At 35.6% G+C, this 144,179-nt stretch overlaps 7 protein-coding genes across 13 annotated transcripts; 4 read left to right on the forward strand and 3 right to left on the reverse strand.

Moving 5' to 3' along the window:
- Positions 1-3,647: 3,647 nt before the first annotated feature.
- Positions 3,648-20,789, forward strand: LOC128226647 (uncharacterized). The gene is made up of 17 exons (XM_052936607.1): positions 3,648-3,814; positions 4,241-4,398; positions 7,178-7,318; positions 7,446-7,544; positions 8,957-9,068; positions 10,170-10,265; positions 10,490-10,630; positions 11,719-11,820; positions 12,032-12,115; positions 13,624-13,878; positions 14,715-15,338; positions 15,717-15,839; positions 16,280-16,399; positions 16,893-17,070; positions 17,552-17,651; positions 19,049-19,160; positions 19,843-20,789. Exons 1-17 carry the CDS (start codon positions 3,671-3,673, stop codon positions 19,996-19,998), a joined length of 2,745 nt encoding a protein of 914 aa, XP_052792567.1. The 5' UTR covers positions 3,648-3,670; the 3' UTR covers positions 19,999-20,789.
- A 1,871-nt stretch (positions 20,790-22,660) lies between these two features.
- LOC128229162 (ankyrin repeat family A protein 2-like) lies at positions 22,661-36,232 on the reverse strand. 2 transcript variants are annotated; one of them, XM_052940884.1, is made up of 8 exons: positions 36,180-36,232; positions 33,511-33,690; positions 33,057-33,118; positions 28,121-28,184; positions 25,430-25,495; positions 24,990-25,213; positions 23,309-23,456; positions 22,661-22,961 (listed from the first exon to the last, which is right to left on the reverse strand). In XM_052940884.1, exons 2-8 carry the CDS (start codon positions 33,683-33,685, stop codon positions 22,909-22,911), a joined length of 792 nt encoding a protein of 263 aa, XP_052796844.1. In that variant the 5' UTR covers positions 33,686-33,690; positions 36,180-36,232; the 3' UTR covers positions 22,661-22,908. The 2 variants fall into 2 exon arrangements, with proteins under 2 accessions (XP_052796844.1, XP_052796845.1); XM_052940885.1 differs by lacking the exon at positions 36,180-36,232 and adding an exon at positions 36,095-36,127.
- A 40-nt stretch (positions 36,233-36,272) lies between these two features.
- On the forward strand, positions 36,273-43,582 carry LOC128225608 (myeloid-derived growth factor-like). Its single transcript, XM_052935500.1, has 5 exons — positions 36,273-36,667; positions 39,497-39,544; positions 40,171-40,314; positions 42,636-42,699; positions 43,286-43,582. Exons 1-5 carry the CDS (start codon positions 36,524-36,526, stop codon positions 43,360-43,362), a joined length of 477 nt encoding a protein of 158 aa, XP_052791460.1. The 5' UTR covers positions 36,273-36,523; the 3' UTR covers positions 43,363-43,582.
- A 2,699-nt stretch (positions 43,583-46,281) lies between these two features.
- On the reverse strand, positions 46,282-63,002 carry LOC128225607 (alpha-N-acetylgalactosaminidase-like). Of its 2 annotated transcripts, none has more exons than XM_052935499.1 (9): positions 62,920-63,002; positions 56,770-56,918; positions 55,710-55,884; positions 54,480-54,654; positions 52,963-53,054; positions 51,700-51,861; positions 49,175-49,372; positions 48,619-48,717; positions 46,282-48,166 (listed from the first exon to the last, which is right to left on the reverse strand). In XM_052935499.1, exons 1-9 carry the CDS (start codon positions 62,932-62,934, stop codon positions 47,999-48,001), a joined length of 1,233 nt encoding a protein of 410 aa, XP_052791459.1. In that variant the 5' UTR covers positions 62,935-63,002; the 3' UTR covers positions 46,282-47,998. The 2 variants fall into 2 exon arrangements, with proteins under 2 accessions (XP_052791459.1, XP_052791458.1); XM_052935498.1 differs by lacking the exon at positions 62,920-63,002 and adding an exon at positions 61,067-61,183.
- On the forward strand, positions 62,995-78,273 carry LOC128225605 (DNA polymerase kappa-like). The gene is made up of 13 exons (XM_052935496.1): positions 62,995-63,101; positions 66,361-66,589; positions 66,848-66,958; positions 67,447-67,565; positions 67,773-67,925; positions 68,717-69,362; positions 70,682-70,806; positions 71,259-71,425; positions 72,476-72,508; positions 72,869-72,965; positions 73,163-73,334; positions 74,420-76,397; positions 78,019-78,273. The coding sequence occupies exons 1-13, from the start codon at positions 63,099-63,101 to the stop codon at positions 78,131-78,133; spliced, it is 3,948 nt and encodes a 1,315-aa protein (XP_052791456.1). The 5' UTR covers positions 62,995-63,098; the 3' UTR covers positions 78,134-78,273.
- A 5,018-nt stretch (positions 78,274-83,291) lies between these two features.
- On the forward strand, positions 83,292-88,575 carry LOC128225606 (ribitol 5-phosphate transferase FKRP-like). The gene is made up of 3 exons (XM_052935497.1): positions 83,292-83,319; positions 83,876-83,936; positions 86,860-88,575. Exon 3 carries the CDS (start codon positions 86,976-86,978, stop codon positions 88,482-88,484), a length of 1,509 nt encoding a protein of 502 aa, XP_052791457.1. The 5' UTR covers positions 83,292-83,319; positions 83,876-83,936; positions 86,860-86,975; the 3' UTR covers positions 88,485-88,575.
- Positions 88,576-122,849: 34,274 nt separating this feature from the next.
- LOC128228750 (dynein intermediate chain 2, ciliary-like) lies at positions 122,850-142,231 on the reverse strand. 5 transcript variants are annotated; one of them, XM_052940245.1, is made up of 22 exons: positions 142,137-142,231; positions 140,318-140,356; positions 138,199-138,252; positions 137,979-138,026; positions 137,304-137,384; positions 136,536-136,662; positions 136,247-136,323; positions 135,860-135,892; positions 134,951-135,082; positions 134,266-134,367; positions 133,507-133,590; positions 131,818-131,905; positions 131,272-131,433; positions 130,476-130,720; positions 130,120-130,209; positions 129,761-129,848; positions 129,365-129,510; positions 128,144-128,268; positions 127,880-127,979; positions 127,036-127,169; positions 126,779-126,830; positions 122,850-123,390 (listed from the first exon to the last, which is right to left on the reverse strand). In XM_052940245.1, the coding sequence occupies exons 1-22, from the start codon at positions 142,167-142,169 to the stop codon at positions 123,280-123,282; spliced, it is 2,151 nt and encodes a 716-aa protein (XP_052796205.1). In that variant the 5' UTR covers positions 142,170-142,231; the 3' UTR covers positions 122,850-123,279. The 5 variants fall into 5 exon arrangements, with proteins under 5 accessions (XP_052796205.1, XP_052796204.1, XP_052796203.1 ...); XM_052940244.1 differs by lacking the exon at positions 140,318-140,356 and adding an exon at positions 140,431-140,484 and having other exon boundaries at positions 131,818-131,902; XM_052940243.1 differs by lacking the exon at positions 140,318-140,356 and adding an exon at positions 140,431-140,484.
- Between the last annotated feature and the right edge of the window lie 1,948 nt (positions 142,232-144,179).

The raw sequence follows: 144,179 nt of genomic DNA on the forward strand, positions 1-144,179 counted from the left end.
CTGTTCGTATCACTTACTCACTCATTTATATCCTTCACTGTTACGGAGCTACACTTTAATGTGAAAATATATGAGATATGAACAATAAAACATTCATCGCAAAATTACTTGAGGTAAAGATACGTAACTTTATCAATATTTACATAATAGATAACTGTTAAGTCGTTATTAGATATAAAAGAAGTCTTGAACTGTCATGCATTTCACAGTTAAATACCATAATTATCATGACGTGATGAACATCATGTCACACAGCACTGGTAAATGGATTCAATTTCTTAAAAAAACATTTGAAATACATAAGAAATATTCAAAATATATTTCACTCGCGAACATGATAACTTACATTCTTACTCGTGAACATTATTAATTATAAAAAGATAGCCTTAAAATTGGGAAAACTTATGTGACAGAATGTTTCAAACACCAACAACAATATTTTGTTTTAAATTACGACCAATTATAACTGCATGCACATATTTTCAATGGGGTTATTAAAAACATTCCTAACAGCAGCATGTCATTTCAGTACCAAACACAATACAGCCTTAAGTTGACATATTTCCCGTCAACCAATTTTTATATGACCCTTTAAAGAATTTAAGATCACTATCTGTAAGCGGTGCTTTATGATCTTTACCGCCCTTCCGGTCTATGAACAGTTGGGTGCAGTAAAACACAATGGCGCATACGCGTGAAACATGGAAAACAATCTAAATATACATAGATCTCATTTTTTATGCACCCAGCGTTCTTTGTGGATATGTACACGAGCCCGCAAATTTGCAATGTTCTTGTTTATAAATAGGATAGTCAATAGGAGTGGAATAGTAGCAGTTTTTGTACTTTTATATGTTGAAATAAGGTAAATTGAATTGAAAAGTACCTTGTTAATTTAATTTCAATGATGTTGATTTAATGTCAAAATGCTTAGAAAGATTGCAACACTAAGCAATCGGTACATGCGGTATGACAAAGTGTTAAATAGAAGTTAAAAGCGTAAATTGCACAGACGATACATTATTTGACGGGTCTTTTTAATCATAGCAAGTTGTATACTGTTATTATCAGCTTTTGTTAGTAATTTCAAAACAACATGATCATTATCGCACATTTTAAATATATTAAATACAACAATTATTCCCTCGAAATTGTCCGCAGTAAAATTTCATAGACAAATTGAAGACACGCAGACGTGGTAGTAGCTGTTCATGCAATTATATATTTTTATATTTAAATATTATTTCTTTCAAATTAATATTTTTATTCTAATGAATATAGTCTTAATTAACAACAAACATTTAATTTTTTCCAATAAAAACGATGATTTAAGCTATCGATAAATTTATGAATCGGTACAGGCAGCGCCTGCCACTGACGGCATCGCCTGCGTATGTCGATACAGGCAACGCCGGTATTTGACCGTGATTGCCTACCGTCTTGAGGCCTGTCTGTCTGTCTGTCTGTCCGTCTGTCCGTCCGTTTTTTTTTTGTCCGGGATTCATCTTTGTCGTTATTGAACAAATCTTTTTCAAACTTTCAGAAATTAATGGCCATGATGTAAACTTGCGCCTCTGTGAAATTGGTACGGGTCACATGACCCTGACCAGAGTTATCTCCCCTTGATGTGTTAAGCCCTGTCCGGGATTCATCTTTGTTATTATTCAACAAATCTTTTTCAAACTTTCAGAAATTAATGGCCATGTTGTAAACTTTCGCCTCTGTGAATTTGGTACAGGTCACATGACCCTGACTGGAGTTATCTCCCCTTGATGTGTTAAAGTAGGCAAAATAAGCCCTGTCCGGGATTCATCTTTGTTATTATTCAACAAATCTTTATCAAACTTTCAGAAATTAATGGCCATGTTGTAAACTTTCGCCTCTGTGAATTTGGTACAGGTCACATGACCCTGACTGGAGTTATCTCCCCTTGATGTGTTAAAGTAGGCAAAATAAGCCCTGTCCGGGATTCATCTTTGTTATTATTCAACAAATCTTTATCAAACTTTCAGAAATTAATGGCCATGTTGTAGACTTTCGCCTCTGTGAATTTGGTACAGGTCACATGACCCTGACTGGAGTTATCTCCCCTTGATGTGTTAAAGTAGGCAAAATAAGCCCTGTCCGGGATTCATCTTTGTTATTATTCAACAAATCTTTATCAAACTTTCAGAAATTAATGGCCATGTTGTAAACTTTCGCCTCTGTGAATTTGGTACAGGTCACATGACCCTGACTGGAGTTATCTCCCCTTGTAGGCAAAATTAGCTTTGTCCGGCCTAACTCCAGGGCAAACAACCTAGACATGGAGGGGTGGGGGGTATTCGTTAGCCTATGGCTTACAGTTCTAGTTGGATTGGGTTTTGGGCCCCTAGGGTCAAAGTCACTGTTTCTAAAGATATTGTTTGGTACTGAATAACTTAAATTAGGGTTGACTATTATGACAAAACTTTGTATGTAGGAATAGTTTATGGAGGACTAACATTATATTGCATTTGAGGCCCCTAAGGTTAAGGTCAAGGTCACTGTTATTGAAAATATAAAAAAAAACAGTTGAAACTGAATCTAACAACAAAGGCTTAAGTTCTTCTGCCAATCATTGAAAACCTGGTTTCGTCTCATTGGGGCGTTTTTACTTCTTAAATTGACCCTTTTTATTGCTTTTGAAAGGCACACATTACATCATTATTGTATTTACAATTGAACACCGTGAATCCGAAGTTGTAGGGACCCAACAAATTACTTCGGAATAGCGGTGTTTCAGATTAACAATTTTCCGCAAATGACAGCGTTCGCGAATTAGATGACGTGAAATACTAAGTCGTGAAAATTGCAATGTCGGTTACACGTTACCAATATGATATACTCGGTTTGAGTTATCTTTCATATATAAAACTATTTGTTGATTTATTGTTTAATAATTGACAAATAATTCGTTATTATACTTCTTTATTAGAACAACATAAAACATTTAAAACAAAATGACAGCACGTGTATGAATCTGATGACATTTTCGAATGATATTCAGAATGTGTTAACCAGCAATTATATACTACATCACTGAAATGAATCGCTCATTTTCTGACATCGATGTTTGTAACATACGCGTGCTCAATGTCATTCTTAAACAAGCGCTAATTGTGCTCCAATGTCACCTCAAGCCGTTGCCTGAGTGCATTCGCAGCAAGGTGTGAAAAACTATGACACGATCAGGTTCGAATTAAGAATTGATAATTAGGTGTGAAATACCAAATCGGAACCGTAATTTTTACTTCGGAATAATGATTAGTTCGGAATAGCGAATTCAGATTAAAGACCAAAATTTAGTTAAACAAAGAAGGAGTAAAATCGGGGCCGAAAAATAAATTCGAAATAGCGATAATTTTGGATAAACGATGTTCGGAATAGGGGTGTATTTTTAAGATAAAGAGGCATATATAATCGATCGTGCAAAGCTCTTATTATGTCTTTTAATCATACTTTTGAAATTTGGCTTTTTGATATGATTTATCATGGGATTTCTCTTAAATGACACTTAATTTAAATACAGACTGACTATAGAAGCAGTGTTTATGTATCAAGCAGATAACACTTTCAGATGACATAATTGTTACTTATGCTACAGTATTTGTTTTCTTTACCAACTATCTGCTAACCTTTATTTTAGGATATGTTGACCGTTCAGCGTGTGCGGGCTCTGCTGCTCCACTTGGGAACTACAGACTGGTCGGTGGTCACTGATATAATTTCATCCATGGTTTCATTCTCCGAAGCTTTCACTCTGGGCAGCAGACAGTGTACATGGACTGGCACCGTATGTCCGTCTATTTTTAGCATGACTGCTTGTCTGATTACACATTTTGCCAGTGAAAATATGTATGTATAAACTAATCTTATACATGACAATTCCTGGAATTTCCTCTCTGAAATGATGTCATAAATCAATTGCATTAATTCATCGGTGAATTTTCATGAATATAAACACAAACTGAGTTGAATTATTTCAGAAGAGTTTCTTTAAGGAATATCGAATATTCCTAAATTACAATGTTATAAGTAAATATCATAAAAAATTATACATTTTTTCGTATGAATCTAAACTTGATACAGAACATCAGACAAGTGTCACAAATATTGAAATGGATCCTACATTTTAATGGATCATTAAATATATAAGATTGGAATGTAAGTAACAATGAATTCCTTCACGCATTTACATTGTGCCACTGAAACTTTACAGCTGTGGCAAGTGACTGGAGACAACCTTGATCTTGCCTGTTGGGACCTGTTGCTAGGTAACCTGGTTGCTATGGAGACTGTGTTGTCGCAGGAACAGAGGAGAAAAGTGGCCGAACATATAGTCCAGGCTCTCCTTAACAAAGCAGAACACACAGAATGGTAAAACTGCTTGCATCAATATGCAATGCCTGAGAAATGATCAGTGTCAAATTCAGTAGCCATCGTGTTTGTTTTCATGAAATTTGTAGAAACTTCTAACATTAAAGAAATCAGCTACTCATAGTTCCTGGATAACAGTCAATCAGGTTGAAGTTTTGTAGATAGAGCATATTTTTTGTTAATAAAAGGACCATGGTACACTTAATTCCATTTGTTTGGTACTTAAGTTTTATTTCATATAAGTATGAATCAGAAGTGCATAATATACAGTACAAATATTTACACTTGCCTAGTCCTAATAGATGAAACTTAAAGTTTAGATTGGTACACTTAATTCCATTTGTTTGGTACTTAAGTTTTATTTCATATAAGTATGAATCAGAAGTGCATAATATACAGTACAAATATTTACACTTGCCTAGTCCTAATAGATGAAACTTAAAGTTTAGATTGTGTAACACACTAAGAGTTATGACGTCATTATTTAGTTCAATATTGCGCTCCGATTGGATTAGCGCGATGTCATTTAACAAATGATATACAACATTACAAAAATCAGCTATTCTTTTATACAAACGTATCTTGTTTGTTACATTTCTTTTAAAAAAATCCTCAATTGCAGAAGATAATTTTAATTGTAATGAATAATTATTTAAAATGTAATTATGCCCCCCTTCGAAGAAGAGGGGTATATTGCTTTGCACAGGCATGTCGGTATGTCGGTCGGTCGGTCCGTCGGTAGACCAAAGCTTGTCCGAGTGATAACTCAACAATTCCTGGACGTATGGTCATCAAACTTCACATGAAGGTTGGGCCTGACCAGTAGATGACCCCTATTGATTTTGGGGGTCATCGGGTCAATGGTCAAGGTCACAGTGACCTTTAATGGTAAAATAATTTTAAAGCTTGTCCGAGTGATAACTCAACAATGCCTGCACTCATGGCCCTCAAACTTGACATGGAGGTTGGGCCTGACCAGTAGATGACCACTATTGTTTTTGGGGGTCATCAGGCCAAAGGTCAAGGTCACAGCGACCTTGAATGGTAAAAGGTTGTCTGAGTGATAACATGACAATGCCTGCACCCATGGCCCTCAAACTTGACTTGGAGGTTGGACCTGACCAGTAGATGACCCCTATTGTTTTTTGGGCTCAATGGGTCAAAGGTCAAGATCACAGTGACCTTGAATGGTAAAAGGTTGTTCGAGTGATAACTCAACAATGCCTGCACCCATGGCCCTCAAAGTTGACTTGGAGGTTGGGCCTGACAAGTAGATGACCCCTATTGTTTTTGGGGGTCATTGGGCCAAAGGTCAAGGTCACAGTGACCTTGAATGGTAAAAGGTTGTTCGAATGATAACTCAACAATGCCTGCACCCATGGCCCTCAAACTTGATTTGAAGGTTGAGCCTGGCCAGAAGATTGTCCATATTAATTTTAGGGGTCATTGGGCCAAAGGTCAAGGTCACAGTGACCTTGAATGATAAAAGGTTGTCCAAGTGATAACTCAACAATGCCTGCACCCATGGCCCTCAAACTTGACATGGAGGTTGGGCCTGACCAGTAGATGACCCTTATTGATTTTAGGGGTCAAAGGTCAAGGTCACAGTGACCTTGAAAGCAAACTCGACAATTCTTGGACCTATGGTCATCAAACTTGACATGAAGGTTGGGCCTGCCCAGTAAATGACCCTATCGACTTTGGGGGTCATCAGACCAAGGTCAATGTCACAGTAACCTTTTAACGGAAAAAAGTTAACAAATCTTCCCCCACTGATATCTCAACAATGCCTGAACATATGATCATTAAACTTGATATGGGTGTTAAGCCTGACCAGTAGATCACCCTTATTGATTTTAGGATTCATAGAGCCAAAGGTCAAGGTCACAGTGATCTTGAATGGTAAAAGGTTGTCCGAGTGATAACTCAACAATGCCTGAACCCATGGCCTTCAAACTTGACTTGGAGTTGCATCTGACTTGTAGATGACCCCTTATGATTTAAGTGGTCATCGGGTCAAAGGTCAAGGTCACAGTGACCTGGAATGATAAAAGGTTGTCCGAGTGATAACTCAACAATGCCTGAACCCATGGCCTTCAAACTTGACTTGGAGTTGCATCTGACTTGTAGATGACCCCTTATGATTTAAGGGGTCATCGGGTCAAAGGTCAAGGTCACAGTGACCTGGAACGAAAAAAACTTGTCTTGTGATAACTTGACAATGCCTGCACCCATGGCCCTCAAACTTGACATTTAGGTTTCTGGTGACCAGCTGATGACTCTGGATTTTGAGTTCATAGAGTCAAAGGTCATGACGGTCATATCACACTTTATCCTCACACTTTAATGGTCATAATCTTAAAACAGCAACAAATCAGCTGTCATTTCGGTCCATGCATATTTCATTCAATTGTCCATATAATCCTGACAACATGGCGCTCAGGGGGGGGCATAATGTTTGACAAACATCTCTTGTTATTAATCAAATTTTTTCTTGCATTTATGCTGCAAGAATACAGCAGGGCAATGACTCCAGATCAGAAGTTTGCTTGTTCAAATCATGTCGGGGTCACTTTTTTTGCTGTTTCTTTCGGAAACGTGTGCATATTACCAAGAAGGGCTAGCACGCTTCATGGAATATTCTTACATGCCCTGCTGCATTCTTCTTCAAGATCAATGAATACACATGCACCTAAACGAGTACAAAAGATTCCAAAATTGTATTGTCTCATTTCCAGTTTAAGACTATTAATCAAAAACTTATTTTTATTTTTTGTAGCAATTATAAAACACCTAAAAGTGTAACCCAGGCTGTCCTGGATTCAGGCGTGTTCTTTGAGACAGGAGAACTGCTTACAGAGATAGTCACCCAACTCTGGAAGCATGGAACTGGCACATTGACACACAGCAGTCCGAAAAAGTAAGTTGTGCAGGAAAAGATGTGTAATAGTAATGCATGGTGAGTTTAAGCAAATAAGTAAATGGTTACGAGTTGCTGTTGGCAGCAAAACGATAACATCTCGCCTACACATGTATCCATGTTTCAGACATAAGAGAGCAAAGCTGGGTGGTGTACTGACCAGTTTGAGCGAACTGCTGACAGTCATCGGTGACCAAGAGACACCTTGGCACAGGGACATGAATAAGTATGATGCTGTTGAAATTGGTCAAAGCTTCAGCATTTTTTAACCAATGGATGTATAATTGTTGATAGATATATATTATGTTATATTATACCTTACATGAATAGAGCAGATTAGTCCGTTTATGACTGTTTTTCTTAAATTAAAGTTTTATAACGTCAGCCGTCCATAAAAATATATTTTTGGCTAGTCTGGACATGTCCAAAAGTATCTAATGGACCACTGATGTCTAATTTAGCCTGTGGCAGTGAAAAAACCTTGGCTTACGCCTCAGTTCATAATATACACCTTCAGTGGCTGCCTGGTAGGTCCTAATATTGTCATATAAAACCTCAGTAATGAGAAAAATATCTTAACTTTAGCATGAAATGTCTTTTTTTGATGTGTTTAACATATATGCATACCCTGGCCAAATACTTAACTGACATACAGATGGCACACTTTCTACCATTCTCTTTTAAAGAGCCTTTTATCACAAACAAAACTTCCAATATATTTTCCTCATAGGACAACAAATACATCCAACACTTCATATAAAAACACCAGCCCATCAACCTGCCAAACAAATGTTTAACTTCAAGGTGGAGCAAGATTTTTCCAAAATTCAAAAAATGATTTGTTTAAATTTGAACAAAAAAAGTCATCCCAAGGTTGAATCACAAAGATAAAATAACGTTTGTTTGTGTATACCAACTTAATCCAGATGTTTTTTTGAAATCACACAAAAAGATGATATGAGTGGTATTTGTTTTTGAATTTTACACATCATGAAATCATTTTGACCACATCAGCAAATGATGTAACATGAGTTCTTCTTTTTCGGGTTAAGTTAAACTACCGGTAATTCTGTATTATATTTCTTCTCATTTCCACTCGGTTTTGAGCAAAGTAGGGTCAAAGTATGTTAACTTTTAAAGTATGCTTTTCACTCAGACTGCAAACCATTTTGCTGCCCTCAGCAGTTAATATTGACATCAAAAAAGGTGTATTTACCCTTTCATATTATTTTCTATTTTGTCTCAGTCTTATTTTTGAAAACTTTTAAAAAACCCTCAACTTTTCATAATAATTACTCCTATTATTTCATCATTTAGTCTATTTTCTTGCATCTTACCGATTTTATTGTACAATCATTGCTGGTTTTCAATGAATTAGGCTTTGAAAAAAGACAACTTACTACTTATTATATTAATATAAGCTAAAACTACGTTGCTTTATGAAAATGGACCCTGAATAATAGGGCATAATTCAGTACGGCTCTCTTAGTCTTTTTTAAAACTCAACAGAGATTAATTGTAGTGGTATATTGTATGTTATAGGACTTGACAACTTCAAATAGTTTTTCACTTATCTGATATTATCATGATAGACAATTCTGTGTAATATACAAATGACTCCATATCATTATCACCCAGTGAGAGCCTGTTGCGGCTCCAGGAGTCTGCAGGCCACCTACAGCAGCTGATGTCAGACACCGGTCAGTCTCTACCTGACATGGACTGGACACCTTGGATCAACATTGGACAGGTACCACAGTGGGGATATAGTAAGGGGTGTAATAGCTACAAAACATCTCATAATGATCAAGACAAGTTATGCTTCTTGTATCTTTGCTCTTCGAGTTGTAATGTTCCAATGTGATTTTGAGATACAAATGTATTGTTATAAAAAAAAATCTACTGGTATCAACAACAAATGAAATTAGTTTGAAATCTTTGTCATTATTAGCTCGACTGTTCGAAGATTAGGTGGGCGATACTACTCGCCCCAGCGTCGGCGTCTGGTTAAAGTTTTAGAGCAAGTTGGGATTTTCACTTGTAAGTCCAATACCATTCATTCAATTGGCTTGATACTTCACACAGTTGTTCAAAGCCAACACATAATGAGGTTAGATAACTCCATATTATCTTTTATACAAATTATGGCCCCTGATTGACTATGGAACTTAGGTTAAAGTTTTAGGGCAGGTTGGGATATTAATTAATAACTTCTATACTCTTCATTCAATTTACTTAATACTTCACACAATTGTTCAGGACCATCACCCAATGAGGTTACCGAACTCCATATCCTTAATACAAGTTATGGCCCCTGATTGACTTAGGTTAAAGTTTTAGGCAAGTAAAAGTTAAGGGCAAGTTGGGATTTTAATAAAAAAACTTCTATACCGTTCATTAAATGCACTTAATAAAATTCAAAATTATTTACTACCATCTTACAACAAGAAACATAATAACTCCATTTTAACCCTACCGGGTAAATACAAATTATGGCTCTTGATTTTTTTATTTTTTTTTATTTTTTTATTTCTTTTGAAAGGCATATTTTTATATTCTTAACCAAATTTTCATAATGAGAAATCAAGTTATTTGAATGATTTGCGTCATCGTTCGGGCGGGCTGGTGGGAGGGCAGCATCAAAGTCACCTTATGTATTGAATAATTTTAGTTAGGTTTGACATAAAGAGACCAAACTTGGTAATATTACATCGTTATTGTATTCATTTCTAAGTCAAAGCGGTGTAGTCGAGCGCGCTGTCTTACGACCGCTCTTGTTTATCTTTAAAGCTTACATTAAACAATTTATTTTACATATGATATGCATGTGAAAGTTTTATTCAATTTGCAGATACTGTATCATTTTCCATTGGTTGAGCTGTGGCCATGTGACCAGTTGAGGGTGCTGATTGGTGTCCTGGCTGGGCTCTCCATTGCTGTTAGCAAGGTAACATTCATATAGCTGTGTATTAATGAATATATTACTGATGACAATATACATTTAAATATATTGGTATACAATTGTGTACATATTAACTATATGTGTAATGGTGATAAACCTCTTTAAAATTTCTAAATGGACTCAAATCAAATTGTTTACTAGTTTTGGGCATACCGGTACTTACATTATTGCTTAAGGTTATTTGACCATCTGTTTATGTATGTATTCAGGGTGAGGAAAGCGTGTGCAAGCTGTACCTTGAGCTGGGTACCAGGATGTTGTCGAGCTGTGGCCGGCTCCCAATCTTCCAGCTACTGCATGTGCCAACCTTCCTCACCTGGATGCTGGAACTCGTCAACAACACTGCACAGGTGAGATTACCGGTATTACTGCTTCTTAACTTGTCTGTTCGTCTCTGAAGTAGTAGTGAGATTGTTAAACTTAAATCCTTGGTGAAGTCAGCGTCTGCTGCATCATATTTTGCAAAATTGTTTTATCTTAGAAAAAAAACTGTTATACAATTTTAATTATTTATTCAGCTGTTGTAGATCATTGTAAATTGTCATAATAAAAATGTTCACAAGTTTTGCTGTCTGTCTGGAAAACAGTATGTTGAAATATCTCAAGAAGTATGCAAGCTAGGTTTAAGAACCTTTGATTATAGGACCATTAGGAGATTATACATATCATTTAATTTTTGTGTTTTACCAAAAAAATGAAAACAGTAAAATACCACATAACTGGCATCATTGAGAACATATTAAAGCTACCCGGTACAATATGAGGATAAAGGGCAAAAAGGAGATTATTTATGCCATTATTTTTTCTACTTACCTTAATTGTGGTATATATGTATGTGTCTCTCTATTCTCCTGATAAATATGTCAATATCTCAGTAAGTATGCAAGATTGTTTTATGAAACTTAAAATTTATATAGAAAGTAACAATAAAATAATGCATGTTCATGAAATGTATTTTGTGTTGGACAAAAAGATGTTATTGCCATGGCAACGAACATAATGAAATGACCTCACTGAGTAGAAAAGCAAAGGTTCACGAAATTAAAATTTAGTATCAGGACAAATAATAATAATGCAGATTATATAATTTTAATATTTTTGGACAAATATGGTTGCTATGGTAACTTGTAAATAATCAAAATACCAAACAAATGATGACAATACTATAGAAAATATCATGTCCCCTGTGAAAAAGAATTAAAATTGCTTCTTAAAAATGTGAACAAGGTAATTTAAGAGATTAATGAAAAATACCAAACAGTTGTTTCAGTTTTTATTGCAACTAAAACAGTAAAATACTATTTATGCTTGGGTTTTTTATATTATTTTCAACTGGCAGGTAAACCGGTAGGTAACTATTGTATTGCAAGGGTTACTCAGTGACTTGTTTTCTTGGATTCTATAACACAGTATCAATCATGCTTGGTTTACAATACAGAAGCCGGACATGTTGCAATACATGCTGCCGGCAGAGGTGTCATGTCAGGCCCTGGTTGGAGACTACACAGTGCTGGAGAAGTTGACACCCCATCTCACACAGGTAATATACGCACACCCAGAGTAGTGTCATGTATAAATATGGTTCCACAGTATATTACAATGGTTCTATGCTGATACATTCTATATTGAAGAAATAACTTAAAACAGTTTATGCTTGATAGTTTATTTCAGTTTATTTTCTGAAAGCTTAAGCTGTTATCAACTCAAAACTTTAACATGCATGGTTATATAACCACATACGTGTGTTTCAGTTGGTCGTAGAAGTTAAAACGGGAAAAACAGGAAAGCCAGGGGCCCTGACATTGACTTTTTTCCTGCTGCAGGAGATTTCAAGGGTGGGTTAAGAATAATTGTGTTGACATTACTCTTTTATTTTATCTTCTTCTTTTTCTTGGATCATATTTTGTCTGGAGCAGAGCTACTTGAAGGAATTGACTGTGATAATTTGAAGCTGTGCATCTTGAAATAATTGTTACCCTTGGGCACTTTGATGCAAAGTTATCTCCCCTCATAAATTTAAATAAGGGACAAAACCTAAAATCCCAGTTTATGTTATCATGACGACCTATTCCAATTCGCAGTACATGACAAGAACAACGGAATTTCACAACACTTTCTTTAGAAAAAAGGCATATCCATTGACTGAACTCAACGCAACTGGAAGCATGTTTATTTTTCGCCCAGTTTGCTGGTGACTGATTTCTCCAAATATATTGAAGTCATCATTCATTTAAGAAACATTGAACATGTAGTAGCCACTTAAAATATGGGTAATTGTTAATGATATCTCCATAACGAATTCCAGATTGTTCAGTTAAAGATGGTGACACTAATTTCTTTCAATATTCTATTATTATAATTCAGCATACAAAATGTACGAAGGGGTGCTTTTTCTAGAAATTGTTATTTTTCTTAGGAAGTCATTTTGTATTTTGTCAATTGACTCAAATTCCCAAATTTTAGACCCGTACATTAAATTAAGTTAAACTGTGGAATTAAACAATTCAAATTGCAAGTTGATTGGTAAGTAAAAATTTCTTGCCTGTATGAGTAGCAGTTGCATGTATTTATAACTATTGACAAGTTGATTTTATTTCGTTTTGTATTTCAAATGCAGACTGGCCTAGCTTTCTTGCTCCAAATACCATTACTTGGTTTTGCTTTTGTTAATATTAAGTTTCCAATACATACAGTATTTTTCAAATGCATTTACCGGTAATGTTTCTTGAAATTGTTTGGCATCTTCTGAAAAAATAACACTTGTCAGCATACTTGAGCACTACGAAGTTAAAAAGGTTGTAAAAAGTTCTAAAATTTCCATCATAGTAGTTTAGTTCAAAACCAGAGTTGACAAGCGACTTTAATTATTGTTCAAGGTGTTAAAATTAATACTTAAATGCAGAGGGCTTAAATAGTGGCCTTGCCATACACAACAATCACTTTCAAAAAAGGGTGACCGGTTTCTTTCCGGGTTTAGAAAATATTTTAAGTGTTTGTAGTGTAATGCCTTTGGCAGAGTGTTGAAAATATCTTGTTACTTCTGGACAATCTTTGAGTCTTATTGAACAACAAGATAAAGTTATGTGTATTTCCAATTTTACCCAATACCCATGCATAGCCAATACCAAATCCAAACAAAAGTCATTTGACTCCTGTTGCCCATGTTGTCTTGCTCTGAAACTACTTTTAGTTTAAGAAAAGTAGTTTTACCAGTAATTTGATTAAAAATGAAATTAAACATGGATATTACACACAAAAATGTACCTGTATTTGCTGATACATGTTAGGTAACATTTATTGGATTTTAAATCATGTTGATGTTTGTGTTCTTATTTGGTTGCAGCTGTGGAATCGTCCATACCTGAATGACAGTCTGAAGTCTGCCTGTGAGGAGATGTACGTGTTAATGGCAAGACCTGTATTAAAACTGGCCTCCAGTGTGAAAGATTGCACATACTCTCATCACGAGTCCCTGCTGGTCCGATCTTGCACTGCTGTGCTCACCTGTGCACATAAAGATACTAAAATAAAAGAGAATCTGTACAAAACTATGCCAGCCATCTTGAAGTGGTGCCACAAAGTTATTGATAACAGTCATGTAAGTTTCTCTATGTAGATGATTTAGGGAATAACATCTCCCCCATTAATGGGGAGACATATTGTTTTGGAGACATATTGTTTTAGCTCAAGTTGTCCGTCTGTCCGGTCCAATGTAGTGCGGTTCAATGTAGTGCGGTTCAATGTAGTGCGGTTCAATGTAGTGCGGTTCAATGTAGTGCGGTTCAATGTAGTGCGGTCCAATGTAGTGCTGTTCAATGTAGTGCGGTTCAATGTAGTGCGGTTCAATGTAGTGCGGTCCAATGTAGTGCGGTTCAATGTAGTGCGGTTCAATGTAGTGCGGTTCAATGTAGTGTGGTCCAATGTAGATGTGTTTAGGGGGATGAGTTCATTAGGGTTAGGAGTTTATTTGGTCATGTTTTCTATTGAAAAAAACAACAACACATTTTAGAGGCTTTTTTTAAAGAAGGAAAAAAAACATAAACAAGAAATGTTGACACCTCAGCTTTAGCCAGCCCATCTGTGTTCATATCCCTGATAATGACATCAATCATGCATTTCATGTTTGTTTAAGATTTTTCCTGGCCAAAACAATAACAAGGTACACAATTTACAATGCACATGTATATCTATGTGCAATCCAAGCATATCCGAAGATGTTGTGTTCATCGGATGATGAATCAATTGCTGAAAGGCCATTCATTTAAGGAATGGATGTTGAGGTGTAAATATAATCTCTTGAACTTTTTTAAGGATCTGAATTAACTTGCCACAAATTTCCACCATATAGTGACACATTTTTTAAATAATGCTATTGTAAAATTATTAAAAATGCTTTGCTTAATCTTTGATTGTAAAGATTTTCAATCATTACAGGAGAATGGAAATGTGCATGGCCGACTGGCTGCCCTATGGTTCCTGCAGACCTCAGCCCGGTACCACACCCTCCATGCATCTGTTCTCACCATGGAAACCAAACTGGCACTATGGCAACACTTGGTACAGGTGGTCAGGCAGGCCCTGAATACACAAACACCAGACAAGCAACCACCATTATGTATTGAGAATAGCAGTGAACACAGTAGTAGCCTGAAGAAGACAGATGCAACTGAGTATGGGACTGGACATTTGAGAGATTCTAGAAAAAGTAGAAAGAGAAAACATACATCTGTTTCAGAAGAAAATGAGATGGATACCTCTAGCTCAAAAGACAATGGCACATCTGATATAATAAACCAAGTTAGGGCCATTTTACAATGTAAAGATGACATTACAGGGAGCGAAGCTAGAGATATAGGTATCTGTACAGAACCAGACAAGCTGGCTACCAGTGAAGCCATTGAGCCACTGGACTTCAGGATACTGGTGTACAAGGGTCATCTACTGGAGAATGGCGACCTTCTGGTGCTGCAACAGACACAAACTGTCATGGCTGCCATCCTGGTTGCCCTCAACATCGACCAGTTTCAAGATGTGCTCAGACAGCTGGAACATGACATGGTACTAAATTTCTTTACAACAAAAAAATATTAAAAATCTGTGTTTTTATCCACACTTCATGGAACTGTAAAACTCAAATAAGTACATAAAAGAGTGGCCATATTGTGCTGCAGCATGGCTGCCATCTTGATTAGCCTCGGCATTGACAACTTCCAAGATGTACCCAGACAGCTTAAACCTGACATGGTATTAAATTTCCTCATCAAAGCAATATTATAAAACTATTAACATACTTCCATTGAAGTTTGAAGGATGGTTCTTTTCATACTATATAGAACTATATTATTCCTGAAAGAACATGCAAATTGAATGTGGTTATTGAGAGACATTGATAGTGCATATGTTGCCTATGATCAGGTATATTTGCATAAATTTCAGCACCCAAGCACTCTGCAGTCAGATCGGGGTAAAGTGAGTTCATCCCTGTTCATCTGGAGAAGTCTGTTAAAGCTGGAGTTTATACAAGAGCAGACCAAAGTGGTTAGGAAAGTGGCAAAAGATGTGAGAACAACATGTTTTTTGTCATTAATATTTGAATACAAATGATATCAAAGTAGTTTCGTGAATCACTTTGCCACATATTTTCTTTTAGCATTATTCTTTGCTTTGTTACTGGCTATGAAAAGATGAGGGGACATGTTTATGCTACATAGGCTTCATCACTTTGTTTACAGTAAATCTCCTCTTTAGCATATCTTTTTAAACCTGTGAAACGAATGAATCTTATTGTGCTGATGGTTACTTTACTTGAAGAACTCTGATTTGACCAGAACCATAATTTCACTGTTATTTCATCTTAGGGCATGGTTGTTTTTAATATATACCAATTGTGTTTTATCTGTCTATTGACCATCAAAAGGTCTTTTAAACTGAAAAGTTTTTGAATTTTCAAATTAAGTTTGACATACTGATATGCAAAATGCTACATGTTTTTTTTCCAGCTAATGTTGAACTGGCAGTGTATTGTTGAGCGACTGCAGGGCTGGGATGACCGATCGGTTGTCATGGAGATCACAGTGCCTCTTCTTCAGGCACAGCAACAATTGCTGCTTCTGGGCAAGGTAATACAAGTCACCCTAGGGGATGGAAAATTGTTAAGTGACTGGTATTAGTATTTATTGTATGTTGTACATTTCTGTTGCATCAACATACCAATAGGCGGATTTGTTGATTAATATGCAACAAAGAAATATGCATTTAATTTAGAATTTGAACCAATTTCAAACAGTTTCATTAAAAAGTCTCGTTATTTGAAGTTACTGATATTACCCAATATATTAGGTTTATTTCCCTTCAGACCACATCAATTTTATTTTGTTGTAAAAATACAATATTCTTTTTTAGTTTAAGAAACAGTTTAAGAAACAGGAAAGGGTAATACTTGTAATAAAAAAGTTCAAATGTAAGAAAAGTTTTAAAAGAAGATACTCTCAGGAAGGAGTCATTCACAATCATTTCTGATTTCTGTGTGATTTGATGAGATTTCTTGGTACATTAAAATATTTTTTTCATTCAGACTGATTTTTCTAATGTAATGATGATATCTGTTACCAGAAGTTCCTGCCAAGCCAGACAGTGATGTTGGCCATGCACAGCTGTGTATTCACCCCGCTAGAAGGCAGCACCTACCTGCCAGCCTTTCATGCAGTCTGTAACCTGCTTAATGCCCTCCTCGTGCACCACACAGAAACAGTCTTCCAGAATGTACCAACGTTCATAGCCTGTGCTAAACGTATTCTTGCATTTATTGTTCACTTTGTTTAGTTTAAACATTATATATATTACAAAGATAGTGAAGAAAGTTGTGATAACTTAAACTAAGTCACTCTAGTTTGCACAATGTTGTCGAGTGTGTGGCCTTGTGTTGTAGGAGAAACCGTAGTTCCCTGAGAAAACCCACTTTTCCGGCTTGGTGACCACTAACCAAACTCAGGCTGGGAATCGAACCATTGGTGAGAATCTAGTGCCCTAACACTGCACTTACCAGAAACATTTCACTTTGTTTAGCTAATAATGCTTCTTCTTTTCAGTAGTAAAATACAGCAGTTTGAATATGGGGTTTGAATATAGCAATGGCTTATATACATACATAAGAGGTCTTATTGAAGTGCAGACATTAACTTAAGCTTGTAAGTTATGCCTTCTTTGCTATTGAAAAGCAGAAATTGTAGAGTAGTTGTCCATGATGATCATATTCCTTAATATCTGTCCAGGCCTGCTGCTGTCTGTTGTGGAGCACTCCGACCAGGACCAGGTATCGGGAAAGGCGGACGTCATTGACAGTCTCCTAGCTTGTGCTTATCAGATGGAAAGGTAAGATGCAAACAAAGCATATAAAAACTTCCCTATTACTGTCCGTTTCCGCAGCATTTTAAACCTTGTTACTCTGTTTACTCTCCAGAACAGTATCTTTGTAGGGATAGGTCAGATAATGTTCAAACTCAGGCAGTGTGTTACCCTTGATGGAATCTCATCAGTTGTATATTTTATGAATTGGTCCCTAGGGGTAAAAAAAAAAATAAGTCATTAGATCAAAGTGGGTCACATGGGGTCAAATACTAGATCGTTCAGTCAAATCGTATAGAAATCTTGGGAATAAACAGCGGCAATATTTTCACTCCAATCTTTATGAAACTTAATCAGAATGCTTGCCTGGATGAAACCATAGCATAGGTCACATGGGTTCTAAACTAGGTTACTAGGTAAAAAAACTAGGGAACACTCCAGAGGTTAAATTTTTGCAATATTTCTAGTCCAATCTTCATGAAACTTAATCAGAATGTTTGCCTTGATGAACTGGGTCACATGGGGTCAATAACAAGGTCACTAGGTTGAATCTTAGAAAACCCTTGGGAACACTCCAGAGGTTACTTTTTTGCAATATTTATATTCCAATCTTCATCAGTATGTTTGCCTTGATGAACCTTTTTATGTTTGAAATTGGGTTATATGGGATAAAAGACTAAGTCACTAGGTCTAATCGTAGAAACACCATCGAATCACTAAATGCTATATTTTTTTGGCAATATTTCTGGTTCAATCTTCATGAACTTAATCAGAATATTTGCCTTGATAAACTATTTTAATAGATTGATTCTGAATAATGTAGGGTCAAAAACTGGGTTATGAGGTCAAATCTACATGTTACACTATAAACAATATTCTCTTTTTTTCAAACGGTTGCAAATTTACGCATATCAAATATGAAATGTTCATATGAGTATCACTGTGCAGCCGTATTGCATGTTTCCGGTGGAATAATTCACCTATAGTTTACGTAATTTTGATGCCATCTACTTTGCCTTATCTGGCAGGGGATTCAGTGAATTTGCTTGTTTTTTACTGCTATTATAGATTTTGGTTTCAGTATTGCTTACCTTTTAAGAGAAACAGTGTTTACAACGCAGGTTGAAATTTCTGAAATGACTCGCATGAATTTTTAAATTAACACTAATTAAATGACTTGTTTCTAAAATTTTAGCGAAAAAGAAATAGAAAAATTGCTGAATATTGGCGTTAGATAAAACTTGTATTCACTCCTTATCACAGAAAATTTCCACTTTTCTGAAATTAATTTTGATCTTAAACAAAAATAAGCAAATATCACCTATATATCAATTTGATGATAGTCATCACAAATAAAACTTGTGGCCTCTGACGAATCTACACTGAAATGGCATCTGGCTAACAATCTGTTTTTACCTGTGCAGGTTGTTTTCTCTGATAGCGACCCACAAGCTTGAGTTTGGCAAGCTGGCGGTGTATGTTGTGGCCGACTATGTCACAGCTGTGCAGAAAGTCACGCTCCTCCCTGCTATAAAGGTATACGACCATAGATTTTAGAAAAAGGAGAGGTATCATTGTAACTTTGGTACATGTATGGTCATTACGTGAAAAAATATCATGAAGATATTATACTTTGTCAACATATTAATAATCACAATACCTACCGTAAATCCATCCATTTAAACACTGTTCTAAATGGTGAGTTTATCAGGATTAACATTATCAACCTTTATTTTCAATAAACAACCAAAAAGCATGGAATAAGTTGCCATACTTACATTTGACAATACAAAAAAAAATTGGCACCAGTAGTAGAGTAGATATGATGAGTTTAGAACATAACTTATTTGTTAATGTGCTTGTTTTAATAAAAATTAAGTCTGTTGAAATGCTCTAGAAGAGGTGGTCAGAATTTAGGTACGGTTACTTGACCAATACGAGAAGAGAGTCCCATCACTGGCTTAAATACTGGAGTCATGGCCCTTGATTAACCTGCAGTGCTCTTGTTAAAATGATGCATTGTTATTAGTTGTAACTACTTGACAAATTTCTTATCAATCTTCAGATTTGTTAAAGAAACAGAACAATCCCAGTTCAGAATATACATTTATGTGTAACTTTTAACCAAATATTCAAATTGTAAAGAAATCATCAAATGTAGTTTATTTTCTCCTTTTGACATGCCTATCAATTCATGAATTATTTCTCTCTATTCCAGCGTGGAGTGGTACCTGCGGTATACCGAATGTTGGACCTGTGTGATCGGCATGCAATCCCCCAGTTACACGTTGTCCTTCCGCATGGCCTCACTGAAATCTTCAAACTTCTGTATGCAGACTACACCAAGTACCATAAATATACCGGCAGAGTGTGATTATGGAGCTGCTTAAGTGGTCCTGAGAATTATGAAATTTGACGGAATCGAACATGAGTTATTGGAAGTTTCAGATTCAACGGGAGCATACAGTATATATTTGTCTTCTCAAAATATGATTTTTCCTAGAAGTACATTGCAAATTAAGTGATTGAGCCAACGAAATAAAATCTTTGTCTACGTGCGAGATAATTGTTATCATCTATGGTGTCTGTCCATCCAGTTTTTAAGGTGTTTTTTCATAACTTTAAATCATTGGAGATATCAACTTAAACTTCATTCAGTCGATCACATGAACAATTCACTCTTGCATGAGAATTTAAATAACTCTTGCACATCAAGAACTAGAACTCCAATTGCTCCAAATAAGCCACATCTCTTTGGATAGAACATGTTATCAAATGAAATTACTTTTTATCATAATTTGAAAAAAAATCTGGTTGTTTGTGAACCTAATTAAACAAATAAGTTATTTTTCTCCACAATTGAAATGGTTTGGAAGGAATTGAATTAAGCATTTATAAATCACATTTGTAATATCGGAACCAAAACCTACAACCCTTTGACTCATTGTACATGATAGCTTCCCTTGATTTGACAATTATTTATTGATTATAGAAACATGTGGATATGGTGACAGGTTTTCATTTACTACAAACAAAACAATTGCATTTTTTTGTGTTTTATATATATGTACCATTATGTTGACAATTATTGGTTGAATTGAAACAAACTTGTACATAATTCATTGTTACTATTTAAGATTGTACTTGAATTAAATATCAATTATCTGTTATTTCTTCCTCTATTCTCCACAACATTGAATCCTCCTTTAGGGCAAGATATGGTCTTGTTCCCTGACCATGATATGTACATTGTAGGTTAACACCAGCGTTACATCAGGTCACATGACATGTACATTGTAGGTTTACACCAGCGTTGCATCAGGTCACATGATCATGAGATGTACATTGAAGGTTAACACCAGCATTACATCAGGTCACATGACATGTACATTGTAGGTTAACACCAGCGTAACATCAGGTCACATGACATGTACATTGTAGGTTAACACCAGCGTTACATCAGGTCACATGACATGTACATTGTAGGTTAACACCAGCGTAACATCAGGTCACATGATCATGACATGTACATTGTAGGTTAACACCAGCGTAACATCAGGTCACATGATCATGACATGTACATTGTAGGTTAACACCAGCGTTACATCAGGTCACATGATCATGACATGTACATTGTAGGTTAACACCAGCGTTACATCAGGTCACATGACATGTACATTGTAGGTTTACACCAGCGTTGCATCAGGTCACATGATCATGAGATGTACATTGAAGGTTAACACCAGCATTACATCAGGTCACATGACATGTACATTGTAGGTTAACACCAGCGTAACATCAGGTCACATGACATGTACATTGTAGGTTAACACCAGCGTAACATCAGGTCACATGACATGTACATTGTAGGTTAACACCAGCGTAACATCAGGTCACATGACATGTACATTGTAGGTTAACACCAGCGTAACATCAGGTCACATGACATGTACATTGAAGGTTAACACCAGCGTTACATCAGGTCACATGACATGTACATTGTAGGTTAACACCAGCGTAACATCAGGTCACATGATCATGAGATGTACATTGAAGGTTAACACCAGCGTAACATCAGGTCACATGACATGTACATTGTAGGTTAACACCAGCGTAACATCAGGTCACATGACATGTACATTGTAGGTTAACACCAGCGTAACATCAGGTCACATGACATGTACATTGTAGGTTAACACCAGCGTAACATCAGGTCACATGATCATGACATGTACATTGTAGGTTAACACCAGCGTAACATCAGGTCACATGACATGTACATTGTAGGTTAACACCAGCATTACATCAGGTCACATGACATGTACATTGTAGGTTAACACCAGCGTTACATCAGGTCACATGACATGTACATTGAAGGTTAACACCAGCGTTACATCAGGTCACATGACATGTACATTGTAGGTTAACACCAGCGTTACATCAGGTCACATGACATGTACATTGAAGGTTAACACCAGCGTTACATCAGGTCACATGACATGTACATTGAAGGTTAACACCAGCGTTACATCAGGTCACATGACATGTACATTGTAGGTTAACACCAGCGTTACATCAGGTCACATGATCATGAGATGTACATTGTAGGTTAACACCAGCGTTACATCAGGTCACATGACATGTACATTGTAGGTTAACACCAGCGTAACATCAGGTCACATGACATGTACATTGTAGGTTAACACCAGCGTTACATCAGGTCACATGACATGTACATTGAAGGTTAACACCAGCGTTACATCAGGTCACATGACATGTACATTGTAGGTTAACACCAGCGTTACATCAGGTCACATGATATGTACATTGTAGGTTAACACCAGCGTTACATCAGGTCACATGACATGTACATTGTAGGTTAACACCAGCGTAACATCAGGTCACATGATCATGAGATGTACATTGTAGGTTAACACCAGCATTACATCAGGTCACATGACATGTACATTGTAGGTTAACACCAGCGTTACATCAGGTCACATGATCATGACATGTACATTGTAGGTTAACACCAGCGTTACATCAGGTCACATGACATGTACATTGTAGGTTAACACCAGCGTAACATCAGGTCACATGATCATGACATGTACATTGTAGGTTAACACCAGCATTACATCAGGTCACATGACATGTACATTGTAGGTTAACACCAGCGTTACATCAGGTCACGATCATGAGATGTACATTGTAGGTTAACGCCAGCGTTACATCAGGTCACATGATCATGAGATGTACATTGTAGGTTAACACCAGCGTTACATCAGGTTAGGGAGTCGAACATCCTCAACATGTGGCTCTCTATAACTTGCTGGACTGAAATGTATTATGAATAATCTCAACTGCAAGTACATAATAGTGAATTTACATGTTCGGCTTACTTATCAATAAAAAATGTTAATCTGAAAATACATTGCAAAACATTAACTGTTCGGTACAGAACAGCTGACCATATGCCAGTTTACAATTAAACAATCAGTTTAGTTCTATAAATAGGATTAGATTTTTGCCGATAAATAATAGGACATGCGGAATGCGGATTTCCTGCACAACCACAAACAACATGTTTGGTAAGTTACATGTATTAACGGCTAATTGATTCACTTGACAGCCAAATTATATCTACTTGTGTATTTTATTACAATCCTTCCCTCCACACCTACCCTGCCTGTGCCCCTGACCAATAGTAAGGTCCATGGCGGTGTGTCCATTCTCATTCTCCAGTGTGAGGTCCGCACCTGCCTCCAGCAGTGCACCAACGCAGCTCCCATGCCCGTTGTATGCAGCATACATCAGACCACTACTACCCGTCTAAATCAAAACATGCATTACGATTATGTCGTACTGTGAGTGAATTTTAGGTATTGTAAGTTTTTCAGGTTTACCTATTCAGGGTGGTTCAACATTGTACCAACATATCTTTAATGCCACTTGGTAGATTTGATAGATATTTGGAAATGGCTTGGTCGTTAAGGGCCATAACTCTTGTTTGTTGAGTGCAATGTGACAAAAATGGCACTTCCACTACAGCCCACGCTGCCCAATTTACTTATGAAGTTCCATGACAATACAAGGAGTGATATAAATATGTGAACCTAAAATTTTTTTTATAACTTTGAATGCCTTGCTTTTGGTACCTACTACATTTAATATTTTCAAGGTTTGCTATTAAGTCTTTTGTCTATAAAAGGACAATCAGTAAAATATTCCACATTTGACCATCATTTGGTCCAGAAATATACATTGTTACTCTTTTATTATGCTTGTGTTATAAGTATTAAATCGCATGAATAGTTTTTAAATTACAAAAAAATCTACATATTTTTTTATCACCCCTCATACTTTTGGTGTTACAACTGCCACTGATGCAGACAAAGAAGCATACCGTATCTTGTTTCATGTGTGTAGGTTAATACTTCTAGAGCTTTTTTAGACAAAAGATCTTCATGATGTAATGTGAAGGGACTCATCACCATGGTTATGATGTGTACAAAGTATCCTAGTGATTTCTCTTCAACTGTGAAGCCATTCGTTTGATCAAGAGTATAAATTATATTTAACAGGATTTAAAATAGGATGGCAATTGGTCAAAAAAGATAGCCAGGCACTAACACACTAAAACCAAACATGGTAGAAATGTGTACCAAGTATCAGATTGATACAGTATCACTAAAATCGTGGCAAAAAGTGTAAAAGTCATATACTAGGGCACTGCCGTAACTCAAGATAAGAAAGGGGGAGATGAAGAATGTCAGAATGATACCTAGGGTTTTCAGCTCTGTCTCATAAATAAAAAAATTTTAGACAAAAAGTAGGTAGAGGGAGTTTTTAACATCAGTTTTAGAAGATTTCCTTGCAATTTCCAATCCTTACATTCAATTGTCATTGTCTTAAACTTAAATAAATCTTTGATGAAACAAAGATCTGTATGTTGGATTTATGTTCAACTTGTTGAAAAATATAAGCAATCCGGCCACTCAACATCGCGGTAATGTTTAAAACTACTGAATAAAACAGAGTGACCTCAACAGATAATCAGTAAAATTTTAATTAAGAAATGTATCATTTACCGGTAAATATAATTCAGTTAATTGACTAATATTAGTAATAAAAGGTGGTTTTGACCAAAAAAGGAAAAAGTAGGAACCTTAGAACCCTGGAAACCCGTAAATATGTGCACATCATCTCAATATGGTGAACATTTGATGCGAGTTATTTCAATATCCTATTAGTGGTTCATGATATGGAGCGGACACAAAATGTAGTCATATGACCTTCGACCCCCCCATTTGTGGGGAAGCCATAATTAGTATACCGCCATAATGCCCTTTATAAACATATTACCTCATCTGTGTAATCTACATTCATTCCAAGGGCCAGCAGGTGTTTGAGGATGTCAATGTAACCATAGCAGCTGGTAAACAGCAGGGCATTCTCTCCATGGTTACCAACAATATCAAGATCTGCCTGGTGGTCAAGTAGGTAGCGGGCAGTCAGACACTGACCATTGGCACACGCCCACAAAAGGGGAGACAATCCACTGTCATCAACCTTATCTATGTCAACCCCTGCAAGTTAATTATGATCACTAGATTTGTATCATTATTTTATTTTGTTAAACATATACAAAGCTAAATTGTGAATGTCAGAAGATACATGTATGTGATATGTATATGGCGGGATTTGTTTGTGATAAGTTTGTGTACATGAAAGCTTAAACCTCATATCTTGATCTGAGCAATCAAACCAATCAATGGCATTCCATTCACAGAGAGAGCACAAACCTTGTTCTACTTCATGTTTTAGTTGGTTGAGCTCTCCTTGGGCAGCCAACTGGTGGATTGTGATGGCTGTCAAATACAAAAAGACATTAAATTCATGCAAAAAATAATCTGAAATGAACAGCAATACTTTTGGTAACATTGAAACTCTAGAAACTCTACTGCTAGGCACAACAATATTCAATGTAAAAAAACAACCACACCTAAAAGGTGTATAAAATGCACAATAATTGTGTGTTTTCTAAAAGACCTTTCTAGAAATTTACATGATGTCAGGTTACCTAAACACTTTCAATAAGAACTGATTTAAGATAAAGATCAGATGTTATGTAGACCATAGGTACATTGAGACCACTGCAGGTACATTGAGACTACGGAAGTTACAATGAGAATACTGCAGCTACATTGGGAACACTGCAGTACATTGATTGAGACCACTGCATGTACATTGAGACCACTGCAGGTACATTGAGACCACTGCATGTACATTGAGACCACTGCAGGTGTACCTGAGACTACTGCAGGTACATTGAAACCACTGCATGTACATTGAGACCACTGCAGGTGTACCTGAGACTACTGCAGGTACATTGAGACCACTGCAGGTACATTGAGACCACTGCAGGTGTACCTGAGACTACTGCAGGTACATTGAAACCACTGCAGGTACATTGAGACCACTGCATGTACATTGAGACCACTGCATGTACGTTTGGAACACTGCAGGTGTACCTGAGACTATTGCAGGTACATTGAGACCACTGCAGGTACATTGAGACCACTGCATGTACATTGAGACCACTGTAGGTACATTGAGACCACTGCAGGTACATTGAGACCACTGCAGGTACATTGAGACCACTGCAGGTACATTGAGACCACTGCAGGTACAATGAGACCACTGCAGGTACATTGAGACCACTGCAGGTACATTGAGACCACTGCAGGTACATTGAGACCACTGCAGGTACATTGAGACCACTGTTGGTACATTGAGACCACTGCAGGTACATTGAGACCACTGCAGGTACATTGAGACCACTGCAGGTACATTGAGACCACTGTAGGTACATTGAGACCACTGTTGGTACATTGAGACCACTGCAGGTATAATGAGACCACTGCAGGTACATTGAGACCACTGCAGATACATTGAGACCACTGCATGTACATTGAGACCACTGCAGGTACATTGAGACCACTGCAGGTATAATGAGACCACTGCAGGTACATTGAGACCACTGCATGTACATTGAGACCACTGCAGGTACATTGAGACCACTGCAGGTACATTGAGACCACTGTAGGTACATTGAGACCACTGCAGGTACATTGAGACCACTGCATGTACATTGAGACCACTGCAGGTACATTGAGACCACTGCAGGTACATTGAGACCACTGCAGGTACATTGAGACCACTGCAGGTACATTGAGACCACTGCAGGTACATTGAGACCACTGCAGGTGTACCTGAGACTACTGCAGGTACATTGAGACCACTGTTGGTACATTGAGACCACTGCAGGTACAATGATACCACTGTATATACATTGAGACCACTGCATGTGTACCTGAGACTACTGAAGGTACATTGAGACCACTGCATGTACATTGAGACCACTGCAGGTATAATGAGACCACTGTATATACATTGAGACCACTGTAGGTACATTGAGACCACTGTAGGTACATTGAGAACACTGCAGGTAAAATGAGTCCACTGTATATACATTGAGACCACTGCAGGTACATTGAGACCACTGCAGGTACATTGAGACTACTGCAGGTACATTGGAAACACTGCAGGTGTATCTGAGACTACTGCAGGTACATTGAGACTACTGCAGGTACATTGGAAACACTGCAGGTGTATCTGAGACTACTGCAGGTACATTGAGACCACTGCAGGTACATTGAGACCACTGCAGGTACATTGGAAACACTGCAGGTGTATCTGAGACTACTGCAGGTACATTGAGACCACTGCAGGTACATTGAGACCACTGCAGGTACAATGAGACCACTGTATATACATTGAGACCACTGTAGGTACATTGAAACCACTGCAGGTACATTGAGACCACTGCAGGTACATTGAGACCACTGCATGTACATTGAGACCACTGCAGGTGTACCTGAGACTACTGCAGGTACATTGAGACCACTGTTGGTACATTGAGACCACTGCATGTACATTGAGACCACTGCAGGTACAATGAGACCACTGTATATACATTGAGACCAATGTAGGTACATTGAGACAACTGCAGGTATAATGAGACCACTGTATATACATTGAGACCACTGTTGGTACATTGAGACCACTGCAGGTACATTGAGACCACTGCAGGTACATTGAAACCACTGCATGTACATTGAGACCACTGTATATACACTGAGACCACTGCAGGTACATTGAGACCACTGCAGGTACATTGAGACCACTGTATATACATTGAGACCCCTGCAGGTACATTAAGACCACTGCAGGTACATTTAGACCATTGCAGGTACATTGAGACCACTGCAGGTACATTGAGATCATTGCAGGTACATTGAGACCACTGCAGGTACATTAAGACCACTGCATGTACATTGAGACCACTGCAGGTACATTGAGATCATTGCATATACATTAAGACCACTGCAAACACATTGAGACCACTGCAGATGAAATATAAAGCACCTTACTTTGAAACACAGGAGTTGTTGTTTGAACATTCCCTCTCTGAATATTTGTCATTACAGTTGTCGGCTGAAATAAGATGAAATAATACTATATATGCTAAATTTGACACTTGGTGATACAAGATGTAACATTGTAACCTGGCAACCATTTTTTTAATAACTTGAATAGTGTACTTGAGTAAATTGGTATATATACAAAGTGTTGCATTCATAGGTGTATAATATTTAACCCTCAATATGTTCATTGTAGTTGCCATAACTTTCAAAACATTGAAGTATAGTGTTCGACTTCAGGAGAAACATACTACCGGTAAATTAGTTTCAGAGGGTTTAAAAACCTTACAAAGACATTGACAACCATCCCTACCCTGACAGGAGTTGTAGTGAAAAAGACATTGACAACCATCCCTACCCTGACAGGAGTTGTAGTGACAAAGACATTGACAACCATCCCTACCCTGACAGGAGTTGTAGTGACAAAGACATTGACAACCATCCCTACCCTGACAGGAGTTGTAGTGACAAAGACATTGACAACCATCCCTACCCTGACAGGAGTTGTAGTGAAAAAGACATTGACAACCATCCCTACCCTGACAGGAGTTGTAGTGAAAAAGACATTGACAACTATCCCTACCCTGACAGGAGTTGTAGTGACAAAGACATTGACAACCATCCCTACCCTGACAGGAGTTGTAGTGACAGACATTGACAACCATCAATACCCTGACATGAGTTGTAGTGACAGACATTGACAACCATCCCTACCCTGACAGGAGTTGTAGTGACAGACATTGACAACTATCCCTACCCTGACAGGAGTTGAAGTGACAAAGACATTGACAACCATCCCTACCCTGACAGGAGTTGTAGTGACAAAGACATTGACAACTATCCCTACCCTGACAGGAGTTGTAGTGACAAAGACATTGACAACTATCCCTACTCTGACAGGTGTTGTAGTGAAAAAGACATTGACAACCATCCCTACCCTGACAGGAGTTTTAGTGACAAAGACATTGACAACCATCCCTACCCTGACAGGAGTTGTAGTGACAAAGACATTGACAACCATCCCTACCCTGACAGGAGTTGTAGTAAAAAAGACATTGACAACCATCCCTACCCTGACAGGAGTTGTAGTGACAAAGACACTGACAACCATCCCTACCCTGACAGGAGTTGTAGTGAAAAAGACATTGACAACTATCCCTACCCTGACAGGAGTTGTAGTGACAGACATTGACAACCATCCCTACCCTGACAGGAGTTGTAGTGACAAAGACATTGACAACCATCCCTGCCCTGACAGGAGTTGTAGTGACAAAGACATTGACAACCATCCCTACCCTGACAGGAGTTGTAGTGACAAAGACATTGACAACCATCCCTACCCTGACAGGAGTTGTAGTGACAAAGACATTGACAACCATCCCTACCCTGACAGGAGTTGTAGTGACAAAGACATTGACAACCATCCCTACCCTGACAGGAGTTGTAGTGACAAAGACATTGACAACCATCCCTACCCTGACAGGAGTTGTAGTGAAAAAGACATTGACAACTATCCCTTCCCTGACAGGAGTTGGAGTGACAAAGACATTGACAACCATCCCTACCCTGACAGGAGTTGAAGTGACAAAGACATTGACAACCTGACAAAGACACTGACAACCATCCCTACCCTGACAGCAGTTGAAGTGACAAAGACATTGACAACTATCCCTTCCCTGACAGGAGTTGAAGTGACAAAGACATTGACAACTATCCCTTCCCTGACAGGAGTTGTAGTGACAAAGACACTGACAACCATCCCTACCCTGACAGCAGTTGTAGTGACAAAGACATTGACAACTATCCCTTCCCTGACAGGAGTTGTAGCGAAAAATACATTGACAACTATCCCTGCCCTGACAGGAGTTGTAGCGAAAAATACATTGACAACTATCCCTACCCTGACAGGAGTTGTAGTGACAAAGACATTGACAACCATCCCTTCCCTGACAGGAGTTGTAGTGACAAAGACATTGACAACTATCCCTACCCTGACAGGAGTTGTAGTGACAAAGACATTGACAACCATCCCTTCCCTGACAGGAGTTGTAGTGACAAAGACATTGACAACTATCCCTACCCTGACAGGAGTTGTAGTGACAAAGACATTAACAACAATCCCTGCCCTGACAGGAGTTGTAGTGAAAAAGACATTGACAACTATCCCTACCCTGACAGGTGTTGTAGTGAAAATGACATTGACAACCATCCCTGCCCTGACAGGAGTTGTAGTGACAAAGACATTGACAACCACCCCTGCCCTGACAGGAGTTGAAGTGACAAAGACATTGACAACCATCCCTTCCCTGACAGGAGTTGTAGTGACAAAGACATTGACAACTATCCCTACCCTGACAGGAGTTGTAGTGACAAAGACATTGACAACCATCCCTGCCCTGACAGGAGTTGTAGTGACAAAGACATTGACAACCATCCCTACCCTGACAGGAGTTGTAGTGACATACATTGACAACTATCCCTACCCTGACAGGAGTTGTAGTGACAAAGACATTGACAACTATCCCTTCCCTGACAGGAGTTGTAGTGACAAAGACATTGACAACTATCCCTACCCTGGCAGGAGTTGTAGTGACAAAGACATTGACAACTATCCCTACCCTGGCAGGAGTTGTAGTGACAGACATTGACAACTATCCCTACCCTGACAGGAGTTGTAGTGACAAAGACATTGACAACCATCCCTACCCTGACAGGAGTTGTAGTGACAAAGACATTGACAACCATCCCTACCCTGACAGGAGTTGTAGTGACAAAGACATTGACAACCATTCCTACCCTGACAGGAGTTGTTGTGACAAAGACATTGACAACTATCCCTACCCTGACAGGAGTTGTAGTGACAAAGACATTGACAACCATCCCTACCCTGACAGGAGTTGAAGTGACAAAGACATTGACAACTATCCCTACCCTGACAGGAGTTGTAGTGACAAAGACATTGACAACTATCCCTACCCTGACAGGAGTTTTAGTGACAGACATTGACAACTATCCCTTCCCTGACAGGAGTTGTAGTGACAAAGACATTGACAACCATCCCTGCCCTGACAGGAGTTGAAGTGACAAAGACATTGACAACCATCCCTTCCCTGACAGGAATTGTAGTGACAAAGACATTGACAACTATCCCTTCCCTGACAGGAGTTGTAGTGACAAAGACATTGACAACTATCCCTACCCTGGCAGGAGTTGTAGTGACAGACATTGACAACCATCCCTACCCTGACAGGAGTTGTAGTGAAAAATACATTGACAACTATCCCTGCCCTGACAGGAGTTGTATTACAAAGACATAGACAACTATCCCTACCCTGACAGGAGTTGTAGTGACAGACATTGACAACCATCCCTACCCTGACAGGAGTTGTAGTGACAAAGACATTGACAACTATCCCTACCCTGACAGGAGTTGTAGTGACAAAGACATTGACAACTATCCCTACCCTGACAGGAGTTGTAGTGACAAAGACATTGACAACTATCCCTTCCCTGACAGGAGTTGTAGTGACAAAGACATTGACAACCATCCCTGCCCTGACAGGAGTTGTAGTGAAAAAGACATTGACAACCATCCCTGCCCTGACAGGAGTTGTAGTGAAAAAGACATTGACAACTATCCCTACCCTGACAGGAGTTGTAGTGACAAAGACATTGACAACTATCCCTTCCCTGACAGGAGTTGTAGTGAAAAAGACATTGACAACTATCCCTACCCTGACAGGAGTTGTAGTGACAAAGACATTGACAACCATCCCTTCCCTGACAGGAGTTGTAGTGAAAAAGACATTGCCAACCATCCCTACCTTGACAGGAGTTGTAGTGACAAAGACATTGACAACCATCCCTACCCTGACAGGAGTTGTAGTGACAGACATTGACAACCATCCCTTCCCTGACAGGAGTTGTAGTGAAAAAGACATTGACAACCATCCCTGCCCTGACAGGAGTTGTAGTGACAAAGACATTAACAACCATCCCTGCCCTGACAGGAGTTGTAGAGAAAAAGACATTGACAACCATCCCTGCCCTGACAGGAGTTGTAGTGAAAAAGACATTGACAACCATCCCTACCCTGACAGGAGTTGTAATGAAAAAGACATTGACAACCATCCCTACCCTGACAGGAGTTGTAGTGAAAAAGACATTGACAACCATCCCTACCCTGACAGGAGTTGAAGTGAAAAAGACATTGACAACTATCCCTTCCCTGACAGGAGTTGTAGTGACAAAGACATTGACAACTATCCCTTCCCTGACAGCAGTTGTAGTGAAAAAGACATTGACAACCATCCCTACCCTGACAGGAGTTGACAACTATCCCTGCCCTGACAGGAGTTGTAGTGACAAAGACATTGACAACCATCCCTGCCCTGACAGGAGTTGTAGTGAAAAAGACTTGGACAACCATCCCTGCCCTGACAGGAGTTGTAGTGACAAAGACATTGACAACCATCCCTGCCCTGACAGGAGCTGAAGTGACAAAGACATTGACAACTATCCCTACCCTGACAGGAGTTGTAGTGACAAAGACACTGACAACCATCCCTACCCTGACAGGAGTTGTAGTGAAAAAGACATTGACAACCATCCCTATCCCTGACAGGTGTTGTAGTGAAAAAGACATTAACAACTTCTCTTCCCTGACAGGAGTTGTAGTGACAAAGACATTGACAACTATCCCTTCCCTGACAGGTGTTGTAGTGAAAAAGACATTGACAACTATCCCTTCCCTGACAGGAGTTGTAGTGAAAAAGACATTGACAACTATCCCTACCCTGACAGGAGTTGTAGTGACAAAGACATTGACAACCATCCATACCCTGACAGGAGTTGTAGTGAAAAAGACATTGACAACTATCCCTACCCTGACAGGAGTTGTAGTGACAGTGCCTGGTGGCTTTGACTTCTCTGGAGATACAGAACATCCTACAAAAACGAAACAGCTGGATTTTATTTTGACTAAAGTGGACCCTCTAGTTTGGCAACAAATCAAATGCATTAAATCAACTTTAAAATCCTTGAATTAATATATAAATATGTTGCCTTGAACAAAAGAGTTGATAATACCAAAGTATAGCAATATTCCAGCAAACCTAATATGTACTGATCAGAGAAAACTGTTTCACATTTAGCATGAGCAACTACATTATTGTCAATTGATAGTACACAATTAGTTGATGTGAAATTTTTTCCAATGTTTGCCGTAAAATCATTGACTTTGAGAATTAGTGAAAGTTAATGGACATTAAATTGAAAGTTAATGGACATTAAATTGAAGTAGTAAAAACATGCCAACATATAAGTAACTTGCAACAAACCCTCAGCCAAAACTGAAGCAACCTCTAGGTCTATCATTTCCTGGTCTGTGTCGAAGGGTGATACGAGTCTAAGAGCACTGAGCTTCTTCACAGGGGAGATCATCAGACAGCGTGATGCCTCGGCATTATTTCTCAAGTCCAGGTCAGACTTGACCGGTGAGCTGTCTGATTCCATGTTCACTGAAAATAATTGTTAAAAGATAGATGCACACATAAAAAACTAAAAGGGATCTATGTTGAGTTGTGATCTAAACTTAACTCATTATTTTTCTTGCTCAACATATGGTATATATTTAATACAGTACATTTTTTTTACATGTACCAATTTTTTAAAAGTTTTCATTTCATGTGCATTCATAAACAATTTTCAAAAGCATCTACTGCAAACGAGAAGCATCTGACAGTACAAGTAAAGAAAATAATGTGAGGGAGGTGTTTACAACACTTGTAATTTTGTACCAGGCTCAATTTGAGAAAATCATATGGAGGCTGTAACACTCACAGATTTAGGCATTGGGATGGTCTATAGGCTGGCTTAACACTCATAGGTTAAAAATGTACTAATTCATTACCTGAGTTAGCCCAATCCAAACATCAAATACTTGACCTCTCCGTGCTTAAAATGATTCAAATTGTTTGTTTAATAACATCTTTTTACAAAGCATAAAATGCTTCAAGGAATGTGTTTTGTTTCCCCTTAAATAATCTGCTGACAACCACATGCCCATCACAACCCAAACCAACAACATTTTTGGCATTGTTCACAGTGATTTTTTTGGTGCAATTTACTGCCTTCCAAAGGCTGAAATTTAATCCATTTTACCCATTTTTTTCTTTTCCCAATTTGATTACTGTGGATTACGTTAATGAATAAAAAAGCAATGGATTTCTTGAAATATAAACAAAATCTTGACAAAACAGCATACCGTATGCATAAAAAGATAGAACATGTATATTTACCAAACATGTATATTTACCATTGTATTAGCTATTTTGGCTTGATTTTGTATTTTTCCGAAAGTAAACTTTTTTTCCCAATTTGCAAGACACAGGCGGTAAAAATAATTCCAAAAAGATCACTGGTTCATTAATACTTGTTATCTAAAATCCCTGCTTTTAAGTGAGTGTTTTACATCATTTTTGTTGCCAACTTATAATAATCTCCTGAGTGCCCTCAAAGAATGATTTGCCTTCTCTCCATATAATGAGATACAGCATGTACAATGTACATGCATCAATCGTTATGAATATTAATGAAAGCTTAAAAGGGACTAGACACCAGATGATTCCATTGCAAGAAAAAAGATAAAAATGTCAAAAACTTACATGAAATTGATATTGTTGTGTACAAGGTATTGAATCTTACTTACTGGTGTATCATATCACTTATGACAAATGTATCTTTCAGCTTTTGCATATTTTTCCAATTCGAAATTTACTGAGTTTGTCTAGCATGTAAATCCACATAAATGTCAAAATAGCGTGAGTAAATGTATCTGTACTAATCACTTGACTTTACATGCTAAATATAACACTATAAACTGGGAAACCAAGAGTTTTTTTTAAATGGGTTAACTCAGCTGAGATACTAGTTTGTATTGATGATTTTAGTGCTTTTGAGGAAATTCTGTGTTTGCAGTTTTTCGATGCCATTTGGTGTCTAGCCCCTTTAATACAGTTTAAGCTATGCCAAGAACCAGTTAACTATTTTTGGTTTCCATGGTAAAGAGTTTCATGATTGGACTTTTCCTTTTCGCCACCACAGGAATTTGACTCAGTGTTTGGTCTAAAATTATATATTTAAGTCATTATATGACCAAATACTGACAAAAAACAACAATTTCGGACAAAGAACTGGTCACTTATACTATCATTTTGTTAGTATTTGGTCATATAATGACTTAAATATATCATTTTAGACCAAACACTGAGTCAAATTCCTGTGCTCTCCACAAACCAAGTGTAACATGCGAGCCAAACAAACACCAACAGATCCCTTCAGGGAAAAGCATGCTCGACCCTGAAGGGGTCCACTGGTCTTTATATACACTAACTTCTCTATTCTTACAGATCCCACGCTTTGCTAATTTGCATATTACCAAGTTAACATATATACTACGAAGGTACTTCCGTTTTATACAGAATATTATGAACGCACAATCGCCTACAACGGACCGTTACACAAGTGTCATTAATGTAGCTTTAATCTTTAATAATGCCCAGTTTAAGTTGTATGAGGTATAAAACTATGCTGTGTGCTGTTATTTCTGTTTAAAAGGTGTGGGCATTCTCCTTATTGCCCTCTATCGATATATTAAGATACGAAAAACTATAAAATGGATATTGCAGGATCCAGTTTTTCCAAATAGATGGAGAGAAAACCTATTATTTATGGATAATGGAAAACCAGTTAGGACTAACCTAAGCGTATTGTTCTAGTCATTATTAACATAACGTCCATACAAAAATCAGCTGATTCTGAGAAAAAAACTAAAAAAATGTCAATACTGTCAGACTGAGCTTTAAAATGGGCTTTACAATTTACGATATCAATTCAAACGAAAACAAATTGATAATGGCGCACCATTACTATGATCAACTAATGGCTAAAGAAAAATGACTATGAGTCTGGTGCTTTAATTTCGAATAAAATAACAAATTACACTAACAGCGTCTAAGCAAAAATAAATAAGCCACTCCGTAAAGAAAGTGGCGTTTTTTATACAAGGGGACGAACTCTGTTACGATCCTTTGCTGTTTTCACAGTGTTCATATTGCAAAAATTTGTATTGTAGCGATAGAATTTAATATAACTAAATGAATATGTTGGTTTTGTTGGGTGCATAGCAAGAATTTTAATAAAAAAAACATATTTTAAAGATTTATAACTTCTCCGCGATAATAAGCAGTAACTCTGAGCATTACTGACTGACCTAAATTTCCTGATGCTCACAGTCTGACACGTTGCTTTCTATCAGTGGTTCATTTGTGTTATGCAGACTAGAAGTGCACCATGATGTTTAAATACCTTTTTATGAATGTTTTTGCTTTCTTGGTGATTATTAAGACAACAGAGTCATCTAAAGGGCTGCCGTTGCGTACCACCTTCAATGTGAAACCTGGTGGACAGACACATACACACAAGGAGGAAGTGGATGTGGGTGATTTTAATTTTCGTTTTCATATACTGTACCACTAATACATCAATGACATCTGTTACAAAAACTTTGATTATGTCTGGATCTGGATGGTACGTAGAAGGGCCTTTCAGCATATAAGCAACGGGAGAGAGGAGTTAGTCCGAATGGAATACGGCTGATTTGAAGCTGTCAACTGTCTGCTTTGTCGTTTGTGACATAACATGCATGTATAAACTGGGGCTGCAGTGCCCAATATACTGGCTAGCAATGGATAAGATTTTTTCTAAATAGTGAAATGCCCAGCAAAAAACCAAACAACATTAATGATTAAGCAAAGGTATCAAATACACTTAGCATTGACTACTGCAGTATTGTCATAAACATGACATGTAACCATGCTGGGTTTCCAGTCATTTTGATTTTGACAGAATTATTGTGAAAACAGTCATTGGATTATTGAAGAATTTTTAAAATAATTAAATGAGGGTCACAAACGCTCCCTAGTCAAAAAGCCCCCCAAGTCAAATAACCCCCAATTTTGGTCAAATTGCCCCCACTAACATTTTAAAATTGGTCAAATAGCCCCCCCCCAAAAAAAAAAAATGTTTTTATATGTATACATGTATACATGCACACTTATGTTATTCCAAAACATTTTTAAACATATAATTTTACAAAATGAAGTGCAACCAACATTATTTGCATATTGATAAATCTGACAATTTAACCAAGTAAGAATAACAAACGTTTTAAAATATTACTTATAAATAATATATCAAATCTACATTTTAAATGTTTCTAAGCCATAAGTTTTTAGTGTTTTTTCTTTCTTTTAATATTGATTACGCATCAAAATTAAAGGAACAATAAGAAGACATAAAAAAAAATTGAAATAATATGCACATGGTAACAACTTAGGGTTTTAAGGAATGCAATGTATATTTTAATACTTCTAAAATTACATGCTTGCTATGATGCTATCAGCAGAGAAGTGAACTCAATTATAAAATTTGGAGGCGGTACCAATATAGCTAGGCATGGTTGACAGATTGACATTTAAATAACAATAAACATTACACACATTGTTTTCTTCCCATATTTATTTCATATCTTTTAAATACAAATTTATACTGAATGGTAAAAATTATTTACATTGTACAATACAATATACATTAACATAGAAGGAAAATGTATATTATATATCAATAAATAATAATAATGTTCTTATGCAGGTATAGCTGTCACTAATCTTCTGTTTCATTTGGTTTTGGAACAGTGTGTACATATATAGAGGAAATATTTTTCTGCAGGCCGGTGTCTGTCAGTTGGCCAGATCTGTACAGGTCCCATACAGCAAACACACGTCCCTGCATGGACACCTGTACGCTGCCTCCTGGTCTGAGACAAGGCGAATCTGATTGTTGATCGAGTCAGCCTCAATGCTTAGCAGCCATACAAGGTTGTAGAAGGGTGGCGCGATCCCAGCACAGCTGTTGAGGTGGCGATGCCACCCTGATAATTATGAATAAATAGTTTTAACTACATAAATGGAAATATTGATTTTATATATAGCCTAATTTCCGATCCAAGTTTCATTTTAAAGTTCAAACTACAAGTGCTTAAGTTCGAATGTCAGCTGTTCATCTGGTTGCACCTGACCTAGTCTCAGATCTGGGGTGGACCTGAAGATAGTTGTTATTTTTCAAAATTTAAACAAAGGCAAAGTTGTGTTAATTAAATTTAATGTGCCATAATGAGCAAGTACAAAACCTTTCAAGTAAGTTGACTGGCTCTTCATAAGTTTTCTCTAACCGGGTACTGTTGTCAGCGCTGCTGTCGAGATTGGCGTTGCTGTGGGGATCGGCGCTGCTGTCAACATCGCTTGTGCTGCCAAGATCACTCATGCTGTCTATATTGCTCGTGCTGTCATGATCACTAGTGCTGTCTATATCCCTTGTGCTGTCTAGATCACTAAGATAAACTTGTGTGAACAGACTTTAATCTTTCTTTAAAGGATTATTGCACAATGTAATAATTTAGATGATCTTCTCTTATTAATAAGTCTTTAATATGTGCAAATTTTTTTTAATATATTTTAAAACATTTTAGTTGTCAATAAATGTTATGTCTTGAGATCAATTTATGAAAATATTACAACTTACCTTCAAATATAATTTCAAATGAAAAAAGGAGTGGGGGCTATTTGACCAAAATGGGGGCGTTTTAACCAATTTTTTCCAAGTGGGGGTTAATTGACCAAAAGTGTGGGGGCTATTTGACCAAAATGGGGGCGTTTTAACCAATTTTTTCCAAGTGGGGGTTATTTGACCAAAAGTGTGGGTGCTATTTGAACAAAATGGGGGCTATTTGACTTAATACACAATTACCAGGTACACTTATGAAAAATAAAACAATATTTCTTGACAGTGTCCACTCTCTATCTTGACCATTGTTCGCCCAATCTATCCGTTGCCATTATGTCTTAGACATGTATGTAAGATATATATGTAACCTGATAAATATTACCTGAAAATTCTATCTTGACCATTTTTGTCAAATCTGTCGATTGGTATAATGTGTTGGACATGATAGATATTTGTAGCCTGATCATATATCACCTGAAAGCATTTAATAAAGTTTGGTATCCATTTCCTTGCATTGTATATTTATGGTTCCTTTACAGTATACCGATGGCTCCTAAATGACAGGGCTTTGTAAATTGTTCCACCATGCAGCACTCTTGTTTAAATCAATTAAGTGTGTTGAGAGTTAAAAGTGAGATACATGTATTTTATTGTCTTGAAATGTATACCAGTAATTGAATCCAATGTTTCTTTTAATTTCAGGGGTTTTCCTGTGCATTTGAATATTCATGCCAAGGAGGTACGCATGAGGTATGTTTGTTTAACAACATCTCTTTGGAATACCGTAAAAATTATATAATAAAATTTATTTTGTTTGGAATTATTATGTCATGTCATCGGTGATGCTTACAAATTGATAAGGTTATTGAATGAACCCATAATCAAAACTAGTACAAAAGAGAGGATCATAGAACAAGAAAATTAAGACTGATTGAGTGCAGAAAACAGTAGAGACACAGAATAATGAACCATGAGTTAAGGCAATGTTAATAATGGGTGACAAACAAGCAAGATGTCAATTAATAAAGAATTGTTTAGCTTTTAATGGAAACTTTTTCAAGTCGAATATATATAACTTATCAGTAATACAGAGAAAGGTATTCATTTTAATGAATAATGTTCTTTTATTATAAGGCAGCTAACAGAAAGGATTAAATGACTATTAAAATAAAGCTGTATTTTCATCCATACATTTATGACATTAAGGGTAATGTACTTTTTTATTTTACGTACTCTTTTGTTTCTGATGTATCTTTGTTGACAGAAATCTGTTACAAATTAGAACTTGAATAAAATGTAATTACAATTGAATGTACAACAACAATTTAATATACTTGTAGTTTTACGTTCTTGATGCATGTACATGTATTACACAGGAATGGAAGATGGAAATTATTCTGGAACCAGGGTCCAATGAATACACATGCAAAGTGTTCCGGGAGGGAGGGACATCCTACCTGTTTTTCAGCGACTTCAAGTTGATGATTGATGGAGGTCATCTCAAGGATGCTGTTGCCCTGGTCAGTTATCTGCTCAGTATTGTTGCTATAATGATTGTTTACTTACAAAACTACATAGTTATGTCTCCCCCTCTCTGGGGGAGACATATTGTTTTTGCCCTGTCCGTCAGTCCGGTAGTCCGTCAGTCCGTACGTCACACTTCGTTTCCGATCGATAACTGGAAAACCGCATGACCTAGGATCACCAAACTTGGTAGGGAGGTTGGTCGTGAGGTGTAGAGGATCCCTATTGTTTTTGGGGTCACTAGGTCAAAGGTCAAGGTCGCGGCGACCCCCAATATAAAAAACATTTCTGCTCAAAATCTTGAGAACGGTTTGACCTAGGTTCACCAAACTTGGTAGGGAGGTTGGTCATGAGGTGTAGAAGATCCCTATTGTTTTTGGGGTCACTAGGTCAAAGGTCAAGGTCGCGGCGACCCCCAATATAAAAAACATTTCCGCTCAATATCTTGAGAATGGTTTGACCTAGGTTCACCAAACTTGTTAGGGAGGTTGGTCATGAGGTGTAGAGGATCCCTATTGTTTTTGGGGTCACTAGGTCAAAGGTCAAGGTCGCGGCGACCCCCAATATAAAAAACATTTCTGCTCAAAATCTTGAGAACGGTTTGACCTAGGTTCACCAAACTTGGTAGGGAGGTTGGTCATGAGGTGTAGATGATCCCTATTGTTTTTGGGGTCACTAGGTCAAAGGTCAAGGTCGCGGCGACCCCCAATGTAAAAATCATTTCCGCTCAATATCTTGAGAATGGTTTGACCTAGGTTCACCAAACTTGGTAGGGAGGTTGATCATGAGGTTTAGAAAACTCCTATATTTTGGGGGGTCACAAGGTCAAAGGTCAACCTCGCTGTGACCTCTAATGGAAAAAAAATATTTCCGTGCAATATCAGGAGAATGCTTTGTTCGTTTCCGATCGATAACTTGAAAACCGCATGACCTAGGATCACCAAACTTGGTAGGGAGGTTGGTCGTGAGGTGTAGAGGATCCCTATTGTTTTTGGGGTCACTAGGTCAAAGGTCAAGGTCGCGGCGACCCCCAATATAAAAAACATTTCTGCTCAAAATCTTGAGAACGGTTTGACCTAGGTTCACCAAACTTGGTAGGGAGGTTGGTCATGAGGTGTAGAAGATCCCTATTGTTTTTGGGGTCACTAGGTCAAAGGTCAAGGTCGCGGCGACCCCCAATGTAAAAAACATTTCCGCTCAATATCTTGAGAATGGTTTGACCTAGGTTCACCAAACTTGGTAGGGAGGTTGATCATGAGGTTTAGAAAACTCCTATATTTTGGGGGGTCACAAGGTCAAAGGTCAACCTCGCTGTGACCTCTAATGTAAAAAAAATATTTCCGTGCAATATCAGGAGAATGCTTTGTTCGTTTCCGATCGATAACTTGAAAACCGCATGACCTAGGATCACCAAACTTGGTAGGGAGGTTGGTCGTGAGGTGTAGAGGATCCCTATTGTTTTTGGGGTCACTAGGTCAAAGGTCAAGGTCGCGGCGACCCCCAATATAAAAAACATTTCTGCTCAAAATCTTGAGAACGGTTTGACCTAGGTTCACCAAACTTGGTAGGGAGGTTGGTCGTGAGGTGTAGAGGATCCCTATTGTTTTTGGGGTCACTAGGTCAAAGGTCAAGGTCGCGGCGACCCCCGATATAAAAAACATTTCTGCTCAAAATCTTGAGAACGGTTTGACCTAGGTTCACCAAACTTGGTAGGGAGGTTGGTCATGAGGTGTAGAAGATCCCTATTGTTTTTGGGGTCACTAGGTCAAAGGTCAAGGTCGCGGCGACCCCCAATGTAAAAAACATTTCCGCTCAATATCTTGAGAATGGTTTGACCTAGGTTCACCAAACTTGGTAGGGAGGAAGTACAAATTTCATGTCCATCATTGATTATTTCTCACCTACGACCACACAATGGGGGAGACATGCGCTTTTTCAAAAAAGCAATCTCTAGTTTATATTTGTATTTCTATAATTGTTGACTTGCCAGTAAACTCTAATTAAGTCCATTTAACATTAAATAAATATGACTTCTAGCATTTGCATAGCTTATACATAAAATGTAAACTGTTCATCATTGTAAGCATATCTCATAACATCTTTTATGTTTATAATACATGTTTTAATTATATAGGTAGTAACTCATATTTGAGTTACCAAACTACAAAACCATATTTCTTCACACTGCGATAGATTTTGATTTATTATGAGAATTTTGAAAAATTTGATAAGTAGAAGTAAATGTAAATGTTAAAAAGGTACTACATGTTGCAACAATTTTGACTGATTCAATAAATGAACTATTTGATTTCTTAAGGGTGAGGACAACAAAGCACTTATCAGTGAAGTGGAGTATGACCTGGATAAAAGACATAATAAAGGTGAGCCAAAATAGTTTAATACTACAACTCACAAGGTTAAAGGCATAAAACAGTTTCTTTAACATGTTTGTCAACTTTAACAAAAGCAACAAAGCAACAAAAACATCTGACCAACAAAATATCAATGAATAGTTTAAATTTCTGGTTATATTCTGATTCCCCATTCAATCCACGATCATGGGGGTATGAGCTGTTTATGGTTAACATGTCCGTGCCTGAGATAGTGTGTATATGGTGAGAAGATTATGACCAAAGTATAGTAGCAGAATCAGTCCTGAAGGGATAAACATCTTCAGCCCAGAAAAGATGCTTTAAAGGCAACAGAAACAGGTTTCAAATATGTATTAAAGGTATTCATGTGAACTTATATTGTATGAAGATTTACCCTGCACACAAGGTTGTACTATTCCCACAGTTCCCTAAGTTACTGCAATGCTCTTGTCCTATGTGTTTATCATTCAGCTACTTACAGGGAGAAATATACAGAACAAAGGCTACTATGTGTTACTGTACAAGTTTTAAGACTGTAAACACCTGTTTCAATATGCATCATTAAAGTCCTTGTGGCCTTATTTGTGTTTTGCAGTTAGCAGTACTGATGCCTTCAAGTCTCACCTCAGCTTTTTGATGGCTGGGTTTACAAAGGAGAAGGAAGAGTTGTGATGTCTCTATCCCCAAAGTTCACCACCACACAACCACATCACTCTATTCCATTGTCTCATCCAACACCAGGGTGTACATTTCCATTGTGTATTTTAATCTAAATTACTTACCTCCTTTGGGAGGATTATTTACATATCCATTGACTGTTGCAAAGTGTACATGTGATGTGATATTGCTCAGTGTTTTGGTTATTAAAAGTGCTCACTGTGAGTTAAACTGATTTTGTGATTATGCATCTATATCAAGTATCTACATCGTCATGTTGTTGAATATAATGGTATAACTTGGAAGTATGAATTATGTATGATAAATTTCTGAAACATGTTAAAGGTAATAGCCAATTTAGATGAAGAATAGGTGAAAAATCAAGTTTAATTCATTCATTTTCATTTGCATAATGTCTTTTTTTGTAAAATATAATATCAGCAGAGTATTATTGATAAAAAAAATGCTGTATATGTTACATGTGACTAGTTATACTATTATGTGTAATCATTTTGTCAAAAGGAATAATATAACTGACTTCTTGTTGAATTTTAAAATTCACATGTCTGATTGGACGTGAGATGTTCTATGAATATGGATCCTGACTGCAATATTCAGGTTATTGCTGGAATTTGTTCAGTATTCATGATTCAATATACAGGGTTCAATATTCATGGTTCAGTCTTCATGTTTAAATATCCATGGTTCAATATTCATGGATCAACATCCATGGTTCAATCTTCATAGTGCAATATCCATGGTTTAATATTCATGTTTCAATATCTGTGGTTCAATAGTCATGTTTAATATTTTTGCTACATTATTCAATCTTCATGGTTCAATAGCCATGGATGGTTCAGTATTCATAGTTTAATAGGCATGGTTGTTAAGTAAAGGTTCAATATTCAAAGTTCAGAATTCATTGTTCAATATTCATGGTTTAGTGTTCATGGCTCATTATCCATGGTTTGATATCCTTGGTTCAGTATTCATTGTTTGATATCCATGGTTCAGTATTCATTGTTTGATATCCATGGTTCAGTATTCATTGTTTGATATCCATGGTTCAGTATTCATTGTTTGATATCCATGGTTCAATATTCATTGTATGATATCCATGATTCAATATTCATTGTTTGATATCCATGGTTCAATATTTATTGTTTGATATCCATGGTTCAATATTCATTGTATGATATCCATGATTCAATATTCATTGTTTGATATCCATGGTTCAGTATTCAAGGTTCTGTATTCATAGGTTAATATCCATGTTTCAATCTTATGGATCAATATCCAAGATTCAATTTCCTTGGGTCAGTCTTCATTGTTCAATATCCATGATTAAATGGTCATGGTGCAATTTCAATGGTCAGTTTTCATGGATAAAGATCCATGATTTACTAGTCTTGGTGCAATTTCCTTGGTTCAATATTCATGGTTTCATTGAACACCTTTTCACAATAGCTAGGTGCAGTAAATTCTCAAACAACAATATATCAGAATGTTTATTATGATGAAATGTACGTCAAGTTTAATATTTAGATAAAAAGTATATGCATGTCACTAAGTCTTAAAGCTGCACTCTCACAGATTTACCATTTTTACAACTGTTTTATTTTTTGTCTTGGAAAGAGCAAATTTTTGCGTAAATATCTGCAAACCAATGATTGCTGAAAAAAATCAGATCGTAGATTTTCATATTTCTGTTAAAAAATTAATCTTTTATGGCTTAAATCTTTACTAACGGTTTTAAGAAAAATGCATATAACTTACAAGTCTAATTTTCTCTATAACTCCATATGCTTTTTAAGTATTGACTTCAAACTTCATACAAATATTGCTATTAGTACAGTCAACTCAATTTGATACCGTGCTATTCTTTTAAAAACTTATAGGAAAATATCATGCCTCATTTCAGAGAATTTATAGTCTATTTCTAATAGAACTAAGGAGCATTGATTTTATTGATGCCTTTTTACCCAATATAGCACATTCAAGGAGCATATATCACTTGGAGTGATACTTCTTATAAAAAGAAGGTGGTGTGGTGGAAGTATAAATCATAACCGGTGATAGCTCTAACTACAGCACTCTTTTCCGATGACCATCACCATTGTAAGAGAAACTGGCACTCTGTCTTGTCAAGGTAAATTTGCATTTTATTGCACCAAATTTGCATTTGTGTAGTTGTCCTTTGATCTTGGGAACACCTTTCAATATTCTTCTGGACATCAAAAGCAAGCTATTGTTGGACTACCCAGTGTCTGAGATCAAACAAGGCTAAACTATAAGGATCCCAAAATGTTTTAGTGTAAGATCAGCAAAGAGCTGATTTCCATTTAACAGTATTCTTTTTAGAAGTGTTTTATATGAAATAAAATACAATATTAAAATAAGAAATACAATGTTCACTTACACAAATTTTCATATTGTTTTTTTTATTTCACGCAATACACTGTTTTTAGCCAGGAGGCATGTTTAATTTTTTGGCCATGGCTACTGTATTGGAAGTGTAGCTGAAGGTGGTGCTTACCTTGACGCCAATTAGCTAGTTCTACCCGTTCATGTTCCGGATGTCATGGAAGATCTATATCCGCATTATTCCATTGTCTGATGCTCTTGTATTCATTGTCACCAAGATAGTTTCACCCAAAGCAACCCTAACACAAACCACCACCATAGAAATGATCAAAATGTTGTGTAATTTGTCATTTAATAGCCCACATTATTCTGAATTTTATTGTGTTTTTGCTGTGGTATAACGGTTTATGTATCAATTTACAATGATTGGGATAGGGTATGATCATGTAAACAGTATTGAAGGAGACATTTAAATGGAGGGGCAATGGTAAGGGAAAGATGATCCAGAGGATGATCTTGCGTAACTATAAGTGACCACTTACCGATGGATAGAAAACAAAAACATTAACATTAAATTTGTAAGAAAGATATTTTATTTGTGTTAGAATCTATATGAAAGTTAGAAATTCAACATTGAATATACAAATAATTCAAAACAGGATAACAATGCATGTATTATATTATTTTCACAGTAAATCATCACAATATATATCAATATCAGCATATGAGGCTTAAAGAATTTTTGCAGTCAAATAAAATATATAGCTTTATTTTTTGTAAGTATAATGAAAGACAGAGACATGTAACATAGTATGAGTATTTAGCAGAATATGGTGAAGACAAGACCGGAAACATGTATAGCAAGATGTCAACAGCCACCCTCTATATAACAATGGTATGATAATGTACCACCAAGTAAAATCAATAAGCTAAGTTGTTTAGTAACCCTTTTTATTTGCTTTCAAAATATTACTACTGCAAAGTATTACTGTAACCCAATATATTTTGTACTGAAACAAATAAAAAAGCCTGTAGCAAACAAAAGAACATCAACTGTACAAATCCAGCACCAATAAATTTCAAAGCATCAGTTATACTTTTTACAAACTATTAAATATGAAAAAGTTAAAATACATGTACAAGCTGCACGTATCAAATTCAGATGCTTTGCTAATAGCAAATAGGATAGAAGGCATACCGGTAATAAAAGGCCATCTTGTACAATTGAAGCTTTAAATAAGATAAACGAACCCAACTGAATGATAGAAGGGTTTAAAATTGGATTAGATTTATTTAATAATACACCCAGTTCGCTTTGGGGAAGACCCCCCCCCCAAAAAAAAAAATAATGTCAATACAATTCTGCATTTTAGTGCAATTGTGATCTTATAGTTTATAAAATCATACATGAACAAGATGATTCAGGAAGAAAAGAAAAAATACAACCTGCATTGGGTATACAGAGGGAAATTTAATACATGTTTGATGTACCGTACATGTATATGTTATTTTTTTAAACAATAACAGTTGCCGTCAATATTTGAGTTTCTGCTCCAGTAATATAAGTTTCAAATGAAACAAAATAGTTTATAAAAATGCAAGGGACAAAGATCTCAAGTACTGTAACAATATGGCACATAAGTTATATAAAACATTCACATTATTTAACACTATATATTTTGTGGCCTTTCAATTTTGATAATAAAGTATGCAATAATATACATGTTCTAATCTGTTGTAGATGTTGGTCTTCTGTGTGTTGATTAAAAAAGAAGACTTAGAGCAATTTTGAGCCTAGAAGGGATTTTTAACAGTGTATGACTACTCTCTCCTAGTTCTGAAGTCACTCCTAGCCTAGTCCTAGGATTCTGGAAGCAATATCCCTCAGATCTTCATTTTATATTTCAACATCAAATAATACTGACAAGTGTGCTGAAATATTGCATGATGTATTGTAACTATGTTAAATACTGTGATAAACTGAACAATTGATGTACATGTATCTGCATTGTGATAGGTACATGTACTTGGCATAAAGCTTTAACAGATCTATACTCGTTTAAAATTGTGCTTTAAAGCTATAAACAAGCAATGAAGAGACACTGAAATAAAACAAACACATACAGTCACAATATGAAAACATGGTGTATGTTAGAATGCACCTTATACAAATGTAATATGAGAAAAAGCTATTGGAATGTTTTGAACATTGTGCTGACATACATGACAAACTCTCATACACAGCATATACTTCACACTCACACTAGGATGCACACTGTTTAACATTTCACTGTCCGAGAAAGTTTGCCACACCAAGAAAAATGCCTGTTGGGTTCACCATTACAGTGACCTTGTCCTTGGACTTGTATGTACCAATCAGCTTGCCTGTGAACCCGTCTGTCACATTGTAACCCTGTGGGGACATTGCACCTAGCTTATTAAGTGGATAGCTTACCTGAAACAATTCAAAGGAATACTTTGTTAGCTAGTAACGATAAAAGCATGTTGCAAAGATATGTTGCCAAGAAACACATTAAATAGCTAAAGATTAATAGTGTACGAATCTTGATTGAGTGTATATGCAATATTCAATTTAACTGACACTATTAACCCAACATTTGATCATTTAACTAAATATAATAACTGCCTTAGGTCTAGTGTTAATGCTTAAGAATATGTCATTTCAAACAACTTAGTCTACATAAACTAGCTTATCTTCCAGAACAATTTTAAAAACCCCCAATGTTTCAAGTAAAGAAATGTGTTCAACTGTGAGTCAATTAACCAGGCTTTTAAAAAGGTAGTTTTTAATGTTGACAAACCAAACAGTCATATTAAATTTATACAGTTTTATTTAATTTTAAATTTTGTTAAAGGCAAATTCAACCCTGTCATGCAAGACCCTACCTTGGATGGTCCACCACCGTGGTTAAGATTGAGAAAGGCGAAGGCTATGGACTTTCCTTTTGGGGCAAGAGGCTTGACCCAAATCTCTAACCCATTCATCTGAAACACAACGTCAAACTCAACAATAAAGTTTCTTTCAAAACTTTATGAAATCCTGCAAGATGTGATGAAATGAAATATTTGGAAGTAGCATGCAGCAAACCTTTTATGTACTGATGGGCTTTCAAATGAATTTATATTAAAATCTGGTAAGGCATTTTGGAGCTACAGTCACATACACACATGGATATACATGATTGTAGGTGAAACAGAACCCCTATCAATACTCAAATGTTTATAAAGTGAAGAAATCAATTCAGTCAAATATGAACAATTTTATCAACAATATGTTCCCATCTGTAACTGAGATTGATAATGAAAATATCAAATATTTAAATAGATTTATCAACTGAACAATTCAGCAAAATAAGAGAAAAGTGACGCATAAAAAAATCTTTGAAAAAAAAAGAAATCTTAAAGGTATGATACTGAAAATTCATTGTTGTCAAATTGTCACCTTGACGATTCTGGTTCCCTGAATGCCGAGGGGATCCTGGTTGATGGCGATGATACGCCTGTTCTGTAGGAGGGCCTTTGACTCAGGCTTCACTGTTTCCAGATTGTTAGACATGAGGAGTGGGGATGCCATAATGGCCCACATGGCCATCTGTACACGCTGCTGGTCGTAACTCAACCCATAATCTCCCAATATTATCTGCAATGAATATGCATCACAAATATGGAAAGTCATTACTGATATAAACATGATGAATAATGCATTAACATACATACATACATGTAACAAGAACATACATTTGAAAGTCGTTCAAAGTCAAGTTGGCCTCTTAAAATAAGATCTGAAGAAATTGTTACTTTTAGCTTTTAGATAATTTTTTGATATTTATAATGGTTTTAAAATTTTCTATAATTAGGACAATTGTATTACTTGTAAGAGTTAATTTAACAGTTGACAATCTATAAAAACAAGAGCTGTCACAGTATGTGACGAATGCCCCCGAATGTGACATTGACCTACGAACAAGGTCAGTACATGAAAAGTTGATCTTGCCTTTACGTGTCAAATACATATGGCAAGTTATTTTAAATTGCCTCTGAACATAAAAAAATACCACCCATACTTGACAACCTACACTGTTATGTCCTTATATTCAGGATTTCCTTGTAAATAAACACTTAGTGTATCTTTCACCTTAGAGGTAGGGACATGGGTCTTGCACACGACACGTATGTGGAACACATGTAGCAAGTGATTTTAAAATCTGTCCATACAAGGGAAAGTAACAGCCCTGACACGACAACCTATACTCTATGTCCTTATATGCAGCACTCCATTGTGAATAAACACTAAGTGTGACCTTGACCTTTGAGGCAGGGACACGGGTCTTGCACACGACACGTCGTCTTGGTATGTGGAACACATGTGGCAAGTTATTTTAAAATCTGTCCATACAAGGGAAAGTTACAGCCCGGACATGACAACCTATACTCTATGTCCTTATATGCAGCACTCCATTGTGAATAAACACTATGTGTGACCTTGACCTTTGAGGCAGGGACACGGGTCTTGCACGCGACACGTCGTCTTGGTATGTGGAACACATGTGGCGATTTATTTTAAAATCTGTCCATACAAGAGAAAGTTATAGCCCGGACACGACAACCTATACTCTATGTCCTTATATGCAGCACTCCATTGTGAATAAACACTAAGTGTGACCTTGACCTTTGAGGTAGGGACACGGGTCTTGCACGCGACACGTCGTCTTGGTATGTGGAACACATGTGGCAAGTTATTTTAAAATCTGTCCATACAAGGGAAAGTTACAGCTCGGACACGACAACCTATACTCTATGTCCTTATATGCAGCATTCCATTGTGAATAAACACTATGTGTGACCTTGACCTTTTTGAGGCAGGGACACGGGTCTTGCACGCGACACGTCGTCTTGGTATGTGGAACACATGTGGCAAGTTATTTTAAAATCTGTCCATACAAGAGAAAGTTACAGCCCGGACACGACAACCTATACTCTATGTCCTTATATGCAGCACTCCATTGTGAATAAACACTAAGTGTGACCTTGACCTTTGAGGTAGGGACACGGGTCTTGCACGCGACACGTCGTTTTGGTATGTGGAACACATTTGGCAAGTTATTTCAAAATCTGTCCATACAAGAGAAAGTTACAGCCCGGACACGACAACCTATACTCTATGTCCTTATATGCAGCACTCCATTGTAAATAAACACTAAGTGTGACCTTGACCTTTGAGGTAGGGACACGGGTCTTGCACGCGACACGTCGTCTTGGTATGTGGAACACATGTGGCAAGTTATTTTAAAATCTTTCTATACAAGAGAAAGTTACAGCCCGGACACGACAACCTATACTCTATGTCCTTATATGCAGCACTCCATTGTGAATAAACACTAAGTGTGACCTTGACCTTTGAGGTAGGGACACAGGTCTTGCACGCGACACGTCGCCTTGGTATGTGGAACACATGTGGCAAGTTATTTTAAAATCTGTCCATACAAGGGAAAGTTACAGCCCGGACACGACAACCTATACTCTATGTCCTTACATGCAGCACTCCATTGTGGATAAACACTGTGACCTTGACCTTTGAGGTAGGGACACGGGTCTTGCACGCGACACGTCGTCTTGGTATGTGGTACACATGTGGCAAGTTATTTTAAAATCTGTCCATACAAGAGAAAGTTACAGCCCGGACACGACAACCTATACTCTATGTCCTTATATGCAGCACTCCATTGTGAATAAACACTAAGTGTGACCTTGACCTTTGAGGTAGGGACACGAGTCTTGCACGCCACACGTCGTCTTGGTATGTGGAACACATGTGGCAAGTTATTTTAAAATCTGTCCATACAAGGGAAAGTTACAGAGTCGGACGGACGGACGGACGGACGATTTTAATATGCCCACCTTCGGGGGCATAAAAACCTCCATTAATTGATTCAATTTGATAGGAACACAAGCTGAAATATTGCTTACCATATCCGGGTCATTAAAGTTCCCCGGACCAGCAACCTTGCTGAAGTTTCCCCCGTCTTTGCCATAGTACTCGATAATCCCTGACACATCATCCCAGGAGTCACCAATATCGTTATAGTTACGCCAGATGTTGCAGTATTTAGCTATCTTCTGGTAAAGAGCCTGGATTCAAGAATAAACACAGGAAAATATAAAATGTTAACAATTAAGAATATTCCCTTGAAAATATTTTCTCATTTACATTTAACAATAAACATTGTTCATATACTACTGAACCAACACTGTGTGCTATAACATAGTGATGAAACGATTATCAAGCACAACCGATAAATCGTCGCTGACAATGCTATGTCGGCGCAATCAATAGTGGTTGTCCAAAAATCTATGTCGCTAATGTTACTTTCGGTAACTAAGTATTTTCTTGTTATGCGGTTAAAGTAGAGTATATATGTTAATTAGTCTTTCCGGTAAATTCTTGTTGAGTTAATTTTAACAAGGGAGGTCACTCTCATACACAAATGCGGTCAATGGAAACACTTTTGCTTAAAAACTTGCAACCTTACCCAAAATGACAAATTGTTTATATATTTCATAAAACCTGAATAATCTGTCTCTATGGTGTGGTGGTTCCGGTCTTACCTGCAAATACCGGGGATCCTGGCTCAATGCATTCAGTTTTTGAAACCTTTTTTGGTATCGTGTGTTATTAACAAAGTCACTTTTTGTGAAAGTTTTATGAAATTTAGATATTTCAATGATATCTTCAATATTACAGGTTTTCGAATGTTAAGCTGGTTAACAAATATTTAATATGCTTTTACATGGATGAATGCTAAGATAACTTACTTGATGCGGTGTGCATCATTTTGCAATTGATGTGCAATTATTAAATATGTCTTTTGTTTATATGTTTTTTCGTTAAGTCATTAAAGACTGAAAAGGTTATGCTTATTTACTTACTGTTGCAAAAAGCATGAATATAGCATCACACATACTGATTCCAGGTTAAACCATTTAAATTATCAGGATTATACTATGTATAAAGAATGTATTCCTAAATGATATTATGAACTTTTGATTATTGTCCGATAGTAAATCGAAATACTTGGTCTGATTCGATTATCGATAGCAAATGGAGTCCGATTTTCAAACACTACTATAACATGTCCATATCAAGAAGTGCTAAAAAATCATTCACCACAAATCTTTAAAAAACAAAGCTTGAAATCTATACAAATACAGTATTTCATATTAATAACATACAAAATCTTTCTGTTTGATGTATGCAGGCCAACTGCAGGAGTACAGCATGGGGCGACCAGTCTGGTTCAGGTAGAATCCCATAATTGGATAACCTGGAAAACCAGTTAGTGGTAAACGTGCATTTTAAGAAAGTTAAATTATGTTAAGAACTTAAGGTTATACAATATTTCTGCCTTTACATGCATTCAACACTATATTAAGCTACATATAGATGGGATAAAAAAAAACAAGAGCCGTCGTAAGACAGCGCGCTCGACAACGCCGCTTTGACTTAGAATACAATAACGATGTAATTATACCAAGTTTGGTCTCTTTATGTCAAACCTAACTAAAATTATTCAATACATAAGGTGACTTTGATGCTGCCCTCCCACCAGCCCGCCCAAACAATGACGCAAGTCATTCAAATAACTTGATTTCCCATTATGAAAATGTGGTTAAGAATATACAAAATTATTATGCCTTTCAAAGGAAAAACTTAAGGGCCAAAATTTGTATTTAGGCTTAAAACGGAGTTATGTTTCTTGTTGTAAGATGGTCGTAAATAATTTTGATTTTTATCAAGTGCATTAAATGAACGGTATAGAAGTTTTTTTATTAAAATCCCAACTTGCCCTTAACTTTTACTTGCCTAAAACTTTAACCCACGTCAATCAGGGGCCATAACTTGTATTAAGGATATGGAGTTATGTAACCTCATTGGGTGATGGTCCTGAACAATTGTGTGAAGTATTAAGTCAATTGAATGAAGGGTATAGAAGTTATTAAACAATATACCAACCTGCCCTAAAACTTAAACCTAAGTTCTATAGTCAATCAGGGGCCATAATTTGTATAAAAGATAATATGGAGTTATCTAACCTCATTATGTGATGGCTCTGAACATCTGTGTGAAGTACATGTATTAAGTTAATTGAAAGAATGGTTTTGGAGTTTTAAGTGAAAATCCCAACTTGCCCTAAAACTTTAACCTGCCCTAAAACTTTAACCTAAGTCAATCAGGGGACATAACTTGTATTTAGGATAATATGGAGTTATGTAACCTCATTGTGTGATGGTCCTGAACAACTGTGTGAAGTATTAAGTCAATTGAACAAAGGATATAGAAGTTATTAAAAAATATTCCAACTTGCCCTAAAACTTTAACCTAAGTTCCAAAGTCAATCTGGGGCCATAATCTGTGTACAGAATAATATTGAGTTATCTAACCTCATCATGTGATGGCCCTGAACAACTGCGTGAAGTATTAAGTCAATTGAATGTAGGGTATTGGACTTATAAGTGAAATTCCCAACTTGCCCTAAAACTTAAACCGCACGCCAACCGGGGCGAGTAGTATAGCCCACCTATTCTTCGAATAGTCGACCTAAACATGACAGCAGCTGAAAAGACAATTGAATACTTTGTTACTTGTTTGTCCTTTTAATTTGTTTCTTATCAGTTTACCACTATCATTAAAACATGAAAGACTCTATGATGCATACATTTTGGATGTTTGTTCAGCGATTCTGACTTACCCTCGTCCATGTCGGAGACATCTGTGTAGCAGCCATCTAGCTTCACCATGTCAATTCCCCAGGCAGCAAATGTCTCGGCATCCTGCTGCAGGTAGAACTTGCTACCAGGGTAACCACCGCATGTTTTTGTTCCAAAATCCTCATATATTCCTAGCTTCAAACCTTTCAAGTGAACCTAGACAGACAAGATTACATTTAATAGTAACTTTAAATATCACTTTTGTCAAGTTTTATACATATAAATTATATAGATATAAGATATTGTTTATGAATAACTTAGCAACAACCATACTTTCAGAAAAATAAATAAATGATTCCAAAATTTATGTATCAATTTGATAAAATGATACTACTTTTGAAAATCAACTTTGTGAAACATGTTCATCAAACCGTTAAGTGTAGCGTCTGCAAATCACAGAGTCTGGCACATCCCAGTGTTTTTTCACCACTTTGAGAATGTGGACAAGGCCTTTCAGATTGGGAAAAATGCATCATTTGACTCAAATTTTGTAAATAAAGAATGCATAAAAAATATACAGAAAAAAGTGATAAAGTTTGTTCCTTTAAGAATACACAAATTATTTTAAAGAATAATGGTTAGCAGTCAATTTGTTTTTATTTTTATTTTTTCAAAACATTTATTTGTACACATGGGAATAAATATATACCAGTGCTATTTTTAGAACACCAAGTTTCTGGTTGTAGTTGTTAGCCAAATTTAGAGAGCAGTCACTATTAATACAGTATTTTTCCATTTCAAAGGTCATGAATCTGGAGTGACTGAAGCAACATGGCTGGTTATCTAGTCTGACCAAGATATTCTGCCCATACACATTCTGACCAAATTTGATGGTGATTGGACAAGGGCTTCTAAAGTTATTGATTAGACAAGATCCATCTTATTTTATAATTGAAGGGAGATAACTCTCAAGTGACTGGTTATAAAACTTGCCAAAGATATTATGCTTATACACATTCTGACAGAATTTGGTGATGATTGAACAAATGCTTCTAAAGTTAATGACTGGACAACATATTGGATGCCACAGGTGAAACTATTATACATTCTATGAACATGTGTATAAAATGTATATGTTTAAGTCTAAACCTAAATCGTTCCGGAGGCAATAGTGATTTGCAGTGGAATAACAACATACACTATTATTGTGTCAAAACCTCAAAACGCTAAACGATTTTGCAAACAGCAGTAAAACAAATTTTAATACACACATAGTTAGCCAATGATTTGATCCCATTAGGGAACCTGACAGGGTCTGGTTGGAGGGAGCCATCTTTTGACCTGTTGCGGGACATCCAGCAGTCATCAATGTTCACATACTTGTATCCCAGATCTCTGTAACCCTCAGATACCAACAGGTCTGCCATCCTCATATACAGCTTTTCACTAAAATGGATTGCAATTTAACTTGGGTTTAAAATTCATATAGCTATAGCACCATACATTTTTGTAATTATTTCAGATTTTTATCATTAAGAGTTTAAAAAAATAAACTGTCTAACCAAAAGATAGAAGATGCTAGGCAGAAAGATTACCATGTATTTTTGTGAGTCAACTATAAATATTATTTTGAAATGATATTCTTTTGAAAGAGTTTATCTTTTAATTTCAATAAGTTTTTATGTCGCTGTATATATTTTCATACCTGTAACTAAGCTAATTAAGAGACTGAGATCTCAACAGCAAACTTAATTGGGTAATAAAGTTGAAACAGAAATACAGCACCACTGTTTATAGTATCCACTACACAGTATACACTTACACATACATGTATGCCCACATACACATATAATTGTACTAATACATTGAAATTTTATTTTCCATTTTGTTCTGCTATAACATAAACCAACATAAAACCCTTCTGTTGGTACACGAAAAGGATACATGAATTACGAAAAACAAACATGCTAATTGCAAGAAAGTAAACTTGATAGTTCAGAAATGCCTGTGTGGTTCTTATTATATCTAAATTAATTTTTTCTTTATAGTTCTTTAGTTCTTCCCCCATCATCAAACAGACATCAGCCTGTAATATCAGAATACTGTAAAGGTTTTTGGGCTATTTTTTTTTATAGCTGTAAACTGGCTACGTTTAGAATCAAAAATGGTATATATTTTTACCAAATTATTCTTCGTTAATGAAGTCAAATACGGCCAAAATTTTCCAAAAAAAGTGAGTTTCCTCTGGAAAATCATAAATAGTCATATTTTTAACTTCTACTGGCAACCCTTTATTTAACAAATTTTAAGTATATTTCATTTTCAACAAACCTGATACAGTCGTCTGGATATTGGACACAGTCTGTGTTGCACCTGTATCTTTGCCATGATAACCAGCCCATTGGAGGAGTTCGCGCCAGTCCATTGTCCAGTGACCACACCAAGCCAGCTAGACAGACAACAAGCGCCACCACAGAAATCTGAAATCATCCTATTAACAATCACAAGAGCACACCATAGATTTATATTGATAACAAATTAGAAGACTGTTTGACTTCGCAGATTTATACGAACACTTGTACAGTTAAAACATCCCATCTAATACATTAAATAGTTTATTTTTCAAATCCCTTTAAAAAGTGCATTTCTCAATGTAAAAAAGATGGAATCTATTTATAAATTTCTGTAGTTTGTCATGCCTGGCATGGGCTTGAATCCTGGGGTAAGTTTATATAACAATACCATTAGACCATGATGAGTATCCATTGGCTAAGACCCCAGCAAGAGTATCAGTCTTGTTAAAGTGTGGGTCATAGTGCAAGATTGCAAAGTCAAGTCCTGTCAGTCAATGTCAGTCACTATTACGGTACACCACAGGGTAACATAAGGCCTAAAACAATAATAAATTGGTTTGGGTTACCCAGCCCTACCTATTTCAAGAAATAAAGTTACTCGATTAGTACGCTAAACCAAGAAAGATTATTACAATAAAGCTGTTAAAAACTGTAAAGATTCTAGGGTGTTATGGAAGAACCTCAGAGAGTTGAATGATAATAATAATGACACTACAAACAATAATAGTATAATATTACCACAATACCTTCATTCAAACGGAATAAATGTTGTTGGCGATGCACAAATATTAGACGTGTTCAATAAGCATTTTACTGACATATCCGATTGTATCAGTAAATCAGTGTTCGATGAAACACATTTTTCAAAACTTGGTACTAAATTAAATAGTTTGCTAAAGGGTCAGTACTTTGATATATCTTACATCACCCCATTAGAGGTAAAAATGTATATTGATAAGCTTAATACGGCGAAAGCTACAGGATTAGATGGAATAGGGCCTAATATCCTAAAACAATGTGGTGATTGTATTGTTATACCACTAACGTCCATTATAAATAATAGCATACGGCTAGGAATATTCCCAGACTCATTTAAAGAGGCTAAGGTTTTGCCTATATATAAATCTTCTGGTCACAATGATCCAAATAATTATAGACCAATTTCCTTCCAACACTGTCAAAGGTGTTTGAACGGCACATGGCAGATCAAATCAAAACATTTTTAAAAAATACGAATATCATACATGAATTTCAATCTGGGTTTCGAGAAAATCATTCTTGTCACACAGCGTTGATAAGAATAATTGATGATTGGATTGATGGAATTGACAATGGAAACTATGTAGGTGCTCTCTTCCTTGATTTACGAAAGGCTTTTGATCTAGTAGATCACCAAATACTTTTACATAAATTGAAATTATACAATTTCAGTGATAATACCGTTCAACTGATAACTTCGTATTTGAAAGATATACACCAAATTGTAAAGTTTGGGGGTTTCCAATCTTCACGAAGATGTATAAGGTCTGGAGTTCCTCAAGGATCCATTCTTGGACCTATTCTTTTTCTTATATATATTAATGACATTACCTTTGAAATAGAAAATTCCTTGATTGACTTATATGCTGATGATACTACACTATATGCAAAAAGTTCAAATACGCAGGAAATTGAACGTACGTTGCAAATAAATTTAGATATAATATCGGAGTGGTGCAAAATAAACAACATGGCAATACATCCATTTAAAACGAATTGCATGTTGCTGGGTTCAAATGCAAAGTTAAGAAATGCATGTGCACTCAAATTATTCGTAGACAATGTACCTATTGAAAATGTAACTTCGAAGAAATTGCTTGGAATCGTTATTGATTCATCATTGTCATGGAACCTGCAAGTTGACTTTGTCTGCAAGAAAGTAACTGCAAAGATAGCTCTTTTAAAAAGACGTAATTACTTTTTAACGGATCAAATGAGACATTTGTTTTATAAATCGTATATACTTCCTATGTTTGACTATTGTTGTAGTGTTTGGGGGAAAAGCAAGCAAACGCATACGAAACGAATAACCATGCTTCAAAAAAGAGCTGCTAAAATTATTCTCTTTAAGCCTATTAGAACGCCATCGCATGAATTATTTAAACAATTAGAATGGCTTCAATTTGAATACCGTTGCAAATATCAAACGGCTGTTATGGTATATAAATCTATTAACAATCTTACACCGAGTTATATAAGAGACATTATAAAGTTATCAAACAATACAAGATATGGATTACGATCTTCTACGCGACAAGACATTGCCCACATTCGACATAAAACTCATTACAAGAAACACTCGTTTGCATGCTACAGCGGGACAGTTTGGAACTCTTTACCAGAACGAATACGTAAATCGAACACGGAAAATACATTTAAAGCCTGCTGCAAGAAGTTCTTTTTACATCATCAATTGCAAAAACCGTTGTAAGAATTGTACGCATAATTCCATGACTATTGTTTTTACATTATATATATCTCGATTAAGGTGTTAAATACATGTGTGACTGTCCTACTTACTCAGTTAATAAATTTTAATGATACGATTTGTTAACCTTTAGGTACAAATTGATGTATTGTTCGGCATTGATCTTATAATTAATGTATTATATTCATGTTTCTTTATGTTTTCGTATAACATTTTAATACGTACCCTTTTGAAATAACATAAATTTATGCTTGCGTTTTCATTCTAAGCATTTATGTGTGTGTGCGTGTGTATGTTCTTTCAGAAGGCCACATTGTAAATAAGTCGTGTGTTATGTTTGTTTATAATATGATGCCTATGTCTTAATGTGTTACCTTCTTTAAATAAAGTTATTATTATTATTATTATTATTATTATTACTGACCCAGGGCTTTTTAAAACTTCATTGATGAAATTTGTTCAATTTTTGGATGTATCTCAACACAGTACTCTGGTTAACTGATTAACACTACAGCTATTTGAAAGGAATGTACTACATGTCAGGCAGACTTCCCTAAAGTTGAAAAAAAGTGGCAGACATTCGGTCTGACAAGACATAAAAATCTGTCAGACCGAAATAAAATCTGTCGGACCGAAACAAAAGGAACAAAAACAAAGTTATAACATTGCTTTATTTGTCAATAGCAGCTTATTTCTAAATAAAGGCTTTATAGTATGTCTCCTATGAAAATCATCAGTCTGTCAAAATTCAAAAGTTCATCTTGATATTCAAAACACTCCTCATCAATATTAGGGTTAAAGCTGCACTCTCACAGATTGAACATTTAACTCTCACAGATTGAACATTTTGACAACTTTTTTATTTTTTGTTTAGGAAAGAGCAAATTTTTATGTAAATATCTTTAAACCACTGATATAAGATTGCTGACAAAAAAATCAGATCATAGATTTGGATATTTCTGTTCGAAAATTAATGTTTTCTGGCTTTAATCGTTACTTACGGTTTAAGAAAAATCCATAAAACACTCATAAAGCAGTCTTAAATAACTGGTTTCTATGGATTTTCCCAAAAATGGCTCATTCCAAGACAAAAAATAAAAAAATTGTCAAAGTTTTCAATCTGTGAGAGTGCAGCTTTAAAGTCCAGTTTGTCATGAAGAGTTTTAAATCTCCATTTCAAGAGCCTGATGTAAGGACTTTCAAGCACATGATTTACAGAATCCTGTATATCTCAGTATCAGACAGACAGGTAAAAATTCTGAGACAAGGTCTATAATATCCTGCTGAAATCCCTGCTCAGAAACACTAGAGACTTTTTCAGTGTAGGACAAGGTAACATGCGCACCGATTGGTAATTCTACGGGCACTGTGCCGAGAGCGACCAACATCTACGGCATATACAACCCACTAAAACACAATGAAGTATCAAATCCCGGCGTACAAATCACCTCGCATACTCTATTGGGGTCACGGACACTACGGACCATGGACATTACGGACCAGACACTACGGACCAGATTTAGGGATATTACGGACCAGATTTAGGGACATTACGGACCAGATTTAGAAATTTACGGACCATGATTTATATTGTTTTTAAACATTTTTTTTTTTATTTATTCACTCATTGGTCTGAAATTTGTTAATAAATACTTGAATATTAGTGCTCAGTATGACAATTATCTTTAATGTAACTGAAAAATCCCATGAAATTCCAATGTTAAACATCAATGTATTTTTAATAAAGTATAATAATAATTCGAATAATAATGAACGTAATATGTGTTTATCTTATAATTGTAATTGCCATCGTCCGTATTCTGCCATCAACCCAGGTCCAGACGTTTGTGACTGACTTTGAGGCCGGAATCTGGCAGGGACTTAGAAGCGTGTTCAACGATCCCGACATTCGGGGTTGTGCCTTCCACTTCGGCCAGGCCCTATGGAGAAAGGCCCAAGAGTGTGGACTGCAGGTAATATATATAAAAGATGAGTTGATAAATAATATATCCATTTGGCTTTAAATGATGATACCACTACTTTTACTACTACAATAATGGAAATAAAAATGATAATATATCTTTTTTATTTTGGTGCTATTTCAGACTGCCTACAGTACGAGGGACGCCGTGTATCGGCTAATGCGTAAGGTCTTCGCGCTACCTCTACTGCCAGCGGGCGACATCCCAGCAGCCTTCAGAAAGATCGAGGAAAAGATGGACGCCAACGACGAAAGAATGATCTCCTTTCTTCAGTATGTCAGCAGCACGTGGATACAGAATGAGATGTGGCCAGTCGCTTCGTGGTCCGTCTTCGGCCACATTATCCGTACCTAATTAGATGTCGAGGGTTGGCACGCGAGGCTCAATCGACGGGCAAAAAAGGGAAACTTGCCTTTCTACCTGCTTGTTGAACTCCTGTACAAAGAGGCACAGGAAATTCCAATCATGTGCAAGTTGGTGAAGGAAAGGAAACTGTGCCGCTACCAACGAAAGGCTACAACATTGACACAAGGCCGGCTCATGAAGCTTTGGGCGGAATATTCTGCTAATGAGTTGACAACAAGCAGTCTGCTCAAAGCATGTGGAAGACTGTATGGGCCTGTTTAAATATGAATGGTGGCTTTGGGGACATGTGCTGTTTATTCGTGATTCATGTAAACACTGATATGTTCTTATATGTGCTCGATTTATTTTGGTAAATAAACTGTTTTGGATTCATGTAAACACTGATATGTTCTTATATGTGCTCGATTTATTTTGGTAAATAAACTGTTTTGAACATATATCTTCTGTTGCTTTTAACTGATTTAACTGCCGATCTATTCGAACTTCACGCGATTTTTTCACAGTTTTATGGAAGATATAACGTCATACTGAGCACTCATATTCAAGTATTTATTAACAAATTAAAAACTAATGAGTGAATAATTAAAAAAAATATGTTTAAATCATGATCCGTAAGTTTCTAAATCTGGTCCGTAAATTTCTAAATCTGGTCCGTAATGTCCCTAAATCTGGTCCGTAATGTCCCTAAATCTGGTCCGTAGTGTCTGGTCCGTAATGTCCATGGTCCGTAGTGTCCGTAATTCCTCTATTGTATGTTCTTATGAAAATGAAAGGGGTTCCCGGGTTTTAGCCACCCCAACCCCCCACGCCCTTCTCCGACTTCCCAACCCACTCTAACCACCAACAACTATGGCATACAACCCACTTAAACACAATGCAGTATGAAAATTTACGGGGTTTTCAGGTTTTCCCATGTTTTCGGTAATTCCACCGTCCACTATCAAATGACTGTCGTACAAATTAGTAAATCACAGTCATCAAAATTAGACTTTTGGATTAACAAGCCCGAATTCTTATACTATTGCTTGGCATAAATTTTTTGAACAAGCCCTACTATATAAAATTCAGAATATGATCAAGCCCGAAAGACATTTAACCAGTGCAGGCCCGGGCTTGCGGGCTCGTGTAAATTTCGACCACTGAAATCACACAGATACCAGTAGTGTATAAAAAAATAAAAGGCCTTTACCACGTCGGGGAGCATACATCATTCTCAACGATAATCTTTGTTTAGACAAGTTGCACTTGATAGCTATGATGGTGCATAAACATTTATGATTAGATCTAATAATTATCTGATAAGGTTGGTTACCTGTAAATCCGCCATACTTGTGTCATGTGATATGTCATGTGCTCGCTCCGTTAAAATCAGAGGATCTCCAAACGTTATTGAAACTGAAACACCGCGAAATGTAAATAAAACATATTTATTGATTTAACTCAGTTCCAGGGTACCGCAGTTCCGTGTTGTGGAACAGAATAGAAGAGATTATGGTAATCAGGGGCTCAGTTTTTGTACAAGTGTGAAAAATGTTACATTTAAAAAGCATTATAAATATTACTTAATTAATTTTAAGGATCCGATTAATTCAATATCCGAAAATTTATAAACAATGTTGACAACGAAGAGTTATTCCCAACTGCCAGCATATTTAGTCAAAAATCCATTTATAGTATTTCGTTGAAACAGGGATCCAAAATGAAATATTGATTGGCCACAATTTAAAGCTTGTTTGAGGGGGTCCTACTAAACACTGCAAAGCCTAGCAAAGTCAGTTTTTTTTAAACAAAGTCAGTTTAGTAGCACTTATAATCGTTATTTAATCCCGAAAGGATGACTATGTCGTATAAATGACTTATTGGGAACGAGAATGAAGCATAATTGCATGATACAATATCTGAGTCAAGCAGAGTCAAGGAAATTGAAGTGTAATGTGCAACCATGAAACATACACCAGATAGCCGAGCTTTCTGGCGTAATGAAACAAACACCAACAGATCCCTTCAGGGAAAAGCATGCTCAACCCTGAAGGGGTCCACTGGTCTTTATATACACTAACTTCTCTATTCTCACATAGCCCGGGTTTTGCTAATTTGCATATTACTAACCAAGTTAACATCCGGTATGAATGTACTTTCGATTTAACGGAACGTTATTATGAACGCACATCCGCTGCCTACAGCGGACCGTTACACTGATCCGCCGCCTACAGCAGACCGTTACAGAAGCAAAGTCAATTATGTTTTGAACAAAGTCAATGAATTAACACGCATTAGTAATATTCAAATACAAAAAGATGTCTTTGTTGAATAAATGACTACGAGAACGCAAATAAGGCATATTTGCATGCTGCAATATCAAATTCAAGCTACGTCTAGCAAGGTCAAGCTACGTCGAGCAAGGTCAAGCAAAGCCTAGCAAAGCCAAGCAAAGTCAGTGTTTATTTAAACAAAGTCAGTTTAGTAGCATTTATAATCGTTATTTAATCCCGAAAAGATGACTATGTCGTATAAATGACTTATTGGGAAAGAGAATATGGCATATTTGGATGATACAATATCTGAGTCAAGCAAAGTCATGTAAATTGAAGCAAAGTCAGAATAGAGGTAGAATTTGCTTGACCTTGCTCGACGTAGCTTGAATTAGAAATTGTATTGTGCAAGTATGTCTAATTTTCGTTCTCATAAAGTCATATATTCAACAAAGACATCTTTTTGTATTTGAATATTACTTATACGTGTAAATTCATTGACATTGTTCAAAATAAAACTGACTTTGCTTCAATTTCCTTGACTTTACTTGACTCAGATATTGTATTATGCAAATATCATGCAAATATGCCTCATTCTCGTTCCCAATAAGTCATTTATACAACAAAGTCATCTTTTCAGGATCAAATAACGATTATAAGTGCTACTAAACTGACTTTGTTAAGTGTTTAGTAAGACCGTGTTTGAGGAACCTTTTTTATCATTTGAACAATTCGGTGGTGGTGGTTTTTTTCCACTATGATGTTGATTAGCCACAATAATGCACGTTTAGGGAACTATTTTAACATTTGGATATTCATTTTGTTCCCTAAACTGTTAAAATGCCACAATTCGACTGATCCATACCAATGTAAAATATATTCTTCAACTGTCAATCCACAATACTTAACTCTTCACTGTTAAATAAAAACACAAAAGTTACACATTAATTATTTTTAGCCAATATCATTCTCTTATTAGCAGGTGCCCGTTATCTTTCCCTCTCAATATACTTAGCACTGGGATCTGTCATTCTAAGCTAGGAAAACAACAAGTGGGATATGGACTCGTAGAGTCGCCAAATCAAAATTGTCAATGACTCTGAAGCGGCTGTTTATATGGACTAGATGTCGATGTGCTGTTGACTTCGATCGTCATTATCATTTCGGTGCTTTCATTCTTTGTGTACCTAAACTCATTTTACTTTCTGTAGAAAAAGTTGCCAATGACTTTTATTGATGTTATTATAATGAGTTTATTTTTGTAATTATTATTATAAAAAGATTTCTTTTGGGTTTAAATTATGTACAGCCTGTTTCAGGCTGTTTGTATAGCACATTGTCACACATTGAAGTAACAATTTCTTGCTGAGCTCCAGTTAAAATGTCATGCACTTCCCTTGCCAGTACTAAGATAAGTTTTATTTTGAGTCGGCAAGATACAAACAATACAACAATTCCCTTGCCAGTACTCCTATTGTGTTGAGCAAAAAACATCATGCCGATGGAGAATTTCGTCTGTGCGCTGTTGTAGTCTATTTCTTGCGCCTGAGTACTTTGAGCAATGGAAAATATAATGTTGTGATGTTTCTGGGACTTTACATGACTGTGTTACAGCAGTTGTCATAATGTTCCAGAATTATTTTGGCCCAGTAATCTTTGAGGCGCGTATGTCCAAGTACAGTAGCTGATTAATTATGCTATACAATTTTTGCCAACACAAACCCTTTTTCAAGGTTGACAGATTGAATGTATTCATCTGCTCCATATAGAACAACAATATTTGTGGCTAACATATACACATTGTAAAATAGTTTTTGCATGTCATAGCTCAAGAGGTAATTAATTCGTTTTAGAAGTTCTATTTTAGAATTCAGTTTCCCACAAACATTGAAAACTTGCTCTTTCCAATTCAATTGGTTATCAAAAATAACTCCAAGAACTGCATGGCTTGTAACTTGTTCAATAGTAATATTTTTTAATAGCAATGTCAGGGAGATAGTTTTTGATTTGTAACTTGATCACAACTTAATTTTCCCTATCAATAAGGCCCTGACCCTCTTCTCAAAATGATGAGAAAACAATGAAATTAGTTTAAATTTTTAGAGATTATTTAAAGGGATTTTGACTAACCTGCCCACTCAATAGTAGGGGAAAACAGTTGTTTCACCATTTTTTTTGAAAAGTGATCGGGATTAATGCACTGTTAAATACTTTTTCAGGCATGCTCAAATTCTGGATTTGATTTTGCATGGCTTGTTGAAAATTTTGATGCAAGTTTTAGCACTGATGGTAATGTGTAAGACCTTAAAAAGAAAGGGTTGAGTTCACATTTCAAGATAATTCTATCTAGCAATATTGGTCATATAATTTTTAACAAACACTTATTCCAGGCAAACCATATGGTAAACCTATGCCAGATCTGGTGTTTTTGTTGAATGTTTCATCATTCATTTTCAAAAATTGTTTGTTGACAATAGAAGCCTGATTTGTTTTATGTGAAGATGTCAGAGGAAGTTGCTGGTTGGGATGACGATGATGAGGAAGATTGGATGGACACTGGCTGGGCCCAGCCCCAACAAAGTGGGATCATAGGTCAGCACTCACCAACTGGCTACCCAACACAAAATCAGGCCATGGTGGATGGTTCCATTTATATGGATGGGAATACAGAGACAAAGACACTTTCATCTTCTGATTCAGCTCATAGTGGTGTAAAGGAGAGTTTTAAAAGTAATGAAACAATAATTACTGTGTAAACATTTTCAGTTTTCCATTTAATTTAATAAAAACAAAAATGAATGTTCAGTCTAGGTATTTGGGTGTTGTTTGAGTATATTTACCGTATAATGATTTACACATGTATAAAACAACCTTATTGGTGAAAAGTTTGCTGTGTCTTTCATGTTTGTAAACCATAAGCTTGATGTTTCAGTTACTGACATTATTTTTTAAGTGTTGTAGAAAATAGTTCTGAATTGTCTTTTTCAGGTGATTTGCCTGAGGGGCTGGTGGGACGCATGTTGCTGAATGACAACAAGGCCGGGATGGAGGGGCTGGACAAGGCAAAGATCAACCAGATCATACATGAGGCATCAAAAGGTACTGTTGGATATATCTTGAGATGACGACTATCTCTCTTGCTGTAAACCTCTCCTTCAAGGAAGTGTTGTCAGAAATGTTCAGATTGGTGTTTTTGTAACACATCACCTCCTTTGATGTAGTCAAAGAACTTAGAATGGCAAACTTGATGAAAATGAATAAATAGGTGTTGGTAAATATTAACAGTTTAAAGTGGTATGATGTTGACTGCTTAATGACTTTGTTCACATATTTACGACCGTGGATGTTTGTTCACCATACAAGATATGATGTTTATTGATTTAATAAATAAAAAAAGGCATTACAGTCAATGAAGCATAATTAACTGCACATCAACCAAGCTTGCATGTGTACAGAAGTGCTATTTGGCTATAGTAAAGATTGTTATTCAGAAATTCCAAAATAAAGCTCAAAGTATGTCCAAAATGTAACATAAAGGTTAAAATATGGAATTTCATGAATCTGACAAAGCATGATATGTTATTAAGGTTCCAAGTTCTTTGAGAATGAGCGAGAGAAGGAGGCCCAAATGAAGGTCCGAATTTCTCAGCAACACGAGAAGGTGGCCCTTATCACAGCTGAGCAGCTTGTGCAAGGGAAAACTGAGGTAAACAGTGCAGAGTGTATACATTTTCTTCATTATGTCTGGTGACAGACTGTCACCAGAAATACAGATAAATCTAGATGGTTTGTTGCATCAAGTGTCAGATTAAGATATTTGTAGCACATATAAATTTCACTAACTAACTGACTCTTACTAAATTGCATTGCTTAGATAGCATCAGCCTTTTGAGATTCATGTTATATAAACTAGGCTGACAAGCTTTTGGAGGACTTTGAGCAGCAGCGGGACCTGAGCCGCACTATTGTACACGTAGACATGGACATGTTCTACGCTGCCGTGGAGATGCTTGACAACCCCGCCCTCCGCAACAAACCAATGGCAGTTGGTGGGAACTCCATGCTGGTGAGGAACAAGTCATTTCCTTGTTGTATTATCTTGGTGAAATTCTACTTATGAAATATGCTTTAAAATGTGGCTTATGAAACTCATGGAATCTCCATCTAATGTTGAAATTTCAAAGGAAGATCAATATGACCATGTATTATTTCAGTATAATTGAATTGTGATTGTTTGAAGACAGCACCTTCTGTGCAATGTGTAAGTCAATTGTTTTGTGGAACAGACAGTGAACACCTGAAAAGGTGACATATAGGTATTAGTTTTGATGTTGGTTGCTGTGTCTGTGGTGTCAGCTAAACTTGGTGTAGACAATAACATATAGGTATTCAATGTAAAATTAATTTTGATGCCAGTGTTTGTTGGCATTATGTCTTGGTCTTTTTCGATTGAGGTGTAAATCAGATCAGTAAGTCCAGAGTTTTGCCCTTTTTGCTTTTAAAGTTCAAGTCTAGTTCATGGAATACTAGTAAGTTGAACTTCAGTATTTATTTTTCAATTACATGTATGATGATTGAAACTTGGTCACGTTTTTTGTCTGCATTATGTCTAGGTCTTGTCTGTAATTGGTTTGACTATGATGGGCGCTCCAAATAGGTGAATCATGTAATTCCACAGAAGTTTTCTTTCTTATATATACATTTTTCATAAACAGTAAATTTAAAACTGAATATGATTAAAGTATGCTTTGTGTTTGATTATTGTCCTGCTTGTTGAATGAATACCCAGAGTATGCCCATGGTAGGAGACCAGCCAAGTAGTTCAGGTTCATCTTTTAACTCATTTTTATTTTTCAGTCTACTTCCAACTACAATGCGCGCAAGTTTGGGGTGCGTGCAGCTATGCCTGGCTTTATTGGAAAAAAACTTTGCCCAGATCTGGTCATTGTGCCTCTCAATTTTGAGAAGTATACAGCCTTTAGTAAACAGGTGAAAGCCATTATATCCATGTATGATCCAAACTATTGCCCTATGTCATTAGATGAAGCTTATCTCGATATAACCGACCATTTGGAGAAGCGAAAATTTATGACAAAAAAGGAACGGACAGTTATATGTAGAGACTCTGCTTACACAGACTCCAGAAACCATTGCCTGTGTGATTTAAATGAGATTCATCCAAAACATGGGAAGGAGAAAGCCACAATAGACAGTGAATACAGTCACAAGAATACACATGAAAAAACAGATGCAGATACTATGGGTCCAGTTTCAATAGTTTTAGGAAATGAATCAAGTAATAGCTCACCAGTTAATAAATTAACTTGTGATACTGACATTGCTTCACCTAGTAAAGAGAGAGAATCTGTGAAAGCTGTGTGCCCTGAGTGTGGTAAGCTGTTTCCTCCCTTTGAAGAGCAGACTTTTGGTACAAATGATGAGGATGCTGTGCAGGAAATGAGATGCAGAATAGAACAGAGAACAAGGCTTACAGCTAGTGCAGGTATGCAGACCTATTTCTGGGTATTTGGGGAACAATTTCGCGCACTTCAATTTGGGAAAATATATCACTTAAAAATGAAAAATCCAGGAGGAACTTGTCGAAAGGACCTTGGTCACATGTATAATCAATTTACCTATCTTAGATATGAAAATCGATTTTTCACAATTAAACCAGAGTGACCTTTATTATCATATGTTAAAATAAACCAAGTATTCTTCACATGATTCAAAATTGAAGTGTCTGAAAGAAGTGGAACATATTTAAGATTTTTAAATATGAAATATGTGTTTCACTATATTTTACATATAAATTAGTTTTTTTGCCCTATGCACATTGTTTCCCATTGTACATCAAGAAAAGCTTTTACGGTACATTAAGGTGTTACATATTGAAGCACCTTATTGTCATATGTGAAATGACTTACGCAAGGTGGAATACTTTAAACCATCCATGGTCATGTATATGTCTACTCAATTGCATAACCCAATAACAGAGTAAATGACCCAGATTAAAAACAGTCATCATAACAGTAAGGATCAATACATGAGTTCCGTATTAATAATATCTGTCATGTGTTACCGTTCCGGATAGAAAAATCCGACCCGAGGGCACCTGCGTTGCCAGGTAACGAGGCTTGCCGAGTTACCGGCAACGCAGCGTGCCCGAGGGTCAGATTTTTCTATCCGGAACGGACACATGATAGATATTTTTCTAGCACAAATTAAATTACATTTTTTGTGAAGAAAATACATAAAAAAGCGCATTTTTGTACATATCACCAAAAAGCGCTTGCGATGATGTTTACTGACGTCATGACGCGCAGTAATTTGTAAGTTCCTTTAATATCACGTCTTTTAAGGGTAATTTGTTTTGTTTTTGAAAGTACATTTTTGTAAAGTTAATGCTAATGGAACTCATCTATTTAAACCTCATAAATATGATTACATAAAGTGTATTATAAAAGGAATTGAAAATATTACGTCACAGCGCGTGACTCATCTGGCCAGATGGAGTTTTCCAGCACGGCTGACGTCAACGGAAATGCCTATCCGGTGTGCTAGAAATGCAAAAGTATGATGATATATTAAATATAAACAATGAGGTTGTTCTTTATCACTCAAAATGCACCTATGCCTTTTTAAATACTGTAGTCATGAATGTGAAATTGAGTACAATAGTATGGTGAATACCATCAGACCTATATACTTGACTATTGTATTGCTAGCAACAGTGATTTATTTTGTTGCACCTGCTTATTTCTGTTAGTAAGTAGACAAAAATAAAACAGTGAAGAAATAAGCAGATTACATCACTTCTAGGCATAGCCCCTAACATGATGCTGGCGAAGGTGTGTTCAGACAGAAATAAACCAAATGGTCAGTTCAAGATAGCAGCTGAGAGAGAAAATGTCATGGACTTTATCCAGGATCTGCCAACTAGAAAGGTATAGGTATACTGGAAGCAGTTATTGACAAGACCATATCTGGTATTTCATTCTATTGAAAAAAACAACCATTGTCAAAATGAAAACAGGCTATAATGCGGCGTACCACATTGCCCCTTCATAACTCATCTGTTTCTTGGGCAGACAACAAGTTTATTTTGTAAAAGCTTTGGTGTCCTTGTCAATGCTGCTGGTGTTTTGTAAAACCTATTGGCTCTTATAGTGTAAAAGAAACATATTTACATTGACTTTGTATACATGTATACGTCCCATAACTCTGGCTAATATGTCATTTTTTGCCCCTTGGTTTAGTGTGGAAAATGGCTGACTTCTGTTTGTGATGCTCCTGCTTAGCATTTTGTTTACTTTATGTTGTTAATTAAAAGTCTAATGTATCAGAAATACCGGTGTAAGTGCTTGTCTTGTACCCGTGTCAGATTCTTCTCTTGCAGATCAGCGGTATAGGCAAGGTGAGTGAGGCAATGTTGAATGCCCTCGGTGTGTGTAAATGCCGGGACCTGTATGAGAGAAGGGGGCTTCTCTACCATCTGTACTCACCTATTTCCTTCAACTACTTCATGCGGATCTGTCTTGGTATCGGCTCCACTACTGTAGAGAGGTAACAGGCTACTGATGGTTAGGACAAAATCCCACACATCAACTTTATGTCTCAGATTTACCACAGTGATTTTTTAAAACTTTAATTCTTTTTAGCTATTTTCCTGCACCAAGAAAGCAAATTTCAAAGTAAAAATGTCAGAGCAGATAAATTTTCATAAACCTGTGATCCAATTTAAGTTGTTGCCCTTATCTGATATATACAGAAAGTGATTGTTTGTTTATAATGTGATGAGGATACACCTATTCACTTTTGTTTCCTCTTTTTTTTACAAATTTGCGTTGGCATCCCTTATAAGAATGAACAGCATGCAATGAATTTCTCTCGTTTAAATGAATTACTCTTTGTGGAGACTCAGGAGTTATCTTTTAAATTGCAGTCTTGAAATGTTTGGTTCTTCAACAATGTATCATCTGGAGGGGGGGATCAATTGTCAAATTTTCTTGTTTTAAGTTTAAAGGTCAAGGTTCTTGTATTAAAATTTGTATTAAATTCAACAACATTTGGCTCTGCCAACCATTGAAATATCCAATTTGTGAAATTCAAGTTTTTAGAAAAAAATCTGATGACCATAGGCATAACATAACTTTGATGTGGGCTTTTGAGATAGGTTATCTTGTGAAACAGTCGAAACCTGTTGGCTGGATTTGCTTGGCTGGATTTCCTCGTTTCTAAAACTAGATTGTAAAGGACCAATTTTGTTTTACTCTGTGCAAGCATTCCTGATATTGAGTTAGCAGGTTTCGACTGTATTTGACAAGATATGTTTGAACTGGGAGTTTTATGTGTAGTTGCTGAAGTTGGGATGAAAACAGTGTATACAACTAGTGTATTAAAAGAAATAAAAATTTCAACATGAAGAAGACAAAAACTTGCCACTTAATCATACTGAGCACAGAACATGATGACATTGAAAACATTTTGACTGGAATTCACTTCAGCATTCCCCATCAATTTTGGGATAACTTAAATTGAACATTGTAATGAATTCTGACTGTCATTTTGAGATTCATTGGTCTACATGAATAATATGTTGGATATCTTTTTCAGAGATGGTGAAAGGAAAAGTATAAGCACTGAAAGGTTTGTCTGATTATTATCAAGAAAATGTGATCCGTAGTATGATCTACCATAAAGAAAAAAATGCCTATTCAAAGAAGTAATTAATATCCCTTACCCTGTACCACTTGAGAGGTCAGCTAAACCACATCTTGACCAGAACAGATGGCTCTAATTTTAAGATTACTTGCAAAAATAATTTTAGGGAAAAAAACCTGATACTTGTTACTGTACTTATTGTTTTATTTTCATTGCTTGCCAGCGAAGGTCAAATAAAAAAGTAAATTTGTAAACAATTGGGTATATATGTTTATGTTATATTGACATTCAGCTACTTTATTTTAAAAGACCTGTGAAAGACTGTTAATTCCTTTTGATGTTCAGGACTTTCTCTGAGCTGAGTCGGCCCGAGGATTTGTACCTGAAGTGTGAAGAGCTCTGCTGCTGTCTGGCTGATGACCTCAAAGAGGAACAACTGAAGGTCATCTACCAATTTTCTCTCCTTTGAGTTGTATACCTTCTTAAGATTTTGCATATGCTGTGTTATATATTAACAAATAATCAAACACCATTAAATGTTTGGCTTTAGCTCGTATTCCTATTTTGGCTAAGATTTTTTAAATAGGCATATATAACCTGTGTGGGTATTTTTCATTACCATATTTTTTTGCAATTCAGGGAAAAACTGTGTCAATCAAGATCAAGACTGTAAAGTTTGAAGTTAAGACGCGTGCTCATACTCTACCGGACTACACCAATGACGCTGCTGATGTTATAAAGGCTGCCACTGCGCTGCTGAAGACTGAGATTCAGAATGCTGCTCCTCAGCCTTTACGACTCCGACTGATGGGTGTGTGTTGTAATGTTATTTAATAACAGTTTATATACATATATAGATGTTTTTTTTCCATTGTAAAATTGTAGAAAGTTGTTAATAGCTGGTTTGGTTGGGAGGAAGTTTTAAAAAATGGTAGAGGTATTCCACACTGTTGTATAGGTGGTCTTTGATTTTTCAGAAGCTCTTCAAACTTCTGAAAGTGCGGGTACACAGCAAATATTGTTTGACTCGATTTTTATACAAAAACGAGGGATAACATATTAAAATATTAAATGCTTCCCCGCTCATGCATCTTGTCTTGTGCATGCAAACACATACTGTGGTATGTCATGCTTTATTAGTTTGACCATTGCGGGGCTTTAATCCTATTTTGATGGTCTCATTCAGTGTCTTTGGCTGTAACCTTGTACCTCTAAACATGATATACTTATATTTGATTTTTTTATCCCTGTAGTTTTCATGGTATTATATGTCTTCTTGTCAAATGACATAAGTTTGTGGGTTTAAAAGTATGTCAAGCATATTTAGCATTATACCAAAAACTGATGATTTATTTTAACCACAGGTCCTATTTCCCTGGTTGCATTTCAAATACAAAGTTGTACCAACATGCCTATGTCTTTATCTTCTACAACTATGTCTTGCTTTCAGATTTTATGTATGTTATCACAACTGAGATATTTTAGCAGTGTTTTTTTCCTTTGTTTGTCTGACCTTAAAAAAAATCAAGAATTAGTTCCATCAAGCAAGGACCAATACAGCTGTATAATTCTGATGTTTTGAGCTGTCAGACAATGAAGCTGTCTTTTCTCAAAAATTGCAAAAATAGAACTATTGATCAACTAACCAACCCCCACTCAATGCCCTACAATTAAGTGGTTTGAAGTAAATAGTTCCATTCTCTTTTATCCTCTCTTTTCTCAACTAAGAAGAGCTTATCTGAGTAAGATTTTCATATACATTTGCCCAAAGTAAGATGTTAAACTGCAGAGATTATTACATCATCTTTACTATAGTAATCTGCAGTCAGAATATTGTATGTTGGGACAATATGAATATTATAAATTATAATATTATTATAAATCTTTGTATTTCAGGGGTCAGGATGTCTAATCTTCTTCATGAGAGCCAGTGTAAAGGTGTGAAACAGAACACCATTGTTGGAGCATTTAAGAAACTGGCTAACAAGTCCCAGAATGATAAGGACAAATCTACAAAACATTTAAATGCTCATAATGAGGCACAATGTGATGATTTTGATAATGTAAAAACAAGTTTGAAGAATAGAAACACTACAAGCAACAGTACTGCACAGACACCTGAAACTGGTTTAAATCCATCAAACAAGCAAAAGGAAATGCCTCAAATTATTGAAGATAACAAAACACTTCCTAAAGATGTCTCCAAATCCGAGACAGACATTTGTGATTCTGAGATGTTGCCTGTACAGGAAACTCAGGTGTTCAACAGTAATGATGTAAGAATTACAAGCACAGTCTTAAAGAGTTTAACGAGTGATGATGACAAGGTAGTTGTGATGGTGGGCAACCAAAGGCAGACGAGGAGTGGGACAGCAGGCACCCCCTGGGCTGAGAGGAGAAGGAACCGCAGGAACACTGCTACTGAGCAAAGGCTTGCGTGTCCCATTTGTGGGCGGACTGTTGTCTGTACAGGCCTGGCACAGTTTAATGAACATGTGGATGAGTGCCTTGAGGGACAGTCTACACAGCCCTTGAATCTGGACACACAGGTGAGTCCAGCAGAAAAGACAAGTGATACTGAGAATGAGGGACAGCTTGAGGGGAAAAATAAAAGAAACAAAACGGAAAATAGTGAGAATGTGAAGGGAAAGGAAGACTCAACTGAACATGTAAAACAGGCAGATGCATCAAGGAGAGCAGGCAGTGATCAGGAGAAGCATGAAAACAATGTGCCAGTGTTGTTTGGAGGCAGGGGTGTAGAAGCAGATTGTCATTTAACAAACGGTGAATTCATGGAAAGCAGAGGACCAAACTGTAACAATGAAAACTCATTCCGGATGGAAACTGAGTATATTGAGAAAGATAGAATACAGGATAATGATGTTAAACTGATCGTCGATTTTAATGACCATAACATTGATACTGATTGTGAAGGGGTTGTTCTTATTCGAGAAGAACCTAAACTAACTAAAGAAACTGAACATTTAGATATTCAGGAGCCTTGCAATGCTTTGAAATCTAGTGAAATGAACAATATTCAGTCTGCTTTCATCCATACAAATATGACTTCAAAGTTTTGTGGTAACGATAAATGTAAAAGCAATGCATCATCAAACCATGTAACTAATGTTGACCATGAATCTGGGAAAGAAATAGATGTTTTATTAAATGGACAAGTATCCCAAACCTCTGATGCTTTATTAGCAGTTGTTGAAAAGTTCTGTGATAAATCAGATGTTGAATTGTCAACATCAGCCAAAAACTGCAAACAAAGATATTCCAGTGATCCATCATTACCATGTCTTAAGTTGTATGGCCTACAGGACTTAAACTGTGAGGTCAGTAAAGGTGCAGAGGATAAAACAATATGTGATGATGAAGATTTTACGTTGCAAACATTCAACAGTAATCAAATAAATGAGGACAGAGTAGAAAAAATAGACATTAGGGAAACTGCTGCATGTACCAAATTGATGAAAGGCTCTCAGGCAAGCACAAGCTTATATGAGGTAACATGTCAGCAAGAAACTGAAAAAGTTTCATGTCCATTTGATAAATTGACTGAAGCTAGTAGTGACATTAGTTCTTATGAACCAGAGCCCTCCACAAGTACAAGTTTACATTACTCAGACATTGACCTAGCATACTCTGAAAAAGAACCTATGAATAGTAATCAGAGTGCCTTATCTCTGGCCCCAGATTCGCCCCCTGCTGGACGACCCTCTGCTTCCCTGCTGGTGTGCCCTGTGTGCAACACTGAGCAAAGGTTGCCCAGCCTCGAGGCCTTCAATAGCCATGTTGACCAGTGCCTTAGTCGAGGAACAATCTCTGAAATCCTGCGACAACAGAACCGGGAGCGAATAAGTGTGAAACGGTATGAATATACACCTTGTTTTCATGGTCTGTTTGGGCATTTTGTTTTACATTTGGGGAAAAAGTAGTAAGCTTTGGGAATGGAGATAAACTTTAGAGCAAAATTGGTCAGAAAAATACAACACTTGCATATATATATTATATCATGAGGACTAAATTGATTCATTCACTTGGTACAATTCACAATTTAACCACGTTTTTTTAAGAAAGTCCTGGTTATTATATCAGGGTATGCCATTGGGCGTCTTGGCGTCAAACAACTGGTTTCCACACAATAAATTTAGTTAGCATTGTAATTTGATGGAAAGAGATAGAACTTAGTGAGTAGGTAGCTAATGTGAAGCCAAGCTTGGGATTGCATTTTTGGTGTTTAAAGGAACAAGTTCAAGGTTATAGTTACTAAAAATAGAAAAAATGGTTTCTGCTCAGTAATTTCAGTTAGCTAGAGAGTGATGAATGAAATTTGGTGTTTAGAAAGCTTAAGTGAAGGCATACCTTGGGATTGTTTTTTTCTTAGTTACTTGAGAAAGAACTGATGTATAGGATTGAAATTTGGATATGTACATCATTATTGCTTTATAGGTTGACTTGATGAAGGTAAAGGTGGCTGTAATAAAAATAGAGCAAAGGTTTCTGCTAAATAACTTGAGTTTAAGTATTAGTTAGTGTTGGGAATTGGTTCCAATTTTACAATCGATAATCGGTTCCACTCAAGTAACCGATTATCGATAGTACAATCGTTTTTTTAAAATACTAGATAAAACCTTAAGTGAAGTTTTATTCATGCACATTATTAAACTCTTAATCATTATATGCATATACGTTATGTCTATGATTGAAGTAATTAAGTGTTATATAAAAAATAATTCATTTTTACTTGCTCATTGTGGCTTTCATCTGCCATTTTGTTAAAGATAACGTCTGAACACTTACTTATATTTTTTTCATTTTTTTTTTCGATGATCGATTATAACCAAATATAATCGATTGTCGCCGATTTCAGGCCCAATCAATCGATTTTCGATTATAATCGATCATCGGAACATCACTAGTATTAGTTTAGAAATAACTAATATGGATTAAACTGGTTGGGTAGAAGTGTTTAACAAATACATTGATAATTAATGGTTGCATACAATTTTATGAAAGTGATAACAGATGTTTGTAACATCTGCATTTAAAGCTTCCATAACACTGTTGACTGTTATCTTGATGTTGGATCAACTAAGGCTCCACCCATGACCATGACTTTGGCCTACATACAATACAGTATCTATTGGTCAAGGGCAAATTACCACTGAAGTTTCATCATCCTAGGTTCAATCATTGTCAAATTATTGTATAGACATAATTCAGGTCACATTAACAGTCTTAAGAAACATTGTGTGGCACATAATAATCTAACAGTCCATTCCCACGTTTTCTGATAAAAAAAATGCACATGAGGGATGTGAAGGGTTCAATATTTATGTGAAAAACTACAGAAACAAGCTCAGTAGTCGGCCATTAAGGCATTGACTTATATCCATTATTTTAAATACTGACAGAAATGCCATACTAAACCATGATTTGCTCAAACTACTTCATTTAAAAAGTGAAATTGATGATTTTGTTTATTTCAGCCCACAAATTACCTCCCCCTCAGCTGCGTCCCAGCGGTCACACAAGAAGAGAAAAACAGTGATTCCTTCAAGCACAGTTCCCTGTCAAAGTATCAAATCATTTTTCCAGAAATGATTATTCCACAAATAACATGACTGTAATCTTAAACAGTAATTGATAAAGAATCAATAGATATGCTTTTATTAGATGGATGGATAAGGATCATGCAACATCAATGTTGACAAATCCGAATAAATATGTTATTGACTGAAACAGTGAATGTTAGTTTCTATTATACGCCCTTGCCCGTTCTAACAATGGAATGCATTATAGTTTAACCTGTAGCGTACAGGTGGGCTAGTTGCGACTAATATGTTGTCTGATTAGTTACATTGGAGCATTTGTCCAATCATTACCAAATACAAACACTGGTGAATGAGAGTGAATTTCTGGGACAATTTCACAAAGTAAGTGAGTTAGGTGAATAATGATAATAATAATAATAATTTGATAATAACTTCATAATGCTGTCTTCGGTCTTATATAAATACACAATCATGCAATACAAAACATACAAAAACGGAAACACTATAAAAACCCGATACCAATGGTATAAAGACTATAGTATAAGTGATCAAATGTGGTCTATAGTTACTTGGCATATTCAACAGTTAAAATATCTGTTTTTAACAACATGGTATTCCCAAGTTGAAGTCAATTCTAATTTGCCGGTATTTCTCACCAATACGTGCATACAGCGTATTGGCTCAGCCTCCGCGCTTTGGCTCCAGCTCCCTGGCTTTTGGCTCCAGCTCAACCCAGAAAAAGAGTATAAACATGCTTATTCCGGAAAACAGGCGGTCATTTTTATTCCCGACAAAGTAAAAGCACTCGATAATAATTTTTTATCTTAAATGTAAGCTTCTTGAGTAAAATTCAGCTGAAAATTGGTGAAAATGTTCTACTTTCGTTTGTAAACAAGCATTTGTTTGATGGGAGAATCGGTTTTATAACTCCACAAACAATATGTTTACAAAATAACCGAAATACGTGTGAAGATTAAACATATTTATATAGCACTGCATTCCCCGATTTCTCAAATAAGCCCTCATAATTGTGATATTAGATAAAATAACGAGTCATACTTACGTTTAACGATGCTATCCGTTCTTTTGCTCTAGTTCGGAAGTGTCATTGGCTCTTTTTTATACACAGCTCCTAAAAGAGCTGGAGCCACTGTTTCTCACTCGTGTAATAAGACATTAAAGAACCAGTGTATCTCTAAACCAAAGTTACATTCTGTATGTGCACTATGCTTAAATAACTGAAATTGCTTACAATCTTATCAGAGTACTCGCCGAATGGGCCATGCCCGAGTGTGAGTATAAATAAGCTTAACACGAGATCCAACTAATTTTATCCACAATGCATCATGAATTGCTGTGTAAAACCTCAACAAATGCACACTATGATTTATGCCTGTCAAACTAATGCAAGTAGGATTGAAATACAATAGGAGGTACTCATAAATCAAAACTGTATACATGTGTATGTCCCAACCATTTATCATTTCTATTTCTAAAAGCTTAAGACATCATCTACTCTTGGCAATTGTATTAACCAAAGTTATTCCTCTAGAATTTGAAGAATCTGAACGGTCACCTTTTTCGAACAAGGAACAATGGCCCATTATGGAATAAGTAATGAAGTGTTTTTGTCAAATATCGAGCGATAAACTATTTTAAATCGATAAAAAAATCCTGCAACATTATTAGAGATATCACTTAACCTGCTAGAAATGATTTCACTAATCTCCTCAACAGTGAACTCACAGTCTGATTGATAAATACTGACTCATGTAAATCTTTTTAATTGTTGGAATGAGCTAGGTGCCATTGACATAGTTTTGAAATGGTAAATTTCATATCATTATAATTATTATTGATTACTATTGATTGATATATTCGAAACTGTTGCTAAAGTACTTGTGTTGCAAAAGTACATCTTTCATTTAGCCACACAAGTACTTAAGCAACGCCATTAACACGGTTTTGTTGTGCGTATGTATTTTCCTTAGCCAAATACATACACACAACAATAATGGTGTTAATTGAGTTTACCTATTCTTTTTCACAATTTGTCTTGATGTTTTTAGTTTTTTTTTCCTTAGCTAAATACATACGCACAACAATAATGGTGTTAATTGAGTTTACCTATTCCTTTTCACAATTTGCCTTAATGTTTTTGCATTTTCTATGTTTGCTTGTCACTTGTGAATACTTTGGACTTCCTCTATTCGGTGAGTATTAACTCTGTTTTTCAAAATGTTTCCATGATATTTTTAGAAACAACTTTGTGCACCGAATGAAAAGCAATGGCTTGTTTACGATAAGGCCTGTTTTAGATGAAGATTGCGTTTGTATTAAAATATCTCGTGAAAACAATGGGCGCACCTGACAAAACTACCCTTGGTTTCATAACAGTAATATGATCATTGTGCTTTCATTTTTCAAGTGTATTGCTTGTTAAAGTTAATTTTTTAGATTGTTTAAGAGAAGTAGAAAGAAAATCGCTATACATTTTAATTGCATCGAAAGGATTACGAAACATTCTTACGTCTTGGAAATGGGGTGATCCAGTTTAAAACGTGCTTTATTGTTGAAGAAAAGAGCTCTACTAGAGACTTCTAATCTTCCATTCCAGTTTTGGATAAAATTATCATTAACATAAGCGAGAAATAGTTTATCATTTTTACTCCTAGGAAGAGCCACACCTAACAAATAGGGAATGAACTTAACAGATCTCGTTATAACGAACACCAACTTTTTTATTAGGTTACCTTTCACAGTCATTCATTTAATTTAGATATATTTTTTTCATTGAATTTATTAACACAAATGTACATACTAACTTAACTCAATAATAATGTTATTCAATATTGTATCTTATTGTCTCGTAATATACACTTCCAAACTCACCCAAACAATCTTTACAGCTGTGCATGTATTCGCTCTAAGGCATTGCCTTTGACCCACCCACCCTTCACTACCATAATTAAAAATTGGAGAAATAAGCTTATTAAACAAATCTTACTTAGGTTTGTTAGTAAGGTCCGTGAATTTACACAAATACTTGTTCATCTTACAAATTGCTTTAAAGCTTGACCTTCAAATGTATTTTGGGCATCTGGAAATGAGCTTCCGTTAAAACCGTTGTTAAATTATTAAACTTATTACCAATCTATATTTCATTCCCATTGTGATTGAAATAAATATTTGCCGTGAGCTGCCTTCCCTTTCCAAAAATCATTATTTTTGTTTTACCATTATTCACAACTTATTTTCAACGTTCACAATATTCTGATAACAAATAAACACTTTCTTGCAATTCCGCAGCATGATTAGCAAACACACATATCATCAGCATAATAGTAATACATTTCCGTGGAAAATTGACTGTTAATAATTTAAAAACTTCGAGAACAAGAAAAGGTGATAAACATGCAAGTTTAAGACAATTTTTTACGTTTTTACTTTTTTATATTTAACACAGCACATAGTCAATCACATTTGGAACTACATTCCCCGATTTTCGATTTTTCTCGTATAAACCTCTGAGTTGGAAAAATAAGAGACCATACCCTCCGGATACGTTCAATTTCCGTTCATTGGCACTACAGCAGAAGACGCGTTGGAGACCTGTTAACACATTGAGTGTTGTAGGTACATTTAGTGCCCGCCGTGTATTCATAATTGATAGTTGTTTAAACTTTAATCATGTTCGTCAGTGTTCAATTCGATTTCTTGTTTTATATTTTTTCACAATTATGTGTCAACTTATTGTTTCAGATATTTCATTTTGACACTTGTATTCACCTGTCCCATCATATCATGTCAATTATTATTTAACCATATATAAACAAGTGGTGAAATAGTAATTGACACATATTACATATTTCTATTTTTTCTCGTCTCTCTCTCTCCCTCCCTCCCTCCCTCCCTCCCTCTCTCTCTCTCTCTCTCTCTCACTCTCTCTCATTTCAAAATTCTGTTGATAACTAGTCGGTTAATTGTATTATTCCTTTCCGACTTTAAATACAATCTTATCTTGAATTTATTCCCACAGAAAGGGAATGATAAAGCCTACCCTGCCCTTACCCCGCAGTATTTCGGGATGATGTTAACAGTGAGAAAATGAATGCAGTTGGGAATTTATAAAGACATCGTCAATAACGAATAAGTATTGTCTAGAATGGAATGTTTTGAAATATTACATGAATGTATTGTGTATATCCTAACACACGCACGCACGCACGCGCGTGCGTGCACGCACGCACGCACGCACGCACACACGCACGCACACACACACACACACACACACAAGAAATAGTATGAAACATGGCTGAGATTTGTCAAACCGTAAATACAGAACGATGTGCGGCGTCCAGGCTAGGTTTAAGTCATAAAACAATAACAAAAAACATTCGTCCGTAACACTTATTTTTGGTTATTTTTTATTTCGCATGTCTCAGTGCGTTTTAAGGCTTTTGAACATTTCTTAAAAATACTTATATAATATATTCATCATTAATTACTTCAAAACGGATGCAGGAAATTCAAAGGTATTATAATATAAAGCATATTTTTTGAGCACCTTCAATTACTAGGGTTGAATTTCTATTTCGGCAAGTTTTTGGACCTGCTGCCACGAGATGTTTTGAATATTGATTTTTTCTATTTTATTTTTTATTCTTTTTTTTTAAATAAAATAAAATAAATAAGTATTCACTGCATTGTACTTTACATTAATGATAATAGCCACAGACTCAGGAAATATACGTTCAGTTTTAAAGTATATGCTTTATCTTACAATATTATTACATAAACAATGTCTTCATTGTGTAACATCTTTGTGACTTATAACATGTAATATATATTGTTGTATATACTGTATATATGACCGTTTGTTTGTTTAATATGTTTAAATCACTTTCGGGTTGAAAAAAGAGAATAATAACCAAACAAAACAGTAGGAGTATACATGTCTGTTTTAAAACAGCATGCCTAACACTATAAAATGTCACTGTTTTGGAGTACTATTAATCTGGGACCAATTAATCCCAGTATTACTTTACCTGTACCTGAGGTCAATATGTTTCAGAAAATATTCTGTCTGAGCAATACTTAAGCTAGTTCATGAAAGGGAAGTCAATGCGTAGATTTTTTTTTTTTTTGTTCACAAGTAGTGTTGTCTGCTACCATATTAATACAGTTATTTCCCTTATTAATAATTCGTCATGGCATAATTTCTCGAGAAAGCAGGTAATTGTCTCACATTTTTCAGAATACATCAAGTTATATCCCATCAAATTTATCAAGTTTTCATATAAGAGTATCTATTCTCGTTTCTTATGCAGAGTATTCACAGTAATCACTTTTTAGTCTTTGCCAAATGCATGTTGGGAGTTTTTGGTACAGTTACTCGATATATGGCTCCAGGTGCGACTTTGAAATCACCTTACTCTGATGAGATCTAAGATTCAGAAAGCCTACTTGTTTCGTGAAAGAACCATATTCTTTCATAAGGTTAGGGTCAGAGTTTGAGATTAATTATTATTGAATCTTGCATATATTGTTATAGCCACAATAGTACCAAATGTTTTTAACATTTGGATACAAATGTTTTTAACATTTGGATATTCATTTTGTTCCCTAAAGTCAACTGATCCATACCAGTGTAAAATATATTCTTCAACTGTAACTCAACAATCCTTAACACTTCACTGTTCAATTGAAAACACAAAAGTTAAACATTAATTATTTTAGCCAATACCTTTCTCTTATTACACTTAAAGTTTAATGAAACACAAATAATTAGTCTACTTCAGATGGACTTCTTCAACAAAGCAACGCCATTTTGAACCATCTAGCAGCTGCAGGTTATCTTTCTGCTCAATATACTTAGCGCTGGGATCTGTCATTCTTGGCTAGGAAAACAAGTGGGATATGGATGAGTAGTCGCCAAATAAAAAATCGTCGAAGACTCTGAAGCGGCTGTTTATATGGACTAATATTGTCAAACAGTTAAAGAGAGTACCTGTGGTTGGGATGTTACTTTGTCATGAACAGAGGGATTTCAAAATAAATTTGCAAATTTTATGTGCTCGGTACATGAAGTCAAGGAGGTTTTGTGCAATACCCGTGTCCCTACCTCAAAGTTCCACTTGAGTGTTAATTATTAATATGAAATGCTGCTTTTATACAAATAAATATCATCTAGTTGGTGTTGTCTGGGCTGTAATTGTCATGCAGAGAGGGATTTTAAAATTACTTTGCACATGTGTACTGTATATAAGGGCGATGTGTCACTTTTAAAACCCATGCCCTACTGCAAAGGTCAAGGTCAGACAGGTTTTTCATTATGGAATGCTGCATGTATGCAGATAAAGTAAAGTGGGTCTGTTCTGGGCAGTGTGGGGTGTGGCATATGCTTATAGTTTACGTTAGTTCTTTAGAAAAGTAGGTATATTTGTAATTACATAATCCATTTAACTAAATGGCATGAGAGGGGTATTTGTCACTTACAGTGACAATTTTTACAGATACATCTCATTGAGGAGAAGTGCAGTGCATGAAAACCATAACTTTGAGTGAAGAATTATTTTAGTTTTTGCCCTTTGTTTATTTTCAATCTTAGTTTTTGTCCGGTGCATAATTTGAAGTCTTTGAGGTACTTCAAACTTCATATACAGATAGATCTCATTGATGAGAATTGCAGGACACATGTCCGTAACTTTTGAAGCAGATTATTTTAGTTACTGCCCTTTGTTAATTTCCATTCTTATTTTTGTACGGAGCATGACTTCAGGTCTTTAAGGTATTGATTTAAAACTTTATATACAGATAGATCTCATTCAGGAAAAGTGCAGTTCATATAATTAATAGTATTAATTTAATACATATGAATTGTAATCCTTTGTTGTAAGGCAAAGTCGATAATGTTCTTAATTTGGCAGGGGATAATTATATATAGATGGCAGTCGGTGTCTGCTCTGTGTTATGCACCAGTCAATTGTAACCACGCCCCCCCCCCCCCCCCCCAGGTCCGGGGGTATACCGGGGAAATGGGCCGTGATTTTACCTTTCAGGTGACCCTGCAGTGCCGGGTGAATGCGGTGGTTTTGTCTTCGTGCAAAATATAGCGGGGAATTTGCCTTACCTAGGCCCCCAGGGGGCATTTGGCGGGGATTTGACCATCAGTTCGTCCCGGCAGGGCAGAGATTTTACCCGGGGTTGGCTGGACCGAAAGTCAAAGTCCCCGCTATTCCCCAGACCTGGGGGGCTGTGGTTACAATTGACTGGTGCATTTAAGCACAGTAACTATACAGATGAAATATATTCTAAATTGTTTCATACTTTTGATTTATACAAGATATGAAACATTTCAGTTGACAATGATCTGGCTATAAGTATGAGGGTCTAGATTTATATTCAGAATTTCACCTTTATGTTGAAATGCGATTGAAATGACATTTTAGGATCAACATTTCCCTTTATTCGGACTCTTTCTGTAGTGAAAAGAAGCTGTCATATTTTGACCCAGTTACATGCCCTTGGAGACTCCTTTTTGTTAGTTTTTTGGAAATAGGCCAGCAGCTTTCAATTGTGGAAAATGTGTGAATTTGGATAAATCAATATTTTAAGCTCGACTATTCCAAGAATAGACGGGCTATACTGCTCGCCCCAGCATTGGCGTTGGCATCCAGTTAAAGTTTTAGGACAAGTTGGAATTTTCACTTATAAGTCCAATACCCTTCATTCATTTGACTTAATAGTTCACACAATTGTTAAGGGCCATCACATGATGAGGTTAGATAACTCCATAATATTATTCTTTACACAGATTATGGCCCCTGATTGACTATGGAACTTAGGTTAAAGTTTTAGGGCAGGTTGGGATATTTATTAATAACTTCTATAACCTTTGTTCAATTGACTTAATCCTTCACACAGTTGTTCAGGACCATCACCCAATGAGGTTACATAACTCCATATTATCCTTAAAGTTATGGCCCCTGATTGACTTAGGTTAAAGTTTTAGGGCAGGTTAAAGTTTTAGGGCAAGTTGGGATTTTCACTTAAAACTTCAATACCATTCATTCAATTGACTTAATACTTCACACAGTTCTTCAGAACCATCACATGATGAGGTTAGATAACTCCATATTATCTTTTATACAAATTATGGCCCCTGATCGACTATGGAACTTAGGTTAAAGTTTTAGGGCAAGTTGTGATATTTATTAATAACATTAGCATTCTATACCCTTCATTCAATTGACTTAATACTTCACGCAATTGTTCAGGACCATCACCCAATGAGGTTACATAACTCCATATCTTTAATACAAGTTATGGCCCCTGATTGACTTAGGTTTTAGGCAAGTAAATAATAAGGGCAAGTTGGAATTTTAATAAAAAACACTTCTATACCGTTCATTCAATGCACTTAGTAAAATTCAAAATTATTTATAACCATCTAACAACAAGAAACATAAGTCCATTTTAACCCTAAATACAATTTATGGCCCTTGATTTTTTTATCTTTATTTTTTTTATTTCTTTTGAAAGGCTTATTTGTAATATAATTCTTATATTCCAATAATGGGAAATAAAGTTATTTGAATGACTTGCGTTATTGTTCGGGCGGGCTGGTGGGAGGGCAGCATCAAAGTCACCTTATGTATAGAATAATTTTAGTTAGGTTTGACATAAACTGGCATGTAACATTTTCATGGTGAAACATTTTAAAATTGTCAGTTTGACTACAATCTTCATATATTGTATATTTTTATTTTCCAGATTACTCTTAGACTTACCCAAAGGTTATAATTGCTAAACTCCGGGGAGGAAGAAATCGACATTAATTGCAAAACCATTTCGAAATACAATTAATATCCAATTAATTAGAACATGAAATGGTTACTTTGTTAAATGTTACAATGCGCATCCTTCGAAGAAAATGGAAGATTTTTGCAGCTGCACTCTTTGTGAGTATACTGTTGTTGTGGACTATAAACTGGTGTGGCAATAGGCAATCAAATAATGCAGAACATTCCAAGACCTCGGAACCACTGAATGTATTGCCCAGTTTAACTGTAATTATTCAAGATTTTGATGTCCTTCAAAATGATGTGTTCACATCTGCTAGTTATATTGCAGGGAATTTATCAGATGTAAATGTACTTATAGTGTCTGAACAAATACCTTACCCACCTGTAAAGATTCCAACACTGGAAAATGTTAAATTAGTAATATCCCAACCTAACCCAGGTCATTCGTTAAATTCATCTAGACCAGAATTGAACATCAGATCAAATTTTGTTCTGTTTTTACCAGATGGATCACTGATAGGTCAGGATTTCTACAGAATATACAAGTCCTTTGTTAATAAATTAGACTTATCTAGAAATGAAGCATTTGCAATTACAGTGGACAATTCGCGACTAAATTGTTATGGATTGGATTTTAAAATGAAAACTTGGACGTTGAACATAGGTGAGAGACTGGATTCCAAGAGTTGTGGGTATGTGAAAGGAGATCATGGTTTACTGTTGCAAGCCAAACATTTGTTTTCTTTAATGGATCCATTCATGCCTTCTACTTTTATGTCATTGTATATTCAGTTATCATTAGTATATGTCAAGGTTGTGATGATAGAAGACCTACAGCTACAGCGGATATCAACTGCTCCTAAAGATGCTAAAGTATTGTGGGAGCAAAAACAGTTCAGGCAGAGAAAATCAGAACAACTGTATGCTAAAGTTGGAGTAAAAAAAGTAAACTATGCAAATGGTCATACAGAATGGTATGGGTGTAATAAAGAATCAACCAGATGTTTTGACACTGTGTACCAAAATATGCCTGAATATCTGTATAATGGGAGATGGACACCTCCATGCTGCCTGACACACCTGAGGGAGACGGCAAGACATGTGTTTGGCATCTTGGACGCCTGTAAAGCCCGATGGTGGCTGGAGGGTGGGAGCTTGCTAGGTGCTGCTCGGGACCATGACATTATTCCTTGGGATTATGACATTGATATTGGAATGTATCGGGAGGACATGCTCAAGTGTAATCAATTGTTAAGAGTTTCCAAAGAAAGATTTGTAGATGAAAAAAGGTTTTCATGGGAGAAAGCAATAGAAGGAGATTTTTATCGTGTACAGTTCAGTGAGAGCAATCATTTACATGTAGATATATTCCCTTTTTATCCCCAAAATGGTATAATGACGAAAGATACTTGGTTCAAAACTCATAAACAAGACACAGAGTTCCCAGAACATTTCTTAAAACCTTTAACTCGAATTGAATTTGCTGGAATTAATGCATCTGCTCCAAATAATGTAAGAGAATTTTTAGAATATAAATTTGGCAAAGGAGTGATAGAAAGTCCAAAATACCCGAATGAAGTAATAGCTTTTTGAATCTTGTTTATTCAATGACAATGTTTATTTAACAGATAATAAATCTGTATTCACTTTTGTAAGTATGTTTTTATGCAAAACAAAATACAAAACCCTTAACATGTTTGTTTTTTGTGAAGCATTTATGATATTTTATATAATGATTCTCTTGAAAACTACCGCCAAAGTTCCATTAAGTCAATAATTTATGTTGTTTACCATTGTGAAACCTGGTTATTAGGATGACATACATCGTTATTCGGCCATGTGGATATTCAAACTCACCAAAGAAAACTGATTAACTTAAAGCTGCACTTTCATAGAATGCCCCTTTTGACAACTTTTTTATTTTTGTCTTGAATTGAGCCAATTTTTGCGGAAGTGTCTGGAAACCAGTGCCATAAGAAGGCTGCCTAAAGATTAGATTGTGGTTCTTCATATTTATGGTAAAAAACTGATGTTACTAACGCTTTAAGAAAATTTAAGTTTTCAGCTAAAACTAATTTTTAAACTGTCAATCTGTGAAAGTGCAGCTTTAAGTTAGGTTTGACATATTGTGACTAAACTTGGTATATTAAAAAGTTTATGGAGACCTTTATGGGACCTGGGGTCAAGGTCAAATTTACTAAAAAAAAGTGAAATAGAACATCTTAAGCCACGGTTGACTAATTTTGACCAAACTTGCTATGTAGGAAGAGTATATGAAGACCTGTCATGGGAATTCGAAATGTGGCCGTGGGGTCATGGTCAAGGTCACTTTTACTAAAAATAGAAAAAGTGGTTGCAACTGAATATCTTTTAATAGTTTGGCTTGACATACTGTAACGATATGTATAACTCGGTATGTAGGAAGAGTTATTTGAGACCTTTTATGCGCTTTGACCTCTTTAGTCAAGTTTAAGGTCACTGTAGAAATCAAAGTGCTAAAAGCACTGATGGACTAGGGCTTCATTTAGGGGAATGTTGATAACCATGTTCTAAGCATTTAACAAATTGGCTCACATCACAAGGGGTCACTGTTTAATGGGCTAGCTTAAACTTTAGACTAAAACTGCTTGCAAGCTGCAAAGGAAATTTTAAAAGTGTGGGTAGGGGGGGGGGGGGGGGGGAGGGGCTAAAGTGTTTAATCAGATAAAGTCATAGTTCTTTTGAAAATCTCAATGTCGTTAAATCAGACCTAAACAAATTAATTTACGTGGTTGGCGTATGTTAATCAAAGTACACATACTTGTTTAATTTGATTAAATCATTGTATATCGAAGGTTTGTTATTTGCAGTTTCAGAGAAGATTTTCAATGATGTAATTATATCCTATATAGAAAACCTGTCACCTCTTTTTCAGGGGAGCTTTAAACCACAGGGCCATACTTAATGGATAATATTTGTAAAAGACATCAATAAATGCAACAGTAGGCCATGCTTGTATTGTCCTCTGTCTCTGTCCTGATAGCTCCCTATCTCAATAGTTGCAAATGGTTGTAGGTTCATGATTTTCCTGGTCATTGGTCATACAGAAAGATGTTGAATGTAGAATCAAGAAGCTTCCATTTCAGGCACTCCGAATTGAATAGAACTGTAACATTTGGAGTGCCTAGAATTTGTAAGATTCCTAGGCAACATGTATCAGGTGTTGCAGTACATTTACTTTACTACAAATACTTTTACCCGTCCTTGTAAATCTAAAAAAAGCTTTCATTTCGCAAAAGTAGTTCATATATTAAACTATAATAAGGTTGCTAAATCAGAGTTTGAATAATTCTGATATCTAGATGTGCCTTTAATTGCAGCAATTTAATGTCCAACTCATGATGTCAATGGAGCTGGTTAAGCAATACTGCATTTCCTTGGTGTGGGGATTGCATTATATACTTGAATAAACAAACAGTTTTTGCGTTTGAAAGTACAATGTATTGACAATGTTACATGCAATTTTCTTGACCCGACTCCATCCAAGCCTTAAATCTTAGATCAACATGTACTTGGGGCTATGTGTTTTATCAATGAGAACTATAAATTATGTTCAATTTAGTGCCACTTATGATATATCATTCCGAATACAAAAACACTAGCATTTTCTTTAAAACCACTAGCATTAATATCGTATGTTATGATAAAACCATTGCCAATGTGGTAATTTGAAAACACTAGAAATTTTATCTGGTCAGGGTTTGACATAGTCTTTCTAGGCAGCTGGACTTGTTTTGCAGTTACTTTGAAAATCTTTAAAAGCTAAACTGATCAAGACTGGAGTAAAATCCTCACAATACCAAAAGGGATTTTAAAGACTTACGAGATCATTCTCATATCACCAATACCATTAGTTTTTATCTACAAACTTAAGTCAACATAAAAATGTTTTACATTAATATTGCAATGAATAAAACATATTGCAATAACATAGCAATCAAGCCTAAACATGAGATTTCAACATTTTCCAGATAAACAATAAATAAGTTTACTTAATAATTTTCTCGATACTTACACAAGCTGGAAAATGGTCTCTTTTTGAATACTTCACATATTTCATGGCTTTCATCATTCAAACTAACATTTCGCTTGTTAATTCAATATTCAATGATTTGGTACTAATCATGCCTACCAAAAACACCTGACTGACCAATTAGAATCCAATTTCGGCAGGGCTTATTGGTGGTTCAGTGAAATCAACCATGACCTCCCACAATCTGCACTGATCAACAGTAAATGCATTGTCTCCATTTTCATAAAGTTAGAAAACAACTGCAGTGAATAAAATTTATTCCTTATCACTGAGAGAAAGTTTAGAATGAACGAAGCCGACGGTTACATTTAGTGGGATATCAAATCCTACAAATGTTTTCATCATTTTCTGTAACCGTATTTAGTATAAATGTTAAAGTTTTGAAAGTCTAGAAAGTTTCAATTTTTGTATATTTTGTGCTTCATTTAATTTCATTGAAATTTGTTTTTCTTAGTGTTCAATCCCAAGCATACTTGTTCATATTTAAGTGCAAGAATTATGATCTGAATAATTTTTTATATTAATGTTAGATGACATAAAAGATAAACAATGTATTGTGCTTTTTAAAAATAACAGTTTTTCATTTGTTTAAAATTATTTCAAATGCTGTGCATTGAAATTTGATTATGAGTTTAAACTATGACAGGAATAATTCAAGGGAATTTTTTTTTTGTGTGATTTCTAGCATTTAAATTGTCTGAATCGCATGAATATTTATAAATTACCTAAGGTACCGGGTATTCTCAAATTGGTCACACTTGTTGAACTTTGTACTGTCTTCTTTTTATGCCCTCGAAGGTGGGCATATTTTAAAATCGCACCGTTCGTCCGTCCGGCTCTGTAACTTTCCCTTGTATGGACAGATTTTAAAATAACTTGCCACATGTGTTCCACATACCAAGACGACGTCTGGCTTGCAAGACTCGTGTCCCTACCTCAAAGGTCAAGGTCACACTTAGTGTTTATTCACAATGGAGTGCTGCATATAAGGACATAGAGTAAAGGTTGTCGTGTCCGGGCTGTAACTTTTTCTTGTATGGACAGATTTTAAAATAACTTGCCACATGTGTACCACATACCAAGACGACGTGTCGCGTGCAAGACCCGTGTCCCTACCTCAAAGGTCAAGGTCACACTTCGTGTTTATTCACAATGGAGTGCTGCATATAAGGACATAGAGTATAGGTTGTCGTGTCCGGGCTGTAAGTTTCTCTTGTATGGACAGATTTTAAAATAACTTGCCACATGTGTTCCACATACCAAGACGACGTGTCGCATGCAAGACCCGTGTCCCTACCTCCAAGGTCAAGGTCACACTTAGTGTTTATTCACAATGGAGTGCTGCATATAAGGACATAGAGTATAGGTTGTCGTGTCCGGGCTGTAAGTTTCTCTTGTATGGACAGATTTTAAAATAACTTGCCACATGTGTTCCACATACCAAGACGACGTGTCGCGTGCAAGACCCGTGTCCCTGCCTCAAAGGTCAAGGTCACACTTAGTGTTTATTCACAATGGAGTGCTGCATATAAGGACATAGAGTATAGGTTGTCGTGTCCGGGCTGTAACTTTCTCTTGTATGGACAGATTTTAAAATAACTTGCCACATGTGTTCTACATACCAAGACGACGTGTCGCGTGCAAGACCCGTTTCCTTACCTCCAAGGTCAAGGTCACACATAGTGAATAAAGTGTTTATTCACAATGGAGTGCTGCATATAAGGACATAGAGTATAGGTTGTCGTGTCCGAGCTGTAACTTTCCCTTGTATGGACAGATTTTAAAATAACTTGCCAAATGTGTTCCACATACCAAGACGACGTGTGGCGTGCAAAACCCGGGTCCCTACCTCAAAGGTCAAGGTCACACTTAGTGTTTATTCACAATGGAGTGCTGCATATAAAGACATAGAGTATAGGTTGTCGTGTCCGGGCTGTAACTTTCCCTTGTATGGACAGATTTTAAAATAACTTGCCAAATGTGTTCCACATACCAAGACGACGTGTCGCGTGCAAGACCCGTGTCCCTGCCTCAAAGGTCAATGTCACACTTAGTGTTTATTCACAATGGAGTGCTGCATATAAGGACATAGAGTATAGGTTGTCGTGTCCGAGCTGTAACTTTCCCTTTTGTGGACAGATTTTAAAATAATTTGCCACATGTGTTCCACATACCAAGACGACGTGTCGCGTGCAAGACCCGTGTCCCTACCTCAAAGGTCAAGGTCACACTTAGTGTTTATTCACAATGGAGTGCTGCATATAAGGACATAGAGTAAAGGTTGTCGTGTCCGGGCTGTAACTTTCTCTTGTATGGACAGATTTTAAAATAACTTGCCACATGTGTTCCACATACCAAGACGACGTGTCGCGTGCAAGACCCGTTTCCTTACCTCCAAGGTCAAGGTCACACATAGTGAATAAAGTGTTTATTCACAATTGAGTGCTGCATATAAGGACATAGAGTATAGGTTGTCGTGTCCGGGCTGTAACTTTCCCTTGTATGGACAGATTTTAAAATAACTTGCCACATGTGTTCCACATACCAAGACGACGTGTGGCGTGCAAAACCCGTGTCCCTACCTCAAAGGTCAAGGTCACACTTAGTGTTCATTCACAATGGAGTGCTGCATATAAGGACATAGAGTATAGGTTGTCGTGTCCGGGCTGTAACTTTCTCTTGTATGAAAAGATTTTAAAATAACTTGCCACATGTGTTCCACATACCAAGACGACGTGTCGCGTGCAAGACCCGTGTCCCTACCTCAAAGGTCAAGGTCACACTTCGTGTTTATTCACAATGGAGTGCTGCATATAAGGACATAGAGTATAGGTTGTCGTGTCCGGGCTGTAAGTTTCTCTTGTATGGACAGATTTTAAAATAACTTGCCACATGTGTTCCACATACCAAGACGACGTGTCGCGTGCAAGACCCGTGTCCCTGCCTCAAAGGTCAAGGTCACACTTAGTGTTTATTCACAATGGAGTGCTGCATATAAGGACATAGAGTATAGGTTGTCGTGTCCGGGCTGTAACTTTCTCTTGTATGGACAGATTTTAAAATAACTTGCCACATGTGTTCTACATACCAAGACGACGTGTCGCGTGCAAGACCCGTTTCCTTACCTCCAAGGTCAAGGTCACACATAGTGAATAAAGTGTTTATTCACATTGGAGTGCTGCATATAAGGACATAGAGTATAGGTTGTCGTGTCCGAGCTGTAACTTTCCCTTGTATGGACAGATTTTAAAATAACTTGCCAAATGTGTTCCACATACCAAGACGACGTGTGGCGTGCAAAACCCGGGTCCCTACCTCCAAGGTCAAGGTCACACTTAGTGTTTATTCACAATGGAGTGCTGCATATAAAGACATAGAGTATAGGTTGTCGTGTCCGGGCTGTAACTTTCCCTTGTATGGACAGATTTTAAAATAACTTGCCAAATGTGTTCCACATACCAAGACGACGTGTCGCGTGCAAGACCCGTGTCCCTGCCTCAAAGGTCAATGTCACACTTAGTGTTTATTCACAATGGAGTGCTGCATATAAGGACATAGAGTATAGGTTGTCGTGTCCGAGCTGTAACTTTCCCTTTTGTGGACAGATTTTAAAATAATTTGCCACATGTGTTCCACATACCAAGACGACGTGTCGCGTGCAAGACCCGTGTCCCTACCTCAAAGGTCAAGGTCACACTTAGTGTTTATTCACAATGGAGTGCTGCATATAAGGACATAGAGTAAAGGTTGTCGTGTCCGGGCTGTAACTTTCTCTTGTATGGACAGATTTTAAAATAACTTGCCACATGTGTTCCACATACCAAGACGACGTGTCGCGTGCAAGACCCGTTTCCTTACCTCCAAGGTCAAGGTCACACATAGTGAATAAAGTGTTTATTCACAATTGAGTGCTGCATATAAGGACATAGAGTATAGGTTGTCGTGTCCGGGCTGTAACTTTCCCTTGTATGGACAGATTTTAAAATAACTTGCCACATGTGTTCCACATACCAAGACGACGTGTGGCGTGCAAAACCCGTGTCCCTACCTCAAAGGTCAAGGTCACACTTAGTGTTTATTCACAATGGAGTGCTGCATATAAGGACATAGAGTATAGGTTGTCGTGTCCGGGCTGTAACTTTCTCTTGTATGAAAAGATTTTAAAATAACTTGCCACATGTGTTCCACATACCAAGACGACGTGTCGCGTGCAAGACCCGTGTCCCTACCTCAAAGGTCAAGGTCACACTTCGTGTTTATTCACAATGGAGTGCTGCATATAAGGACATAGAGTATAGGTTGTCGTGTCCGGGCTGTAAGTTTCTCTTGTATGGACAGATTTTAAAATAACTTGCCACATGTGTTCCACATACCAAGACGACGTGTCGCGTGCAAGACCCGTGTCCCTGCCTCAAAGGTCAAGGTCACACTTAGTGTTTATTCACAATGGAGTGCTGCATATAAGGACATAGAGTATAGGTTGTCGTGTCCGGGCTGTAACTTTCTCTTGTATGGACAGATTTTAAAATAACTTGCCACATGTGTTCTACATACCAAGACGACGTGTCGCGTGCAAGACCCGTTTCCTTACCTCCAAGGTCAAGGTCACACATAGTGAATAAAGTGTTTATTCACAATGGAGTGCTGCATATAAGGACATAGAGTATAGGTTGTCGCGTCCGAGCTGTAACTTTCCCTTGAATGGACAGATTTTAAAATAACTTGCCAAATGTGTTCCACATACCAAGACGACGTGTGGCGTGCAAAACCCGTGTCCCTACCTCAAAGGTCAAGGTCACACTTAGTGTTTATTCACAATGGAGTGCTGCATATAAAGACATAGAGTATAGGTTGTCGTGTCCGGGCTGTAACTTTCCCTTGTATGGACAGATTTTAAAATAACTTGCCACATGTGTTCCACATACCAAGATGACGTGTCACGTGCAAGACCCGTGTCCCTGCCTCAAAGGTCAATGTCACACTTAGTGTTTATTCACAATGGAGTGCTGCATATAATGACATAGAGTATAGGTTGTCGTGTCCGAGCTGTAACTTTCCCTTTTGTGGACAGATTTTAAAATAACTTGCCACATGTGTTCCACATACCAAGACGACGTGTCGTGTGCAAGACCCGTGTCCCTGCCTCAAAGGTCAATGTCACACTTAGTGTTTATTCACAATGGAGTGCTGCATATAAGGACATAGAGTATAGGTTGTCGTGTCAGGGCTGTAACTTTCCATTGTATGGACAGATTTTAAAATCACTTGCTGCATGTGTTCCACATACGAAGACGACGTGTCGTGTGCAAGACCCATGTCCCTACCTCTAAGGTGAAAGATACACTAAGTGTTTATTCACAAGGACATTCTGAATATAAGGACATAACAGTGTAGGTTGTCAAGTATGGGTGGTATTTTTATGTTCAGAGGTAATTTAAAATAACTTGCCATATTTATTTGACACATAAAGGCAAGATCCACTTTTCATGTACTGACCTTGTTGGTAGGTCAATGTCACATTCGGGGGCATTCGTCACATACTGTGACAGCTCTTGTTGTCTGTCTCAAATTTAATACAGCATTGGCTTCACCTGTTGTTTATTAAAGGGGCTGTACACCAAAATGGCACCAAAAAAGTTGGATTTTTTTCTTTAACGAATCTAAGGACAATTTTTTAATAAACTATTTTACTCTTTGATATCGTTATTGTAAATAAAATAACAAAATGTAAAAAAAATGCAGTGCAGTGTCGAATCCACTATGCTATGAAGACTGGGTGGAATTTCCAGATATATACCTAACTCGCTTAAATCACGTAATTACATCAACGGCAGATTACGCATAAGGAATGAATTATACTCGGTAGACATACAATGTACTTAGTATTTTTTTCAATGAAAAAACACACAAAAAACACGAAATAACTGCTATTAATAAATCATTTGTAAACTATGTTCATCATCAGTTAGTAAGTTTCAATGCATTAATTCGGTACACATCGATACCAAGTTAATGTCGGGTTTCTTTAAAAAAGAAAGTGTTTTTTTTTTCTTTTTCATTATTAACTGAGTACAGCCCATTTAAAATGTACCTAATAATGTCTGTGACTTATCAAATATTTAATAGTAATGGTCTGCAACCAAGATTTGTTTGAATTATCAAGGTTTCAAACTGCATTGTGTATGCGATTGGAAAGCTAATCTTGAAAGCACCCTTAGTATATTTTTTTTTAAATAACATAGACCCTGCAAGGTACTCATATTTGGATGATTCATAAAGATTTGCACAGTTATTTATGTATAATTGCATTTATTGATACAGGTTACCTTTTTCAAATCTATGATTTAAATTGCAAAGTATCACATATATAAATAAATATATATTCTTAACTTTTAATAAGTAATTAGTTAATTTGTCAACTGCGCACCAAAACACTGAATCTGTATGTATACGCAAGCTTATACATCAGTCAATTAATTGTAACCATGCACCCTCCCCCCCCCCCCCCCCCGGTCCAGGGAATAGCGGGGACTTTTACTTTCGGTCCAGCCAACCCAAGCTAAAATCCCCGCCCTGCAGGGTTGATCTGATGGCAAAGTCCCCACCAAGTCCCCCAGCACCCAAGGGACATTAGTTTAAGCCACATCCACACTGTATTTTTCACGAAGACCCGATACTGCGAGGCCACCTGAAAGGTAAAAACACGGCCCATTTCCCCAGTATACCCCCGGATGTGGGGGCCCTGGTTACAACTGACTAGTGCATGCTGATCCATAGTAATCCAATCTCATGCCAAGACGATATCTGGTCTGACATCTCCAGGTTAGTTATTCTTAAGCATAAAAAAGCCTGGACAGCATTTGAGAAAGACTGTTGTGAGGATAAATCTTCATTACTTCACTATGCCACAACATTGGGTGATTACTGATTTTCATTCCTGGCGAGGAAACAAAAAGTGAGCTCAAAGCGTCTTCAGAAAAAGAACTTTATGCACCAGTCAAATGTAACCATGCCCGCCCCGCCCCCTCCAGGTCTGGGGAATACTTTGACTTTCAGTCCAACCAATCCCCTATAAAATCCATGCCCTACCCTGCGGGAACGAACTGGTGGTAAAATCCCTGCCAAATAACCTCGCACCTCAAGGATCTTAGGAAAGAGTAATTCCCCGCTATATTTTGCAGGAAGACAAAACCACTGCCATCATCAGGCACTGCGAGGACACCGCTGAAAGGTGAAAACACTGCCCTTTTCCCTAGTATACTTGTGTGTGTGTGGGGGGGGGGGGGGTAACAATTGACTGGTGCATAATAAGAATAGAAATCAAAAGTGAGCAGGCAAATGGCGATGGTTTATCACGCAATGTCATTGAACAAAATGTACTTACACTGAGAATGGCCCCAAGACATTTCTATGCACATAGGTAAACACTCATCATATTCATAAGGCAGATGCTATGCACATATTCATACATTTGACTTCATTTAAAATGAAACTTTATAAATAAGTATGCGCATATTTGATATTTCTTTACCTCCATTTTGCAAAATTGAAATCACATGATTTTATCAAACGAACTTGTATTGCTTGAAATTCTACGTGTCAAATTAAACATGCTATCCACGGTAAGATGACAATAAATCCGTTTGATGGTGGTAATCATTCAATGGCGACTTTATTGGTAATTAATTAATCGAGCTGGAAGCGACACGTGCATTTGAATCAAGTGTTAATGACGATATAGCCAAAAAGCAATCTGCCATTGATAACACCCTAAAGGCCGAACGAGATAAAATTGCTAGACTTGAAAAGGACCTGGCAGAAGTTAACTCGGTGCAGGAGGACATTACTGACTTGAAGTCCCGTTCAATGCGGAACAATTTGTTATTTTTCGGTTTTCGTGAGAAAAGTTCACCTGATGATCGGAAAAACGAGGATTGCTCAAAAATTCTTTATAACCATTTCCGGGATGTTCTTAAAATTGAAAATCCCCAGGGCTCAATCAAATTCGAGCGGGTACATCGCATTGGAAGATATGAGCCTTCAAAGAAACGCCCGATCGTAGCAATGTTTAATCATTTTCCAGACAAGTTGCTAATCAAGCAGAAATTCCGGGAACATGCCGAGCCACCGACGACTGATGGCCATAGATCCCAGGATACAAACAGAATCCGGTGTAGTGAGCAATTTCCGCCAGTCATCCAGGAGCGCCGGAAGCAGCTTATTCCCGCCATGATCAATGCCAAAAAGGACGGCAAGACAGCATACCTGTCATATGATAAACTTTACATTAATAACAAGATCTATACCATAAACACTGTGAACACTTTGGTTATAACTAGGATTGTGATTGGAAACAGTTAAACCTTTCTCGTATGGAATGTCCAGGGTATTCACTCTAAACTTGATGACCCTGATTATTTAAACTTTGTATTTGATTTTGATATTCTGTTTTTAACTGAATCATGGAGTAGTAAAACATCCAATATAAACATTGGGGGATATGAATATTTCAATTGTCCGCGCCCAATCATTAATATTGTGTATTTTAAAAAGTGCTACTCAGACCATATACACTTGATTGAGAATAATGATAAAGGATATATATGGTTTAAGTTAAAAAAGGAATTTACTAACTCTTTAAAAGATTCCTATTACTGTGTCTGCTATATACCTCCGCATGATTCCAAAGTTTACAGAAATCCGAACTCAATTTTATTTCAGTTTGACTTTTTTTAACAATTGTCCTCTGACATTCGTAAATACAGTGACCGTGGGAATGTTTACTTGACCGGTAACCTAAATTCTCGGTCTGGTGATCAGCTGGACTATATCCCAGAGATACACCTGGACCGTTATGTCAACATGCCAGAATTAGATTCATTAGTAAATAGTTTACCTGTACGTAAAAACTCCGATAAACTGTGTAATGCCTTTGGTTTAAAATTATTAACTCTTTGTAAAGAGAACAATTTATGCATTTTAAATGGGCGATTAGAAGAGGGAAAATATAAAAATATACGTACCATGGTGTTTATAGAAATAACCCTGTTGCCAGCACGGTTGACTATCTAATTTGTAATCATGACTGTTATAACTCGGTTACTAATATGCATGTTTTAGACCTGTCCGAGTTATCGGATCATTGCCCGATTACGTTTAGTATAAATATTCATAATACGTTGATTGATAATAGTTCTGTGCACAAAAATAAAGTAGTTTGGAATACAGAACAAAGGGACATATTTTATGAGAATTTACATAAAAATTCCGAGTTATTTAATGAAATAAATACTGATTTGTTGTCTGGTAATATGTCTCTTGATGAATGTATGGAAACATTTTCAAATACTGTTTACGATATATCGTTTAAATGCTTTGGTAAAACATATGTTACAAAGGCTTCAAAATCCCGATACAAATGTCCTTGGTTTGATGAAAATTGTAAAAAGAGCAAGGATTTATTTTTAAAAGCCAAGCGATTATTGTCTCTAAATAACAGTGATATAAATAAGATTGCTTTCCTTACTGCACGACGTAATTTTGCTGCAGCTAGGAGAAAATCTAAAGGATTGTTTTATAGCCAGGAAAAATCAAAGTTGTCTAAAATGAGTACATCTTCTCCACGCAAATTTTGGAAATATATTAAAAAAATCAGAAGTACCTCAAGCAGCAATAATTCTGTAAATGCTGATGACTTTTTAAAACATTTTTCTAAAGTATCAAATTGTACTGAAGGGCAATTTAATAGGGATGATCACGATTACGTTAGAAATGATACTCTGAATATTAATCAACTCGACTGCGCTATTACCATTGAGGAGATTAGTAAAACTATAAAACTGATGTCCCGTTACAAATCATGTGACTACGATAATAATGTAGCGGACTTTTTCATAGATGCGAATGATTTTATTTCACCATATTTATGCACTATCTTTAATATATATATGACAATTGTGTTTACCCTAAATCTTGGTCTAAGGGAGCTATTGTCCCAATATTCAAGAAGGGGGATAAATCGGATCCTGCTAATTACAGAGGTATTACATTAGTTAATGTAACTTCTAAAATATTTTCTTTAATTTTGAGGAATAGAATAAATAGTTGGTGCGAACTGAACAATAAGTTCAGTGATTGCCAGTTTGGTTTTCGTGATAAGTATTCTACAGCTGATGCCATTTTTCTTTTACACGCTATTATCCAAAATGTATTAAACAACAAGTCAAAGCTTTGGTGTGTACTTATTGATTACCAGAGAGCCTTTGATACGATAAATAGAGATGCGTTATGGATAAAGTTAATTCAAACAGGAATTAGCTGTAAAATGACCAACATGATCAACTGTATTTATAATGACGTACAGTCATGTGTTAAACTATGCTCTGCTGGCGAGTTGGAATTTTCCCAATTTTTCGACGTAACAGTCGGTCTGAAACAAGGAGAACCTCTTTCTCCTCTTTTATTTATATTGTTTATAAATGATATCTTTGAGAATTTAAATTTTCAAGCATTTACTACTAAGGATTTAGAACTTTTATCAATGTATATGATTTTATTCGCTGATGATATTGTATTATTTACCACAGATCCAGCAAGTTTACAAGCCCAGATGGATGCTATTTACCATTATTCTGTTAAATGGGGTTTAAAAATCAATGTAAATAAAACTAAAATTTGTGTTTTTGAAAAACGGAAGCAAGCTAGAAATGTACAATTCTATATTAACAATGAATTGGTAAATATAGTAGATAACTTTACTTATTTCTTTACTTATTTAGGTGTTAACTTTTATTATACAGGCAATATGTCACATGCAGTAAAATGCTAAATGATCAAGCTCTAAAGGCCTACCTTAGTCTCTTGTCATTGTTTGACAAAGTTCATCTCGATGTTAAAACCAAATTGTCTTTGTTTGACACTATGGTTGTTCCAATTTTACTGTACGGTTCAGAGGTATGGGGTGTATATAACTTTAAGGAAGTTGACAAGCTACACATTAGATTTCTTAAGTATATTTTAGGTGTAAAGCAACAAACCCCTAACGCTGCTGTATATGGTGAGCTTGGCAGATTTCCTTTATCCATTTTATGCAAGGAACGATCTGTTAAATTTTGGTTAAAAGTAAAGAAAAATGTTAATTCACCAATACATATGGTATATAATGATTTGAATGCTAATATAAATAATTCTTCTTGGGCAAAGAGAATAAATTCCATTATTGATCATCTTGGTTTTATGGATATAAGACTAAACTTCGATGTAAACATCAATTATATTCCTTCACTTAAATGTAGAATTCGTGATCAGTTTATTCAAGAATAGGATGCTTCTATAAATAGTATGCCAAAACTTTCATTGTATTGTAAACTTAAAGAAAAAAATTCTTTTGAAAATTATCTTGTACAAATTAAAAATGATAGGCTAAGAAAATATATGACGTGTTTTAGATTATCAGCACATAATCTTGAAATTGAAACTGGTAGATATATTGGTACTGCCAGAGCTGACAGAAAATGTAAATGTTGTTCTTCAAATATGATAGAAGACGAGTATCATTTTATGTTATGTTGTACACTATACAATAGATTGAGACAAACTTACTTAGGCAACACCTCCTGGCCTTCTATAAATATGTTAAAATCTGTTTTACTAAACAAATCAACTAGTAAGTTACTTAATACTGTAAGATTTATCAAATTTGCAATGGAATTAAGAAAATCTACCCTGGAACCTTAACTGTTTCTAAAATTTACTAAAATAATTAAGTATAAATCAAGTATTATTATTATGTTTTTTTGTTGTTGTTTTTTTTGTTGTTTTTTGCTTTATGTTTTTGTGTCTTTTTTGTATTATGATCTGTACTGTACTTCTGAATTTTTGTGTGTTTCTATTTGTGTATATTATCACCATGACTATGTGTTTAATGGCCATAGGCATTTGTTTGCCGATCTTTGCCAATAAACTTTGAACTTGAACTTGGTAAATTTCTTCAATATAACACGTATAAAATTCACATCATCAGCATCCGGAAGTAGTGATAACATGTACATGTGTGAATCATTCGACCGCTCTGATCAGAGTGACATTCGGAACTTCTCGGCCATTTTATCGAAAACAACCTCGGATGTATGCCGGTACATCAGTTGAAGTAGTTCGTAAATTTTTGAATTATATCATTAATTAAATGTATTATTTTAGAGTTGTATTTATTGATCTAAGTTTAAATTAATTGCCAGTGAAGTAAATTACTGTTAACAAAATTAAGATTCCCACGAGTTAAGTCATAAAGTTTAACTACTTAATAAAATTACTACGCGATCTACTTGCAGCGGACTTAAACGTGCCACTTTTTGAGTATGTAAACCGTCCAAAATACATCCGAGGTTGTTTTCGATAAAATGGCCGAGGAGTTCCGAATGATCAGAGTGAATGAGTCAATACAGTAGACTGGTACCCGAATTTACTTTTCCTCAAGAACACAAGTTTTAACGGTATACAGGTACGCGGCATATGGTTTTTTATTTTACATTAATAGTATTTAAACAATCAATACCAAAAATCATGCTGTATTTAAAAAAGTGCTGAGTGACATGCAATGATTAGTTAAAAAATAAACTTTGTATTTAAAAAGAAAATGTCACGGCAACATGCAAATTATGTCCAAAAAAAGAACAGCCCTGTTAATAAATTAATACCAACATTCTATACAAAGGATAACAATACTTTTTTAAAACAACAACAACAAAAATCTTGGTTGTTTACTACTTAGACCGCAAGCTTGATTCGTTTTACGTACCCACAAGACATTTCGAATGCGCGACGGGCACCGTGGTTAGCAGATACTGGTCTCTTTTCGGATAAAAGAGAAAGCGGCTACCAGTCTTATCAATCAAGAGCTTTGAACGGAAAATGTCGATGCGTATTTTCCCAATATGTTCATATTCTGATTGCATTTAATCTGACCGTATACAAGAACATTCATGTAGTTAACCCGATTAACTCACTCGCTACGTACCCATTTCTTGTGCTTCATTAAAAGAACATACAATTAGCTTGTCTTGTTAGGAGAACTATTTTTATTGGAAGTTTTCATTGTAATCAGTTCTGGTACTACTTTGATTATTGAAATTTACTAACGGCAATCCAATCAAAATACAGCGTATGAATACATTACGTCAGTGAACCCCCAGATTCGGCTTGAAAATGCAGACATCGCGATTACGGTTATGAACTAGGCCACAAGTGCCCTAGTCCAAAAACGGTTATAACTGAATATCTTTAGTTTGGGTAAACATATTGGGACCATGCTTGGTTTATAGGAATAGATTATGGACACTTTTAATGGGATTGTGTTTGGACCCTTAGGGTTCCAGGTCATTGGAACCATTACTAAAAATAAAAAAGGGTCGAAACCAAATATATAGTTAGTTACACTTCATTTATTATAACAAAACATTGTAACTATTCGTATAAAGTACTTGGAGTAGGATTGGTCCCACGTAATAAGAACATGTTTTCAATCGAGTCCTGTTTTCAGGAATTATATATCATATATTCCAACCAATTTAGGGCTACAGCAATGATATATTTATCTAAAAGCGGGGCCACAAGTCAAACTTGTATAACTTTTGTGTATACTTTTCCTTAAATTGCGGTGTATTTGCAGTAAAGATGATTTACGCTACAATATGAATTGAATCATGACATCAGATGCAATCGTCTTAGGGCTTTATCACGCATGCAAATTTCGGAATCCACCTCCTCCTCGACTGATAGCATAAGACAGTTGACTCCCTTTTGATACAACTTTTATTTTTACTTTTGTGTGTACATATTGTAGTCATTATAGTCAATAAAATGTATTATATAAAGGGTGTATGTTGATTTCGGTGTAAGATTGTATTTTATTTCACGTGTGTCACAAAAAAACTTATCTCCATGAGTGGCAAAGCCAAGAGTGAAAATATAGAATGTCGATGATCACGAGTGAAATTAATAACGATTTTACACTGTTATCGACAAATATCATCTATGTATTAATTTCTGTTTCTTTTAGCTTATTTTTAGAGTTTTATTAGTATATTAATGTATCTTTCTGAATGCATTCTTTTGGAAATTAGTGTTTTCTACGCTGCTACCCATGGGACCGATTCGTTGATAAAAAGTTCTCCGATATTTCTTTATAGTGTATTATTCAATCGTTTTTAGTGTAAACAAATTATGAACACTAATAAATGAACTTTTATTAATGCACCTATGTTAAAAAAAGAACAGCAATGCCTAAAATCACTTTCAAATTAAACAGGTCATGAACACAGGGGCAGGGTGCGTTGTTTTAACAACACACCCCTTTGACCACACCCCTCCCCCCCCATGTTTTTAAAAAAAAATAATCCCAGACTTATTAATAATGATGGGGGGGGGGGGGGGGGGCTGTTACTAATGAAAACTTGTTCATATTGTTTTTTCGAAGTTATAATTAGTAACAGTTAGAAATGACACCGGAGGAACAAAAAACATCGACGTGGTCATCGAGAACGACGACGGGGGCATTGAAACGCCACGTGGGTATTTTACACGAGTATAGGGGCTTTATTTCACCCGTCAAAGGATAACGAAACACCATGTGCGGTAATATTTTATTTATCGTAGGGCCTCCATATAGATATAACCAATAGAAACTGAGTTCTTGAGAACAGACTGTAATGATCGACCTCAAATGTAGTAAGCCAGTTCCGTTGGCTTTCAACTTAACTCTTATAAAATATGCAAATATCAACTTAAATGAAATATCATTAAACAATTTATGTTAACAGCAAACTAATATCAAATAATGAAACATAAAATAACTCTTCATACTACATTTAATTTCAAGAATTTTCCTTCTTTACCTATCTGGTCATCAATTGGTCAGCAATTGTTCTATTTGTACATCGTTAGTTAATAGGTAAGCAATTTTTAGCACGCCTCAAAATGACGTTTTTGTTAAGCAGGTCTCAATGCAAGGAAGGAAAATAAACAGGAACGTATTACGGCCACAAGAGGATGACACCGTGACTGAAAACTCAAATCATATTTTGAAGTCCCTTTTGGCCGAACGTATTATGAATGTTTGACATCGGCGATTTTTGTACATTTTTCAATTATACATATTATATTGGTTATGAAAAAAGTCTTAATGTTGATCCCTGCTTATTCTTTCTGAAATAAAACTACAGCAGTGAAACTTTATTTTTTACAATAAAAAAAGATTATTTCACGGGTAAGAAGGTCTTGCAGCTAAGCCATTGTCCTGATTCTGTTGAATACAGTTTTTTATTTCCAAATAAAACGCGCAAGCTTTTCTATAAACGATTAAAGATCTGATTCCTCAGCATTTATATAATAATATTTTCTTCGAAAATCAAGTATTATAAACAAGTCGAACGTGATCCGATTGGTTGACAACGCTAACGTGTTTCTCGATTGCGTTGATTAGAAATGTATGTTAATTAAAGTAATATATCAGCTATTAACCATATTTGATATGGTCTATAATGGCAAAAAGAAATTTCACAGGCGTTACAACAGATGGTACTTTTTAATCAAATAGACAAATATTGTATTAAAAAGAGTTATTAACACTAAGAATCAACTACAAATCAAACTTTCATATGTCACTTTTTTATGAGAACACTGAAATTGATATAAAATAGTTTATGATATTATTTTGGTATTAATTAAAATCCCATCAATGTCAAGCTGGAAATTATTTATGTGTTCTTCTATAACGAGATCGAATATATATGTTTATATAAAGGTGAAATGGTAGTATATTTCAACTTCATATAGATAATGACTTTGAATAGAATAACTAAATATGTTTAACAAAATGTTGACCAAAGTGGCTATTATAGTGTTAATGATTGTTGTTGCAACACGTTCCAATGTCATGAGTTCCACGGAAACAATACAGACGGAACTGTTTCGGACATGTCCATTTGGCACCTGCCAGAGAGGGTTGATGGATACATCTAGTGAATGGTCGGAGAAAATAATAGAATTTATTTACTGCAATTTTACAATCGGTAAGTGGTTATCATTTCTATTTTAGATAAAAATATTCAAGCGTCCTTTTAATTGAATAATGGTTTGTCAAAAGTTTTTTTTCTAATATCATTCCCAGTGGTTTATAGAGATTAATCGATGGAATTATTCAATGAAAATATAAATTTTATCTTTCACACTTTTTAACATTTGTAATTTCTTACGTTCAAATCAAACGTCAGGGAAAATAGGGTTTGGACACAAGTTTAACGAAGTGATTTCAGAAATTGCTAGTTTCGTATACAATTTAGTGCGCTAAGATATAATTACTCACTATACTTACTCGTCATTTGTCCATTGGGTTTTGATTTAAGGAAATTGTTTTCTAAATAAGGCCTGTCAAATATTTAAAAACAAACACACATGGACTTTTGCTTGCAGACACAGGCGCCGAAGGCACTGACATTTGTTACATACCAGACTTCTCCGATGAATCAAATATGGAATGTGTTCAGGCGTCGGTCAATGATCAAAAACAAGGTTTTAAATTAGAATATGGTTACAGAATGGTCGCATTCTGGCCAATTGGTATTTATCGTGGGAACGAAAAAGAAACAGACGTTATCTTTGATACGTTCAGAGATCTTGAATTTTTACTAGAAGAAACCGAAGAAGTTGACAGAGAAGTGTGGAAAACAAAGTACTGTATGAATGACTGTCGTTCTGCTATACAACAATGGGCAGGACTTTGGCCCGTGAGTGACATATTTACAGAAACTGGGGACGTAGTCAGAGAAGTTGTCTACGTCAACAAATTATGCGCTGTTTGTCACGACGCGGCTAATATAACTGTTTGGAAGGCAAAGATTAAGTGCGAAACAAGTATTCGTAATGAAGATCACATGGACCTCATTGTAAATTTCATTCAAAATAAGAAAGCCGATGACCGATGCAAGGTACAGTTTGAGCCACCTATTAACAGTTCGAACCAAGCGATTGAAAATACCCTCCTACAGGACAATTATCGATGTGTTTTACATAGATTTACATCGTGTTATAAAAACGAATCTTTCATTATTCCCCCGAATACGAATTTATCAAAACAAGATATCATTAAAGGATGCGAAGCAAACAATGTATATTCACAAAAATTGTATATAAATGAAATTTTCAGCAACAAATTTTGTGAGATCTGCAATGGAATTTACGACCTAAACGAAACATCAAGAATTTTGATGCCAGATAATGGTAACATTATTACCCCACCGCTCATTTTGCACCTGAACTACTTAGATCTGACTGTTAAGGGTCTGCATGACACGGAGACTACAGTCAATACACCAGAAGCTTGTAATCCAGACAATAGTGTAAGTACAGCACTTTCCAATCTCATATATATTACTTGGTGCCAATTATTAAATTTTGCTTTTGTGTAGGTATATTATATCTGATTTTTTTACCGGATGTATATTATCTTTGATGTATATTTTCTCGGATTTATATTCCGTCTGCTGAATTGATATCTTTTATCTTTAAACGAACAATTCTAAAATGTCAATCAATTTCATATGTATCCAGCAGACTGCTTGTATGGTTTCCCAAACTTTCATTTAACTGTAATTTAATTGTCACTTCTCGTGCTGAGTTTGTTTACTACTATTCAATCGTAGTCCAATAGAGTCCTGAATATTACAATGGATTTTAGGAGGACTGCCGACCCATTCTTTGTCCTACAGGGAGAGTACGAAGTGCTGAGGGACAATGTCTGCTCATAAATAGCCGGACCAGGCTGTCCAGCCATTTTCACGTAAGTAAACTCATTACCAATATAACAATGAACACTTAAAAATGAAAATTGCGGGTTTGAAATCCAGTTGTGGAAGATGTATTTAAAGCGTGATGTTTAAAAAAACAATATTAAAATTTCCCTTTGGGGGAAAAGTATTTGTTCAACGTTTGGACGTGTTTTTCGAGATGTTGGTGTTTTCGGGTGAAAAATTCTTTCACATATAAGACTTCCAACAACAGAAAGGAAGTATTCAACTATAAATGACAAGAGTATTTTTATTATTTGTGTTCATTTAAGACTGTTAACTGTGACAGTTATTCTGTTTCTTATATCTATATTTCTGGAATTATTGTTTTGCATAAATGATTAGAACACGTAAATTTAGGTAGGTAATGAAAATCGTCAACAATTTCTCCAGAGTTAAAAACGTAACAATTTATATCATAATTTTGTATATTTTCCTATCTTAGCTTCTGTATAGGGACATGTTGTTACGCATTCTTAACTAAACATATTTATACAGATTATGGTGATAACACATCAAATAAACATAATCAAATGTATTTCCAGTTAGCTACGGTAGTTGATAAAAACTATTGCTATGCACATTTGTAAATACTGATAATGTTTAAACTTTAGTTAACAAGATGTGTCTAACGTCTAAACCATCAAAAGTTCAGGTTTTCCATACATCTAAACTAGACTTATTTTTTTTCACCAACTATACAATGTATTATTTTGAACATAGCGTATACATATATCATAACAAGAAGGATGATAGTTTATATTTGATATGATATCATACCAAACTCCATTGGTTTTTTTATTGATATGAATATGAACAGGGTACCTACCAAGATCACCGTACAGCAATATATGGTGTGTAATATGTTTAACATGTAGTTTGTGTTCCATAAAGTCTGAATGCACTTTTACTAAAATGACACATCTACATATAAGCTACAGACTTCACATCAACAACTGAAAATTGATAATTAAGTATAGACTTTGAAATTTAAAAGATCTATATTTTTCTGTTTCAGGAAACTTATAAATACACTTTATCCGTTGAGATGACAAAAAGCGATGACCAAAGTGTCATCTTTAGTGACTTTATCGTCTCCTGTCACGGCGATTGTCGAAGTTTATTGCGATTTCCGAACGAAACCGAATGTGGTTTCTGCGACTGGGAAGTTATATATTTTGGTGCCGAATATGATTTTTTTATTCCACAAGACGCATATCTTCATAAATTCATAATATTCCTTGGATACTTTGGCGAATCGGCAGATATAGAAAACATATTGGAAGAATCCCGGACGCTGGCAGAAGGACAATGGGGGATGGTCTTAGGTGATTCCTTAATATTCTTACAAGCTGAATTCTATAAGCCCATTGAGGTTTCAGTCGAGGAGGTAGAGGACACTTCTACTTTTCCTCGACGCAAGCGTTTTGTCAAAAGAGAAATTGGGTCAGGCGTAACACCCATTATACTGTTTGAAACAGTGCCGACATGGGCATTATATGCATATGCTATCCCGAGAGAACTTGATGTTCAAAAGCAGCTCGTCATATATAAGCATCCTTTGCTTACTTTAGATAATTATCGTGATAATGATGAATCTTATATATTAACACGCATGTACTACAGATCCAATGGAAACCATTTCACAAAGATGCACTACTGCGATCAGATTCATCTATTTGACACGGAGTTCGATCTTTTGTTTTCTGATAATATACTTTACTACAAGCTACTGGAGAAATACTTATATCTTGGAGAGTTTGAGCTGCACAGAGATCCTATGTCTGGCAAAGGTACGAACATGGCAAGGGTTTGTATGAGCGCTACCAAGTTTGTGGTTTCACCATCGTCTGATTCGATGCTGCCCTCTAAAATGGCATTGCCATCAACCGGGAATGCATCTGTTCAGAAAATGTTGTGTTCAGTTATCCTGGTATATATTGCTACCATAATCATGATTGAGTAAGCTTAGCCGATGATGTGAATGGGACATTTTACTGCACCTGACGCTGCAATACCAGTGCCGGTGACTTGTTACTTTATCGATTTGTGTTGTGTTTAGGCACCAGTCAATTGTAACCACGGCTCCCAAGGTCCGGGGAATAGCGGGGACTTTGACTCTCGGTCGAGCCAAGCCCAGGTAAAATCTCCGCCCTGCGGGGGCAAACTGCTGGTCAAATCCCCGCCAAATGCCCCCGCATCCCAGGGACCCTAGGTAAGGCCCATTCCCTGATATTTTGGCACGAAGACGAGGAAGGTGAAACAAGGCCAATTTCCCCGGTTATCCCTGGTATACCCCCGGACCTGAGGGGTGGGGGGGGGGCGGCTTGATTACAATTGACTGGTGCATTATTGTTTATAAACATCTAGTGATCTGTCATACCAGTGTCTACGTTGTAATTTTTTACTTTGTACGTGTATCAACTGTTTCAATGACTATTAATAGCTACAATTTTGAATAATTCAAATATTAAAAGTTTAGAGATTTAATAAAACCAATTTAAGGTTATACGGTGACACAGGTAGGGGCGAAATAAAAAAAGTTAATTTATCTTAAAAATACAACATAGTATTACCTCAGGTCATCTTAATGTCTTAGAATACTTCCCCTTTGGCTGACATTATAGCGTCCGATCTGACGCTAGGAGTGTGTATCGGATGAGTGGCAGTAGGCGGACCTTTAAACACCCGCAAAAGTTGAAATTCTTAATGATTAATCCAAGTTCTTAATAATTGCTTATCTGCTCTTTCATTGGCTGAAAATGTAGGTTGTGTACTTTTATTATTGCACCCCTACCCCTACCCCAAACATCAGGCATTGCTTCGATGACCTAGGTTATGAAAGATGGTAACATTTACCGCACCAAGCCTAATGTTTGTGTAATAGGTTTCACTTTGGTTAATGTAGTTTTGTTTCCGTAACTGGTGGGTAAAACAATCATAACAATGTATGATAAACATAGCCACCTTTACTTTGTACTCATTACAAAAGCGTTAAATCTGTATATCTACTTCGGGCGCAAAACATACTCGACAGCGCCACCACTACTCGACAGCGCCATTACTAAAGTAACAGCGCCACAACTTTTATATAAGTGTGCATAATTCCCTTTTAAGAAGAGTTTGTTAGTTGTGTTGTGTTTAGGCGTTAGTACTATACATTACAGTTATATTGGTATGCACCACAATGTTCTCACGTTGTGTGTAAGCAAATGTACTTGCTAGCAGATCTCAAAACAATCACAAGTCCAATTCGGGAGAAAAGCTCCTGGCACCACAGTTCGCTCAATATTGAAACGAAATCGTAGCCTACCTGCAGAAAAATTGTTCTTAACAGTGTGCCATATTTGAAAATATACCGTTTGATAAAATTATCAAATAAAATATAAATCATACTCACGTGTGTAGAAGTTAACACAAGGCACAGCTGCAGTGCGCACGTGTCGACATCTCATTTTCTTTGCACCACCGTTCAATGAGTAGATGGCCTCAAAACTTCAAAAGTAATTATGGCGTATGAATATGTTCGGCATAATCTGTAGGGTACATTTTAAAGTATTACTAATATTTAAGCTAACGTTTCATACCATTACTGATGTCCAAAGGTGATTGCTATTACTGTAAGAGTATACTGTCAAATTGAGCTAGATATCAACATTTTCCCCGGTATTTTTAATGTGCAGTTAACCTTCAGTGATTTTTTTTTATATTTTATGAATTTTATGAAAACAACTGCATAGGTGTTATCAAAATATTTGGTACTGAAGGCGGTAGCCAAAATGTGTTGTTTTCAGCAGGTTTTAATATCATATTGCAGCTGTTTCATTTAAAAACACATCTAAATAAATAGATGTTTGAGCATTATAAATAATCTTGGATACTTTACTATTAACGTTTGTACTTTATTATGGATATTTGGGATAAGCGTGAAGTTGTGCACACAATTTAAACTACTTAAGCCTCCTACCCGCCCAGTAAATATACATTTTAATGACCGTTCCAAGGCGGTACCTAACACCTTGATACACACCCTTGGTTCTATATATTATACATGTAGCGTGTTGTTTGTGGAGTTTGTGTGTTTCTTCCGTGTTTCTGGTTTGTGAATAAAAAAAATCTGTTCTATGTCATTGGCGTTTATCTTGTGCCATTGAACGGGATTTATGTTTAAACTTTCGACTATTGAACTTGTTTCTGTAATTTTCAAATAAATATTGATATTGACAAACAAAATTAAGCATTTCAATGTTAATGTCAAAGTCATTTGCCTGTCAAAATACAAATATTACCAATTTCGACAGCATTGTTACTGAATTCTTCATTGTTTGATTGGATTTTGTATATGAAAAGAAGTCATTAATAAAACCACCGAACAGTTTTGTAATATTTCTACTCTTTTCCCATATTGAAAGTCAATTAAATCACAAATTATCTCTGATATAAAACTATTAGTTTCATTTAGGCCCATCCATATGGAAGGATCACTTTTTGAGTCCTTATGATGATGATCCAATGTTGTTCAACGTACCTAACTCCACTGAGTGCCTTTTACGTGGCTCATTTTCAAATTGTCTCTTGTTGACGCAAAAGGTCTCCATCCCTGTATCCCTAATGTGCTTACATTCAAGTCTGAGCTGACTAAGAAATTCTACAAAAGCCAAAGCTCATTCAACCATATGTTGGCAACAATCAGCTCTAATTTGCCAGACAGTCATCACAGACTGGCTCTTCTCAGGTCTACCGTGTGTCCAGCAAACGTTTTGACACGCTAAAGCTGCCAGACATACAATAAAGGTGCTATGTAAAGCCCATGAAGTGTCCAATTAACAATAGTATTGCTATATTTTAGACTATTAAGTGTAAATAAATCATACAGGTACTACGACAGCCAATTCAGTGCTCAGTAAATCCATACTTTGCTGCAATAAAGCTCGTCTAGTGCCAAACACAAGAGCAGCCTTTTTAACTGCAGAAGACATCTACACAAGCCCTGGCAGGATCGGGCACATCATATTGTGATTACAGTCAATTCTATGCATCGATAAACAAACCTCAGAGGGGCTATACTTAAGTAAGTCCAGTTCACTATCATTTAAATTGTGACAACGACAGAGTGAGGAATCACGTGACTTTAAATGGGTTCTCACATGGGTCACCGTCGATGTAAACAAACTAGTAAGTAACGTTAATTTCTAAATAACTTTTTTGACAGAACATTTATGAAAATATTTATTAGCCTATAACAGACTATGCTATTTCTGCTCATACACGAACTATTTTAAATTTGTGTATATAAATGATGAAATCCTGGGGCAATATTTCAGCTTTGCATCGTTCTACCAAATTCCGTCAATTGGCCAAGGATCGCAAGGATCAACGCTAACTATTAGTGTGAATATAAGTAATGAAATGCGTGACTGATGTTATTATCGGGGATATGAACGCAGTTGGGCTAGTTAAAGTAATAGTGGAGTCCTTTGGATTCCACTCACTTTGACCAGTACAGCTGACTTCATACTCCGATAATGTTATCACGCAATTCATTCCTTAAAATAAACACCATTATGGCAACCATACACGCCATACCGAGCAAAAAAAATTGTTGCGTTTCTTTAATGAAGCGTACTCCGTGACAAGCAGAATACGTCTTTGCGACCATTAACTCCATTTAGAGGCAACACACCCATGTTTAGTTCTTCTAAGGCCTTCTCAGTGCCAAACATAATATATACTGGCTCTATTAAGCCTTCTCAGTGCCGCAAAGTCTGCATAGACGCAATTATAAAGCCCATTCAAAGCCCATTATAGAACCATAAACAGTTGTAATTAAGTTTACTTTAAGTGCCAAATAGACCAAACTTTGGCAACTATAAAGCTCATCAGATCAGCTCACTGAATATCAGATCACAAGCTAACAATGTAGAGAGTCATAGCCGTAACTGTCGTTTACATTGATGATATACTATCATCGAGCGTTTTAAATATTTATGGTGACATCACGTACATAACTGAAAGTAGAAAGCACAATCTAGATACGTTATTGATGGATGGATGGATGGATGGATGGATGGATGGATGGATTTATTCGTGCATATATATATGTCATAGTAACAAACCAAATATCTCATAAAGTTATAACACAGACTGATTAACAAAGTATTAGTGATGATATCTATACCAAAGCACAACATCATTAAAATGCTTTGGATATATACGTGCGTTAATAAAGATTTAATTCAATGTGACAAATATATAACACAGGATAACCCATTAAAGTTATTCAACTTATTTCCAATGGGGTCCTTATGACAAATATAATTATTTGCCAAGATCTCAGTTGTAAGCTGTTTAAATTAGGTTTTCTTATACAAAAATAACATGCATGTACACTTGACCAGTTAAAGAATGATTAAATTTTTGAGATCGAACTTTTACAGATATAATGCAACCGACTGTTAAAACCATATGACACTTTAGCATAATATGACAAAAATCTTTGAACTGATATGCAAGATTAAATGAATAACAATTAATAAAATAGGAAATCTTCCATTTCTGCACATTTCATACCAACAATGAGATGTGATTTCACTTCTTTTTTAAAAGTATTCTTATTTTTCAATTCTTTTAACTTTATTGGAAGACTGTTCCAGTCCTGGATTGCTTGATAAAAGAAAGAATTTAATATAAAACTGTCAGCCTGTGGCACTTTAAAATTTCCAGCACTATGTCTACTGCTGTAAGAATGTGTGGATGAGACTCTAGTAAAATGTTCATGTAAGTATGATGGGCATTTGCTATTTAAGATTTTATGTACATGGTTTAATCGTAGTTGCTTTATCCTATTTTCTATATTAAGCCATCCAATATCACTGAAAGCCGAGACTTTCAGGGAAGTTCTACAATCATAGCCATAAATAAATCTGACAACTTTGTTCTGAGTGACCTGTAATCTGTTCTTGAATTGTTTAGATATACCACTGTACCAAGATGTCGATGCATAGTCAAAATGACATTGTATTTAGGAGTTACATAACAATCTTCTTAGATTCATATCTAAAAAACGATTTTGTCTATATATTTTTTTAGCCTAGAATTAACATTACTGACAATATTGTTAATAATAGATGCAGCACTGATATCATTGTCCAGTATACTCGCAAGATATTTAACAGATTGTTTAGGTTTTATGATATGGCAATTGTAGTTTACATTAAAGCTATCAACTTTTGTTAGTTTTCTTTTAGTCCCAAATAGAATACATTCTGTTTTTCCAAGATACAAAGACAGTTTGTTGTCAACTAACCATTTACTACAGTTTTCAAGTTCCTTGCCGAGTACATTAATAATAACAGACGGATCTTTGTGTGAGAAATGGATAGCACTATCATCTGCATATAATATTAATTTACATTTTTCACTTATGCTTATACTCATATCATTGACATAGCATAAAAACAGCAACGGTCCAAGTATGCTTCCTTGAGGAACGCCACAAGAGATGTTCATGAATTCAGACGTTGTATTATTTACATTGACAACTTGTTTACGTCCAGATAAATATGATTGAAACCATTCAATTGAATCCACACCAATTTCTTTTAGTTTCTGACATAGAATTTTGTGATCTACGGTATCAAACGCCTTTTGAAGATCCAGCATAATCATACCTGTATATAGACCTTTGGAATTTTGTTCTTTTATATGGTCGGTCAAATGAATTAGGCAGGAGTCAGTTGAATAGTTACATCTAAAACCACTCTGAAGTTCGTATAATAATCCATGTTTAACAATAAAAGATTCTAGTTGGTTGTATACAACTCTTTCTAAGATTTTTGAAACTATACATAGTATGCTTACAGGTCGATAGTTTGAAACATCAGATCTGTTGTTTTTCTTAAACAATGGTTTAACTTCAGCATTTTTGAGTTCAGATGGTACAATGTTACTTGTGATAGAGCTGTTTATCAGAAATGTTACTGGTATCTTTAAAAATGGTGTAGCATCTTTTAAAAATCTTGCAGGAATGTTATCTAACCCTGTGCTTTTTGAACAATTTAGTTTACATAGTTCCTTGTAAATGTATTCTTCACTAACAGTGTGAAGTTTAAATTTAACAGAGTCAGGATTTCTATCTTTATAAAATCGTTTAAAACAGTCAGGCTCATAGTTAATCAAATTGAAGGGCAAAGGTAGTTTTTTTACTAAAGCTGAGGCTACAGTAGTAAAAAAAGTATTAAAGTGATTTGCAATCTTACATGGTTCAAAACAATTTTCATCATCAATGTTCAAAACAATATTTTGAGAAGATTTACTTTTACTATTATATCCAAGATTTTTTTATATCTGACCACAGCTTTTTTGGATCATTTTTATTTTCTTCCAGCTTGTTCGACATATATTCTGATTTGGCCTTAATTACTTCTTTCTGAACAAGGTTTCTGTAAAAACGATATTTATCTAACATCTCCTTCTGTTTGTATTTTTTGAATTTGAAATAAAAAGCATCTCTTTGACTGATGAGTTCCAGAATGTTAGAATCTAACCATGGTTCACTTCTTTGTTTTAGTCTGACTTCCTTAACAGGAGCAAGAGTGTTCAAAACTGACAGAAATGTTTCTTTAAAAGACAGCCATGAATCTTCTACATTTTTTTGCAATAAACATGTTTGACTAATCGCACAGTTTAAGTTTGTGAATAAAATGATCTACATTGTAATGTTTCAAAGATCTTATAACAACATTCTTATGCACATTATACGTCCCTTTCTGTGTTTTACGCGTACAAAATACAGGCAAATGATCACTGAGACCTATCGGAAGAGTACCAGACTGAAAATCTTGTCTTGATGGCTACATACAATGTGATCTAACACAGAAGAGGAGAACTCTGAGATTCTGGTAGGGTCATTTATGATCTGTTTTAGATTAAAGATATTAAGAACTTGCTCAAACCTTTTAAAAAGAGCTGATTTCTTTGCAAAAAAACAAATGTTAAAATCACCAAGGATGTACCATTCTGTGTCAGATCTAATCATAGATAAAACATTTTCAAAAAAATCAACAATTTGTACTTCCGAGTCCATAACTGAATTGTCCAGCCAGGTCTCTGAAAACGCTATGGCTGCAAATCTACATTTTGACATTAAATGTCTCACTTCGGGCAACTTTGGTAATAGAGATCGTATGTTGAAATGAATAAAATGAAGTCCTTTAAGTTCAAAGCAGTTAAAATTACTACACGATTCAGCAAAACTATTGTCATGTAAATCTGGCAAAATTCCATCATGAATATCGTTTAAATCATCACAAAGATAAAAAGGTAATAATTATGTGACTTCTTTAATGAAGGACAAACAAAATGACTGAATGCTTTAAAAAGGAAATGAAGTGCTGATTTGGTGTAAGAGCGGGCGCATCTTCTTGGCAAATTTTTTGATGTGTACCCTCTTCCAGAGCCTACTTCCCAGAGAAAGTGTTGGTTAATTTTAGTGTTCACAGTGCATTCTGGCGTTTTTTTCCACTTGGACATATTTAGGACCCACTCCCTTAGGGAGCTGGTGAGTTTCATTCTTTTACAGATACGAATCGATCGATTGAATGTTTTATGTTCCATACGGTCAAATGTTTTCAATCCAAGTAAATCTCTAATCGTAACACTAATAATAATTTTGCGTTTTCCTGTCGTTGATTAGAGCCCCGGTTCACGGGTATCATATATCTAAACTGCTTTGTCGAAGAATTGCTATACTAAACAATGAAATATAAAGAAATACAGATGCAGATGCTCCGCTAAGATTGTTAGCCATTTAAATTTCTTTTTGGGCATGATTTTAATCTAAAACGAGCGTCATCGTAAACAAGCAATTGCTCTTCATTCGGTGCACAAGGTTGTTTAAAAAATATCATTGAAACATTTAGAAAAACAGTGTTAATACTCGCCGAAACGAGTACGTTTTTCACCACAAACAGTGAACCAGGAAACCTGGGCGCACCTGACAGTACTGCCCTTGTTTACATAATTTACATAACCCGCGCGAGAAAAGACTGCGTTATTATCCAAACACTTAATAAATTGTCTCAGAAAGAAGAATCTTTCACGATTTGATAGAGTTATAATCTCTGAATACATCAATATATCATATATCATATTATAATGAAATTAATCATTAAAATTAACAAAGACAACTCAAATAACTGTAGATTCATGCTACATGAATATCACCAAATGACCCAGGAAATTGAACCTCCAAGTCAGCAGAAGTATGGGACCAAGGGGATAGTGACCAACAATTTCAGGTAAGAAAACACTAGGGTTATTATCACTGCGTTTTGATCCGGGAAGTATTCGATTCGAGTGGCTTTTTTGCACATTCTGATTTAATGAGGCGCATGTTTTCAAAATAAATGGCATTTAAATGACGGACTCTTTTGTTTTATGACATCCTTTTAACATCGCGTTATGATACGCGTATGCTGTGATGTCAGCTGAGTGGAATACGGCCACACTGCACTGGAGTGGACTACGGACTACCATTTTTGCGATATATATTGCGTGTGAAATTAACCCTTTGCATGCTGGGTAAATTGTCGTCCGCTCAAAAATGTCATCTGGTTTATTCTAAATTTCTTTCAATTTACTTAAAACTTTGGGGATATATATTGACTGAGTGGCAAACAGCTTGGAACCTGACCAGACGCTGAGTTACTCGGTGTCTGGTCTGGTTCCAAGCTGTTTGCAAAGCCTTTAAAATCGCCATCAGCAGCCTAAGGGTTAAGATGGGTAGTTAGCGTATATAACGTTACTTTACACCTCAACTTCAATTCCTTAAATGAACTGCCTTTCGTCAGTTGCAGTTTTCATCCGAACACAACATCTTCGGGTATGTTTGGATCGTGAATCATCGCATAACAATATACATTGCAATTATTAATCTTGTTATTGTTTGAATCGTGTCAGCAGGTACCGTAAAAATAAATCAACCTTTTAAGAAAGTGTTAATTTAAGATATGTTAAATGCATTGTTGCCATAAAGGTTTCAATCTGACGTTTATATGTGATTTCAAGTGTTTGATCTTTTCCCGCGTTATTGTGACGCCATTTGATAACAAGAGCCGTCGTAAGATAGTGCGCTCGACTACGCCGCTTTGACTTAGAATACAATAACGATGTAATAATACCAAGTTTGGTCTCTTTATGTCAAACCTAACTAAAATTATTTGATACATAAGGTGACTTTGATGCTGCCCTCCCACCTGCCCGCCCAAACAATGACGCAAGTCATTCAAATAACTTGATTTCCCATTATGAAAATGTGGTTAAGAATATACAAATATGCCTTTCAAAGGAAATTAAAAAGAAATAATAAAAAAATGAAGGGTCATAACTTGTATTTAGGCTTAAAACGGAGTTATGTTTCTTGTTGTAAGATGGTCATAAATAATTTTGAATTTTATTAAGTGCATTTAATGAACGGTATAGAAGTTTTTTTTTAATTTAAATCCCAACTTGTCCTTAACTTTTACTTGCCTAAAACTTTAACCTAAGTCAATCAGGGGCCATAACTTGTTTTAAGGATATGGAGTTATGTAACCTCATTGGGTGATTGTCCTGAACAATTGTGTGAATTATTAAGTCAATTGAATGAAGGGTATAGAAGTTATTAAACATTATCCCAACCTGCCCTAAAACTTTAACCTAAGTTCCATAGTCAATCAGGGGCCATAATTTGTATAAAAGATAATATGGAGTTATCTAACCTCATTATGTGATGGCTCTGAACATCTATGTGAAGTATTAAGTCAATTGAATGAATGGTATTGGAGTTTTAAGTGAAAATCCCAACTTGCCCTAAAACTTTAACCTGCCCTAAAACTTTAACCTAGGTCAATCAGGGGCAATAAGTTGTATTTAGGATAATATGGAGTTATGTAACCTCATTGTGGGATGGTCCTGAACAACTGTGTGAAGTATTAAGTCAATTGAACAAAGGATATAGAAGTTATTAATAAATATTCCAACTTGCCATAAAACTTTAACCCAAGTTCCATAGTCAATCAGGGGCCATAATCTGTGTAAAGAATAATATGGAGTTATCTAACCTCATCATGTGATGGCCCTGAACATCTGTGTGAAGTATTAAGTCAATTGAATGAAGGGTATTGGACTTATAAGTGAAAATCCCAACTTGCCCTGAAACTTTAACCGGACGCCGATGCCGACGCCGAGGCTGGGGCGAGTAGTATAGCCCACCTATTCTTCGAATAGTCAAGCTAAAAATGTTTCCGGTTACAGTCGGGTCGTTTAATTTACAGAATGGATAAGAAAGATTACTGTAAGGTTTTCTTATATGAAAAAAAAGTATATTTTTTACAATTCTTGAATGAAATAATGAACTATTGGTGAATATTTAAGTAACTAATTGCGGAATTGATGTCATTATCGGGGATATGAACGCAGTTGGGCTGGTCAAAGTACGCGTGGAGTCCAAAGCACACACTTTGACCACCCTAATTGCGTTCATATCCTTGTTTTAATACTTAGCCCCGTCTCATTTACCATTTTTAATTTAATGTAGTAAGACCATAATGGGCATCATTTCAAACCATGATCAGCTTGATAATTTCTTAATACGTATTATTTCTTACATTCAAAAACAAATTTTATCGCCAAATGACAATTTTATTTTTAACTTGAATTACGTTTCCGCCATTTCAAATTTTCTTTATGAAAACGACATTGCCCTAAAAACAAGAAAATCCTTTATTTCGTTTATTGCCCAACATTTTGTTATAATTTTGTTTCAGAGTCACAAGAAATATACATGTATTTGCTTTCAGAAACTAAACATTATTGATCACATTAAACAAACAATCAAACTGTACTGAAATAGCCTTATGATATTACAATTTTAACATAATGTTTAGGTCGCCATTTTAACATACATATGTTTTACTCATGACCTGTTTCTTATTAATAATTCACTTTAACATTTTGGCAACATGGTGCCAAAAACTTAAAATGTTTACCGTGCCATATGCATTTAAAAAAATAATTTCAATTTACACCAGTTGTGCCTGCAAGTTGTGAAATATTCAAAGAAGCTTAAATTTATGTGTAGAAATGTATTAAATTATTTTTTAATGAATATACAATAAAAACTTCTGTAAAAATTGTGAGCTAATATTTACAGCTCAACTTCCATTCCTTAAATGAACTGCCTTTCGGCAATTGCGTTCATCAATCGATGATATATTACATCTTCGGATATGTTCGGATCGTAATTCATTGCATAACAATATACATGAAAGCTATAGATCTTGTTATTGGTTGTATTGTGTCTGCAGGTCCCGTAAAATATAGATCAACATTTTTAAAAGTGTTAGTTTATTATATTTTAAATATATTGGTACCAGAAGTGTTTTAATTTTACGTTTTAACGTGATTTCAAGTGGTTGATCTTTTCCCGCGTTATTGTGACGTCATTTGAAAAAATGTTTCCGGTTATAGTCGGGTCGTTCTATTTACAGAATGGGTTAAAACGGATTACTGAAAGGTTTTCTTAAATGAAATGAAGTATTTTTTTAACAATTCTTGAATGAAATAATGAACTATTGGTGTAAATATAAGGAATGAATTGCGGGGTTGATGTCATTATCGGGGATATGAACGCAATTGGGTTGGTCAAAGTACGCGTGGAGTCCTTCGGACTCCACACACATTGACCAACCCAATTGCGTTCATACCCCGATAATGACATCAACCCCGCAATTCATTACTTAAATGGAAACAAAGAAAAAAAAGCTGTTTTTTTTATGGATTTGAACTTCCTCTACATTGAAACTCTCGCACAATTGTATGTCTGTGCTAACAACATAAAAAAGGATAAATCTGAACAGTTTTCATTAGGGTTGGTCTACCTGGGTCTTTTTGATACTCCATCCTCAGGCAATCACTAGGCACTTAGTTATACCAATTATGACTGTATTATCAATTGCAGTATGAATTAAAAAAACTCCATAAAAAAACAAAGAAATACAACTGCAATGTTGCTTTTTAATTTATTGGTGTTCACATACTATCCAATAAATAAAATTGGAAATACAACATCACAGAAAATGCCAACAAATTATCAACAACAAATAAATAGATTTATACTAAGATAGTATCAACTGTCATTAGATAAAATATTGGCAGGGGTATTTTCGTATTGTTATAGCTGTGTCCATATCCAGCAAGGTCATAGTCCACGTCAGTGTACACAGCATATTTACAATTAATAACCACCTTAGGTGCTGTTCACAAATAAATTAAGCTGTATTTAGATTCGTATGATAGTATCTTTGTTTAAAGTTAGAGTATCTGATATTTCATACTACTGTAGATCCTTCAATATTCCACAGAATAAATAACAACCGAGAAGATTGAAGTTGGTTGGTATGTTATCAGCAGTACAGGCAATGGTTGGTGTTTTGCTCTAGTTCTTGCCCTCTGGGGGATCACGCACCATAAGCAAGATCTTGTCAAGTTTGGCGATCTCTGCTTGCTCACGTGCTGCCGGGTCTGGGGCTGCAACGCCCTTCTTCTCCTAAAACACAAACATTGTTTTACATAGAGCCAAGGGTACAAGTGAAGAGCAGAAGGGCGTTTGTGTCTGTTTTAAGTTTAGAGATGACAAGTTTATTCAACATACAAAACAGTTGATGAAGCTCTTGTGATGAATTTGAAATAAACAATAAAATGCCATCCTTTCCATTGTTGGAAAGAACATTAAAACTGTGACAAAAAAAACTACTCACTAAAAGACCACATCGCGAAATAACTTGTTTTCTTCCAATGCACTGTTAACCAACGTTTTTTATTGACACAAACTGATATATGATGCAGAACTCTTATTAACAATTCAGCAAACAGCACCAGTTGAACAGCAGTGGAATGGACAAAATAACTGCACATATAAGGGCCAAGGACTGCATGTTATTTGCTGCATGTTATTTGCTGTTGACTATGGAAAAAAAAACTGAAACCACCTAGGCAGGTCTACTTTAACAATTTAATTGAATTTGATAAATACTTATCATTATAGTATACATGCAGGATAATTTTGAAGTGTTGAACAATAATTATAATTAGAATAATAATAATAAAATGAATATGAATTACTAGTAGAATACCAAATATTATCCTCAATGAATCAGAAGAAAGGCAAAGTACATGTACATGTGGCTATCATGTGGCTATAAAAGGTAACTGAATTCAACTCGAGCTGTCACGGGAGTGACAAAACAAGCCACCTGGACACAGGAATTGTAGGCTTTGATAATATGCCATAACACCTGTATTTTATGGTGTAAAACATGTTAATCGTTTCATAAGTTATTATCCCAAAACCGTATTTTTGGCAAATTTTAAGTTGAAAAGGGGCTGTTTAATACCATTTTACTGTTAATAAGTTATCATCAGGAAACCAAATTTGGGCAAATACTAAGTTTTTTGTATTTAGGATGACATGGAGTAATGTTAAGGGATACAAAAGATTATTTAAATATGTCCCTTTCATGAGTCATTTTCCGGACACCTGTAATATTTTTAAGTTGAAAAGGGCAAAAAACTCCACCAATTAATAGTTTGTAATCAAAGTCAAACTTGACGTTTATCTTAGGGTGTTAAACATGTGAACAAAAATTCTTTAAATTATTGACCTTTCCATGAGTTATTGTCCAAAAAGACCGACCAACTGTATAGCTCACTCCCATATACATCCCTAAAGATTGTGTCCTACATAAAAGCGTGTTTTGCAAGTTTTAGAGGTAGGACAGTGCCTGTCGACAATACATTGTACTCACTTGGGTAAATTGGTAATCACTCGACATAATAAACAAAAGTAAGGGTAACTGTTGTTCATAAAATAATTACTTTTTTTTTAAAAATGAACAGAGAGCAATAAATTTTTATGTAATAAGTCCAAATTTTTATGTAATAAGTCCTAATAGTAAAACATTATATATTCTTTAATTTTGTTCTCATTTCTATATGTGACACTACTAACTAACCATGCAAAAGTAACAATATGTAATCGGGTATATTTTTTATCAAGAACACAGTGATCTATCTTCAAACAGAATTCAATGATAAGTGCCATCCAAAGGGAATTGTTGACTGTTGATCGTGTTCATTTCATATGAACTTTTATTTTAAAAAAATAAATAAAACATACAGGAAATCTTACTAACTGTATGTGCAAGAAAAAAGCTAATGAAAACATCATAGAGATAGTGCACTAGTTGACATGTGAATGATGTCCTTATTGACCATATAACCAACCATTCTCATCATGCATGTGATAAATCTTAGGTTGTGTTGTCATGGAACTCCATGAGCCGATAGTTTGTAAATGCCACCTGCTGTGTAAGTTGTTGGATACTTTCACAGTTTTTACCCCATAATTAACATTTTTCATTCATTGAAGTTAAAGGCTTCTTTTATCGTTTTTGATTTGGTTCTTATTTCAGAATTGCACTAAAAAAACCTATACGTTAATGACTTATGAAAGGCATTTCTGGCCATATCCAGCATAAACCAACCAGTTTCATAATATTATCAGAATGTACCTATCATTTTGACTTTGATTTCACTGTAGAATTGTATTTCATTATTTCAAGCTTCAACTTGAAGTCAATGTGTTTGGGTAGCAGGTGACATTTCTTGATTACGACCTGGGTTCCAGCAATCATACATTCCGCCAGACTTACAACAAGCCGATGATAAAGGACAGATAAGGGACTCAAACTGTCCTCCTCCTCCTCATTAGACTTGCAACAACATTATCAACATTAAAACAACGGAGTAACATTAGCAACAAATCCAGCAATGCACCATTCTTTAAAATAATTGAGAATATAATAGTTCTTTTTTAACAAAAACAATGCCATGAAAAAAAGAAAATGTGTAAATTGCTTAATATGTCAATATATATTAGACCAGATGTAATTTCAAAGAGCACAAGCATGGCAATATCTCTGAATACATAATTTACATTTTAAAGCAAATGTATAATAAACGTTACTTTCAGGCAATACTATGGTAGTGAAAATTTATATGAATTGGAAAGTCATGAATGTTAAGAAAAGGGCACCGCAAACAATTTTTATTTTTAGACATCATCATGTAAATGTGACTTATGTTCCAGGAATATCTACAAGATGTGGTTGAAGAGTGCAACATATTGTAGTGAATAATCTAATAATGCTTTATCCAATAATTTTGCATCACCACTGTTTTTTCCACCTCTTTGTGGATTGGGCCAGGGCTCTTAGAATGGTGAAAATAGAGACAAAATGCCGGAAACAGGAGAAAATTTCATACAAAGAAAAAAACAGCAAAGCCCCCTTTGAGATCTTTGGTATTAAGAATATTAAGATAAATAGGTTTCTTTTACTTATTTAATTACGATGGTGAATTTTGAGACTAAACTTCTTTAGACTTTTAGTGACTTTAAAAAAGCTGAGATTCAGCTTAATTTTCAGTTGAAAAATAACACTGTCAACTGAACATTTGCAAATGAGTTTGAAAAAGATCCATTGAAATATGAGTGAGAATATGCTTGAAGATTAAAATAATCTCAATAATAAAGGGTAAGACCCTGCTTTAAGGCCATCCCCGTAACACAACTGAATATGTGTGAAATATTGTCAAAGATGTAAATGAATGAGGAGTTGCACACAATGTAATTAGCTTACAGACAGAAGGATGAAATACATCATGACATAATTGGTTTCCCACTTGCTTATAACAAAAAAACATGTACACTTTCGGTTATAACTAACATTATCACATAATATAACTAGTCGAGAGCAGAAAATTATTAGTATCAGAAATATACAAAAGGAGTAGAAATAATTTTGATCTCTTCATTACTTTATGCACTTTCAGATAAATATCAAAAACAGTTACCCTCTCTTTCTTTCAATACTTACTTTTGGTTGTTTTCTAAGATTTGGTGAAAGTTTGCAACTGGTAACAGTTCCCCTGAAACAAAAATGACTTGTAGCAGAGATCAAGAACGCAGAAATGTTCCTGTTAACTAAATAAGGAAGTTTTGCAATATTTTGATATTTTCAAACAGTCTTAAGCAGTCATGCCAATTAACAAGAAGGTGACATACACATGTAAGAATTCTGAAGATCTGAACACTAAATCACAAACTGAGAAGGACTACAGTTGTCTATTGTACCTGTCATCTCCTACTATAACCATGGGATAGACCGGGTTAAACTCAAGGTGGGTGAGTTTGGTTTTCTTTTTCTGTGCCACCATCTGCTCACACAGCGGCTCATACTTGTTCACATTCAGATCATATACAAACAGCTGAAAATGAAATAAATGTGTAATCATTACAATTCACACTCTGTAATGGTTGTCTTAGCCAATATAAATTCCATAGTATATTGTTCTGGAAATTATATTGAAGTACAATTTTACATGGCAACTATTATCAGGTCCACACAGCAAGTACATGTATAATTAAATTAGTATATTATCATAAAAAATATAACAACAAATCACTATATCTTGACTATGTTTCAGGCTAGTATCACTTACACACGAACACATATCACTATATCGTGACTATGTATCAGGCAACTATCACTAACATGACAACATATCACTATATCGTGACTATGTTTCAGGCTAGTATCACTTACATGACAACATATCACTATATCGTGACTATGTTTCAGGCTAGTATCACTTACATATGACAACATATCACTATATCGTGACTATGTATCAGGCAACTATCACTAACATGACAACATATCACTATATCGTGACTATGTTTCAGGCTAGTATCACTTACATGACAACATATCACTATATCGTGACTATGTTTCAGGCTAGTATCACTTACATATGACAACAAATCATTATAGTATATAAAATCATGGCCCGTTCATATGTTAACACAATATTAAAACATATGGTTTTATCTTCAAATTGTGGGTAAACAGTAAAAGTTAAGGACACAAAAAGGACATATCATTAACTAAAAAAGGTAAACTGGCCACATAACATACCTTGCCATCGGCAGTGACTGCAGCAAACACAGTGGATGAGAATGGGGCCCAGGCTACGTCTCCAACAGAGTTGTTTAGATCAAAGGTGAACAGTGGCTTCCTATTAGCAATAAAACAGTTTCTCAATATCTTCATACATAGAAAATCTCACACATGTTATTATTATGTTCAATTATTTTTTACATACATAAAGAACTCACCTTCTGCTAGTATTTTTTGAAGCATAATGTCATTGTAAAGTCAAGTTTTAACTTATGAACATACTTTGCTGAGGAATCTCCTGATTCATTTTTGTCTGATGCAGATTTTGTTCCACGTTCCCAGATCTTGACCGTCCAGTCAGCACTGCATGTGACATAGATGTCGGGGTGGTATGGGTTCCAGCGAACCTGAAATATATATGGACAAAATTAATTTTACATAGTTATTTTAATTAATTTAATAAATTGTTATTCCAGGACAACAGTAATTTGATACACAATAAATGTCAGCAAAAATTATGGCTTACCTTGTATACAGCCATATTTTGCTTACCTTGTATACAGCCACATTCGGATTACCTTGTATACAGTAATGATGGAACGTGTGGAATGGGGTCCGATTTTCAAACACTAGTATACAGCCATATTTGACTTACTTTGTATACAGCCATGTTTGGCTTACCTAGTATACAGCCATGTTTGTCTTACCTAGTAAACAGCCATATTTGGCTTACCTAGTATACAGCTTTGTTTGGTACCTTGTATACAGCCATATTTGGCTTACCTTGTATACAGCCATATTTTGCTTACCTAGTATACAGCCATATTTGGCTTACCTTGTATACAGCCATATTTTGCTTACCTAGTATACAGCCATATTTGGCTTACCTAGTATACAGCCATATTTGGCTTACCTTGTATACAGCCATACTTTGCTTACCTAGTATACAGCCATATTTGGCTTACCTAGTATACAGCCATATTTTGCTTACCTAGTATATTTGGCTTACCTTGTATACAGCCATATTTTGCTTACCTTGTATACAGCCATATTTTGCTTACCTAGTATACAGCCATATTTTGCTTACCTTGTACACAGCCATATTTGGCTTACCTTGTATACAGCCATATTTGGCTTACCTTGTATACAGCCATATTTTGCTTACCTTGTATACAGCCATATTTGGCTTACCTTGTATACAGCCATATTTGGCTTACCTTGTATACAGCCATATTTGGCTTACCTTGTATACAGCCATATTTTGCTTACCTTGTATACAGCCATATTTTGCTTACCTTGTATACAGCCATATTTTGCTTACCTTGTATACAGCCATATTTGGCTTACCTTGTATACAGCCATATTTTGCTTACCTTGTATACAGCCACATTCGGCTTACCTTGTATACAGCCATATTTGGCTTACCTTGTATACAGCCATGTTTGTCTAACCTTGTATACAGCCATGTTTGGCTAACCTAGTATATGGCCATGTTTGGCTTACCTTGTATACAGCCATATTGTGTGCATCCATGGAGTCAAGGAACTGGCTGCTGTATGCCTTTGAGCATGTGTGGATCTTGCCCTCCTCTGTCCCCACCACAAACAGGTAGTCGTTCTTACGGTGGAAGTCAAAGGCAGTGCCACAACCTGTTCACATGCACACATTTATATACATATCTGATACATGACTAAAGCTTTTGTTGCAATCTTTCAGAAATTCTTAACAGATTCTTATCAATACACTGAATAAACATATTTAAACAATGACAACAAATAATCACATTAATTAATTGTAAATTTCCAAATATAAAATATATAGCCAAGAAAACTTTAATAAAAAGGCAGCGTAGTTATAAGTCTTTCAATAATGAAGATAGAACACTTGACATGGGCTCACCTATAGTGCTTATCTTTGTACCATCTGGACCTTCAGCTGGGGCGTCAGGTAAGGCGAGCTTGATCACATCTTGGAATGTCAACTCATTCTACAACACACACATTAGTTGAAATGACAAGCAAAAGCTTAAAGAAAGCATAAACCTCTATCAGAGTATTAACCTAGTGAAGACAAACAACAAAACAAACAAAAATATACATCATTCATTTTTAAAGAATGCTTTTTATAAAACAAAATTCAAAACAGAATGTTAACTCACCCTTAACTTCCTACAATTCTCTAAGAACCATTGATAATAAGTTTTCTGAAGTATGGTACTTCCACAGACAATAAAGCCATAAAAAAGCTGGCATGCTTACCTTAAGTATGGTCCAGTGTGCGATTCGGCCATCGGAGGAGATGGAATAGAAGTTGTGGTTGTTTTCAAGGTCATCCTTCTGCCAGCGAACCTGATATTAAGACAAGTCATTCATGACCAAATAATTACCCCTTTGTATTGTCTTAACTACATTGGTACTGAAAACCACTGTTGTGGATGTGCCTCAAATCGTATACCTTTGTATGAGAATTTTACAGACAGTTAGCTAAAGATATTCATTTTCTTTACCTTAGATCACTTAACCATTAGTCTTCAACCTAAAAGTCCATCAATTAAATACAGAAAACAAAATATTATGTGCAATATTACTTCTAGATTTCAGTTTGAAGAGCCTACCTGCCAGACCGGGTCAGTGTGTTTGCCATTCTTGGCCGTGCATCTATGGACTGGTCCATCCTTCTTCTGTACATTGTACACACCTACGCTGCCATCATAGAAACCCACGGCCACCATATATGGGTGCTCTGGGTGCACATCAAGGCACATAACTCCGCTGTCGGTCTCAAAAATGTGCTCAGGGAAAGAGGGGTTCTTAAGGGAATAGAACAAGATCATGCCATTTCCCTGCTTCATGAAGTCATCTGAAAGTTGTATTTTCAACAGTGAGAAAAAACTTGGTTTATTATGTGCTATCCATTGGATTATAGACAAGAGCTGTCACAGAGACAGCGCGCTCGACTCTTCCGCCGCTTTTCAGTGTATGGATTGAAAAGTTTTGGCAAAACATGCATGGATCACTGTTAGATTAGATTTCAATGCAATACATAACGTGCATAAAAGTTTCAAAGCCATATGTCAAAAAAATTATTACTCGGGGATATAATTGATATCTTAGTGTTATCATGCACTGTTATTTTAACCAAAAGCTGGGACAAACAACCAATGATTTCCTGAATGGCTTGACGTCATCAAAATTTTAGGGCACTTTTGCAACTAAAGATGAATTGACACCCTTTTAATGTCAGTTTAACTGACTGAGAAAATAATATATTTCTGATTTTGGACCCAAAATTTCCGTGATTGCATCCCTAATTTTGGTGTTCAATGCAGCTTCAACACAAATTAAGGTAAGGTATTTTACATTAAAGTATTTCTGCTCAATGAAAGTGTTCTTATGTTTGACAATACTTACAGGATCCAAAGGAGACAGCGAACAGGTCTCTGTATTTTGGGTTCCAGCAAAGGGAGGTCACAGCAAGCTTCTTCGCTTTCTCAAATGAGAATCTCCACAGTGGGAGGAGTGTTCCTTCATTGTCACGGTACTCATCGGACGGATCCTCCCAGTACTTGAAATCTACATGACAGATGCACATTTAACAAGTTGTTGTTGCTATATTTTGACACTGAACTTCTATCAAATGTTGTTATTTTTATTTTGTGAGCACATGTGAAACGAACAAGGATCTTAAATCATTCATCATTTTTTGTGTTAACAACTATCAATTTCATTACTTATTGATTGGTAAATTACATGAGAAACACACAAATTTCAGACTGGGCTTAGTGAAATTGCTATGTTACTGTTTTATTAAAAATCATGGAATTTTAATGGAAAAGTAATTTTTCCAGGATTTTTTTTTTATTTTTTTACGAATTTTGGCAAATCTTTTGTAAGATTTGTTTAAGGACTTGTAGAGCTGCTGGAAAGCTTGCAATAACTAAAGCAAGCTATATGTACCTTGAGCAATATCATCGTATGTGTTCTGGTTAACCATTCTCTCCACGATCTTGGAAGCTTTTGAAATGCGTGACACGTCATCACCCTGTAGAACAAACAAAGGAAAACTGAAACATGAGTCATGGAATACATCTTACTAAATATATTTTTGGTCACATAGCAAAACACGTGGAAATAGAATGTATGCTGTATGCTAGAAGGTTAAGAAATATCTATTGCAGATATGTCAAATGATATTATCGCTGAGTCTTGTGTTAATTTTGTTACAAAATCTGTATTTCTAAGAAAACTCTTGCTTATTTCAAACATAAAAGTAAACGCTTACTTGATGCATTTGCTTACTAGCAAATTTTAAGATAATGTAAACAAGAAATTGCAATTGATTAAGCTTAACATCTGTATATGTCAACAAATTTGAAAAAAAAATGAAATAGACCCATAGTATTTTTAATTGTATAAAAGACATTAGTAGAAGTTTGTTTAACAAGCAGAATGCTTCTGAAGTTGAAATGTTAAGCAAATTACTAGTGACGCAGAAATCAGTTTGAATTGAACAGACCAAAGCCAGAAATTAGACTGAATCTGATCACTGACACTGATGGGAGGGTAATGGAGTATGGTTGTTTAGATGATCACTGACACTGAAGGGAGGGTAATGGAGTATGGTTGTTTAGATGCAGGTGTTCAAAAATGATTGTTTGTTACAATTTCTGTCGATATATTGAAAACACACTGTACAGGTTAGGCAGGGTTCATTGTACTTTTATACACAAACTATTAGTTTCAGTGCTAAGGAAAGACATTGAAGAAGCAAATGTTTGCTTGTGTTTTTTATCATGCAGCAAAAACTGCCATTCTTTAATTACCACCGGCAACAGTGCTTTGCCAAAAAGTTCAAATGTTAATTGGAGAGCACTATATACATTCCATGAGGGAAACAGTATTATAGGCACTTGCATAACCAAAAATATGTTAAGTCCAATAAACAAATATGAAGGTTGTTAATGTATAAGTTATCTTAAATCAGGAACAAGACCAGTTAGATCAGGTTGGCAACATTGATCTTATATTACCTGCTGTAGAGTTTTAAAGGAATAAAGGGAGTTGAGTTATTTTTCATTTAAAGCTTACAAGGTGAATATATTTAATCGTCACTAATTATGATCCTCATATTCTTAAGAACTGAACTAAACCTAAAGAATTTTTTATATTTTCAGTACTGTTACAAAACAACATAAGAAATATATGTCAGTATATTGTTCTGTAATTCATAATTTTTACAACTTTTAAAGCGAGTATTTTCTCTTGGACTTACCTGCTGTAATAAAAAAAGAAGAAAAAAAAGATTAGTGAGAGAAACATAAAAAATCAATGTTAATATTTTACATGCCACTAAGAACAATTTAACTGTATTCTTTAACACAGGATTTAAATATCATCAACCAATTGGAATTGACACAAAGAAAGGGTTATAAACCAAGCTTTATTTATGGGGAGACAATTACATACGAGTGCAAGCAGCCATTATGACACAGACCTACGTAACCTTGAAAGGTTCCATTTTGCAACCATCAGGCTGTTCCTGGACTACCGGTAACCAGGCTGAACAGCATTTACCAAAGTCACAAAGTTATGAAATGTTGCAGGTCCTTACTCGTCCAGTAATGGTGAGGTGTTTGCATGACTTACCGAAGTCTCAGTAATGGTGAGGCGTTTGCGTGACTTCTCCTCCTCCTTTCTTCCTGGGATCACCTTTTTCTCCTTGTTCTTTTCCTGAGCAATACATAAGCAAAACATGACAAATCTATACCACTAACATACAAAAAACTAATGAAAAATAATGGCATAATATTTTAGTCAATTCTCTACACCTATCTCTAAGTTTGTTGAACTTTCAATGTTCATCCATTGAAAGTTCATTGACTTCGATTCTGGCCAAACTCCAGTTATTTCTCAATCTCAAACTCAGCTTTTTTTTCCACATTACAACATGACATTTTTCACAATTACTAATGTTTTTTTTTATTTTTGAAAGTTAAATCTCTTGAGCATTATGTTAATAAACAGCAATGCTCAATATTCTAAACAGACATATTTCTAGAGCACAAAATGTACTTAAGTATGAACTCAAAAATAAGAAAATGGACCTAGTAAAGTACCAATTTTTGCTCTATAATTACTTTTCATGAAAACATAATCTATGAGAGAAAGTGCTTAAAACAGATTCAAGCATTTAAATCATATCCTACCACTATGTGATAAAATGAGCTGAGACTGAGAATTGACTTCAGGTTTTTAATGATATTGGGGCCTTGTACTCAACGAATAAAGGTCACAAATCTATATAAATTTTTGTGTACTAGAAAAATAGTAAGCTGCATAAATATCTAAGAGTCAATTGACCTATAAGCATCTGAACCTGGAAGTCAGGGATAGGCTAGCTCTGACCTGTTTCTCAAAGTCCTCTTGGTAGGCATCAAAGATCTCCCATTGTGTGACATTTGAGGAGAACACAGCACGTGGTGGTGGTTCTGTCGCTGTTCCCCTCTCCTGCAAAGCCAAAGGTCTGATGTTAGAAGCATGTCTTTTATTTTACTTCAAGAAACATTTCATCATTTAGGTATATAATAATGCAATTATATCAAATTCAAAGACCATAAAAAACAAATCTGAATATGGCAGGGTCAATGTTTAATCATGACAAAATGTTTGCAAACTAGTAAGAGAAAACATATTGCATGAATCTGTACATTTTTTTTTATTCTCATAGACTAACCGTGTTGACCATTTTTTATTTTTTGTCTTAAAATGAGCAAATTTTTGCGTGAATGTCTTGAACCAGTGATATAAGAAGGCTGACTAAAGATTAGATCGCAGCTTTTCATCTTTAGGTAAAAAAATTGTTGCTTTATGGCTAAAAGCGTTTCTAACGCTTTATGTAAAATCAAACTTTTCCGCACGTTTTTAATCAATTGAGATCTGTTTTATTGTGAGTTATCTTGCATGACTAATTTTGAAGACATGTACACTAACATCGGCTTAGACAAAACTAAATGTCAAAACCTTCAATTAGTGAGAGTGCAGCTCTAAAGTGCCAAAAGGCACTGAATTTTCAGGTGAGAGGGGCACTTACCCTATAAGGGTTGTTGTATGTCTGTGAGGCCCGTTCACTGTAGTTGAACTGGTTGGTGAGTTTCCGTGAGGCACCTCCGGCTGCTTGTGCGGGGGCTGGAGTCACAGCATCCTCTCTCTGCTCATCCTTGGCCTGCATGGGATATTTGACATGGGATGGTTAGGAATTTACATTAATACAAAAAAGCATGTGTTCCACTGCAAAAGTGGAATAGGCTAATTGTTACAATCAAGGTAAGATCATCTAGAAAAATTGGTTCAAAGACATTAAATTGGCTGATGGGAACCATGTTAAATTGAAAAAAAGTACATAAGAAAAATAAATTTGCCATATTGCATACAAACATAAACAAAAGTTAGCTACTGTTGACAAGCAATGCATGTTCACAACAGTGACACTGAGTCTAATATCTGTAATACAAAAAATATTTTGCCGGAAATGTCCAATACTTATTTTAAACAAAATGCTTTACTACTGATAAGCAATCACAAGTGAAAAAACAACAATAATTTGCTACAAATACAATGCAGTGTTTCAGTCAAATAAAAGCAATAAAATAGATATATTTAAAAGACATTTCATTCTCCATGTAATGAAAAAGGTCACTGAAAAAGAAGGTGCAGAATTGAAACTTGGAGTGCAGTATTGGTGAACAACATACATTCACTTTTATGCAAACAGAATTCGTAAACATTGTCATCAAGCCCTGTTAAAATCTACAAGCAGAATCAATGGATTGTATTTGTAAATGTTGTATTTAGAGATTTGATTAATACAGGATCAGCCAAAATTGTGGCGTAACAGTTTAGAGCCCAACCATGACAGTTAAGAGCCCAGATATGACAACAGACTAATTTTCTGCTTGTAGATTACAGAAAATAGTGAAAGCATTGGCTACAGTATTGTCACCTCATCCATGTCTGCTTCCTGCACGGGGGATTGCTACCAGGTAAATACACCAACAGTTACCCAAAGAAATTGAATTTTGAACACCACACACAAAATAGCAATCATAAATCAATTTTTTATCTTAGCAGACAGATTTTCCATTATCTATGTTATTTGAGTAGCAACTTTACAATGCTATTAAAGTTTAAAATTTCAAGACATGAATCAAGGCACCGGTAGTCTCCCCTGCTTTACTTTATCTGGCTAATGCCCGCCTCTACTAAGAAGTTCATCTAATTAGTGTCCTTGCATACATTATATATATATATATATATATATATATATATATATATATATATATATATATATATCCTTATCCTTCTCTCCTACCCAAACTATATAGCATACCTCCTCTTTGGCCTCCTCTCCCTCAGCACCAGCGGAAGGGGCCTCTCCTGCCTCACTTACTGCGTGCTCACTGTGAGCTGAAAATATCCCAACCACAGGTCTTTTTAAATTGTGGTCTTTTTAAATCTCCATGGAACACATTCAACCAGACAACTTGCATAATAAACACAACGTAAATATAATACATTCATATCTTGTAACTGTATTGGTATGTGTTATTGATACTTGGTTGTCATGAATTCGACTGCAAAGACATCTTCAACCTTGATAAATAATGACAAAAACTAACCCTCAGGAACCCCCATTTTGGCCTGCTGCCTCTGTGCCTCATCCGAGTCTTTGTGGATCATGTTGCCATCCAGGGCAAAGTGGATCGCCAGCTGGTCCACACTTGATGTCTGCTTGTACTGCTTCTCCTAAAAACACACAATACATAACTGGTTTTGAACTATTTTCCGAGACTTTACTCCATTTTGTAGTCACCTTCAACTCTTTCGGTGCAGCGACGTGTGTCAGAACAATTTGCCGCTCATCATAATATTCACTATTCATTGGCAAACGAATGAAAAAAAGAAGAAAAATTTCAACTATTCGCCTTTTTTGCGTCCATTGTACAAAAAACACTCCTGTTTGTCATTTCAGTACGGCATATAATTTGGCTTTATGAATGGATTCCGACTCTAGGTTGCAGTTTAAATATTGAACAAGGTAATCAGATTATTATTGCTTTATTGTTTTTGTCTTCTATTTTCAGTTGATAACTGGCATGAAAGAAAAATCATAATATAGTGTTTTTTTATGACTATAGAATGTGGAAGTGTGAGAAAACCCCAAATATGTCTACAGTGTGTATAATAAGTTCTGTTATGATCAGAATTTTACCTAATACATAGATAATAAAACATGGTTAAGTCAGTATACAGGTAGTCTTCTAATCTAAGTTGGTGTAATTATATAATGCTTAATAGCTCTTGTACTCAAGTAAAGATGTGAATCTACCAGTTTTACAATGGTGCAACCACCATAAATATTAAAAATGAGTTTAATTTGCATTTACCTTGAAGCTGTATCTGACGATATTCTGTGGGGCATGAGGGTTGTTGGCTGTCAGAATACGTGTGAACTCCTCCTTCAGCTCCTGTGGGTGCGGACATGTTCATATGTTACTTAACACCAAGTGAAGGAACCTGCACCTTAGGTTTAAAAACTGGTACTTAGTTTAAGAATAATAAAGTTTATTGTCAAACATAATATATGCATTTATATGAATAAATAAATTATATCAAAGGTACTATGATATATTTTCCACTTTATATATGCTGATTTCTACATAAAAAATAACACATGACTGTGTATTCAAATAAATTTGAGAAGTGCTGCAAAGCAAACACAAGTGCTCATCTGTTGTTGTGTTTTTACATTTCAACAAGGGGCATAACTCATCAATTATTAAAATGAGAGCTATGGGCCTGGCTGCACATGTACACATTGTGTCTAGCAATATTCATTGTACCATGTTTCATTTAAAAACAGTGAACTGTTGTTGAGTTAGCGCCATGTTTTTTTTTTAACAATGTCACCAATGACGACATCAAGGCTATGACAATATCTTGTTTTTTGTAGGAAAGCAGACAAGCTTATAAATTAACAACTTTCATATAAATATAGTTGAAAGTGATTTCTAATAATTAAAAAATGAGAAGTTAATGCAGAGGTGTATATCGCCACCTACCTGTTCTGAAAGGTCCAGCTGGTCATCTGGTTTCACCAGCGTCTTGGTCTGAAACATAACAATCATTTAGGTAATATAATAGATACAATTATTTATATATAAAAGTACTATATATAAATTACGAAATGGTACAAAATAAAATGATATTTATACAAAGGAGTGAAACACTGACATAATCAATTCTTAAACATTAGCTAGCAAATAATATATGAATACTTACATTCACCCATTCATCATTGTCCGTGCCATCAATGTCTGTCATGTCATCACCATCCTGTCAAACACAAAGTCTTCATGAGCAATACACAGCTGGTTCATTCAGAGGGTTAGATTATAGTAACAACTTTTACGCTTACTATTATTTAAATAAATCTTTAAACTGCATTTTATTAAGTATGATTGGATTTAATTAATTTTGCACTAGATTTCACATTTAATATTACATATTGAAAATATAATATGAGAATGTTTGGTTCTTTCACCAGGCAAGTTCTAGATCCGCCAGCTATCTACAATTTCCTCTTGAGTTAACTTTAACTAATATTTCACTGGCAAACACAACAATACGCAAAACTAAAATGAATATTACTGTTGCAAAACTTGAACACAGACAGGACATTTTTATACAGGTACGTGTTACTGACACATTTAGAATATCTTTTTGTCAAAAAAAACAGCAACACAAACACTAAAAGCATAAATTAAAGACAAACAATCATAAACTGTAACATATAAAACCATCTTTGTTGCAAAATGAAAAATGCTTCTTTTTTAATGATGCTTGTTCATCTGGAAGTTCTTTTAGACAAAAACGAACAGTTGCAAAAACCTAACACCAAACAAGCTGCCCAGGACTGTGTGCAATTAAAACTCTACGGGGGTGTCACTGCTCTCTTTATTTTTAAAGGTAACACAATCAAAGCATTGAATTGATTCCAAAATGCTTCAAAAGTTTCTGAGTTGCAAAATAAAATAAGAAAAAACTTAGGCTTATGTGAAGTGTTTCATGTAACAAGATAATCTAGGTTATAAACCAATACTCGTGATTTGGTATAATCATCCACACAAGATTTTAGCAGAAATATCATTAACAGACCAGAATTGGACTGGAAAGCAAGTATTTGTTACTAAAATGTCAGAGTTTTTTTGACAGGTAAATTGTTTAAACTGGTCCCAATTTCTCAAAAAAATCATAAGTCTCTTGTAACAGGATTAAGCTAAGCTAGTTTTGTTTTGGTATATTTTGTGTTATATCAACACACTTAAGAGTTCTTGTTATTTAAAAAAAAAGATCTTTATTATAATCATGATAATCTTATTTTTTTCTAGTAAAATCATGATTAAGTTAAAAATTTGGCTTAATGAAATAAGCTACTTAAGCACCATGTACCCTTCAGAACATTCAAGAAATTTGGGCCTGGACTTTTATTCAAAATTTATGTCAAATGAAAGTAAGCAATATATTACAAATTTACATTTGGAAACTAAATTGAATTATTTTCACTTATTAATTTTTAATGATTTTTGTTTGCAATTATTTTGGGCATACATAAGTATATACACTGTATTACTAATACAAAAAGCTCTTAGCATTTTCCACATTAAAGATAAAAATACTTGAGAAAAAAATGTTTCACTTATGGTTGGAAAACTGTACTGATGATTACAATTTCATGAACCAAATTAGTACATTTTGAAATACACAAATTAAAATTCAATAATTTTGATATATGTACACAAATTACTTACTTATTAAATGCCCTTTTAGGCTTGGTGAAGAAAAAACGCTTTTTCATTGTCGCACATTTCAAAAATAATATAACACTAGATAATCAAATCTGATGAAGGCACTCTGACTGTATGGATAGTATGTGCAAAAGTGTACAAATGAATATGTGACGTTAGGACATTTACATAATAAAATCTTACTTACAAATATTAAGAAAAAGACTAATTGTTATTGTTTGAGAGTATTTCCTTTTTTCATTAACTACCATATTGAAACAGTGAAAATTAGGCAAGGATTAACTGATTAATAACAGGTATGTAAATATTTGACAATGCTCTTCACTTATATGAACTCTTAAGTTATTGAATCATGTCCTTGACAACATAGTATACAACAGTTTACATCACCCACTACCCTCGTATTTGAAACTATACTCTTGCACAAAACTCTTATTTATGTGATATTTAAGTAATGATAACTTAGAGAAATATAAAATAGTAAAAATGAAATACAACAAACGTATTGAATAAGTGTTTGATGACTGAAATAGCAAAGCACACCCCAGCAGAGAAACTGCACACAGAATGTCCTAGGGAAACACAGGTCTTACCTTCGCCTTTGGGCGTGTAGGTTTGGCCTTAGCCGGTGCCTGATGAGAACAAAATGTGACACATTATTTATTGGTGTTCACTTAAATATCAATGCAAGTAGAATGTAACTTACACGAATTCTGGTTTGCCTTCTTTTCATCATGTTAGCTACTCCTGACATGCCCTCCTAAAGTTGAAAGAGGCATATTTTATACTTTTTCTTTAAAGGGACTCCCTCACAGATTTTATTTAGTTTTTTTAAACTTTGTTCCAAATATTTATTTTACTTTTATGAACAAAACTAAAATGCAACCAGCAGATATAGAACTTTGTACATCCAAAACTTAAACTACTTAATTTCCGATAACTGGTATTACTGATGCTTTTCGACAAGATAGGGCAATTTTCATTATATTTTAAAATAACTATTAACAAAAGAGCCTCTAGTTTGAGCAATCGAAAACAAGCATTTTGTTCACATTTCATACAAAATTGATTTTTTCGTTGTCTGACCCTATAAAATGTGAATGAGTCCTTTTAAGCATTTTTTTCAAAAGTAACAACATTTAAAACAATATGGTAAAGAATATCTGGAATACAGAATATAGCACCATGCACGAGATATTTCTTGTATTGACAACTTGAAATATCAAACATCAGAATGTTTGGGCTGGAATGGTGACTTGATAACTTGATAAATTTTGTCCAACATCATGAGTTTTCTACAGTAACTTATCCTATCATTTACATGTATTTATGATTAAGTTCTTGACTACATGATGTATTTTTTTCGATTGGAATGAACTTTGGACGAGGAGTAGCTGAAATATAAGAACATGGCATAAAGTATGGTTGAATTGTTTATATGTAAATATAAATTTCAATAACGCTTTTACCATTTTGTGAAGTCACGTGTGTCAATTTTATTATTGTAATTAAGCTACTGACAGATATCTGGAGCAAATAATTAGCATGGCTTATAACCACTGCAGTACATGAACATTCATTAATAAATTAAAAGCAAGTGTTATGGACACAACAAATCTTCAAATACCAAAAATCTCCTGGCATCTTTTGTATGTTTCACATTCGGTAAATCTGGTTTTGGGTTGAGCCTGAAGCAGGCTAGTTCAAATTTCTTAAACTTTTCTTTTGCTCATAAGGCTTCCATCATGTCTAAATATGATGCTCATTTAAACTGTACACATTTGTTGCCAAAATTGGGTTTGCTGGAAATTTTAGTATATCGCTTATTTTTCATCAAAATCATCTTTTGGAACGAGAAATATGGAATGCAAACAATGATATATATAAATACCAATTAAACTTGTCTTAAATCCAGATAATTTCAACACACATTAAGATGTGTGTAGGCCAATGCCTGGATGACTATGTCACATGGGACCTGACTCAGCATATAAACAATTATTAAATAACTCCATATAATCACAGGTAGAACTGGGTACACTTAATGGTGATTTATATTAAACATGTAATTAAAACAGTCATCCAAATTAGACTATAGAATCAACAAGCCTGAATTCTAACATAACTGGTTGGCTACCGCTGTACAAAGTCTAACAATTTTGAGAATTAATAGTTCCTGCTAATTTCAACCAGTATCAAGATTTTCTAAAATTTGTTAAATTCTGATCATGGTCAATTAGGCAGAAACCATTTTGGGTTAATGCAAAATTTTGTAAATTACTTTAAAATCTATTTTGATTTTTGTTGTTTTATTTTAATTAAACATATGAACAATGCTATTGAATAAAACAAGTTGCAGTTAAAGATCTCCCATTTAATTTCTGAAAATATAATGATTTGTTATTAAATTACCGGCTTTCCTTTGCCCAGTTTTGCTGGTGGCATTTTTGAGATCTTTCCCAAACTTCTGTTTACAACTAGTAATGGCCGACTAAGTTGCTATAGACAACAATGTGACTGGTATTGAACGGAAAGAAAAATCAACGACAAGTTAATGTAGTGCGCCTGTGCGACTATCGCTCAATATTTATGGTTACGGGCCACTAATTAATGTCTTTATACATTTCAAGTAAAATAGGCTATCTTCAGACAGACAAGATAGAAGTATAAGGAAATTGCATACAACACCTTACAATTGTTAATTAAAGTATAATAATAAAAAATACATTAATTGTCGGCCCTTATATCATTTATACTGTAACCGCTGTGCTCGGGTGATTTACGACCACCCTCGGTTCGGTTCAGGGTATGTCAATGCTGGGAGTTCAAGGAGGGAAAAAATGACTGCACGTTTCTTTGACCAATTATCATAATTTTGTTGATAGTTTCTATATGCCATTGCTTTTGCAGTATTTTTTTTTTTGATTCAAAAGAAACAGTATTTGACATAATATTTAATTCTTCGCAATTATGATCTCATTTAATTATATGTTTTCAAAAGAAGGTAATGTCAGAATTCTCAACTACAGGGACAACTCCGCGTTTTGCTACACTCGCCATTAAAGAACAAATACGCCAGTATCCTGATGCATTTTGATGCCAATACTGTGAAGTTCCATGCTTTTATTTTGTATCACTCATATTTAACATAAATAGTGTACATGTATATGTTCTGTTATTTTGATAATCATATTGGTGTAGATTGATGATTTATTGAAATTTTTATTTAGTTATCTACGAATATATGAAAAAGAATGTTGTTAAATATATAAAACTGACATTATTGTGTTTATTTGTGGTTATTCAGATTTTTTTCGTTAAGATTAACCAAAATTTTGCGATAATTTTAACGTTAGCTTTTTCCCGACGACAACGACGACGTGGCAAATGATGATGATAATATTGACACTTTTCTAATAAACCGTACCAACTTTTGGAATTGCTTACAAATGATGATGAACTGAGAGGTATTGCATTTGGAAAACTGTTCGAAGATACTGTTTTGACTGGTTGGTTTTATTGAATAAAGACAATTTATAATTCGATCTTTATTGTGTCAACTGTTGTTAAAACTTTTACATATACAGTATTTAAGATCAATTCAAAATACCTGATAAAATCTTCAGACATGATCCAAAGACTAAATACACGTACCCCTGAAACCGACATTATTTTTTTTCACATGGAGGGTACTTCTTCTATGCGCATGCACACCGGAAGGCGATAGTATGCGGGTGATAACACGACAGTACGATGATAAAAACATGACACTACGATGGTGAAAACGCGAAAGTACGATGATTAAAACGCGACAGTACGATCATGAAAACGCGACAGTTTGTTGGTGAAAACGCGACAGTACTATAATGACAACACGATAGTACGATAATAAAGACGCGAAAGTACAACGATGAAATCGCTACATTGCGATGACAAAAACGCGACATTACGATGATGAAAACGCGATATTACGATGATGAAATGCGACAGTACGATGATGGAAACACGACAGTACGATGATGAAAACACGACAGTACGTTAACGAAAACGCGACAACACGATACTACGATAACGAAAACGAATTATTACGATGGAGAAAACGCGACAATACGATGGTGAAAACACGATAGTATATCGCATTATCATCATCGTACTGTTGTATTATCGCGTTTTCGTTCTCGTGCTGTCGCGTTTTATCGTCGTACTGTTGCGTTTTCACCATCGTACTGTCGTGATTACGCATTTTCATTGTGGTACTTTCGAGTATTGCGTTTCAGATCAACACATTCACAGGCGATGGCCCTAACGGCATTCCGTAGTCGGGCTCTGTGTTTACATTGTTTCGCAGCAGTTTTCCACTTCCTTGCACTGACTTACCTTTTCGGAAGCAATCAAGTGTGTATAATTAGCACGTGAAAGTCACGTGATGAGTATCGATAACTATACCGACGCTAA

Source organism: Mya arenaria, chromosome 3, assembly GCF_026914265.1.
Source record: "Mya arenaria isolate MELC-2E11 chromosome 3, ASM2691426v1".
Classification (NCBI taxonomy): Eukaryota; Metazoa; Mollusca; class Bivalvia; order Myida; family Myidae; genus Mya; species Mya arenaria.

Coding starts and splice junctions, on each gene's coding strand:
- LOC128225605 (XM_052935496.1), top strand. Junction 66,590..66,847: donor TGTAAAGGAGAGTTTTAAAA/GTAATGAAACAA, acceptor TGTCTTTTTCAG/GTGATTTGCCTGAGGGGCTG. Junction 76,398..78,018: donor GAGCGAATAAGTGTGAAACG/GTATGAATATAC, acceptor TGTTTATTTCAG/CCCACAAATTACCTCCCCCT.
- LOC128225608 (XM_052935500.1), top strand. CDS start 36,524: ATGATGTTTAAATACCTTTTTATGAATGTTTTTGCTTTCTTGGTGATT. Junction 39,545..40,170: donor GCCAAGGAGGTACGCATGAG/GTATGTTTGTTT, acceptor TGTATTACACAG/GAATGGAAGATGGAAATTAT. Junction 40,315..42,635: donor TCAAGGATGCTGTTGCCCTG/GTCAGTTATCTG, acceptor TGATTTCTTAAG/GGTGAGGACAACAAAGCACT.
- LOC128225607 (XM_052935498.1), bottom strand. CDS start 61,168: ATGTCGGGATCGTTGAACACGCTTCTAAGTCCCTGCCAGATTCCGGCC. Junction 49,373..51,699: donor ACTTTAATGACCCGGATATG/GTAAGCAATATT, acceptor TATTCATTGCAG/ATAATATTGGGAGATTATGG. Junction 48,718..49,174: donor AGGGAACCAGAATCGTCAAG/GTGACAATTTGA, acceptor GTTGTGTTTCAG/ATGAATGGGTTAGAGATTTG.
- LOC128229162 (XM_052940884.1), bottom strand. CDS start 33,685: ATGGAATCAGACAGCTCACCGGTCAAGTCTGACCTGGACTTGAGAAAT. Junction 33,119..33,510: donor TGCTTCAGTTTTGGCTGAGG/GTTTGTTGCAAG, acceptor TCGTTTTTGTAG/GATGTTCTGTATCTCCAGAG. Junction 28,185..33,056: donor TCACTACAACTCCTGTCAGG/GTAGGGATAGTT, acceptor ATCTTATTTCAG/CCGACAACTGTAATGACAAA.
- LOC128225606 (XM_052935497.1), top strand. CDS start 86,976: ATGGTTACTTTGTTAAATGTTACAATGCGCATCCTTCGAAGAAAATGG.
- LOC128228750 (XM_052940243.1), bottom strand. CDS start 142,169: ATGCCACCAGCAAAACTGGGCAAAGGAAAGCCG. Junction 135,083..135,859: donor AGGAAGCAGACATGGATGAG/GTGACAATACTG, acceptor TATCCCATGCAG/GCCAAGGATGAGCAGAGAGA. Junction 133,591..134,265: donor AAGAGGACTTTGAGAAACAG/GTCAGAGCTAGC, acceptor TGTATTGCTCAG/GAAAAGAACAAGGAGAAAAA.
- LOC128226647 (XM_052936607.1), top strand. CDS start 3,671: ATGTTGACCGTTCAGCGTGTGCGGGCTCTGCTGCTCCACTTGGGAACT. Junction 10,631..11,718: donor TCGTCAACAACACTGCACAG/GTGAGATTACCG, acceptor TTTACAATACAG/AAGCCGGACATGTTGCAATA. Junction 15,339..15,716: donor GACAGCTGGAACATGACATG/GTACTAAATTTC, acceptor CATAAATTTCAG/CACCCAAGCACTCTGCAGTC.